Genomic DNA, 144,179 nt, shown 5'->3' with positions numbered 1-144,179 from the left:
TTCACCTTCATATTTAAGAGACAGTTTTGCTGGATATACGATTCTTGGCAGGCAATTTTATTCCTTCAATTTTTTTTTTAATATGTCATCCCATTGCCTTCTTGCCTGCATGGTTTCTGCAGAGTAGTCTGAGCTTATTCTTATTGGCTCTCCTTTGTAGGTGACTTTTCATTTATCCCTTGCTGCTCTTATAATTCTCTCTTTATCTTTGGTTTTGGTAAGTTTGATTATAATATGTCTTGGTGACCTTTTTTTAAGATCTACCTTATGTGGAGTTTGATGAGCATCTTGGATAGATATCTTCTCATCTTTCACAATATCAGGGGAGTTTTGTGCCAACAAATCTTCAACAATTCTCTCTGTTCTTTCTGTTATCCCTCCCTGTTCTGGTACTCTAATCACTCATCATTTGTTTCTCTTGATAGAGTCCCACATGATTCTTAATGTTTCTTCATTTTTAAAAAATTCTTTTATCTGATTTTTCATCAAATATATTAGTGCCAAGTGATTTACCTTCAAGTTCAGAAATTCTAGCTTCTACTTGCTCAATTCTGCTCCTCTGACTTTCTATTGAATTGTCTACTTCTGCAATTTTATTGTTAATCTTCTGAATTTCTGATTGTTGTCTGTCTATGGAATTTTCCAGCTTATTAAACTTTTCATTATGTTCCTGAATAATCTTTCTAATTTCTTCAATTGCTTTATCTGCGTGTTCCTTGGCTTGTTCTGCCTCATTTCCTTCCTGATGTCTTGAAGGGTTCTGTATATTAAACTTTTGTATGCTGGCTCTGGTAATTCCAGGAATGCACTTTCATCTACAAGATCCCTGGATTCTTTGTTTTGAGAGCTTATTGAGGTGATCATGGTCTGTTTCTTTATGTGACTTGATACTGACTGTTGTCTCTGAGCCATCTATAAGTTATTGTATTAGTTTATGCTTGCTGACTGTGTCGTAGCTGCATGCTTTTTTTTGTTGTTTTGGTATACCCCTATGGGTTGTTTGAGTGAGCTAGCTTGATTATTTTTGCCTTTGGAGCTCTGATGCCCTGTCCCCAGCTGGCTAGAGCTGTTATCAGGTATGTCAGTCTAGGAGACCATTCTGTTTTTTTGTATGAATTCGGCTCACATTTCCAGGTAGCTGATGATCAAGTGCGCGGTACAGGCTCTGTCCTACAGTCTTAGAGGGGCAGGGGTGATTGGCATATATCCCGATATCTGATTGCAGCAAGGGGTCATGCTCTGAACAAGGTAGGGGGCTGAGAATCGACCCCTGAGTGTCTCTGAGGAAAGCGAGTCCCTGTTCCCTAGAGCATGCAGGTGGGTGGGTTCTGCAGAGGGACCTTGGGCACCCAAAGTTTTTGTTGTAAGGACTGGGAGGTACCAGTTATCTTTGGACATCTGTTGCAGGTGGCTGGGTGTCCTGAGTGGAGCTACCAGTCCTTAGGTCCCTGAGGTGGGTAGGTGAGGACCTTTTTTAATAGGAAAGCAATGTCAAACGTCAAACCCCTGCCTCTCCACCGCACAGCTAAAATGGTTGGAGTTTGCCAACAAGGGCCTATTTTCCCAAACAGGCCCACACAGGTCCATGCAGAAGGGGAAGGTGCTCAAATTCCACAGACCTTTTATGCCTGGACAGTAGCCCTTCTGTCCTGAGCTCCCCCGGAGCTGGCAAATTATCTTTTCCCCCAATTACAAATTTTTCCTTCCCCAAGGCTGGGAGGATGGCTCTAGGTGCTCAACAGGGCCTATCTCAGGCCCAGGGAATTCAGCCGCCGAAGCTGGCTCGGGGGTGGTGAGGTGTGGTAAAATATACACAAGTACTTAGATTTTGCCAAGAGTGCCGTTCTTCTCGGGTTCCAGAGGTGTGAGTAGGCTGTGTGGCTGGCTGCTTCTCCCTGAGGAAACTGCAGCTGAACGCTAGTACCAGCCCGCCACTGCTGCTCCGGGAATGGTGCCTGAGGGCTCCGCGCGATTCAGGTCCGATAACTCCTCTCCATTTCTGAACAGACTCTTCCTCCCCCCGCCCCTCAGTTCATTTTCTAAGTTTGCCTTTGAAGCTCAGTCTTCCCAGCTTGTCACAAATATACTCGTTTCAGTTGTTTTTTCTGGTCTTTGTTGTAAACAGGGTTCGCAGGAAGCGTCTGTCTATTCTGCCGTTTTGGCTCCACCTCCAGCGGTAAATCATTATGGAAGCTCACTGCCACATCTTTCTCCCATGGAGCAGCTGGTGGATTTGAACCACAGACTCAGCAGCTGAGGGCTTTAACCATTGTGCCACGATAGCTTTTTTTTTGAACTATAATACAGATTATACTAACTCTGCAACTATCTAGACTTAATCACAATCCCTGATTGGTACATGTATGTGTCATAAAAATGGAGACCCCATTCACTACTTAATAAAGGAAAAATTCCTGGTAGAAAAAAAAAAAAACTTTCCAAAAATTAGGGATTAAGAAGGAATTATACAAAATGTCCCTTGGCCATGATAAGATTATATTTCTCCACCTGTTCTAGGACAAAGCAGCGGGAATATGTGCCCTGGCAACACTCGGAGGTAAGCTTTGCCCTTTCAATATCAGGGGACACTACTCTGAAAAAAATCTAGACATGTCATTATTGCAGCTGGCCATGCTGGCCCTTGGAAAACCTCAATAATCAGCAAAATTCATATCCTTGATCACCTTCTAGAGCCTTCTTCATTCACATGAGCCATTTCTCCTTCCACCCCAATCTTTCCTCAGGAGCCAAAGGACCTCATCTGGTTTTGGCTGCCCACAGCCTACAACTGTTGTACGTTCTCAAGGTTGCTGTCTCCATTCTCAGACCATGCTTAGAGAAGCCAAGCTTGCTATGCACCATAAACTAAAAATAAATCAGTTGCCATTGAGTTGATCCCAACTCATAGTGAACCCCATATGTGTCAGACTAGAACTGTGCTCCATAGGGTTTTCAATGGTTGATTTTGCAGAAGTAGATTGCCAGGACTTTCTTCCAAAATGCCTCTGAGGGGACATGAACTGCCAACCATTCAGTTAGCAGCCGAAAATATTAACTGTTTTGTCCACCCAAGGATCCCATTTAAGCACCATAAAACCAGTTGCCATCAAGTCGATTCTGTCTCATAGTGACCTTATAGGACAGAGTGGAACTGCCCCATAGGGTTTCAAAGGAGTGGCTGGTGGATTAGATCTGCTTACCTTTTGGTTAGTCCCTGAGCTCTTAACCTCTGCACCATCAGGGCTCCCTTTAAGCACCAGGTTGTTGTTAGGTGTCAGCGAGTTGGTTCCAACTCATAGCAAAGCTATGTAAAAAAAAAAAAAAAAAAAAAACTTTTTTTTTTTTTTTTTGATGTACAACAGAATAAAACACTGCCCGGTCCTGTGCCATCCTCACAATAGTTGCTATGTTTGAGTCCATTGTTGCAGCCATTGTGTCAATTCTTCTTGTTAAGGGTCTTCCTCTTTTTCACTGACCCTCTGCTCTACCAAGCATGATGTCCTTCTCCTGGGATCCTGATAACATGTCCAAAGTATGTGAGACTAAGTCTTGCCATCCTTGCTTCTAAGGAGCATTCTGGCTGTACTTCTTCCAAGATAGATTTGTTTGTTCTTCTGGCAGCCCATGGTATATTCAATATTCTTCACCAACACCATAATTCAAAGGCATCAATTCTCCTTAGGTCTTCCTTAGTCATTGTCCAGCTTTCACATACATATGTGGCGACTGAAAATACCATGGCTTGGGTCAGGTGCACTTTAATATTTAAAGTGACATCTCTGTTTTTTAACACTTTAAAGAGATCTTTTCCACAGGTTTCCCAACGCAGTGCATCCTTTAATTTCTTTACTGCCACTTCCATGGGCTTTGGTTGTGGGTCCAAGTAAAATTATATCCTTGACAACTTCAATCTTTCCTCTGATTGTCATGATGTTGCTTTTTGGTCCAGTTGTGAGGATTTTTGTTTTCTTTATGTTGAAGTGTAATCTATACAGAAGTCCGTGGTTTTGATCTTCATCAGTAAGTGCCTCAAGTCCTCTTCACTTTCAGCAAGCAAGGTTGTGTCATCTGCATATTACAGATTGTTAATGAGTCTTCCTTCAATCCTGATGTCCCATTCTTCTTCATTTAGACCAGCTTCTTGGATTATTTTCTCAGCATGAAGATTGAATAAGTATGGTGTAAGAATACAGCTCTGATTCACACCTTTCCTGACTTTAAACCATGCAGTATCCCCTTGTTTGAATGACTGCCTCTTGGTCTAAGTACAGGTTCCTCATGAGAACAATTAATTGTTCTGGAATCCCCATTCTTCCCAATGTTATCCATAGTTTGTTGTAATCAACACAGTCGAATGCCTTTGCGTAGTCAATAAGACACAAGAAACATCTTTCTGGTATTCTCTGCTTTGAGCCAGGTTACCTCTGACATCAGAAATGATATCCCTTATTAAGCACCATACCAAAAACCAAACCCGTTGCTGTCAAGTCGATTCCAACTCAAAGCAACCCTGTAGGACAGAGTAGAACTGCTCCATAGAGTTGCCAAGGAGTGCCTAGTGGATTCGAGCTGCTGACCTTTTGGTGAGCAGCTGTAGCTCTTAACCACTAAGCCACCAGTGTTTCGGTGAAGCACCATAGTAAGTGCTTTATACGTATTATAGTATTTATCTCTCAAAACATGGTTGATATAATTGGTTTCATTGAATTGTGCAAGTGAAAGACATGGAATTGGCAAATATGATGTTATGTCTATTTTTTACAAGTGTGGGGCAGGTAAAATTTTTTAAAAATCTAATGAAGTAAGGACTATTATTTTCATTGTGCAGATGAAGAAACTGAGGTTTATGGCAATCAAGTATCTTGTCTGTGGTCACACAGATAGCCTCTTTCTTTTTCCAGTTTAACAGATTAAGTGACCAGCTAGTTTACTACTAAGCGAATGGGTAAATTTTAAAAATTTACATGGTATTTCAATATATTTAAGACAGTAACAATCAATATATATAAATTTTGCCCAGAACTTCATAGTTTATAAATTCCTTACCCATTCAATATCACAGTAATAAGTCAACAAGAGAAAGAAAATGTGGGTATTCACAATCCAAAAAAGAAAATTAGATGCCTTGTGTAGCCATATATTCCTTACAGTTTATTTAACTTCAGTTGGTATCAAAAATAAAGGATGTGTCAACCTGTGCATTTGAGATTACATTGCTAAGAATATTGTTATAATTTCCCTTTCCTTAAAAATAGAAGTACAGGCTCTGGCAGGCACATTTATGATTAAATAATGAAAAAATAAAGCTCATGTTTAAAATATGCAACAGGTTAGAGATAATTAGATGTGGGTCAGACACTGTGTGGCTAGAGAAATATTTTGATTTCTGAGATTGACAAATTTTGTCTCCCTAACTAGAATAATATTTGTTAATAATAGTTGAGCTAATGAAATTTTAGATCACACTTAATCCTCACAATAACTACAAGATAAAAATTATAATCCTTATTTTACCAGTGAGAGGACCTGGATCAGAGAAATAAATTCCCAAGAGACAGAGTCAGCCTTTGAACCCAGATGGATCTCTCTCCAAGGCTTGTGCTTGTAAACACTCCGAGGCTTTTTATGCACCTCACTGTTATTAGCAGAGCCCAAGTTTTGCCCAGGATCTGGCTTTTTACATCTCTAAGCAGTGCCAGCAAATATTCAAGACTAGACACAGACCAGCTTCTTTTAAAGATGAAAAATAACGTTGGACATTCAGCAAAAGGCACTCTCAAAAAAAGATAAATACGTCACTTTGACAAAGCAAAAATATTTTAAGGGTTAAGTGTGTTTTGTCAATCATAAAACGGAAGATAAATCAGATTCTTCACTTAATGTTAAAGATTCTTTTTTGCACGATTCGTTCTACAGTGAATATGCTGATGATTTCAGCCCCTTGCAATATCACTTTGGGCCTATCATGTTTCATCATTCTTTGGGTTAAAACACTTTTATCCAGAGGAATGTGATTATGGTTTGCATGAATAATGCTCAGTTACTTCTGAGGGATTACTTCCTCTATATGTTCAAATCTACTGTATGTTTGTTATCTGAAATAGGTGATATTACCTACCAGAATTCCTGACTTTAAGGGATTAACTTAACCCCCTCCTCGACCTTTTTTTAAATGATCTGAATCTGTTTGCCTTCTTTAATAAGTTTTGCCTGACTGTCGTTTGGCCATGCAAAAAAATTATAAACCAGGATTTTAAAAAATACCGTACTGTACAGATTGTGCATGGGAAAGCTGGCAGTCCGTCACACAGTGTTCGTTCTCTGCAGCACAAATTGCACCACAATTGAGAGCCTAAAACAAGCCAAATGTTGCATAAGGAGTAGTTTTCCTCCTGAAAATATTCCAACATTGGGGAACATACTTCCCCCTGGATGCACATGCATAATTTCCATTATTGTTAATGGGAGCTATACATGCATAACACCCATTACTGCTAATGGTAGCTAAGTGCACACACGAGGGTAGAATACAGTGAAATCTGTCTTAGAACATCACCCAAGAGACTAGCAAAAAATTAGTTGCCTGGTAGAGAATGGTTTTAAATTAAAAGCAGAACAGAACTGAACTTGAAACCACAGGGGAACTATTTAAACTTCAGGGAACAGTGGGAATTGGCTTCTCTCTCTCTTGCACTATTCTAGTATGCTGTTTTCCTCACCCATGCTCTTGATTAGAGCCAACGACCTTGTGATCTCCTAAAGTGATGATCTGGAAATGAATTTCATACCTCCATTGATTCAAATGGTAGGCTTGGGGATCCTTTGGTGGGGAAGGAATATAATTGCTGGATAGTTACATCACAGAACATGTAAAATACTAGTCACATGGTAATTTTAATGACAGTTAATGACCCGGGATGAAAACAGTAGAGCAATATTTCTGTGGCAATTTATATCTACCATTCATTAAACATCAAAAACATCTGTTCTATTAAAATGTTATTGTAAAAGTCAATGAAAGATAAACAGGAAAGTGATTTCCATCTACCCAAGAGGCCTACTGCATTCCCTTTGGCATTTCAGGGATTTGGAAACACAGACTATTCCTAAGATATCTTAAAATCATAAGATGTTTGTCAGATTCAGTTGCTTCGTTTTGTAGATAAGGAAATTCCAGAGAAATCAAATGGTTTTCCTCAAGGTCACAGAGCACTGAACACAGATCTTAGACTCTGAATCCAGAATTTTCCCAACTCTGGATCCAGTGGTTTTAATTTTCAGAAGCCCAAAGGCTCCCAAATATTTTCATTGTTTTTGGCTTTGCATTGGTCTTTGGAAACCAAGTGCACAAATGGATGAGTGAGTTGCAAACCCCAAAGGGTATGATTCTGGAACTCTGGAAATACGGGGACTAAATGCTCTGCACATTACCCAAGTAATGCATGCTCCAGTTATTTCTGAAAATAGTTTCAAATACATATCTTAACATGTGCTTTATTTTAAAAAGGCAGAAACAAAATAGGCAGGGGAATTAGAGGGTACATTACCTAATGTTTAGAAAAGAGGAATGAAAATATTGTTCTTAGTATGGCTTTTTTGTTCAATCTCCCACTTCATAGTTATCCTTCTTACACTGTAATTACATGGCACAAGCAATAAAGTCATTCTGTATCACCTGTGTCACATGTATGGCTGGTTATTCTTGTTATGCTTCATATTCAGATGTTACTAGTTGGCATTGTTTTGGTCAGACTCTTTCAGAAATGGGCAGAAGCAGCAGAAAACATCAGTGGTAACTGAATGTTGTTTGCAAGAGCCATCAGTACATGACAGATCATATTACTTCTCTCTTGCTGTATTTCCACGGAAAGCGTAGCTGACTGCCTTGGCTGGCAGTCCTCTTCCCCTCATAGGCTTAACTATTAGGCCTAGGACAGAGAAACAGCTCAGTGGAAGAACTAGATGTGATTGAAGTTCCATCCCAACCCAGGGAGTCTACATGGCTTTGATTTTACAGTAAATATAATCCCTTCAATCCACTTTCTTGAAATTGATAGTCCTGCTGATCCAACCCACTAAAATGGGGCAGTTTGATAAAGGAAGTCTTCCTTTAAATTGATCACCTCTTTTCTCAGCTCAACAATGTCAGTATTGTTATAAATCTCAAGCAGAACAATTAAAAGGAGGGCAGAGGAAGAAGAAAAAGGAACAAAAGGAAAGAGAATGGAAGTCAATGAAAAATGGAGAATGGATGGGATGTTAAAAGCTTGTGAGTGTCGAGAGACTGACTCAATTTGTAAACTTTCACTTAATGCACAATAAAAATTAAAAAAAAAAAAAAAAAGCTTGTGAGTGGCCATCTAAGATACTATCCTGGTCCTACCCTGTTTGGAGCAAGGGAGAATGAAGAAAACCAAAGAGACAAGGGAAAGATTAGTCCAAAGGACTAATGGATGACAACTCCCACTGCCTCTAGCAGACTAAGTCCAGCACAACTAGATGGTGCCCAGATACAAACACTGACTACTCTGACAGAGATCACAATAGAGAGCCTGGACAGAGGTGGAGAAAAATGTAGAACAAAATTCAAACTCACAAAAAAAGACCAGATTTACTAATCTGACAGATATTGGAAAAACCCCGAGAGTATGATCCCTGGACACCCTTTTAACTCAGTATTGACGTTATTCCTGAGGTTCTCCCTTCACCAAAGATTTGTTACCCTTGTTGTTGTTAGGTGCTGTCGAGTCAGTTCAGGCTAATAGTGACACTGTGTACAACAGAATGAAACACTGTCCCGTCCTGCACCATCCTCACAATCGTTGTTATGCTTCAGCCCATTGTTGCAGCCACTGTGTCAATCCATCTTATTGAAGGTTTTCCTTTTTTTTGCCGACTCTCTACCAAGCATGATGTCCTTTTCCAGGGACTTATCCCTCCTGACAACACGTCCAAAGTATGTGAGACATAGTCTTGCCATCCTCTCTTCTAAGGACTATTCTGGCTGTACTTTCAAGACAAATTTGTTCGTCCTTCTGGCAGTCCATGGTATATTCAATATTCTTCACCAACACCATAATTGAAAGGCATCAATTCTTCTTCAGTCTTTCTTACTCCTTGCCCAGCTTTCACATGCATATGAGACAATTGGAAATACCATGACTTGGGTCAGATGCACCTTAGTCCTTAAAGTGACATCTTTGCTTTTTAACGCTTTAAAGAGGTCTTTTGCAAAGATTAGACAACCCCATAAAATAAACAATAATACACATAGTTCACCATGTATACAAGACTAAACAGGCACACCAGCCCAGGGGGAAGGATAAGAAGGCAGGAGGGGACAGGAAAGCTGGGCAAACAGAAATGCGGAACTCAAGATTGAGAAAAGGAGAGTATTGATGCATTGTGGGGCTGGCAACCAATATCACAAAACAATATGTGTATTAATTGTTTAATGAGAAACTAATTTGTTCTGTAAACCTTCACCTAAAGTACACACACAAACACAAAAAGAACGTAGGCTTTAGAGTGAGTTGAACTTGACTCGAAGTATGGGCCTACCACTTACTAACTGAATAACCTTGAACAACAAAAAAAAAAAAAAAAATTGAAGAATAGAGAGGGGAACCAAGAGGATAGATTAAAAAAAAAAAAAAAAAAGGAGAGAAACAAGGTGCCACAGTACTTTGAATGGGACAACATGAAGCTGGTGTACTGTGGAGGAAAGAGCAAAGACTTTGGAACCTGAATGACTGGTTTTTACTCTCAGCTCGGTCTTTATTCTATAAATGATGTTGAGCAAAATAAATAAACTTGCTATCTCTCAGCTTTCCCATCTGTCAGAAAAGGATAAGTAGCTGCCCACTCTATTTCATCTGGTTGTTGTATTAGATGAGATAATGCATGAAATGCTTTGTAAACCATAAAAAGCTGTAATATAGGAGTTCTATGATTCTGACTGCTTACCAAATCAGATGATCAGAGAAAAAAATATACTGAAATGGGCCCATTTGTCCAGGTGTCAGAACACATCTTGATGGCCTCCAAACATCAGCCTGATTTATTTTAAGCACCATTGCTCCTACTCCATCTTTATTATACAAAAAAAAAAAAGCAACGCATTGGAGACCAAAATCCTGGTGCGAAAAAAATCAGTCCATGCTACTATGGCCATGGCATGTGATTTGAGAAAACTCTTTCAAAAGCCATATGAGAGGAAAAGTCCGTGGACTAAGGCAGCCTTGTATTGGAGTAGAAGTCATTTCTGCTGACTCTACAGAAAACCAACTCAGGGAACACAGTCGTAACTAGGTAGAGACGTGCCCAAATGGCCATGGCTCAGCCCAGTGGTGGATCCCGAGAGCTAGAGAGCTATTCTGAAGGTTAATTCTTGCTGACTCACTTCGGCTCTTTACAGAAAAAGGAGTAAGTACCTGATTCATTCTCTTACATTTCCAAATGATGTGTTTTTCTTATTTTTGTGGTCTATAGCACAAACTAGCTTTTGTTGAACTTCTTTTATGTTCACTACATTGTCATGAGTCAGAATCAACTCTACAGCAACTAACACCAGTAACAACTCATTTCTTTCATCCTCCAACAAATTGTAAACTCTTATAGGGCAATACTTGTATCTAAGTAGTAGTCTTCAGGGCCTAGCATAATATAAGGTATCTAGTGTTATTGTTGTTAGTTGACGTCAAGTCAGTTCCAACTCATGGTGACCACATGTACAACAGACAAAATGGTTGCTTGGTCCTGCACCACCTTCCAATCATTGGCATGCTTGAGGCCATTGTTGCAGCCAATGTGTGTTTTGAGTTCCTTCCAACCTAGGGGCTCATCTTCCAGCACAGTATCAGACAATGTTCTATTGTTATCCACAGGGTTTTCATTAGCTAATTTCCAGAAATAGATAGCCAGAGCTTTTTTACTAGTCTGTCTTAGTCTGGAAGGGCCTCTGAAAACTGCCCTCCAATGAGGACCCTGCTGGCATTTAAAATACCAGTGGCATAGCTTCCAGCATCATAGCAACATGCAAGCCACCACAGTATGACAAACTGACAGATGGGTAGTGGAGGCATATAGCAGCAGCTCAATAAAATTTCTTTTAATTTATTAATATATGTATTTACCTATCTCTCAATAGATTCAAAGATCATGTAGGCATGAGATATTTTATATATGCACAGTCTGGCACAAGGTTTATACATTAAAATATTTATATAGTTTATCATTTGCATGATGAGTTAATTCATGCATTGGCCTGAGTATAAACAAATGCCCACAAAGCAACTGTAAAGAAGAATTTATTCCATGACAGCATGAAGTCCTGCCAAGCAATGCTAGAACATTTAATGATCATGTTTCTAAAACCCATCCTGTAGCTCTTAAAAAAGATGAGAAAAGAACCATGGTTTAGTCTTCAGACGCATATTTTGGGATGATGCATTCTATGAGGAAATGTTGAAATAATTGTCTTGTTTCTTGAATTCTGTCTATTAGTTTATTTGCTTTGGGGCTGACATTTTTTATTAATTAATATTAACATCACACATACACAGTATGGTCCTTATTTATTCATCTGCTTTAGAGATATTAAGTATAAATGTTTTCTTCTTACAGGAAGATGGTACTATTGCTTGACTCTTAGTTTAACATTGTGTGTTGAAGAGAATACTATTTAAAAATCAGAAGACTTGGGTTTGAATTTTGATATTTATTCAACATTCGACTTGAGTAATTTGGTAATTTTGTCAGTCTTGGTTAACCTTCGTTTTTTATCTGTAAAATGCTTTCTTCTGCAAAAATCAAATGAGATTATGTCTGTTGTGAAAGTTGTCTGTATACTGTAAACCAAAAAACAAAAACCAAACCCATTGCCATTGAGTCGATTCCGACTCATAGCGACCGTATAGGACAGAGTAGAACTGCCCCATAGAGTTTCCAAGGAACACCTGGTGGATTCGAACTGCCGACCCTTTGGTTAGCAGCCATAGCACTTAACCACTACGCCACCAGGATTTCCATATACTGTAAAAAGCACCATAAAATGGTTCATTAGTAGTTGCTGTAGATGCCATTTGCTTAATACCTACTGGAAATAAGGAATTGAACATCCAATACTACTACCTTCACAATTATGCAAAATAGCTATTATTATCCCTGTTTAATAGATGAGATGGAAATATTATGAGAATATTATTACAACAGATTCAATAACTTGTCCAGGGTCAAACAATGATAACAGGCAGGAGCTAAAATGTTAAACCCAAACTGGCTGATTCATATGTTCACAGGAAAATATTCCACTGGAATTGAGTAAGTTATTCACATAAAGTTTCCTATAAATTTGCTTTCATTTGAGTTCCCTTGTCTTTCCTTTGGAAATCCTGGTGGCATAGTGGTTAAGAACTATGGCTTCTAACTAAAAAGTTAGCAGTTCCAATTCACCAGGTACTCCTTGGAAACTGTATGGAGCACCTTTGGGTTTTTTTTTTTTTTTTTTTTTGGTGTTTTCTTTATGAAGCCTTGGCAGCACAGTGGTTAAATGCTCAGCTGCTAACCTGAAGGTTGGTGGTTCAAAACCACCAGCCACTCCATGGGATAAAGATGTGGCAGTCCACTTCTGTAAAGATTTATAGCCTTGGAAGCCCAATGGGGCTGTTCTACTCTGTGCTATAGGGCCTTTATGAGCTGGAATTGACTGAAGCCAGCGCACTTGGTTTTGGGTTGGGTCTTTTCTTTTCCCTCATTAATATGATCTCCAGCATCCTTCGTTTTCCTAACTTTGCAGAGGGCCATCTGGTGGTGATCTGTATTACATTGTGTCTTATCTTTTAAAATTTACTTTCATTCTTCCCTATTTGATATATACAATTTGTATTATATGTAGATTTGTATAATGTTGATGTTCATCTGACCTACTTTTGTTTTACTGGACATTGGGGAGGACATATACAGGTACAAGTAATATCTTAGTTGACAAAAGATTAGGAGTGCTCAGATCTATGAACAAAATTTTCCAAGTATTTTTGGGTACTCACTGCATGTCAAAAAATGACAAAAGGCCCCAATAAGAAGATAAGATTACTAGTTGGTAATTCTAAGGACAAACATTTCCAAGTTGAGAATGATTATCACATTTACAAGTTTACTTTCCCCAGATTTTTGATAATGCTGCCATCATTTGTCATGAGATGTGGGTTAGTATGGTTTTGGGAAATAAATTGAAGTGCAAGAGATAAAGAAATTGTCTAGATGGGAAAGAAAGAGTTTAAACTGTAAAATTCTAAATAACAACTTGCTGCTTGTAAAAGAGCTTTGACAATGGAGAAATCTGGTGGACACTAATATTATCAATGAGTAAAATTGGCATAATGTGGCTCCTGACATAATTCACTGAGGACATAAAATTATCTATGTTATATGAACTAATTATGAAGAAAAAAATTAATTTCATTTAACCCAAATTAAAAGTCAGTCTACAGAACAGCTGACCTGGACCCTTCAAAAATGACAATGTCATAAAAGACCAAAAGAAACAATCAACCAAAAAAGGCAAAGGACGTGATTAAAAGAGACTAAAGAAACATGACAACTAAATTCGGTGAATGGTTTATGATTGGACCCTGAATTAGAAGTAAAAAGGATAGTCTGAGACAATTTGGAAATTTGAAGATGTAGTATACAAAAAATACTATGATACTATTAAATTTTTGGAGAATGATAAATATATTGTACTTTGTAGCTATTAACTGAAAACTCTTGTTTTTAGAAAATACATGCTGAAGTCTAAGGATGAACTGTCTTAAGGGCTGCAACTACCTTTCAATTAATCCAGTTAATTATATTTATAAATAAATATATACACATATATACATGCACAGAGAGAAACAATGCATCTCACTATTTATAATTATGAATCTAGCTAAAGAACGTTCTCACAACTTTTCTGAAGAGTTGAAATTTTTCAAATTAAAAATTTTTGAAACAAAAAGAAGGCTGACACAGTCTACATACTGACATGGAACAAAGACAATGATATATGCAAAAAATAAGTAAATGGTAATGTGTGTGTACTCCAATTTTCATAAAAATTATACATACATTTATGCACTAAAAAACAAACAGTAGAAATACTTGGAAACTGTAGTGGTCCAAATGAATCAGGCTGTTAAATTAGTTTTTTGTATACATAAAGATCCACCACCGGTCTGTCAGTTTTTCACGCTGTCATGGCTTGCACGTTGTGCTGCTGGAGGCTATGCCACAGGTATTTCAAATACCAGCAGGGTCATCAGTGGTAGACAGATTTCAGAGGAGTTTCCAGACTAAAACAGACTGGAAAGAAAAACCTGGTGATCTACTTCTGAAAAAATTGGCAAGTGAAAACCTTATGGTGGCATTGGAACATTGTCTGATAAGCCCCACAGGTTGGAAGACATTCAAACCAACTGGGGAATACCTGCCTCCTCAAAGTAGAGCCTGCCTTAATGATGTGGATGGAGTATAGTTTTTGTGACCTTCATTTGCTGATTGGCACAACTCAAAATTAGGATAAACTGCTGCAAACTTCCGTTAATAATTTTAACATGAAATGTATGAAGTATGAATCAAGGAAAATTAAAGTTGTCAAAAACGAAATGGAAGGCTTGAAGATCGATATCCTAGGCATTAGTGAACTGAAATGGACTGGTATTGGCCATTTTGAATTGCACAATCATATGGTCTACTATTCCAGAAATGACAAACTGAAGATCAATGGTGTATTTATTGTCAAAAAGAATATTTCAATACTATCCCGAAATACAATGCTGTCAGTGATAAGTTAATATCAATACACCTACAAGAAAGACCAGTTAATACAATTATTCAATTATTAATGCCAAAGGTGAAAAAATTGAAGCTTTTTCCCAACTTCTGCAGTCTGAAACTAATCAAGCACAATGTCATGATAAATGGACCAATAAGCAACATCATGATAAATGGAGAGAATATTGAAGTTGGAAAGGATTTCATTTTGCTGGGATCCACAATCAACACCCATGGAAGCAACATTGAAGAAATGAAACAACTTATTGCATTGGACAAATCTGCTGCAAAAGACTTCTTTAAAGTGTTAAAAGGCAAAGATTTCATTTTGAAGACTAAGGTGCACGTGACTTAAGCCATGATATTTTCTATTGCTTCATATGCATGGGAAAACTGGACAATGAATAAGGAAGACTAAAGAAGAATTGATTCCTTTAAATTATGATTTTAGTGAAGAATATTGAATATATCACGGATTGCCAGAAGAACAAACAAATCTGTCTTGGAAGAGGTACAGGCAGAATGCTCCTTAGAAGCGAGAATGCAAGACTTTGTCTCAAGTACTTTGGATATGTTATAAGGAGGGCCCGGTCCCTGGGAAAACACATCATGCTTGGTAAAGTAGAGGATCATCGAAAAAGAGGAAGACCCTTGAGAAAGTCGATTGACACAGTGTCTGCGACAATGGGCTCCAATAAGGCATGATTGTGAGGATGGCACAGGGCTGGGCAAGTGTTTCATTCTGTTGTATATAGGGTTACTATGAGCTGGAAATTCATGACACTTAACAACAACAACAACATACATAAAAATAATCTCACCCTTTTGTTTTCGATCATCCTTCATAATAAGTTTAAGCAGATGAATCGTATGACACTGGATGATAACCAGCTGTAGGCTGGGTTCTTCAGGAAACTCACTCTGAGATTAGGTATAGTATGTATGAAGGTTTTTAGGGTGTTCCATGGGAGTAACACCTACGGAACACAGGGCTCAGTGGAGCAGAAGCCATCCTGTGATGTGGGTCTGATGACGGCCTCGCCCAAACCCACACAGAATTCTGGAGATAAAAGGACCCATAAAGCAGTCACGTGCTAGGTCAAAATCGAAATTTCTTAATATCTCTCCTTCAATTAGTCATTAGATATTTGCTGCCCTGGGGAAGGTGCAACCTTGGGCCAGGGGGTCAAAAGCAATACCTAAAGGGGCTGACCACTGAAGTGTGTCTGCAAACACTAAAAGTTGGAGCAAAAAATCTTTCCACGAAGGGGGATCTTGATGGTGCATCTCCATGTTTACCACGTAATGATTTTCTTTTGTTTCAGCACATACACATATATATTTTTAATTTGATTAGTTGAGCTTGAGATTCTAATTTCAACTGCTCATTAAGAAAAGCAGTCGGTTTACATAAGCTCTACCCTCTTCATTCATAGCCGTTACTACACAGGGCTGTGAGTTTGTTCTTAAATTCCAACAATCTCTCTTAGTCTTTCATATGGCTAAAATTGAAGATCAGATGCAAAACCCACCAAATTGTTGTTGTTGTTAGGTGCCATCAAGTCAGTTCTAATTCATATCAACTCTATGTACAACAGAACTAAACACTGCCTGATCCTGTGCCATCCTCACAATCACTGCCGTGCTAGAGCCCATTGTTGCAGCCACTGTGTCAATCCATCTCCTAAGGGTCTTTCTCTTTTTCACTGACCCTCTACTGTACAAAGCATGATGTGCTTCTGCAGGGACTAGGCCCTCCTGATAACATGACCAAAGTACATAAGACAAAACGAAGTCTGCCATCCTCAATTCTAAGGAATATTCTCGTTGTAATTCTTCCAAGACAGAATTGTTCTTTCTTCTGGCAGTCCATGGTATAGTCAATGTTCTTCACCAACACCGTAATTCAAAGGCATCAATTCTTCTGTCTTCCTTATTCATTGTCCAGCTTTCCCATGAACATGAGGCAACTGAAAATACCATAGCTTGGGTCAGGCGTGCATACCTTTGATCTCAAAAGCATTACATCCCTAGGCAGAAACCTGAATAAGTTTTTTTTTCAGATGTAACATTTTAATTGGCCTACCTGATGAAAGCTTAAATAAAACATACACTAAACCTCATTACTACTCGATTGTCAAATAGTCTCCCTGCAACATGACTAAAACTAGCAGAGGAGTGGGTGCAACCTAGAATTATGAGAGACCTGAAAGTTGTCTTCAGCAATTTTATTTTCAACACAGACTTTTAAGTGGTACCAATAGGCCAACTACACTATTGTTATTTTATCTAAGAGTTTTAAGAACAGAGCTTTGAATTTGAAAATTCCTTTTCCATGTAATAATCAACTTCACATGCCCCCTTGGAAATTATCTGTGATAGTGTATTTCTAATAAAATGTCACTCTCGAATAAAGCCTAACCATCTGGCAAGAAAGCAAAGTATTATATCTTAGAATGATGTTTCCAGTTGTTTCTGGCATGAAATGGCTGCAAAACCAAGAGATTGGCTTCCCTTTCCCACCCCCTCCTCATAAACCTCTTAAAGAGTCATCTCATTCATAACATATGTATAAGTAGAAGAATATCATGGGATATTAGAAGCCTTTGAAACTCCCCCCAAAAATATGATATTCAAATCAAGATGAATTAAAAATGTGTCATGATTATATTTCTTGATTCTTTTATCCCATGGTGAATGAGCTGCCCACATTTCTTCATTATTTGTGCAGGTCATTGACATGACTACTAGTTGCTTCAAGCATATATACCCTTCTAGAGCCAGTAAAGAGAAACACGAGTGCATCTGTCACATTTTTTTACTGGGATTCTTTCAATCAACGAATATTTTTTGGACCTCTGTTGTTGTTGCTTCTGTTGTTAGGTGCTTTCAAGTCCTTCCAATTCATAGTGAACCTAGGTACAAAAGAATGAAACACTGCCTAGTCCTCCACCATCCTCACAATAGTTGCTATGTTTGAGCCCTCTGTTGCACCCGCTTTGTCAATCCATCTCATCAAGGATGGATTGCAGACCCTGTATATTATGAGGCATGATTTCCTTCTCCAGGAACTGGTCCTTCCTGATAACATGTCCAAAGTACATGAGATGAAGTGTTGCCACCCTTGCTTCAAAGGTGCATTCTGGCTGTACTCCTTCCACGATGGATTTGTTCATTCTTCTGGCAGTCCAGGATATATTCAGTATTCTTCACCAACACCGTAATTCAAAGGCATCAATTCCTCCTCAGTCTTCCTTATTCATTGTTCAGCTTTCACAGGCATATGAGGCAGTTGAAAACACCATGGTTTGGGCCAGGCACACCTTCGTCCTCAAAGTGACATCTTTGCTTTTTAACACTTCTGCAGCAGATTTGCTCAATACAATAAGTTCTTTGATTTCTTGACCGCTGCTTCCATAGTTGTGGTTGTGGATCCAAGTAAATTAAATTCTTAACAACTTGAATATTTTCTCTGTTTATCATGATGTTGTTTATTGGTCCATTTGTGAGGATTTCTGTTTTCTTTATGTTGAAGTGTAATCATACTGAAGGTTGTAGTCACTGACCTTCATCAGTAAGTACTTCAAGTCCTCTTCACTTTCAGCAAGTAAGGTTGTATTATCTGCATATCACGGGTTGTTAATGAGCTTTTCACCAATCCTGATGCCTTCTTTGAATAGCCCAGCTTCCTGGATGTTTTGCACAGTATACAGTTTGGAGGAGTATGGTGAAAGGATACAACCCTGAAGCACACCTTTGCTGATTTTCAACCACACAGTATCCCCTTGTTCTGTTCACATGATGACCTCTTAGTTAATGCACAAGTTTCTCATGAGTACTATTAAGTGTTCTGAATTCTCATTCTTTGCAATGTTATCCATAATTTGTTATGATCCACATAGTCAATGGTTTTTGCATAGTCAATAAAATACAGGGAAACATCTTTCTGGTATTCTCTGCTTTCAGCCAAGATCCATCTGACATCAGTAATGATATCCCTCATTCCATGTACTCTTCTGAATCTGGCTTGAATTTCCAGCAGTTCCTCGTTAATGTACTGCTGCAACCAGTTTTAGTTATCTTCAGCAAAATGTTACTTGCGTGTGATATTAATGATATTGTTCAATCATTTCCATATTCTGTTGGATCACCTTTCTTTGGAATGGGTACAAATATAGATCTCTTCCAGTCAGTTAGCCTGGTAGCTGTCTTCTAAATTCCTTGGCATAGACAAATGAGCACCTCCAGCTCAGCATCCATTTGCTGAAACATCTCAATTGGTATTCTGTCAATTCCTGCAGCCTTGTTTTTCACCAGCACCTTCAGTGCAGCTTGGACTTCTTCTTCCAAACTTGATCATATGCTACCTCTCGAAGTGGTTGAACACAGACAAATTCGTTTTGGTACAGTGACTCTGTGTATTCCTTCCATCTTCTTTTGATGCTTCTTGCATTGCTCAATATTTTGCCCATAGAATTCTTCAAAATTGCAATTTGAAGCTTGATTTTTTCTTCAGTTTCAGCTTGAGAAATGCTGAGTGCGCTCTTCACTTTTGGTTTTCTAAGTCCGTATCTCTGCACATTTCATTACAATACTTTACTTTGTCTTCTCGAGCCACCCTTTGAAATCTGTCCAGCTCTTTTACTTCATCATTTCTTCCATTCACTTTAGTTACTCAATGTTCGAAAGCAAGTTTCAGAGTCTCTTCTGACATCCATTTTGTTCTTCTCTTTCTTTCTTGTATTTTTAATGAACTTTTGCTTTCTTCATGTATGCTGTCTGTGATGTCATGCCACTACTCATCTGGTCTTCTGTCGTTGGTGTTCAGCATGTCAAATCTGTTCTTTCAGATGGTCTCCAATTTCAGATGGGATATACTCAAGGTCATATATTTTTGTTTGTGTAAATAATATTTTGTGTTTTTGGTGGAAGCTTACACAGAAAATTAGGTTTCCTTTAACAATTACTATACAAATTGTTCAATGACATTAGTTATATATATTTTTTTGCAATGTGTCAACATTCTCATTAATTCCATTCTGGGTATTTCATTTCTGGTCATCTAGTTTCCCTATCCACTTACCCTTTCATCTTTGCTTTACAGTAATTATTGACCATTTGGCCTCATATAGATGATATGTGTGTGTGTGTGTGCTTTAGATAAAGTTTTACAGAGAAAATTAATTTCGCATTAAACAATTAATACATGTATTGTTCTGTGATACTGGTTGCCAACCCCACAACATGTAAACATTCTCTCCTTCTAGACCTTGAGTTCCCCATTATCAGCTTTTCCTGTCCTCCTGCCTTCTCGTTCCTGCCCCTGGGTTGATGTGCCCATTTAGTCTCATTTTGTTTTATGGGCATGTCTAATCTTTGACTGAAGGATGAACCTCAGGAGTGACTTCAGTACTGAGTTAAAAGGGTGTCTGGGGGCCATACTCTTGGGGTTTCATCAGTTTCTGTCAGACCTGATAAGTCTGATCTTTTTTTGTGAGTTAGAATTTTGTTCGACACTTTTCTCCAGCTCTGTCCAGGATCCTCTATTGTGACCCCTATCAGAGCAGTCAGTAGTGGTAGCCAGGCACCATCTAGTTGTGCTGGACTCAGTCTGGTGGAGGCTGTGGTACATGTGACCCATTAGTCCTTTGGACTAATCTTTCCCTTGTGTCTTTGGTTTTATTCATTCTCCCTTGTTCCACACACCGTAGGGCCAGTGGAGTATCTTAGATTCCTGCTCATAAGCTTTTAAGACCCCAGGCGCTACTCACCAAAGTGGGATGTAGAACATTTTTCTTAAAAACTATGTTATGCCAATTGAGCTAGATGTTCCCCAAGACCATGGTCCTCAGCCCTGAACCCAGTAAATTGGTCCCTCAGGGAGTCTGGGTGTCTCTATAAAGCTTCCATGACTTTGACTTGGTCAAGTTGTGCTGACTTCCCCAGTATTGTGTACTGGCTTACCCTTCACTAAACTTGCTACTTGTCTATTGTCTATTTAGTGTTTTTCCCTCCTCACCTCTCCCCTCCCTTGTAACCATCAAAGATTATATCTTTTTGTGTGTAAACCTTTTTATGAGTTTTTATAATAGTGGTCTCGTACAATATTTGCCCTTTTGCAATTGACTTATTTCACTCAGCATAATGCCCTCCAGATTCTTCCATGTTGCAAGATGTGTTGAGATTCATCTTGATTGCATGTTCAATCAATTCCAGACTGCAGAAGCTCATAAAAATCTTCTATTTCTTCATCTTTGGCCCTAGTGGTTGGTGCGTAAATTTGAATAATAGTCGTATTAACTGGTCTTCCTTGTAGGCATATGGATATTATTCTATCACTGACAGCGGTGTGCTTCAGGATAGATCTTGAAACTTTTTTTTTGACAGTGAATACAAAAACATTTCTCTTCAAGTTGTCATTCCCAGCATAGTAGACTATATGATTGTCCAATTCAAAATGGCCAATACCAGTCCATTTCAGCTCACTAATGCCTAGGATATCGATGTTTTTATGTGTTCCTTTTAATTTTAGTCGACTTCCAATTTTCTTAGATTCGTACTTTGTACATTACACCTTCCAATTAGTAATGGATGTTTGTAGCTGTTTCTTCTCATTTTGAGTCATGCCACATCAGCAAATGAAGGTCCTGAAAGATTTACTCCATTCATGTCATTAAGGTTGAGTCTACTTTGAGGAGGCAGCTCTTCCCAGTTATATTTTGAGTGCCTTCCAACCTGAGGGGCTCATTTTCTGGCACTGTAAGACACAGTGTTCTGTTGCTGTTCATAAGGTTTTCACTGGCCAATTTTTTCAGAAGTAGATCGCCAGGTCCTTCTTCCTAGTCTGTCTTAATCTGGAAGCTCCACTGAAACCCATCCACCATGGGTGACCCTGGTATTTGAAATACTGGTGACACAGATTCCAGCAACATAGCAACATGCCAGCCACCACAGTACAACAAACTGCCAGGCACATGGTGGTATTGGTCCTCTAAACCAGAACCAAACCAGTTGCCATTAAGTCAATTCCAACTCATAGTGACCCTATAATATAGAGTAAAACTGCCCCATAGATTTTCCAAAGTGTAGCTGTTGGATTCAATCTGCCGACCTATTGGTTAGCAGCTGAGCTCTTAACCACTGTGCTGCCAGGGCTCCATTGGTCCTCTATTTGGTGGGAAATACAGTAGGGATAGCCCAGTGAAGACGATAACCCCACCCTTTCAAGAACTGATTGCCTAATGGGTAGATGACAGGTAAACAAACAATTGCAATACAGTGTTATAAAAGCCAAACTGGATGAAATGCAAGATGCAATGGAAGCACATGAAAGGGATATGTCATTATTGAAGGGGAATCAAGGTAAAATTTCATAGGGTAAGTAATGTCTACATTGAAATATGAAGTAAAGAACAGGATTAAAGAAAGATAAAGGCAATACCAAGCAGTGACCTAGAGGTAAGACCAGGTGTGATAAATTTGTGGAAATTCAAGTAATTCAGTAGATTCACAGTTTAACTTGTAAGGTGAGGTGGAAGGCACTGGTGATAAATAAAGCAGGAGACATAAGTTTACAAGATGACAGAAGGCTTGCAAGCTGCCTTACAGACTTTGAACTTTATTTTTAGGGCAATGGGCAGCACTGAAAAATTTTAACCAAGGAAGTCACAGGATCATATTGGCACTTTGGAAACAATCACTCTGGCTGAGATATGAAGAACAGATTGGATCGAGGTAAAACTGAAGGCCAAATAGCTGGATACAAAAAAACTTATTGCAATAATCCAGTGGCAGTAGGACAGAGAAAAATAGATGAATTTGAGAAATATAGGAAGTAGCTTAGACAGGACTTAGCAATTGCCTGAATTTGGGAAATGAGGAAGAGTAAAGAGTCAAAAATGAAAATCAAGTTTCTGATGTAAAAATTGAATATATCAGGTAAGCAAAAAAATGATGGAAGAGAAAGTTTGGAGACATGTTCAGATTTGAACAGAAATGAGTATGAGATGCATGCGAAACATCCAGCTTGGGCTGCTCAGTTGGTAGTTTCATAAACAGATGTAGAGCTAGGGGAGGGCCTAGAATGAGAATTCAAATATTAGAGTCTAGCATGCAGATGGAGTGCCTGGGTGGTGCAAATGGTTAATGTGCTTGGCTGCTAACTGAAAGGTTGGAAAAGACCTGGCTATCTACCTGCAAAAAATCAACCACTGAAAACCATGTATAAAACCCGTTGACATTGAGTGAATTCTGACTCACAGCGACACTAGATAGCACAATTCTATTCTGACACACACGGGGTCACCATGAGTCAGAATTATCTCAACAGCAACTCTTTTGGGATATTTTTTAGATAATTTTTTTAAAGCCATTAGTTGATGAGAACACCCAGGAAAGACTATAGAGTGAGAACAAAAAATGGTTGAGGCTAGAACAACCAAAAAGGCATACCATTATTTAAGAAATGAGTAGAAGAAAAGAAACCCATAATGGAGACAAAGAATGGGTGGGACACAAGCAGGAAGAAAACCCAGAGAGCATGGTATTGTGGAGGCCAAAGGAAAAAGTTTTCCAGAAAGTTATAGTGTGAAAGTACTTGATGAGTCTAAGAGAAACTAATAAATATTCGCTGAATTTGTCAATGAAGATTGGTGACCAACTAGATGGCAGTAATTTTAGTGGTACCATACTGACTTAAGCAGTAAATGTAAGATGAAGAAAAAGCTAAAGCGACTAAAATTCTTTTAAAAATTGACTGGGAAAGAGAAGAAAAAGTATGGTAGATGGAGAAGAAGGTTGTTTGGGGATAAGTTTGAAGGTGGGTGTGTATGAGTGTGTGTGTGTGTGTGTGTGTGTGTGTGTGTGTTTAAAGTAAGAAAAACTTAAGCAAGTGTAAGTGAATATAGCCTAAAGTCAATACCAGGGGTGTGACTGGAAATGCAGGAAAGAAAAGGGATAATCAAGAGGCCATGGGCATTTGCTCTTGAAGGGAGGAAAAGGGCATGGTATCATGGAGGATTGGCCTTAAAACTTAAACCAAGATTTGTTGTTCTTTTTTCACCGAGAGGAAAGAGAATAAGGAAAAACCAGTTAACATTCAATAAGTTTGTAGGTGGAGAAGCAGGATTTTGAAGTAGTTACAATCCGGGTCTCCTGCATGGGAAAGTGAGAATCCTACCACTGAATCACCAACGCCTCAAATCAAGGTTGTTATTGTTAGTTGCCTTCAAGTTAATTCCAACTCACGGCAACCCCATGTGTGCAAAACTGTCACCTCTAAGAGAAATAACCGGTAGGGTCACACTAAAAAAGGATATTACCCCTAAGTATGGTGTTCTGTAATAAAACCATCTGCGTGAGACCTAAAAATCAATTACTCTAAATCAAAAATGAAAAGATAAAGGGGCAGAGAAACTATAGAGTACTGGAAATGGCACAACCAGAAAGCGACTAAAGGCAATGTTGACACATTGCGAAAAATGTAACTAACGTCAGAGAATAATTAGTGTAGAAATTTTCAGATGGGAACCTAATTTGCTGTGTAAACTTTCACAGAAAGTACAATAAAATATTATTTTTTAAAAAATCATCTACTGAGAGGTGGAAAGGCAGGAAGTATGGAGAGTTGAAGAGAGTGGAGAAATTTTGAAATGGCTGATACTCAGAATGGGAGCAAGAGGGATGCATGCATAGAAGGAATTTTAGGCAGTGTGGATCCATCTGAGGTTGGAGACTGTGAAACTAACTGGTAGTAATGGTAATTAAGTAGCATTAATTTTCAGAGTTGTATGATTATTTTCAGTAATGTTCAGCATCCTGGTTATAAAAAGGAGGCTCAGATTGATCTAAAGTTGGGAATTTTCCAAATGGCTGAGACATAGGAAACAGCAGAAGATATTTGAAAACAATGGAAAAAATATATATATGTTTGAAGTGATAAATGGGTTTTAGGCTGGATGAAGTAGGAAATGATAACAGGAGGGGGCCAGAAGGGGAAAAGTAAAAGAATCAAGGGACTAGAGGTTCTAAGAACTTGAGGGATGAGTCTAGTGACAACAGAAGGAAACGCAAAGATAGAAATAGAAAAGATAGGAAGATGTGGTCAGAGGTTAGAGTATTTTAAATTAATATTTCAGAATTGAAACTATTCCAGGTGATGGCAGGAAGATGATGACATCGTCTAGGAAGTGGGTTGATAAAGAAAGAGTAAAGGCAAAGACCCCTGAAATTTAGGAGATCAAAGCACCAAGAAACTGGAATGAACATAGAACCCTTGTGTACTTTGAAGTTACTTAGAAAGATGGAGAGAAGTCAGGTGGAGGAAAAGACTATAAACCCCTTGCAAATCCTTCAAAGAGTAGGAAGAAGTAATCAGATGGTCCGGTGATGACACTGACAATTTAGGTGGAGGATGGATGAGCCTTAATAAATAGAGATTTTGTATGAAAGTGAAAGAATAATCATCTGGAATAAAACTGGGAAACGAAAACTACTCACATGTTGGGAACAGGATGTAGAGCACAGTAGCCCTTTCTTCTGTGAATATATTTTACTCCCCTTCTCAGCAATTTTGAAGGAAGCTCCCCTCCATGGGTTTATTTGGATTTAATCACCATTTTGAGTTGGCTTATTGCAATTATATTCATGGATAATAATTCTTTTCTCACTCTCTCTTTTCAAAGCCAGCTGAGTGTTCATGGCACGAATGCTGGGACCCTACAGTACAGCTGTTGCACATGAATCTTGCATGAACACTAACAAAAAAAGTTCATGTGCCAGGAAAAGGTGAAGACCACACTCGATTTTCCCATCCAGGGATAGTCACCCTGATGTGTAATCAATCAACAGGAAAGGTGTGCTTTTTTCAATGAACCTCCAAGAGGTCACTTTCCTAGGTGTGATCAGTCTCCCCCATGCTGATCATATTACAGCGATTACCACTCTACTCTAACAGCTTCTTCTCCAGGGAGAAACAAAACTGTGTCTGTGAATGTTTAGTACAGTGTGTCTTGTCAGGTTAAATTACCTTGCAACATAAGTCACTGTAAATTTACCTCGTAAGTAAAAAGCAACTGGAGATTTTAAAATGGCATCAAAAGGCATCCTATCTGGGGTGGAATTATGTTGCACAATTACAAATGAACCATGCCAGTGACCCTCGTGATCAGCAAGACTCAGCATTTCTTTAGCTCAGCACATAAGGAAAAAAGAAAAAAACCTCCCAAGATTTATGCCTGAAAAGTTCTTGCTGGGCCAAGAAAGTAGTGTCTGTTCTTATGATCGCTAAAGGAATTGGAGAGAAAACTAACATTTAATGAGCAGCTAATATATGTTAAGCTAATTTTTTTTTTTTTTTTTTTTAGCACATGATTCTCTTATATAAGATGCAGCAAAAAGTACAACCTCCTCTGGGTTGTTTTCCCTGACTGTCTCCCAAATCAAGGTTATTGTTGTCAGTTGCTGTCAGGTTGGCCCCTAACTCATGACGACCCATGCACAATGGAACAGCACTTGGCCCAGTCCTGTGCCATCCCCATGGTCAGTTGCAGAATGGACTGTTGTAATGCATAGGGTTTTCATAGGCTCATTTTCAGGAGTAGGCGGCCAGGCCTTTCTTCCTAGTCTGACTTAGTCTGTAAGCTCTGCTAAAACTTGTTCAGCATCATAACAACATGCAAGCCTTCACCATTGGGTGGTGGCTGTGCATGAGGTGCATTGGCTGGTATTCGAGCCCAGGTCTGCTGCATGGGAAAGTGAGAGTCCTACCACCGAATCACCAACGCCTCAAATCAAGGTTGTTACTGTTAGTTGGAAACCCTGGTGGTGTAGTGGTTAAGTGCTCCAGCTGCTAACCAAAGGGTCGGCAGTTTGAATCTGCCAGGCGCTCCTTGGAAACTCTATGGGGCAGTTCTACTCTGTCCTATCAGTCGGAATCGACTCAACGGCACTGGGTTTTTGGTGTGTTGTTAGTTGCCATCAAGTTAATTCCAACTCATGGTGACCCCATGTGTGCAGAGTAGAACTGCTCCATAGGGTTTCCAGGCTTGTCTTCCAAGGCTTCTGGTTGGGTTTGAACCGCCAATCTTTCAGCTAGTAGTTGAGTGCTTAACTATTTGCACCACCCAATGAAAAAAAAACCTCATTGCCGTCTAGTCGATTCCAATTCATAGCGACACTATAGGACAGAATAGAACTGTCCCATAGGGCTTCCAAGGAGCAGGGTAGATTTGAGCTGCCAACCTTTTGGTTAGTAGACATAGCTCTTAACCACTGTGCCATAATTCAAGATTAGAACCTCATCTGTGCTCCTAATCTGCCCTGTACCACACAGTTACCATCGGCTTTATCTTGCTGTGTAGTGTCCATTTTGGCTTCTAGACTGTGAGCTATTTGAGTGAATCTTACTCATTTATGTATTGTGAGTACCTAGAAAAGTATTTATCACGTAAGAGTTGTTCAGTGAATGGGATTAATTGAGTAATTAATGCTCATGAAAGAATCAATGCCATTCTCATTTTTCAGAGGAAACTGAAGTTCAGGGTCATCAGGAAATTCACACAAAACCACTAAGCTAAAGAAGTGGTAGAATTAAGGTTTGGACCTGGGAATGCCTGGCTTCAAAATGCCTGCACTTTTGCAATATACTACACTGTGTTTCTACTTCCTTTTTCAAAACAGAATTTCTGAATAATTAAATTTAGTTTGAGAATTAGTTACATTAGAATATTAGAGAGGCAGCATATGGTATTAAAGAACTTTGGCTCTGGAGACAGACCACCTGAGTTGAAATCCTAGCACCTCTGCTTACTGAGTAACTCTAAACAAATTACCTGGCCTCTCTCTGCCTTGATTTCCTTGTCCATAAAATAGGAATAAAAAATATCAGTTAGCCCCACCCATCAGTTTGTTGTATTATGCTGGCTTGTGTGTTGCTATGATGGTGGCAGCTATGCCACCAGTATTTCAAATATCAACAAAATCACTCATGATGGACAGGTTTCAGCAGAGCTTCCAGACTAAGGCAGGCTAAGAAAAAAGGACTGGTGACTTACCTCCAAAAATTAGCCAATGAAAACTTTACAAATCACAACAGAATATTGTCCAACTTGTTTGCTTTGGACAGTTCATCAGGAGAGATTTTAACTGATGAAGGAGGACATCATATTTGGTGAAGAGAGGGGCCAAGGAGGGCTAGAGAGATCCTTGGTGAGGTGAATTGGCACAGTAGACACAGTGATGGACTCCCAGATGCCAGAGATCATGAGGATGATGCAGGACTGGGCAACTTTTTTTTTTTTACTTACGAGGTTTCCTTCTATTGTACATAGGGTCGCCAAGAGTAGAAGCTGACTCAACAGCAGCTATCTCTCTCTCTCTGTCAATTAGCTATTGCCACAATAGTGCTGACTAACAAACCATTGTAAAACTTAAGGGCTCAAGGAATAATCGTTCTCACAGATCTGCAGATGGGCTAGATCTACCCAGAGCTCAGCTTGGAAGGGAGGTGGTTCTCTGTTCAGGCAGCAGCAGCTGGAGCAGCTCTGCGTCTTACTGCTGATCTCAGGTCAACCAGGCCAGCGCTACATGGAGCACTCTTCCTTCATGCAAGGTAGGTTCATCTCCTGACGACGGCAGAGGTACAAGAGGAAATACGAAAAGACACAGACCTCTCAAAACCTCTGCTTGAAACTAGGAAGCTGGTCTTTCCAGTCATACATAATTGGGCAAACTAGGTCACAGGGCCAAATCAAGGAATGGAAAATATGCTCCTCCCACAATGAGGTCATGAAGACACGGACAGGGAAAAGTTAAGAAGTGCGGCCAAAATATCAGCCTATCACCCTGCCTCTGAGGGTTGTGAGGATGTAGTAAGTTAATATATGTATCACACAGAGAACAGAGCCTAGCATTCTGTAGGAGCCTGGAGAAATGTTCCGTCTATATATTAAAAATGACTTGGCCTCACGGGATGGCCCTGGCTCTGTTACTAACTAGGTGTAAGATTGTGAGTAAGTCACAAGGCCTTCCTGTGTCTGGTTTTCTTTTCCTTTTTATCTCCTACTAGAAATAATAATAGCTGTCCTACTTTCTTTATTGTATTGCAAAAAGGATCAAATAACATAAGACAGGTGTTTTGAAAAGAATAAAACACCCCCGAAATGCCAAGTATAATACATGGCTAATTCTAGATACCCTATGGAGCAGTTCTCCTCTGTCCTATAGGGTTGCTGTCAGTCAGAACTGACTTGACAGCAACAGGTTAATTCTAGATAACCATTTGGTTAAGGTCAGTGAACCGCTCCAATTCCCAGTAATAGAAAGCTATAGTTCTTACTTCATTGAAGAGGTAAATGCTTCAAGGAACTAAAGCACTTCTTTCCTGACTATAAATCCAAATATTGGCTGTGAAGGGATCAAATTAGTGTTTCCTGTCTTCTAGATGTTGGCTGGGTCAGAAACAGAACACTGATACTAAGTGTTAAGATTTATTATCCTTCAGCATGAGGTGGTTCACATTCTAGAGTATAAGGTAGTAAGAAAATCTTCATGAAACTAAGCAACCTCATTCACTCATTCAGCTAACAAGTCCACTAGGTGCTAGAAATACAAAGATGAAAATCCCAGTGCCTCTTCTCAGGGTCTTACCGGTAAGGGGTTAGAGTCCATGACAGCCACCATGCATCTTTGAGAGAAAGCCTAAATACCATAAGCCATGGAAGTAATTATCTCCGCTTCACAAGATTGCAGATGCCTATACGCCATAGTCTATCTGCTCCCCATTTCCACTGATAAGACATAAGAAGAGGAAAAAAGATAATTATCATGAAAATCCTGTCCAGATAGAATGAGGTGTATTGGGGGTGTGAGGAGCAGAGGTTTCTAAGTGGAGAATGAAGGCATGTTCTGAAACAGCACGTACACTAGACTCTCGAATTTAGAGCCAAGTCCTCGAATTCTGGTAGCACTCTGTCCTTCTAGTATACTATCGTAAGACGCCCATAACTGATTGCTCGAGCACTTTCTAGGCAGTTCTTTTCAGGTAAACCTTGGAGTCATGGCAGAATCTACAGGAATGGTGGGGTGCGGGAATGGGCTGGGCTGAAAAGGCTCCCATCACCAGCCTAGAGGTGAACTGTCATGCAGCAAGATGTTATCATAACATACGGTAAGTGCTACACAGCTGGAACATTGGGAGAGCCCCTTAGTCAGAGGCTTCACAAGGACCCAGCTTGTATGTGGGAACTCAAGATGAGCAGGAGCTTGCCAAGCAGACAAGCAGATCGAAGACATCTCAAGCAGAGGGAACAGGTGCAAAAGCACAGGATGAGATGAGAAAACAGAATCGGTTTGGGAGAATATTGCCGTAGCCTATATGGAGAGTGTTTATGTGCAACCTAGAAAGTAACTGAAGGCCCCCTGTTACCTCTCTCCCTTGAGCCTAGGAACTGAAACAGCTCAGAGTCTAAAAATAGAGAACTATGTATATAAAAAATGACAATGAAATGTGATACATGCTAAAATGATAATATTTACAAAAGATATTGAGAAAAGAAAACCTTGAAGTATGCTTGGGAAATCAAGGAAGACTTCAGTGACTGTCTTGTACTACGTACAGAACTGCTGCTCCTTGCCCCCCTCTGCACTGTTGCTGAATTTGGTCCCCCAAACCACACTCCCTGCTCACTCATGGAAACTTCCCTCTCCAGCATCCTGCGTCTAACTTCCATTAGACCTTCCCTCTCACTGTTAACCAACCCTGTTAAGTATCTCTGAATTCCATTTCTTACACAGAAGTTTCAAGTTCTTTCCCTTGGAGCTCCCAGAACTTGGAAATAAGGGAATTTGGCTGGATTCCAGGATGGAAATGACTCCAACACAAACACCTTTCATTCTTGCAACAACAACAACAACAACAAGTAGTTGCCATGGAGTTGATTCTGACTCAGGACAGCATCATGTGTTGCAGAGTAGAGCTGTGCTCCATAGGGTTTTCAATCGCTGTGACCTTTTGAAAGCAGATCACCAGGACTTTCTTCCAATGTACCTGTGGGTGGGTTCAAACCACCAACCTTTTGGTTAGTAGTCAAGCACTTAACCATTTGCACCACTCAGAAACAGTCCCTTATTAATCATGTACTGTGTGCCAGGCATTGCTCTAGGCACTGGTGATTCAGCAGTGAGCACAACAGAGAAGCTCTCAGCCTCCATGAGGCATGCATTCCATCATCGCAGAGCCTCAGTTCTATTCCTTTAATCTAGCAGGAAGCTCAGATTAAAAAACAGTGTAATAGAAATTCAGTATTAAGACCAGTGAAAGTGATTAGGAGGCTAGGGGAGAAAAAGTCTACCTCCTGGAGAATCATCATTAGAACTTATTTCTAAATAATCATGCCAATGAGGCATGAGCATGTGGATCAAAGTGTTTGCATTGTTTTTCTCTCCTCATTTTCTCGGTTCCTACATTTCAACTCTTGATCTGCTTTTCCCTAATCCCTGTTCAAGGAAGTAAGATTTGGATTAAGATCTACAATTTGTTTTGTATCTTACTGTAAGACAGCATTGTTTGTATTCCTAATCCCACTGTTTTATCTTGAAGAGCAGAGTCTGTGGTTTACCTTTTGCTAGCTAATTCTTTATATTGTTTAATTCTTGCCCTCATGGTGTCAGTCTTTAAAAGGGCTTTAACTGAATGTTAGGAAAGGCGGTTGGAATTCATTCCCTTTCCCAAGCATACCACCCTTCTCAATTCCACTCAAAAGGTGGACCCATTGGTGATTCCATTAAGTTTGGTCTCTATATATAAATAGAGTCACATCATATGCATATTTAAGTTGCACTTAATTAACTTTGGAGCCCTGGTCAGCAGTTCAAATCCACCAACCACTCCTTGGAAACTCTATGGGGCAGGTCTACTCTGCCCTATCGGGTCGCTATGAGTTGGAATCGACTCAACAGCAACAGGTAAATACCTTTAGTTGTAAAGGGGAAAGTGTAGTGTCTGTGTGTGTGTGTGTGTGTGTGTGTATAAAAGAGAGAGGGAAAGAAAAATAATTCAAACAGTGCAGGTTATTCCACTCAATGAGCACATGCCCTAAACTAAGTATGAAAACACGGGTTATGCTATTGCCTCAGTCTCAGGTTTCATGTGCCTCTCAAAGAATGAGTGTGAAAACACTTAATAGACAATATATTAGTGGAAACTTTGGTGAAGGGTAAGACAGTACACAATACTGGGGAAGCTAGCACAACCTGTACAAGGCAAGTTCATGGTAGCTCCATAGACACATCCAGACTCCCTAAGGGACCCAATTGCTGGGCTGAGGGCTGTGGGACCCATGATCTCGGGGAATTTCTAGATCAATTGGCATAATATAGTTTATAAAGAATATGCTCTACGTTCGACTTTGGTGAGTGCCGTCTAGGGTCTTAAAAGGCTGTGAGCAGCCATCTAGGATACTCTACTGGTCTCACCCCTTCAGGAGCAAGGAAAAATGAAGAAAACTAAAGATATAAGGGAAAGATTAGTCCAAAGAACTAATGAACTGCAACTACCATGGCCTCCACCAGACTGAGTCCAGTGCAACTAGATGACACCCAGCTACCACCATCTACTGCTCTGACAGGGATCACAATAGAGGGTCCTGGACAGAGCTGGAGAAAAATGTAGAACAAAATTCTAACTCAAAAGGAAAGACCAGACTTGCTGGCCTGACAGAGTCTGGAGAAACCCTGAGAGTATTGCCCCCGACACCCTTTCAGCTCAGTAATGAAGTCACTCCTAACATTCACCCTTCAGGCAAAGACTGAACAGGCCCATGGAACAAAACAAGACTGAAGGGGCGCACCTGGTGCCCTGGGACAGGGACTGGAAGGCAGGAGGGAACAGGAAAGCTGATAATAGGGAACCCAGAGTTGAGACGGGAGAGTGTTGACATGTCATGTGGTTGTTAACCAATGTCATAGAACAATGTGTGTACTAACTGATGAGAAACTAGTTTGTTCTGTAAACCTTCATCTAAAGTAAAATAAAGAAATAATGAGTTGATTCCAAAGTTTAAAGATAGTATTTTCTTTTTTTTTTTTTCATGTAACAGAGCCCTCAAATGCAGGCCAACCACTACAGCTGATGCCCAACTGCAGAGCCAGTGCACTGTTCCAATGCTGAATATAAACCTGGAATTTGGATCTATTGAGAAACTGTATGTCAGTTTATAGATCCAATAAAGTAAAGGTAATTTTACTTTATGTAACATTTGCCTCAGAATCTGGCTTTATGACTTAACCTCAGTGTAAAATGTTACTTCATTCCACTGCCAAAGTGAGATTGATCCAGGATCTGTGAACCTTATATCTCTGACCCAGTGCAGCAGATGCTGTCGCTGTCCTCACTGCATGCCCTCCGCATTCACCAATTCTTTATACACCTTCCAAATGCCAACTGATAGCAGCTGCAACTCTTCCTGAAGGCTTTCTCTGGCCACCAAGTCCTGCTCTGCCTATGCAATGGGCAGGCCAGATATGCTGGAGAATTAATGAACCCAGAAACAGCCCATAGCCAATGACTGACAGGAAATGGTGGGACAGGGGTGCACATCTTGTAATGTCCTTAGAGTTTCCCACTGGACTCAGGTACAGCTGCCTTTTATCAGCTTTCTTTTCTTCCCTATCCCTTTTCACACTCTTCTACAAGTGTTTCCTGGGATCTATTCCCGAAAAATGAATTGCACTTGAATTGTTGGCTTAGGGTCATCGCTAGAGGAACCCAAACCAAGATACTCAGAATTCCTGCCGTCAGCCTCAGACTCCCAAAAATCTAAATAAACGCTAGGTGAGGAGTGTACAATTCCTGACAATACACTTCATGTCATCTCACCCAGACAGTTTGCTCTGGCCTCTGTTCCACTGAATGCAGCCTGAAATTTGTCTCCTGTGTGTAGATCATACCCCATACAACCTTTGTAATATTTCCCACCCTATGGAGCCAGAATCAACTCAACAGGAATGAGTTTGGTTTGGTTTTTAGTTTTAACGTCTAGAAAAATACCAAACACATAGTACTGTTGTTAGGTGCTATCGAGTCCATTTTGACTTATAGTGACCCCATATGACAGAGTAGCACTGCTCCATGGGGTCTTCTAGGCTATAATCTTTGCAGAAGCAGACCTACCACATCTTTCTCCCACATAGCTGCAGGGTGGGTTCGAACCACCAAACTTTCAGTTTGCAGTTGAGCACGCACCACCTGGGCTCCTTAAACACATAGTAGCGGTACAAAAATTTGACCCTAACCAAACAAAATCAATTCTAATTAGATGCCCTGTGTCATTTACCCATAAGAAGAGAAAAGACTGGAGCCTAATTTGTTACATTTTCTCTGCCAAGGGAAACATGGACTTTTTAGCAGAAGTATTACTATCTATTTTGTCCCCTGTATCCAAATGTTTAAAAATTCACATTTCAAATGTGTTGGTAAATAGGTTTTGAGTTTGAATAACTGTTGATAGTTTTCAATTCCATGAATTAATTCGTTTTATTTTAATTTGTATACTTAGGACTGTCCTTGGAGTTAGGATTCTTTAAATTTGATGCATATACTCACATAAACCAGAATAAATAAATCTGTAAAACTCTATATTAACTGGGGAAAAAAACATTTCTGTTATCCCTAGATAAGAGAAATCCAGGATTCCGTAAAATTTCACTCTCAAGAAGATAGGTATATTCAGAGCTTCCTTCCTGGAATAAAGCTTGAGGCTAAAAGGTTGAGAAGGAAATGCACCAGAGACCATTACATGTTTAGAGCAAGCAGAAATATAATACTATCCTACAATATTGTTAAATGGTGTCTGAGAGATTGTGGATTTTTATTGTAAAGGAAAAAAAGAAAGCACGACTGTATTTTCAATCATGTATCCTCTTAAATTGTAATTTGATGGACATTTTCCCTGGAAGTTTAAGATATTATGCAGAGCTTCACTTCAAAGAGGTATAGCGATTTGAGGTAAAGTAGTATTCTTTGTCCTTCATTATGGCTGTTAGCAAATACACTCATTAAGTGGATACCCCAGCTGTAGTCTCGAAAATCTTTATATTATTTTAATAAAAGCCATCTCCTTTTGTCCCTGGTGAAGTATGTTTGCCCTTCCCTTGCAGTTCCCCTGCACTGAAACATTGTGTGTACTAACTGACATGGAGTGGTCTTGGCAGCCTCAGGACCCCAAATGACTGACTTCAGAATATATTGTATTTTTCCAGCAGTGACGTTTGGGCTTCTAGCTTGTTTCCTGGCTGGGGTCTGAGAGCAATTCCCACACAGGGCTCCTTTAGGCTTGAGACAGAATCAGCCTGTTGATTTGCACTCTAAACATAATTTACCACTTGATTCATCTCAGATAACCAGGGATGTTAATTTTCAATAAAATCAAATCATCTGTTCAGTGTACTTCAGGAAAAAAATAAAAGCATAGTTTGACCACACTGATGTTTATTTAGGCTCTGTCTTTTTTTTTTTTAGAAGAATAAATTATTTCATGCGTGGATTAATATGATGCAAAAAATAATCTTCAGCAATATTCATACTCAGTGGAGACATGGCACATCTCATTGAAATTACAGAAAAAAAACATTCTAAGTCATGGCAAATCACAAGAGTATATGCATAGAAGGCACTAAAAAGGCCTTTTTTCTTTTCTCTAATGTTTCACCCATGCAGGATTGTATCTCATTTCTTTGAAAACAGCACTTTGGTGCTTATTACCGCCCTGTCTTTGAGAGCCAGATCTCCTGACTTCTGTTATAATGAGCCCTAAAGAGAGAGAGAAAGGGAAAGAGAGACAGAGGATTTTAATGTGAGGATATCTTGTTGTTAGAACGAATAAAGCTAAAGAAGCCCTAGAACATTAAACTATTTTAAGGTTCATCATTTTTGAAATGTTTGAAGAATATGCCCTCTTAAAACACTGTTCTTTCTGCATATAATCCCAAGCAGAAGTCCTCAGCTGCTGTGAAAGCACAGACACGTTTCATTACAACAGCACCCAGGCAACTGTGTAGAAATCCATCAGGCCCTGATGTTTCTGAAGCACTGACAAGCAGTCTGCAGGGAATATCAAACACAAAGGCTAACCTGGAATTAAAAGGTATGCAGATCACTCTCATTTTTATGATGAACAAAAGTCAAATAAAACCACCTCCTGCACACACACGCACACACACACACACTCCTCAGTTACTACTAGCAAAAGTACAACAAAATCCTCGGAGTCTAGTTTAGTATATTGGCTAAATAAATAGACTAGCCCTAGAGATTACACAACAGCAGCAGGGCACCAGGATATTGGTTTTTCTGAATGGCAGCCAACTGAACCCTGAATCTGCATCCTCCTCATGGAATTGTGGTCCTTTAGAGCCAAGCATTTTAATCAACTTCATAATCAGTATCCATCAGTGACGTAGTATTGAGGGTCAATATATTGGTGCAGTGATCAAAGTCTAGCCATTGAAACCACAATACATGACCTCAGGTAAAAAGAATTGATGTCTAGCATGTTCGTAGGGGAAGAAACAAAGACTCTTTCTCCAATGTCCCTACACCATTTCTTGGGTCTCCAACCCTATCCCTTCCCCAAAATGCCTTACCTACATAGCAGAAGGGAGTGTAGACAAATGGCAACTGATTGAGAAAAACCAAGGTAAAGTGTCAAGAATAATGAAAGAAGACTGATGAACATACTAAAATAATTCATATTGGAAAGAGAGAATTGAAGATCTTAATGAAGACAATCGATGCTTTAAATGTTTAAAATCTGTGAATTAAATCTGAAAAAAAAAACTAAATCCACTTAAGATGAGAGCAGTAAAGTCAATAAAACCTTTATTTTATTTCTAAAAACTGCTATACCCAATCTCTGAGAAGCTTCACCCCACAACAATCTCTCCATCTGAACTTCACCCCCACTTACGTCCTCGCATACGGAAATATGGAGTGTTGAATATATACCAAATATGTCATTTAAAATGTTTGTTACTTAATCCAAATGAAAAGTTAACCAATAAAACAAAAACCTACTGCCGTTGAGTCAATTCCGACCCATAGTGACTCTATAGGACAAAGCAGAACTTCTCCATAGTTTCCAAGGAGCGGGTGGTGGATTCAAGCTGCTGACCTTTTGGTTAGCAGCTGTAGCACTTAACCACTACGCCACCAGGGTTTCCAGTGAAAAGCTATTCAGGTTTTAACACACATTTTCTTCTTCCCACTGTTGTGAGTAAATCTAACTCACAGAAATCCAGTGGGATACATGACAATTTTTGTCACCGATCATGACACCAAGTGTTCTATGAACTGAGAAAATGGGTAATTGTATTCCCTGGAATCTGTCCATATTCTTAGCACTACACTTGTTATCTGGAGAGGAATTCTCTCTCTGATGATTTGGGTGAAGTGCAGGATGGGGTTTTGTGTTCTGATACACAGAACTGAAATGTGATCTTCAATTTTACACACATATGGCAGATTAATGTCAAAGACGCTTTGAACAAGCTAGGTTCATCATCAGAATTTTCCTCCAGTACTGAGTTATGACCTAATGTGTTTCCCTGCACTGTCCCAAAGAGATGAAGAGATGAGAAAAGATGGTTAGAAATACTATATAGGGTCCATAAAAGAGGTGTTCTTTCCCATCATTCAGGAAAAAGCAAGGAAAAGATTTGCTAAACCATCATTTCCAGATAGCAGTCTACTGGGTGGCCATTGAAACTCGCCTAAATTATTTTGAAGTAAATCTTTCTTTGAATGTCATTTTAATGTATTGAAAAAATGAAATAGACGTATTACCAGTGCCGCAAACCACTCATTCACTTGGGATATAGTCACCACACATGGTGACTTGAGTTTTTGGGTGAGAATACAGTGTAAACAAAGTCACAGTTATAGTTTTGATTTCCATATGAATCAGCTAACTCATACAAAACCAAAGACTACATTCCTTACAGCAACAAACTTTTTGCTATCGGTCTCAAAATGAATTAATGTGGCCGGCTCAGTATAGGCTATAGCAGTGATTCCCACATTTGGTCATGCCTATAAATTGCTGTTATTTTTATTTTTTCTTTAGGCCCTACCCAGTCTTCTGAGACATAATTTCTGAGATAATTGTGATATAGCCAGTCAATTTATCGACAGTTGGGAAATATTGAAATAGATTGCTTCTCAAGTTAGGAGAAAAAAGCCTCACCAATATATAGTGAATCAGTCAAGTCATCATCAGACCCCATTTGCTGCTCCAGCAACTAATGATACTCACTGTTCACTAGTATGGTAGCATAGCTCTTGGAAGATTTTTCCAGAAAGAAGTACTCATTTTCTAGAAATCATGAAAACCCTCCCTAACTAAGCTAAGTGTCCCCTTACCTATATCCTGAGAATATCTCTATCAATAAAGTTGTTAAATTGTTTTGATGTCTCCTCAGTTATCTTCCAAGGTCTTGAGAGCAAGAGCCATTTTTAATTCCTCTTAAGATCTACTATAGTGTTTTGAGCATGGATGATTCTCAATATGTTTTTTTGTTCTGAACTGAAATACTGTACTGAAAGGGGACTGATGCCCTCCAACACTAGCTCTGACACCTCAGGAAAGTCACTTTGCCTCTGATTTTCAATTTCCTCCTGAAGGTGTTATACTAGATGATTTCTCTGGATTTTTCCAGTTTTCATCCCTCTGTTACTATTTATATAAGATGCATTGACAAAAGCTGAGTAATATAAGACTCTACTACTGACAGACCAGGATACCTTGCCTTTCCCTTAACCAACTTCTACTTAACACAAGGTCTACTTGGCCGCTAATTAAAGATGGTAGATTCGAACCCACCAGCCACTCCTTGTAAGAAAAATGCAGCAGTCTGCTTCCATAAAGATTTACAGCCTTGGAAATCCTATGGGACAGTTCTACTCTGTCCTATACAGCTGCTGTGAATCAAAATTGACTCACCAGCAGTGGCTTAAGAAATCCTTGTGGTGCAGTGGCTAAGGGCTCAGCTGCTACCCAAAAGGTCACAGGTTCAAACCCACCAGCTGCTCCATGGGAGAAAGATGTGGCAGTCTGCTGCCATAAAGATTACAGCCTTGGAAACCCTATGAGGCAGCTCTGCTCTGCCCTGCAGGGTCTCTATGAGTTGGACTTGACTTGATGGCAATGAGTTAATCTACTTAGCTTAGACAGAGAATTGAAAAATTTACTAGGAAACTTGGATTATACATTCTGAGAATCTGAAATACTTGTGTCAACTTCAGAATCCAGTGGAGGCATGAATTATACATATTATCTTCTACCTAATTAAATGTCGATCGACCATCCATTTGGCTTCATTTGGGTGCACATTACCAGAAGTGACTCTAATGTACTCTAAACAGTTAGAATCTTAACACTGAGTGAAAAGAGAGTAGCTCAAAAACCATTTTACCAAAAAGTTTATGGTTGAAATTATATACTAATGAGATTTTAAAATTCCTTCAATGTCCTTTTCTGAATTTAAGCAGATGCAACCTAAAATTACTCAAATATTTACATTTCTGTCAACGGCTTTAATCCATTTTGCCACTTTATTGTATAAAGCTATTGTCTACAAAATAGTACGCTGGTATTTTGAAATAATTTTTTTTTTTGATGGACATGGATAAAAAAGCTACAGATGGGATTTTTATATACAGTTGTTTGCTTGGTAGATGGAATATTGAATCTTTCACCCATTAAATGTATCCTTACCACAGATTTGCTGCACCTGCTAGTTTACATCTCAGTATGTTTCATACTGAATATTTATGGTCCTTTCAAAACAATATGGAGACAGATTAAATGGTCAGAAACAGCCCAATGCTGACATCTACTGGTTAAGTAAATGGATGCACTCAACTATAAAAAAACAAAACCCATTGTTGTCAATTAGAATTACCATTTTCTACTTTAAAGTGTGTAAAGGCACAAGAAACATAAAAACAGAACTTACTTTACTTCATTTATTAAATTAAACATTTTTACTAGTTCTCTATAATGCACAGTTTATATCCAAACCAGTGATACTGCTGTATTTCAAAGTGGCTATTTTAATGATGAGGAGGTTAAACACTACTGGACTCAGATACTTAGGAGGAAGGGGAAAGAAACTATCATGTTCTGAATGGAAGTGAGCTCAGGAATAATAAATTTCAGTCGCTGGTAATGTCCTTCAGTTAGTGATCCACCTCTTCAGTAAATGGGCTTCCCTCGTGTGTGAATAGGAAAGGTAGCTTCCACCTCCTCCACTTTGAGCCTTGGGAAATTTTGTAAGCCTGCTCTACCTTTTCTTTTCCACACCAACATGGTTTCTTTAGCAGACTTTTCTTGGCTTTTACGGGCTTATTAAGGAGCCCTGCTGGAGCAACGGTTAAGCACTTGGTTGCCAACTGAAAGGTTGTCACTTGGAACCTACCCAGGATCTCTATGGAAGAAAGACCTGGCAATCTGCTCCCCTAAAGATCACAGCCTAGAAAACATGGAGCAATTCTACTCTGTTATTTGAGGTCACTACGAGTCAAAATTGACTCAATGGCACCTAACAACATGGGCCCATTATGAATTATAACTTTCTCTTTCCAGGACTTATTCAATTACTTGGTAAGTTGTTACAATGGAAAGAGTCTGACAGCACTGGGTTTAAATTCTGGCTTAGCATCTTATATATGTATCAGAGTGAATTAGGCAAGTTATTTAATTAAAATACAAATAAACTGCATTTTATTACAGTATTATTAAAAGGATTATTGTCAATATATGTCAAAATCATAGTATTTCTAAAAAGTAAGTGCTAACTGGAAACCCTGGTGGTATAGTGGTTAAGAGCTATAGCTGTTAACCAAAAGGTAGGCAGTTCAAATCCACCAGGGGCTCCTTGGAAACCCTATGGGCAGTTCTATTCTGTCCTGTAAGGCCCTATGAGGGTACTAACTAAATGGGAGTAATTTTTACTATCATTATTATCACCATCATCTTCATCATCCTAAGCTAACCCTATAGAATAGCCAAAAGTCGGATTCCATCCCCCTAGTGGTTAAGTGCTACGGCTGCTAACTAAAAGTCGACAGTTCAAATCCACCAGGAGTTCCTTGGAAACTCTATGGGGCAGTTCTACTCTGTCCTATAGTGTTGCTGTGAGTCAGAATCTACTCCATGACAACAGGTTAAGGGGCAGTTCTAGTCTGTCCTACAGGGTCACTATGAGTCAAAATGGGCCCAATGGTAACAGGTTTGGTTTTTTCGGTATGTGCTCCTCAAAGGTAGGGGTCATGGTTTATTTATGTTTGTATTCCTTGCATTTAACGTAATACAAGACACAAGTAGATGGTCAATAAATGTTTGTTATACTGAGCTCTATTTCTGAAAGGCACAGTGTCAGGAATTTATCATGCATTCTACAGAAATTGCATAATGCTAAAACATATAGCTATACTCGAGATTTCAAAAATCACAAAGAGGAAACTGTAATAAATACGAAAAAGGATGACTACTGACTACTGTCAATTTTCCGGGCCAATCTCATGATAACTTACGATCCTTATCATACTATGGAGAGCTTGAACCCAAGGTTTCCTGAAGTGTCATTAGCCCCACCAATTACATAACAGACGGTTGATACAGGGAAAAAGGTTTCTACTCTACTGGGACAGAGAAACTAACACAACTGCAGAACCAGCCCTAGTTCACATAGAACACTTACAGTTGTGTTATTTGTCCCTATCCAAGATTGCTTCTGCCACTAATCATAGACTCCCTCCTATTACAGCCCTGATAAATTTTCTAGCCAGGAAAATTTGTAAATTTCTTACTTAAGAAAAACGGTCAAAGTTACCCTTACAGTTAAAGTTGGCAACCACAGAATTAGGCCTATCTTCATTTTCAAATCCAATCTAAAATCTTAGCTACATTTGCCATATGGCCCCTGCCCAAAGCAGGCCTTCTGTGTCTCTCTACTCCTAGCCATCTCTGTATCATCTCCTATGACCACACAGGGACATTCTGCACCCCTTCTACAACAGAGTCAGGGGAGATGCTTGAAATCTAGCCTTCTTTCCATGTAAACATGTCACACTGATGCTATCTTCACCTCAGCACTAACACATGCACCAGTGCTGATGTGGGTCATTCTGTTAGGTGATATCCTCCCAGGAACCCAAATAAGAAATGGGACACGCACGCTTGTTATTTCAACTTTGTCCACAAACTCTATATTTTTCGTGTTCATACACACTTCATTCTCACCTCTCAAGGATGATCTAGAGAGAGTGCATGGATAAAAATGACTAAAATCTAACGTCTTCCCTCTCATCTTCCATCTACCCATTTCCTCTGAAAGGTCTTTTTTTCTTTTCCTCATTCCATTCTGGCAGCAATTTTCCCTACATAATAGTGTCCTTATTTTCTATTTCATTTCCAAAGGGTCTTAAAAGTGAAAAGCTAAAGTCAAAGAAGCCACATTACTGAAGAAGAACATCTAGAGAAGAGTTTTTTTTAGATCATATGCCTGTTGCTTAAGGAATATCCTTTTCTTTTAAAGATATGGAAATAGTTACTTTGATTTTGTCATCAAATGCAACTTTTCTCCACACAGTCCGGGAAAGAATTGTGTAACTTGAACATAAACAGAACAGAAGGACAAATTCATTTTCTCAAAAGTTCTACCCAGCCCATACCTCTGTTCAGAAAGAAAGGACTGAGGAGTAAATCTAGTAACTCTTCAGGAAAGACATTCCTTAATAAGAACCCTTCTTTGTCAAGTGTGTATATTGATCATATCCATATTCAGACTTTTCTTTCCCAGTACTCTAACTTGAAAATGTTAGGGGCCCGAGTATTCAAACCCCTGTACCTTTTCAAATGGCCAACGGACCAAGAAAATGATTAATTCTAGATTTCACTTCTTAGTAATTCCGAGACTGTTAAGATTTGACTACCTCAGTCAGAATTGGATTGAAAAGTAAGTGAGGCTGATCTACAAAGAAGGGACAGACACATGAATGACTTTATGTAGAACAGGCAAGTGCTCACATTCCTGTGAAACAGTAACCACTCTGACAGCCATGATGGATGACCTAAAGGAAAAGGAGAGGCCTCATTCAGGACTTTCAGCCTTTCCTCATTTGCTCCTCATTCTCATGATCAGGACCTGTTTACTACTTGGAAGCAACACAGTCAACACTGAACCAAGGGACTCCCATATGTCATTGTCAGAGAGGGCCATGCTAGGGCCAGGTTAATGTTCAGCCATTATTCAGCACCAGTGACTTCTGTGAAGCCATAAAAGTACTGCCTATTGTGAATGGACATCATACACTAAATGTTAGCATTCACCCTAAACACATTCAAGAGATTAGAAAAATCTTTTTCAGCTGACAAAATGATAATGTCTTTACTCCACCAGCTTTTAAACAGGCACCTATGGGGTGAGATATTAAGTAGCATAAGGTAGAAAACTTGAGAGAATCAAACACACCCAAGTATTATTCTGCCATTATAGTTTTATTCTTTCAAGATTGTGAAAACTTTGTTTGGAAGTTTCAGTGGCAGTATTAAAAGAGCATGAGGTAGAATAAATAAATAAATTGTGATATACTTATTCAGTGTAACACTATAGAAAATTGAAAATAATTTATCTAAAACTACATGAAATAATATGGAAGAAACAAAATATTGAGTAAAAGATAGACACAAAATAACATATGTTCTATGATTCCATTTAAAGAAACAATGAAAGTAGGCAAGGCTCAACCATGTGTTAGAAGGAGGTTATCACTGGTGAGGAGAGAGATAGGGGTTGGAAAGGAGCCAAGGGGGGCTTCTGAGGTGAGGTTTTGTTTTCTGAACTTGGTACTGATTTCAGGGATGTGTTCAGTTTGTGAAAATTAATTGAGTTGTGCACTTTTTTGTATATATTATACTTCAATAAAAAATTTAAAATAGTTATGCCACTACTAGAAGAGTGACTTATGTAAGTTACATAAGCTCTGTTTTTGAATTATCTAAATGTAAAAATAGGCATAATACAGTTTACACTCGAAATTTCCTGTGAGATTATCCAAATTGCCCAATACTTCAAAAGTGTTCAACAAAGCTCTTCCATCCACCATGTCTGCTTTTAAAAGGTAAATATTTCAGGGCAGAGTAATACTTGAAGTTATTATCAGTGACCTTGGACAATGATTAACATCTTAATCCAAGTGCATTGATAGCCATTCATTCATTCAACACGTTTATTGAGTCCTGGTTTAAAAGAAAAAAAAAGTTATATGACTAAAATATAGTCTCTACCCTTGAGAAACTTTTAGAATACTGGTCAGCTCAAGTCTAGTGCAGGGGAGAGGAAGATTCAAGTAAGAAAACATGATGGCAGACAAAAAGAAATTATTACTATCAGTTAGAAAGCTTTTACGTGCAAATAACAAAAGAAAACAACTCAAAGCAATAACAAATTATATAATAAATCCAAAAGTACAAAAAAAAAAGAACCCAAACCCATTGCTGTCAAGTCAATTTCAACTCATAGTCAAACCTACAGGACTCATAGCAACCCTATAGGACAGAGTAGAACTGCCCCATAGAGTTTCCAAGGAGAGCTAGTGGATTCTGTCAGCCATTTGGTTAGCAGCCGAAGTTTTTACCGCTGTGCCGCCAGGGACCCAATCCCAAAGCACTCCTTATTAATTCAGGAGCTTAATGGCTTATCTGAAGACCCACCTTGATTCCTTACACTTTTTAGTGTACAATTCTCAGTGTGTCTGTCCTCAAAATCTCATGGTTTCTCTCACGGTTATAAGAGAGCTGCCACGGTTCCAGGCCTTGTATCCAGGCATGATGATATCCAAGGGCACTGCCAGAAAGGAAGCAGAGGAAAATATATCTGTTTGGCAGCAACCAAGTCTTTGCTACACTGTCGTATATGCTGAAGGTAAAAGGGAGAGCTGCAATTCAAGTTCAGCATTTTTAACGTTTGAATTAGAAGTATTATTGTTCCTAAAATTTGCCTCTAGTTGTTGACCATAGCAAATAGGGTATAAATTTTCCTGAATAAAAATTTCTTAATTTCATCCTGTTAACACTACCATTAACTATTACAATAATAGAGGTAGGAGAAGTCTAACTCAAGCTTTACCTACTTTTCAGTATTGCCTTTATATCCCTGGTCTATGAAAGCAGATGTGATGGAGATTACTAGTCAGTTCTCTTCTACTATGTGTCTACATGCATAGTAAGAAAGAGCAAAGAAACATCTTCAACTGTAGTCAATCAGAATGATGTACTTTCAGCTAAATACAAGTCTATCAAATGTGTCCAAACTGACACAGAGTTGGGCTAAGAAAATGGGCTTTCCTTATTGATATTGGGCGTACAAAGTGACTTATAAAAAATTCTCAGTCAGGTTAGGAACATGGAGACAGAAATAACATACTTAAGTGGATGCCAAGTACATCTTAAACATTCATGCCAGTCAGTAATTTCAACTTCCTCCCTCTCTTATCTCACCTCAGCTGCCAACAAGTATCTCTAACAGCCATGTATTACCCAGTCAAGTCGGATACCACTAAAAGATTACATTTTATTAATGGTGTTTTTTTTTTTTTTTCTTGCTTCAACTTAAGAAAAAGACATGGGACCACCTATTCTGAATTCCTAGATTCTCCCACCTCCACAATCACATTAACCACATGGATGTGAATTTCACTTACTTTCTTTTACAAAATCAATCTTCAGAGGAAAAGAGAATGGGTGAGAAGCCAAAATTCAGTCAGGGAAAGAAAAATAAAATATTAATGCAGAAATTTTGCACTTCATTGAGTTACTCAAAATCAAGAGAATATTTTTAACGAATAATATGGGTGAATGCATAGGTTTCCTTCCCTCCTTTTGGGAGAGTAGGAAGGGAGCAGAGAAAATGGAGGATGAGGAAAAGAAAAACCTCTATCTAAAACACATGAAAATTGAGAGGCTAGGACCTCAGTTCCATGTTGGTCACACTGAGCTTTGAATCAGTGTTTTCCTCTGTTTTAACCAGCTCCTCTGCTAATTTATTCATATTTTCTACCAAACTCTAAGGTGGCTGAAATAAATGTGGGCAGAACAGTTTATTCATTATAAATGTTATGCTGCTGTACAGGAGGAATATACTAGATAGACCAGTCATCACCTGCCAAGTCCACATCCCCTTTTAAGAAAAATCATTCCACAACCATATCATACTGCTTAGACAGCCATGTCTGAACTACTGAACCTCCTCCCAGGTATGGACGATTGTCTGGAGGTAGATTCATGACCAAAGGGTAGCCTGTATGTAATCTTACCAATGACATGTATGGCCTAACTGGAAGAAATAGACAAACCAGCCAAGCTTTTTTTTCCCAGTAGTCTAAACAGAGCAATTTAGAGAGAATCTGCTAGTTGAAACAGAAATGAACAAACATGTGAGGCGTAGCTAGTCACTTTAATGTAAAAGCAGTTGTTATGGATTGAACTGTGTCCCCAAAAAATATGTGTTGTAAATACTAACCTCTATGCCTGTGGTTATAATTCCATTTGGGAATGGGTTGTTTTTGTTACATTAATGAGTCAGTATTAGTTTAGGACGTGTCCTGAGTCAATCTCTTACAAAATATAAAAGGAGCAGATTAAGGAAGCAGAGATGGGGAAAAGACAGGTGCCAAGCCACATGAAGATCACCCAGGAGCAGAAGCTCAAAAGAGACGACGATCTTCCTTCAGAGCCTACAGAAGGAGAAAGACTTCTCCTAGAGCCAGTACCCTGAATTCGGACTTTCTAGTTTCCTAACTGTTTGAGAGGAAAAAAAAAATTCTGTTTATTAAACCATCCACTTGTGGTATTTCTATTATAGCAGCACTAGATAACTAAGACAGAAGCCAAATAGAACTAATTTGGAAATTTGTTGTAAGCCAACTTGGGATATTCTATAAGGTCAAAATGAGGAACTCAGTTGGGACTCAAAGAAAATTGGAATAAGTTTCACTGTGTAGAGCCTCTCTGCATATCAGTGTCATTCTTCTCTCCCACATCTTCCTTTGATCTTCAGTCTGTAAAGAAGAGCATGGCAGAGCATAAACATCAACATCTCCTGACTTTCTGAAGTTATGATTTGTACAGTCATGAAGATACTGGTTCAACTCTCTTGGTCCCAAGTCCAAATTCTACAGCAAGAAACTCACCGATTATTGTATAGATGCTCACCCCTAGTCAATCAAATTTTAAATGGGTAGAGTCATACTTTAATACCATAGTAGTTCCTGCTACGACCATGTGATTAGGGATTGAGAAAATTCCTAGAAAAGGGGATGCAGGTAGTAAATTCCATAGATACCCACTAGAAAGAAAAAGAAATGAGAGCCAAATCATATAGCCATGAGTTAACATGAATCCTTTGGGAATGGGAATCCAATGCCTCAGCCAAAGAAACACTCTTAAAATGTTTGCTGGACAAATACCTTATTCATCATGAACTCCTTACCAATCCAATCAGATTACCTTTTTTTTAATCTCAGGTGTTCTTGATCAAAATTTTAAAAGTGCTAAATTTCTACCTAATTCAAGTCAACATCTCAGTTAAATAATAAGAGGCTCTTTACTCTGATATGTGTGAGTGCCTACTATGTGCCTGGTATTGACATATGTTCATTCAACAAACAGTTATTGAGTGCTTAGTATGCTCCGTTTACTGTTTTAGGAAGTGAGGGTATGAATTAGCAAATAAACTGAAATCCTGAGCATCAGATAGATTATATTCTAGTAAACAGAAGAAGACAATAAGCAAAAAGTAAAACATATAAGTTAATAACAAACTAGGGAAGAGAATAAAAAAAAAAACAAAAACCAAACCCAGTGCCATCGAGTCGACTCTGACTCATAGCAACCGTATAGGACAGAGTAGAACCACCCCATAGAGTTTCCAAGGAGCGCCTGGTGAATTCAAACTGCCGACCCTTAGGTTCGCAGAATAGATTATTGAAATAAGATGGTCAAAGAAGTCCTTACAGATAAGGTAACGTTTGAGCAGAGATCTGAAGGAGGTGCAAAAATGAAGTATAGATATTTTGTGCAAAATTATTCTGGGTAGAGGAAATAACATGAGCAAAGATGCAGAAAAAAAATCTATTTTTTTGTTGCGTTTGAGAAATTGCAAGGACTTTAGTGTGTCTGAAACAGAGTAAGTAAAAGAAAGAAATGAGGAACTGACATTGGAGAGGAATCAAACTATCAGCATTTTACTTTAAAAAGGGAAACCATCTCATTTAGAGCACAACAATAACATGATTTGATTTATGTTCCCCCTCTTTGTGTGTGTGTGTGTGTATGCCTTTTAGGTGAAAGTTTACATAGCAGGTTAGGCTCCCATTTAACAATTTTTATACAACTTGTTCCATGACATTGTTTACATTTTTCACAATGTTTCAACATTCTCGTAATTTCTATTCTTTTTGTTCCTTTTCCATTAATCTAGCTTCTCTTCCTCTCCTTAGCTTCTCATCTTTGTTTTACGGTAAATGTTGACCATTTGGTCTCATATAGTTGATTAATTTAAGGAAACACAGTATTCACGGGTGATATTGTTTATTTTATAACCCAATCTCTTATTTTAATGAAAGGTGACTACCAGGAGTGGCTTCAGTTCCAAGTTCTAAGGATATCTTAGGGCGATAGTCTCAGGAGTTCATCTAGTCTCTGTAGGTAAGTTTGTCCTTTTTTAGGAATTTGTTTACACTAGTGTTTGGTTTACATCCCACTCCATTCCTGGTAACCATCACAAAACGGTGCTTTTTGTGTGTATGCCTGTTCTTGATTTTTTTTTTTTTTTATAAAAGTGATGCCACACAATACTCGTCCTTTTGTTCTTGACTTATTTCACTCAGCATAATGTCCTCCAGATTCATCCATGTTATTATATCCATGTTCTCGGACTCCTCGTTGTTCTTTATAACCCATTGCCATCGAGTAGATTCTGACACATAGTGACCCTATGGGACAGAGTAGAACTGCCCCCAAAGGGTTTCCAAGGAGTGGCTGGTGGATTCAAACTGCTGACCTTTTAATTAGCAGCCTGAGCTCCTAACCACTACAGTTGCATACTATTCCATTTTACGTACCACAATTTGTTTATCCATTCATCTGCTGATAGGCACTTAGGTTGTTTCCATCTTTTTGCTACTGTGAATAATGCTGCAATGAACAGAGGTGTACATATGGCTATTCATGTCACTGCTCTTAATTCTTATGCCTAGGAGTGGGGTTGCTGAATTATAAGGTATTTTTATCTCTAGCTTTTTGAGGAAGCGCCATATTGTTTTCCGTAGTGATTGTACCATTTTACATTCCTAATGGCAGTGCAGAAAAGTTCCAGTCAGCCCACAACCTTACCAACATTTGTTGTTTTCTGTTTTTTTGTCCATCGCCATTTTTTCAAGGGTGAGATAATATCTCATTTTAGTTTTGATTTGCATCTCTCTAATGGCTAATGATCGAGAGCATCTTTTCATGTATTTGTTGGCCGCCTGAATCTTCTCTTTGGTGAATTGTTCATTCATGTCCTTTGCCCATTTTTTAATTGGATAGTTTGTCTTTTTATCGTTGGGTTTTTGAAGTTTTCTACAGATTTTGGAGATGAGATTCTTATCAGATATGTCTTTGCCAAAGATATTTTCCAGTCTGTAGTTTCTTTTTTTACTCTCTTGGTAAAGTCTTTTGATCAGCATAAACCAAAAACCAAATCTACTGCCATTGAGTCGATTCTGTATATGACGGAATAGAACTGCCCCATGCAGTTTTCAAGGCTGTAAATCTTTATGGAGGCAGACTGCCATATCTTTCTCCCATGGAGTGGCTGGTGGGTTCAAACTGCTGACCTTTTGAATGGACTTTGACCCTTTGTCAAAGAGCAGCTGCCTGTACATGGGTGGATTTACTTCTAGGTTCTCAATTCTATTCCACTGGTCTATGTGCCTGTCATTGTACCAGTACTAGGTTGTTTTGGTTAGCATGGCTGTATAGTAAGTTTTGAGATCCAGAAGTGAGAGGCCTCCTGTTTGTTCTTCTTCAAAATTGCTTTAGCTACTCAAGGCCTCCTTCCCTTCCATATAAAGTTGGAGATTAGTTTTATATTTCATTAAAGAATGCTGTAGGGATTTGGATCGGAACTGCATTGTATCTATAGACCACTTTTGGCAATATTGACATTTTCACAATGTTACTAACTTGTGTTTTTTAAGGATCATTCTGGTTACTCTGTTTAGAATTGAAAATGGGGTGGGGGGCTGGAAATGAGTAAAATAATTGAAAAGCTATTGAAATAATCTAGACAAGAAATGACCAGTATGGTAATGGTGGAGTTGGTGAGAAGCAATCACATACTGGATATATTGAATATATTGAGCTCTGTTGGTGTAATGATTAAAGCTCTTGGCTGCTAATCAAATGGCCATCAGTTTGAATCCACCACCTTCTCTTCAGAAACACTATGAGGCAGTTATACTCTGTCTTATAGGGTCACTATTTTTATAGTTAGAATTAACTCAACAACCTCTTTTTTTTTTTGTATATATATGTATATATACACATATGTGTATATATACATATATATGTGTATGTATATATGTATATATACCAAGATCACAGTTTGTAAGCTGCAGAGTCAAGTATCAAAACAAGGTCTGCCTAAGACCATTATATCACACTACCTCTGGTGACAGAGCAGATCTGAAATCTGTCAATGAAGGTAGTAACCCCAGCAACACATTCCCAATTGATTTTGTAGGTCACTGCATCCCAAATGTCTTTTCACACACCAAGCGTTTCCTGGGAAGTTTGCAAAAATGCAGATTTCCAGACCCTACTTCTTAAGCTTCTGATATGGTAGCTCTGAGGAGCAGTCCATCAAAGTTTTGTTTGTTTGTTTGTTTTTAATGTTCCCTTAGATGATTGTGATGCATAGCCATGTTTGGTACAACTCATCTAAAAGACACTTGTCTTAGTTATCTAGTGCTGCTATAACACAAATACCACAGGTCAATGGCTTTAACAAAAAGGAATTTATTTTCTCACAGTCTAGTTGGCTGGAAGTCCAAATTCAGGGCGTCAGCTACAGAGGATGGCTTTCTTTCTCTGTCAGCTCTAGAGGAAGGTCCTTCTTATCAATCTTCTCCTGGGCTAGGAAATTCTCCGTGCAGGAACCGCAGGTCCAAAGGCTGCTCTCTATTCTCAGCTCTGCTTTCTTGGTGATATGAGGCCCCCCTGTCTCTCAGCTTGCTCTTCTTTTTTATATCTCAAAAGAGATTGGCTGAAGACACAATCTAATTTTGTAGCTCTCATCAACATAACTGCTGCTAATCCATCTCATCAACATCATAGAGATAGGATTTACAACACATAGAAAAATCACATCAGAAGACAAAATGGTGGACAATCACACAATACTGGGACTCATGGCCCAGTTTAGTTGACAGATATTTTGGGGGGATGCAATTCAATCCATGGCAACACCAAACAAAAAAGTCCGAACCAAAGGGGAAAATGAAACCTGTACACCTTCCTGAAGCCTAATGTAGAGATGCCATCAATCATAGGCTGAGCAAGTGAGACAAAACTGAAGGCAAGTCGGGGCCTGCTCTAGACACCACACCACTATGAGAAGAGAAGGCACATAGGTTCTCAAGAAACACTGGCTATGGCCCATTCTCCTGGAGGAAGATCTTTTTGCCAGTGCTATCTAAAATCAAATTTCTTTTGGATTGCCACAGCTGTCTCCTACTGAGAGTATTGACCAGCACTCTCTGATGTTGAATACATCTAGGATTAATTAGTGTTCTTTTATAAAATATAGATTCCTAAACTCCATCCTAGGCCCAGTGGTTCAGAATCTCAGAGACTGAGAATCTGTCTTTTATAAGCTCCCCATGGGATGCTTATTCGCCCACTCCATTGTTGTAGAGAATAAAAACCCTTAGGACATTTTCATGTGTTCCCATATTAAGCTATGAATTCCTCACTGAATAGTGCATGTTCTTTTTAAGTCTTTTAGACATTGCACTGTCCAAGACAGTGGCCACCAGCCACATGTGTCTATTGAGCACTTGAAATGTGGCTAGTCTTAACTAAGACGTGCTGTGAGTGTAAAACACACACTATATCTCCAAGGCTTAGTCTGAAAAAATATGTAAAATATCTCATTAATACTTTTATATCTATTACATGCAGAAATAAAAATATTTTTAATTTAGTGGGTTAAACAAAATGTATTATTTTTAAGTTCATAGACAAGTACAAATGGTTTGCATCACCCAGGTACCTCTAAAGTTAATTTTACCTGTTTTTTTTTTTTTTTTCATTTTTTCTATGTAGTTCCTAGAGTTGGTAAAATTACATATGTGGTTTACATTGTTTGCTGTTGGGCAGGTCTGACAGCATGTATGTCTATTGATTTTCTCATTGTTTAATAGTTGCACTATATTATGGACTCCCACAGTCCTTTGCTTGTAACTCCATAAGAGACCTGTCATAAGATATTTTGTTTATCCTTTTAACATGTCAGTCTCTAACACTACATTGTAAGCAGCTCCAGGGCATTGCCCTGTCTTATTCACCTGTCTCCTCTGTACCAAGCACGGTGCATGGCACCTGGCAGATGTTCCTGAACAGCTCATTCCTTTCGTTTTCTTGCCCAAGGCTGCACAGATTGCTGACTGCAGAGCGCAGACTCTAACCCAGGGCACTTGATTTCTGCTTTAATGTGCTATCTATGATATCCCACTGCCTTACATTCTTTCTCTAAAGATCAGCACAAGAAGCAAATAGAAGTAAAACTCAAATCAGCCCAATTTACTACTCATTAGCAGTTTTTATGAAGACTGATTGTGGAAGAGATTGAAACTCAAAGCTAATGTGACATTTTGAATTATCTCAAGTTGTCACTTTTGCATGCTGTGCTTCACTCTCATTAGGAAAAGTAATCAAGAGCTGGGTCTATTATTATACTGCGTCCCTCTCTGCTAATAGGGCTCAGCTCTTGGAGGTATCTAATGCTCCTGCCGAAGTTTCACTACATTCACTGGTACAAAAGTTGTCTGTTCTTCTTTCTCTGATTAACGTTTTGAGGAGACTTCCCTTTTTCAGACTACTTCCTGAGCTTATCAATTAGATAAACATATTGATCTCTGAGACCATTTGCCTTTTCATAACTTGATGGTCCCTTCATGATTGAGACATCCAATGATGCTTTCAGTTTCCTCTGGGACTGACTGCTAGCACTAAAGCTGCCCAAAGGTTGTTCAGGAATGGCCCCTGGGCAAATATTTTTTATGTGCAATATAAATAATTTGACTTTAAAATGTATTTAAAAGTTCACAAGCCCATGTTAGGTATAGTGAGTTATCTGAAATAAGATTCAGAAAACTGGGTAGAAAAGTAGCACTTACACATTTGTTTTTTGTCCAGTCAGTGAACATGAAGATTCTTTATAGTTCCCAGGCACCATCTCTTCCTGTTCAGGTTCAGGAACCATCTCTCCATGTTCTTTATTGTCAAATGCTCTATTTGTGGCTAATTTCATACCTCCTACTAAGAGAAAATGTAGCAACACTATTATTACTCACATGCCATCACTCTTTGGAACGTTTTGCAGTGAAATATGCTAGATCTTGCCTCTGCAGTTCCCTAATAGGATTTATTTAACACTGGTTACATCATTACTCATGATATAATTATTCATTTGCTGCCTTGTTGAATACTGGCTTCTAGTGACTCTCTCAAAGGTTGTTGCTGTGTTTCATTGAAGATGACTACAAATGCAGGTCTTAGCCAGAGGAAAATGTGAACAATAATTAATTTTCTGATTGTTAAAATTACTGTTCAGAATTTTATAGTATACACATTTAAAAAAAAAAAATCTTCCCACAACGACTTCTCTTGATCTCTTTAGGACACTTTCACTGCATTCCTGAAATGTGATATCTTACAGGGTTTACCATGCTTACTTTCCACAAACCACCACCAGTGAGGAGAATACACGGACATGGTGAGAAGAGTGGTACCATTTGTTGGAGGAATGACCATCTTTCAGCAGGCACAACTTAAGATCAAACAGAGAAGGCATGACATTACCATATCAGAGGCAATCGAAGGTATTGACTAAAAAAGGGCCCATTAATGCTGCAAAACAATGGCCTCAAAAGCCCTCAGAGGAGATAAGTGGGTGAGGCCATCCCAGGAGGACTGCCGCTACATGCCGTGTAGCCTGAAGAGGGGTTGGGATGATACTCTGGGTGTCAGCAGTAGGGTACGCACAGGGTAAAAGCACTTGCCATCATAGCCACACCCTCCAGTACTATGGACCAACTTCAAGCTTTTCTCCATTTATTGTGATGTTGATTATTGGTCCAGTTTTGAGAGTTTTTGTTTTCTTTATGTTGAAGTGTAATCCATACTGAAGGCTGTAGTCTTTGATCTTCATCAGTAAGTGCTTCAAGACCTCTTCATTTTACTTGGATCCACAATCAACACCCACGGAAGTGGCAGTCAAGAAATCAAATGACTTAGTGGATTGGGCAAATCTGTTGCAAAAGACCTCTTTAAAGTGTTGAAAAGCAAAGATGTCACTTCGAGGAGTAACGTGCACCTGACTCAAGCCATGATATTTTCAATCGCCTCACATATGCATGCAAGGGCTGGGCAATGAATAAGGAAAACTGAAGAAGAATTGATTCTTTGATTATGACATTAGTGAAGAATATTGTTTATATCGTGGACTGCTAGAAGAATGAACAAACCTGTCTTAGAAGAAGTACAGCCAGAATGCTCCTTAGAAGTGAGGATGGTGAGACATTGTCTCACATAATTTAGATATGATATCAGGAGGGACCAATCCCTGTAGAAAGACATCATGCTTGGTAAAGTAGAGGATCATCAAAATAGAGTAAGACCCTCATTGAGATGAATTGACATCATGGCTGCTACAGTGGACTCACACATAGCAGTTTTTTGTTCTGTTTTACATTGGTGGTTGTTGTCAGAAACAACTCAAGGGCACCTAATGACAACAAGAAATATTGAGAAAGACCATGTTTTTTTCTCCTTGATATCAGACTGAAATGTTAGGGCATTCTACAAAACATTTTTTAGTCTCTTAAGAAATTCCATTTATAGATGTATCTGTTAATTTAGCTGAATCACTTTTGAAGTTAGTTACATATCTAGTCTGTTCCACTCTTAAAGCAATGAGTTTTTTTTTTTAATTTACTACTATGGCAGTCAATAGTGTTGTTCCCAAACATTTGTATCTCTCCTTCCTGACAGATGATTGCATTTCCTTACCCTAAGGAACTCCGGTATAACCACATGACTTCCTTTGGTCAAAAAAATGCAAGTGAAATAGTGTCTTCACTTCCTGGAAGTTCATGGTTCTTCCAGATAAACCTTTCCTTTGCTAGCAAGATTCTAGTGATATTGTCATCAACTTGGGTCCCAGAAGGAATAAGATTACTACATAGGACACAGCCCCTAGTCAGCCTATGATGGACAATAATTTTATATATTTTTTTTATGTCACCAAGCCTTGGAGATTATGAATCCAGTGTAACCTAGTCTATCCCGATTGATACAAGTACCTTCTAGGTAAAGTAGTACTGCCTTATATATTTTTTCTCAATTTTATTAAAGTTGTAGCTCTGTTACTCATTTTACTCCTTTAATACAACAAAAGTCAGTCTTCACTTTGTCCACAGTGTTCATGATTTTCTTCAATATGGATGATATCCTTTACCTTCCCATTGAAATTTCAAGCCGTATCTCATCTTGCCACTGAATTTCCTAAATTTTTGATCATTCGTAATGCAATTCCAAATTCCTTAATTTTAAGTGCCCACCTCTGAAGCTTCCCTAATTCTAATATAACTTCTCTGAGGTGTTGACTAAGATTTGACGAAGGAATTTTAGCGCAAAAGATTACAGAAAGGTGTTTCTTATTTTGTTTTCCTTCTATCCGTGGGAAAGTAGTTGCCCACATACCTGAAGTTTCACTCTGAACCCTTTAAAAGGAGTTCTTGCAAAACCCAGTCAATGAGAAGTGGATTTTACTATTTAAATCTCTTTCCCAAATTTCTAATGCTAACTCTTACTCACATCTCTAACCCACATTTTTGTTTCATTTGACTCTTAGAAACTTGACACCTAGTAAATTATCTAGCTTCACACTTGACTCTGCTTTTTCCTCTCTTCTTAGCTTTGGCATTTATTTGATACTTTTCCTCTGATAAAAGTAGGAGATATATTGCTCATCTGGGTTCCACTACATCTCACCCTCATGGTCACTGAAATACAACACATTCTCTCGTTGATAGCCAACATTTCATTGGCTTCATTGGCCTTCTTGGGCACATTAACAAATAAAGGTGAATACTGTCTTCTCTTCTTAATCATATAAGCCACATTGGCCCAGCCGCACAGCTTTAGATTTTACCCTTACATCTGTATGATTAACAAACTATTTTTTCAATAGCTTTTATGTTCCTTATTTGAATGAAAATTTTGAAAATTAAAATCCTCAAAATTATAACTTATTTTTCTGAAGATGAGAAGAGGTCAGGTCAATAAAACATCACTTGAGTGTTTATATATATTTAATTAAATTGAATCTAAACTGCTTTGATTTTCAAGTATAAGGCAATGGTGTATGTATTGCTGATCTTTCCATAAGTCATTTCAGGGTATCGTTTGGTGAGTTACATGAAGATACAGCATATGAATGAGTTACAGAAGTGGGGATTTCAGTGATGGAATATGTAAAATTAGCTCTACTGGCACGGTCAGAAAATAAAAAAAATGGAAACAAAAAAATGGTTTTTGTAATGGACCAGGTTTGTTCTAATAAAATGTAAGGTGCCTGTAAAAAGGAGTAATAGTAACATTCTTAGTAGATGAAGACAGCTCCACTGGTGAGCTCTACAAAATTACTATGAAGACTAAATGATGTAAAACTGTTTATATATTGCTGATCATACCCTTTCACTTGTTTTACCATGATTTCTTAGCAAAACCCCAATCTTACTTGCTTGAGTTCTAGGTATAGTGAAGACCCAAATCAGAAGCAGGAGTTTTAGGTGGATAACAGAAGCCACAAAGCCCACAGTGATCCCTGTTTAGTGGGTGATTATAAACCAGTTTCACCTATTCCCACCCTGACCATTGTTAACGCTTTCCCATAATGCCACCACTATGCTGCAAACTGTCTATTATGGGTTGATTTGTGTCCCCCCAAAATATAAGTTCATGTCCTAACCCCTGGTACTTGTGATTGTGATCTATTTGGAGATAGTGTCTTTTCAGATGTAATTTGTTAAGTTAATATGAAGTCATACTGGAGTAAGGTGGGCCTTAACCTAATACGGCTGGTACCGTATATGAGGAGCGGGAGACAAACAGCCACAGAGATATCAAGAGGGAAGACAGTGATGTGAAGACAGAGGCAGGGATTAGAGTCATGCTTCCTCAACGAAGAAACACCTGGGACCACCAGAAACTAGAAAAGGCAAGGAGGAATTCCTCCTCTAGAGCTTTCAGACAGATCATGGCCCTGCTGACATTTTGATTTTGGACTTCTAGGCTCCAAAACTGCAAGAGGGTAAATACCCAGTTTGTGGCATTTTGTTACAGCAGCCTTAGGAAACTAATACAGTGTCCGAGGCCCCACCCTTTAACAAGGGTTGATGGGTAACAAATGTTACAGACCAAAAAGATTATTTCCATGGGAATAGGGTGAGGTCATAGCTTGGTAGTCTCAGGAGAAAAAAGTATCATTTCAAACTGGATAACTAATAAGAATTATGACCACCTTCTTTAGCAGCAAGAAGTCAACTCGACACTTGCTTAGCTTCCACTCAGAACTCCTATTAATGGCAAAGATACCTTTAAAATTGGTAGTTTTTTAAAAATCCCCATTCTGGCTAGGTAAATATTCTGCTCTTCTCCCAACAAGTCCCTTCTCCCTCCTTCAGTTCATGGCACATTTTCCTTAGTTTCTTAAGGTAGGAAAAGTAATTCTGCAAGTATGCACTTTAATATTTTTGTCTTGTACTTTGGTCAAACCCTAAGAGTCCAACATTTGCAGCTCTTAATTCTGATTTCTACAGCAGTTGATCCAAGTTTATCTAGGCAAGCTATAGGTATACAAGAGTAGAAACTCCATGGGCACAGTGAGTGCCGAAGAGAAATATACCAGCTATTACTTAAAGTGTTGTGTTGCCTACTGCTCATTTGCAGTTGTCAGAACATTAGAAACAGCAAAATGCTGTGACATGTCACTAGATTATAAATGCCTAAAGGGCAGGGATTTTTGTCTGTTTGGTTCACTTGCATATGTCCAGAATCTATGTCAGTTCCTAGAACACAGTAGCTACTCCATAAATATTATATTAATAAACATATAAAAGAATGATTGAGCCAATGCGCTCGGCCACTCTACTAAATGAGCTGAATGGGTTTGAATAAGTAGCTTATACAGTTTTTACTTTCTATGACTTGGTTTCTTAACTTCATAACAAACTGCTATTAGAAGTTTTAAGCAACAAATTCTTCAAGGACTGATTTTTCACTCCATAGCCCTAGCATCTAGAACAAAAACCCGTTGCCATCAAGTCTATTCTGACTCATAACGACGCTATAGGACAGAGTAGAACTGCTCCACAGAGTTTCCAAGGAGCGCCTGGTGGATTCAAACTGCTGGCCCTTTGGTTAGCAGCTGCAGCACTTAAGTAATATGCCACCAAGGTTTCTGGCATCCAGAACTGTGCCTAATAAATGTTCATGGAGAAAAAGAAAAAAAAGAAAGGAAGATAGAAAGAGAAGAAGAAGGAGGGAGAGGAAAGAAAAAGAAAGTGAGGAGACAGGGAAAGAGAGAAAGGAAAAAAGAAAGGGAAAACAGCAGGAAAACAGAAAAACGCTATTTAGAAAAAAGTACTTGTTTAACATTTTGACACAGAAGGTAAAAGAAAACAAACTTTCATGTAAATACCTAAGGTATTTCTTGATGTGTGGAGTGGGGGAAGGGAGGGAGAATTTACTGGTAGGGCGGGAGGAGTTGTTTATTAATTTGATTAACATGGATAGTAAATTCTACCCTTAAAAAATTCCTGGAGACAATGGTAATTTTTATATTGGCAGTTTAGTACTCCACAATTGGCTAGTGCAGAAAAAAGAAACATGTATCAGTTGAAATGATGATATTGTTTTTCCTGGAAAGATTCCAAATAGATTAAATGTATATGCCTGGTGGTTAAAGTATAATCCTGTCTGGAGGTAAAGAAGTTGGATTTAATAACCTCACAGCTTCCCTTTCAACCTGGTCATTTATTTGAAATCTTGTTGAAAGTGCTTTGAACTAGTCACAAAATAGATGTTATCGAAATTAATGTAAATGCGCTGGTTAAAATGAATGGAAAACTATACCAACTTGAGATTCTACCAGAATGTTAGCTCGGCTCTTTCTGAAAGTTTACAGGGTAAAAATTTCATTTGTCACATGAAAACTCTTTGCTATACTTTTAAAAATGTAGACATTTATTCAACTATATTGGCTAAATTTTGTTATAGATTGACAGTGGGTATATTGTCAAACATTTTGACCAAATTAATGCATTGGGCATATAGCTAACTTAATTGCAGTTATAGAAGTTTGTAGACAAATGAATATTTTGTATTGGAAAGCAAGTAGAAAAGTAAGAAATGGAGTGTTTGTATGTAGAAATAGCTTCAAATAGAAAGTGTTAAGTGTCTACAATATAATTGCTTCTTCCTAACTAGGTGTGGAAACCCTGGTGGCTTAGTGGTTAAGAGCTACAGCTTCTAACCAAAAAGTTGAGTTTGAATTTACCAAGCACTCCTTGGAAACTCTATGAGGCAGCTCTATGCTGTCCTATAGGGTCGCCATGAATCAGAATTGACTTGATGGCAACGAGTTTGGTTTTGTTTTTTCTTAACTAGGTGAATTTTAACATATTAATTTGCTGCTGTTGTTGTTAAGTGCGGGGGAGTCAGTTCTGACTCATAGCAACCCTACGTACAACAGAACGAAAAACTGCCCAGTCCTGCGCCATCTTCAAGATCATTGTTATGCTTGAGCCCATTGTTGCAGCCACTGTGTCAATCCATCTTATTGAGGGTCTTCCTCTTTATCACTGACCCTCATATATGAGATGAAATCTTGCCATCCTCACTTTCAAGGAGCACTCTGGCTGAACTTCTTCCAAGATAGATTTGTTCATTCTTCTGGCAGTCCATGGTATATTCAATATTCTTCACCAACACCATAATTCAAAGGCATCAGTTCTTCAGTCTTCCTCATTCATTGTCTAGCCCTAGCATGCATATGAGGCAACTGAAAATACCGTGGCTTGGGTAAAGCACACCGTAGTCTTCAAAGAGATATCTTTGCTTTTTAACACTTAAAGAGGTCTTTTGCATCAGATTTACCCATTGCAATATGTCATTTGATTTCTTGGCTGCTGCTTCCATGGGCATTGATTGTGGATCCAAGTAAAATGAAATCCTTGACAACCTCAGTGTTTTCCCCATTTGTCATGATATTGCTTGTTGGTTCAGTTGTGAGGATTCTTTACATTGAGGTGTAATCCATACCGAAGGCTGTAGTCTTTTATCTTCATCACTAAGTACTTCAAGTTTTCTTCACTTCCAACAAGCAAGGTTGCATCACCTGCATATCGCAGGTTACTAATGAGTATTCCTTCACTCCTCATTCTGAGTTCTTCTTTATATAGTCCAGGTTCTCAGAGTATATGTTCAGGATATAGGTTGAATAAGTGTGGTGAATGGATACAACCCTGAAAAACACTTTACTTGATTTTAAACCATGAAGTATCCCCTTGTTCTGTTTGAACAACTTCCTCTGGGTCTATGTACAGATGCCACATGAGCACAATTAAGTGTTCTGGAATTTCCATTCTTCACAATGTTATGATCCACACAGTCGAATGCCTTTACATAGTCAATAAGACATAGGTAAACATCTTTCTTTTTAATTTGCTAGTCAGTGATATTGATAAAAAAGCATATTTATAAACACACATACACACAAACACACACACGACCTTTAATTAAAAGCATAATTTAGTCTATATAACAATTCAAAGACAAAATTAAACATTGTGAAGGGTGATGAAACTTAAGAAATTCTAGGTGACTTTCCAAGGACATCAGTGCTCTATAACACCTAGCATTTTCCATTTCATAACTCTTATTCTTTCATTAATTAGTATTTACTGTACACCTACTATGTATCAGACACTTCAGCAACTCTCATGATGTCTACATTTTATGGAGAGGGAAAGATAAAAAAAAAAAAGATGTATAGTAAAATGTCAAGTGGTAATAAGTGCTACGGAAAAAAATAAGGCAGGGTAAGTGAATAAAGAATGGTGGTGGGAGGCATATTTCAGATAGGATAATAAGGAAGGTTTTCTTGAGAGGTGACATTTGAGCAGACTTGAAAGACTTGGCGGAGTTAATCAAGTGGATTTTTGGAAGAAGGTGTTCTTTTCAAAGGCCATTAAAGGTCATGAAGTGGGAGAATATGCTGTAGATTTGCGGAACATTTAAGAACTCATGACTGAAGCAGAATCTGGAAGGGAGAGAGTAGTAGGATAGTAGGTCAAAGAGATAGCCAGGGCCTACTTCTTTTGAACAATGGTTCTCAACAAGGGGTGCAGGGTGGGAGGAAGATTTTGCCACTCCAGGGGACTTTTGACAGTGTGTAGAGGCTTTTTGGGTTTTAACCACAGGCAGGGAGTGCTATAGGGTGTCTACTGGGTAGAATTCAGGGAAGCTGGTAAACATTCCACAATGCACAGGACAGCACCCCACAACCAAGTGTAATTTGACCCAAAATGTCAATACTGCTGGAGTTGAGAAATTCTGCTATAGGGTAACGATTCTCAGTCCTGCATGCACTATAGAATCATCTGGAGGATTTTTAGAAATACTATGCCTATGGCCCCAGACAGGTAGTCTGGTCAGTTTTAGGGCCCAGGCATCAGTAATTTCTAAAAATCTTCCTATGTAAATTGAGTATAGAAAAGCTTAGGAGAACTGATGTTGCCCCTAGTAAGCATTCATCATACTCACAATCAATTAGTGCCAAAGTGCTCTCGTGCCCTCTGGACTGCAAGTTCCATGAGGCCTGGGACCCTGGCTATCTTATTCTCATAAGTATCTCAGTTTTTCAAGATTCTCCACATTCAGAGGTGCAGAGTAACTAGCACAGAGAAGAACTAAGAAAAGGAAATTGAAGCATCACCTATGATGATTTCAAGAATCTCATCAGCTGCCTTGTGGGTGACTTTAATCAGAATGGTCAATGATGGACTCATTGAGAATTTCACACTTCAGGTTTTGGCATCTAAGTTGCTCCAGTTGAAATTTCTTACCCATTTTCTTTCAGGACTAAGCAATGCCATAATCCTCTATAAGCTGTCCCATATCATAACATATAATATCATAGCTGTCCCACATTATCTCTGAGAAATGGAATCCAGGGAGTTTGGGGTGAACCAACCAACCTATCACCCTGAGATGATCTTTGGACCTTGAGACAGCTGGTTTTCTAGAAGTCAACTTTATGACAAACAATGATCTAGATAAATGAGTAAAGATCATTGTGCCTTAAGCATTGTGCTTTTTTGAAGCATTTTCTATGTGCAGTCAATTTCAAGAAAAAGAAACTCCAAGGTTAAACTAGAAGCTGTGTTTTAGAATAAATTGTTATTATGTAAACATTGTTCTGGACCAGTTTCCATGGCAATGTTGATAAGATGGGGTATAAGAATCTTTGGAAATTCTTTCCTCTTAGGAACATTTTTGACTTCCTAGTTGAAATGTTACCCAGATTTGTAAGTCATATGTTAAATAAACTTCAGTCAATTTCCATTAGTGGCTTAGTAGGATTTTTATTTTAACATCTCTTACCACTCTTCCTCTTGCCAAGGACTCTTCAGCCATACTGGCTGTCTTGGGTCCTTTAGTCTAACATTTCATATACATTCCAGCCTTAGAGCCTTTGGACTGCCATTAATCTTGTCCTCCTGAAATCATTTATGGCTTGCTTACTGTGTGTTATTCCACTATCTGCTAAATATTACCTCCTTGGAGGAGCTTTCCCTGATCATCTAAAACAGCCCCAATCACTTTTTGTCACACTACCCCATTTTAACACTCTGCATAACACTGAGCCTAATATTTCCCTTCTTAACATGTAATTTCTTTTTCTGTCTCCCTTCCCCCATCAGAACATAAACATCATGAGAATTTGGACTTTGCCTTGTTCATCACTATCTACCCAGTACCTATAACAATCCCTAGCACATTGTAGGCACTCATTTTAATGTATTAGATAAACAAATCAAATTTGATCTCTTAATCTGATACTAACAAGGCAACAATTTTTTTTTTTTTTTTCAATAAGAGTTTAAACTACAGTCCTCCCTCAGTATCTACAGGGGATTGGTTCCAGGACCCCCACGGATACCAAAATCTGAGAATGCTCAAGTACCTTATATAAAATGGTATATAATTTGCATATAAACTACACATGTTCCCCCTATACTTTAAATCCTCTCTGGATTACTTATAATACCTAATACAATGTAAATGATATGCATATTATTGTTATACTGTATTGTTTAGGGAACAATGGCAAGAAAAAAAGTCTATACCTGTTCCCTACAGAAGCCTAACTACATAGTACATGTCAGCAACAAAGTAACTTTTTTTCCAAATGTTTTCGATCTGCGGTTGGTTGAACCCACAGATGTGGAACCCATGGATATGGAGGGCCGCTGTACATTATTTCCAAGGAGAGTTAATGTTTTTTAGCATTCCTTCTGCCCCCAATAACTTGAATTTCTCACGAGTGAGAAGGCTGAACTAGAGCTGGAGGACCCCAGGTTATACTTGCTCTCAGCCTCTCCTGCACTCAAGCAGGAGGAAGTCCTCAGCCCTTTTAGAAGAAGTCACATGGCTTTTGATGATGCAGAGGACACCCATACTACCGGAGGCACAGAATAAGACATATGCAAGAGAGGCAAGGTAAAAGGCCATCCTGAGGACAGTGGAGGGGACACATACTACGAAACTTTGGCCAAGGTTGAATTTAATTAATCTTAAAATTTTATTTGGAGGCAGGCTTCAACGTACCAATTTTTGTTTACCTTATAATGTACCTCCTATTATAGGTACCTCTTCATCTCCAATATGTCTCTAGGAAGAAAAAAAAAGTCTCCAAATTACTATTCAGGGTTTTAAATGGAAAGGTTAAAATACCATAAATGTGCAAGGTAGAGAGAGTACTATGCCAATTTTTGCATAGAATTTATTTGCAAAAAGCAAATGTCAACTTTAAGATCTCTAAATGGAATATAAGATGGTAGTACTGTATTTAATCCATAATGGCATTCGAAAATGCTACAATGAAACATATTACCAAATTGCAAATGATTTCAGGTTCTGTACATACAAATGGATCTTGCTTAAGGTGTTTAAGTGCTAAGAGTCAATAGGTTAAAACAAATATACTCTATATGACATTAATTCAAGTTAAAAGTTTTAAAATGGAAAGTGTTCTTCCACTAAATGGTAATGTTGTTCCCTAACAAACTGCCAAATTGTGCCCTTGTCAAGAGATATAAGCAGAATAACAACAGATGTGCCCCCAAGAGCCTGAGAGGCAGAGTGTAGCATATTAACTAAATCACGTCTTTCAAGCTGCACCAATCCCCCCTCCTGCTAGAGGCATGTCTGAGCAATACCACTCCAAGCATCTCCTGCACTCACACTACTTAGCCCAGACGTGATGCTACAACAGGAGGACCCAGAGGCCTGCACACATGCATGTGGACAAGGGGTCATGCCACCTCTGCTCCTCTGAAAATATCAGAGATACCTTTTAGATTCTGCAAGACACCACCTTATTTAAGGTCTCGAGCTACTGAGAAAAAGAATTGAGATTAAGAAAGAGCACTGTGCTGAGACTTCCTTGCCCACTACGAAATTAATTATTTAAGAACATTGTGCTACATTGAATGTTTCTAGAGTACATTTCTTCCATTACCATCATGGGAAATTTCCGTTATTAACTGACCTTTCTGTTTCAAGCTACAAACACATACCTTCCCTGATGATCTAATACTTCCCCTCCATCATGGCTGGACCTCTCCCCACCATAGATGGCTTAAAGTTAAAAAAAAAAAAAAAAAAGGCATCAAAACTAATACTTGATCTTATTACAGATAGGGAGCTGTAGGAATCTTCAAGGTGTGGACAATTTCTCTAAGGCAGGGAAGAAGTGTGTTAATTAATGTTCATATTCTAAGAGGAATCCAGTCAAGGAGACTCTTGTTTTCATTTACAATAATGACAAAGACTGTGGAATGACTGTCTCTACTCTAACTGGCCTCTAGGAAGATATTTGTGAGTTGCTTTTCTGATGGCTGAGATCAACATAAGCTGAGCATTCTCTTGAGCACCAAACCTAATGGCACAGCTATAGGATCTGGAGGGTGATGTGGGGAAAGGTAATGACAGGGTAATGTGGGAAAAAATTCACACTGAGTTGGAAGACTTGCTTTCAAGTTCTGATATTAGTCAATTTTCTCCATTTGCTTCAATTATTTTATATCTCTGAGCCTCATTTACATTATCTGTAAAAGTAGGATAAAAATGCCAAGCTTAGAAAAATGTGGTGTTGTTATTTCTTTTACTCAACAGTTAGTTTTCCTGTTCTAAGTACTGGGAGTAAAAAGAAGACAGGAATGTTGACACACTGTAAAGCCTTAACCATAATGATGAGAACAAACATGGAAACAGATAATTGGGTGGCAGGATAATGTCACTCAGGACAGATTTTGACAATTCAGAACATATAGACAAAATCCCCATGACACTATAAAAACATCAGCACCATGACAGCTACCCTACTAGAACTTGAAGGGAAGAGGGAGGAGAGTTGACGGAGAAAATCCTGAATTGATAGAAATATAATCTGATGTAACTGAGTTTGCTCAAAATTCATTTAGATTATTTTTTTCTGTAATCAGATAGAACGGGACTTGAAAGAGAGAATAAGTAGAGCCTTAAGTCAAGATGCCCAAAAACATACCCTGAGTCAAGGATTCCTATGCAAATGAATAATTAAGGACATGTTTCCAAGAGAAACCAATAAAGGAGAAAGGGAAGGAAAACTGGGAGGAGGAAGAAGCCGAGCAAGGCAAAGTTAAACAGAAAATGGCTTCAGTCTATGCCCCAGAGTGGTCATATCCCTTGTGAGAGACCCTCTCGCCATTCAGTCATCGGCTAAAAGCTGCCCTGGAAGGAAGTAATTCCTAAGCACCTCCAGCTGTCTCAGCTTCTGGGCAAACCAGTTCTAGTAGCCTGCAGACAGTCCTCTGAAGGAGGATCTCAGGAGCAGTCTGAGGGAAGCAAGGCATAGCGAAGTCAGAGGGAAAGTGCACAGAAGTGGTAAAAAATGGATATGAGAGGCTCTAGGAGGGGCACTGGCAGTGTCAAATAGAAGTGGAGTTACAGAAATACCACGTTGCACCCATCACACCTGAGAATATAATCTGAAATATCACAGTGGCTAGAATTACAATACAGAAGTGTTATAATAGAGATAAACAGGGGACACGGAAGCCCCAGAGACAGTCACAAATTCCAAGGAAAATGGGAAGATTTTTAAGAGACTGTCTGATTCCCTCCTTGGAGGGGCCTTTGGATTTACAGGACGGTCAGGAAAGTTGGCTGAGTCTGGGGCCAAGCCTTCATCCTGGGGGCTGGTTACCTCCTATGGCTGGAGACAGATGAAGTCACAAGCAAAACTCTACCAAAAAAATAGTAATGAGGATTGTTGTAGATTGAATTGTGCCCCAAAAACTGTGTGTCAAGTTGGCTAGGCAGTGATTCCCAGTATTGTGTGACTATTCACCGTTTTGTCATCTGATGTGATTTTTCTATGTGTTGTAAATCCTACCTCTATGATGTTAATGAGGCAAGATTAGAGGCATTTATGTTAATGAGGCAGGACTCAATCTAAAAGATTGCATTGTATCTTGAGTCAGTCTCTTTTGAGACATAAAAGAGAGAAGAAAGCAGAGAGATTGGGGGACCTCATGCCACCAAGAATGAAGAACCATGAAGGGAGCTCATCCTTTGGATCTGGGGCCCCTGCACCGAGAAGCTCCTAAACCAGGGGAAGGTTGATGACAAGGACTTTTCCTCAGAGCTGACAGAGAGAAAAAGCCTTCCCCTGGAGCTGGCTCCCTCAATTCAGACTTTAGCCTCCTAGACTGTGAGAGAATAAATTTCTGTTTGTTAAAGCCATCCATTTGTGGTATTTTTGTTATAGCAGTCCTGGGTAATTAAAACAATGATCATGTCATAAAATTCGACTCCATTTCTAGAAATAGGAAGTTGGGAGTTAGACAACTCTAAGTAAAGTGTTGTAGACAAGGAGTCAAATGAAAATTAGGCACTATAGGCCTGGCATTTAATCACAAGACAGGCAGGGTTTTCGTGAGTAACATCATGAGTGGATGGTTGGAGACAGTGAGTAGGAGTATCCAGAAATTATGTCAGGGTCAGGTCTTATTGAAAAGTGCAAGATTTCAGATATGGATACAGGAGGAAAAAATAGCATTTAGAGAAAAGAATTTGCTAAGGTATAGAGACTAGAAGTCGTGACTTGAATTTAGAAGACATGGCAAGGAGTGATGGAAGAAGAGGTTGGAAATGTATTTGTTAGCTAACTTGTCAAAGACTCTGAAAGCCATTCTGAAAGAGTTTTCATAAAATACGATAGCTGATAGAATTATTTTCTATTTTTAGGGAGACTATATAGAGGACCAATTAGAGAGATAGACAAGTTTTGTCATTGTTGCAAAAATCTAGGTGAGAGATAACATACATTGCAATTAATATCCTCCTCAAAGAGATTTTGCAGATCAGGGAACTAGCCCAAATAAAAATATACGAAGTCTTTCTTAAAATAATTTTATTTCTGTGCATTATATTTGTGCACTGGCAACTGCTAAGAGAGGAAATAAAAGGAAAAAATATACATACTTTTTAAAGCTCTGAAAATGATTTGATCCTCAAAGTATTTTGTCCCTGCAGAAGAACATTACCGAGACAAAATAGGAACTGGATTCTTTCCTAGTAAATAAAAAGAGAGAAACCTAGCTCAAGAAATAAAATTCTGACTCAGAATTGGAATATTGGAGGAAATAACAGTAATGAAATTATTGAAACACCTCAAACTGCAAAGATTGCTAGCATGAGCCAAATGCACGAAGTGCAAACAATAACTTTTAGCAAGAAGAAGATTACTAACGGATAATCACTTTCGAACAACAGAAAATCTAAAAATGTCCACTTACAGATGCTAAACTGAAGCAAATACAGTGAAAGAAGGGATCATGGGTAAGATTAGGGAGCCATTTTGGCTAGAGTCAATAGAACTTGCTGCCAGATTGCACATGTGAAATGAGTGAAACTAAAGAATCCACTACTCTGCTAAAGACCTGGTACTAAAGAAGAAGGGGCAATTTGGGACAAGTGAGGCAAAGGAAAATTCAATTTTGCACGTGCTCAGCAACCAAGTTAAAGGTGCTGGGTAGGTGTCATGAGTTGAACTGTGTCTCCCAAAAAATATGCGTCAAATTGGTTAGGCTATGATTCCCAGTATTGTATGGTTGTCCTCAATTTTGTGATTGTTATTTTATGCTAAAGAGATTAGGGTGAGATTGTAACACCACCCTTACTCAGGTCACCTCCCTGAGCCAATGTAAAAGGAGTTTCCCTGGGGTGGGGCCTGCACCACCTTTTGTCTCTCAAGAGATGAAAGGAAAGCAAGCAGAGAGTTGGGGACCTCACAGCAGCAAGAAAGCAGCACCAGGAGCAGAGCGTGTGCTTTGGACACGGGGTCCCTGTGCCTGAGAAGCTCCTTGACCAGGGGAAGATTGAGGACAAAGACCTTCCTCCAGAGCCTTCAAAGAGAGAAAGACTTCCCCTGGAGCTGATGCCCTGAATTTGGACTTGTAATCTACTAGACTGTGAGAAAATAAATTTCTCTTTGTTAAAGTCATCCACTTGTGGTATTTCTGTTATGGCAGCACTAGATGACTAAGATAGTATGTCATTGGAAATATGAATTCAACTCAAGGCTCTGGAGATACAGATGTGAGAGTCATCACTACTTAGATTATAGCTTAGCCCTGTAAGAGAAGGCAATCATTTAAAAGGGAAAACAAGCATTTCAAGAATAGACCCTGAGAAGTTCCAATATTCTAGAACCATCTAAAGAGGCAGATTGGAGTAAAGGATATTAAGAAGGAGTGGCCAGAAAGGTGGGAAATGAGTAGTATGTCATAAGCCAAAAGAAGAGGGAATGTGAGAAGAAAAATACAACCTTGATTGCCTAGGCTTTATTCATGAATCTACCACTTACCCCTGTGTGAACAGGCAAGTAACTTAATTTCTTTGTACCTCAGTTCCTTCGTCTGTAAAATATGAAAAAAAGCATCTACTTCATACAGCTGTTGTAAAGATTAAATGATTTAATGGTTGAAAAGTCTTTAGAGCAGGAACAGGCATAAAGCAAATGGTATATGTGTATCATTAAAAAGGAAAAAGTGCTACAGAGACATCAAGTTTGATGAGTTGATTGAGGCCTGCAAAAAAGTGAATTCTAACTGTTAGAAGGTCATTGTTATTAATGAAAGGTACTGTCTATGAAAGCACAACACATGTAATAGTTATTACCAATTTTTTTTAATTTTCCTGTTTTCGTATTATTTATTAGTTTGCAAAGATGAGAAAGGAAATGGCGGCATTGAAGAACAAATTAAAAGGACTAACCCAAACATCAGAAACACACCAAAGACTAGATTAAGGGTGAATGTAGCACAGCAAACCAAAGTGTGAAATTATCACCCACACAAATGTAAAAGGCACATGAGGTTTTTATTATTAACAATATTAGGTGTCTGAAATCTCACTGGAGCTATTTTAGAAACACAGATGGTCAAACAGATGTGTGCTGTATGTGAGTATGTGAATAGTAAGTGACAAAAATTATAGTGGTCACCTTAAACTCATATATCTTTCTTTCCCATTATATCTTTTATTATATAATTTTATTTATTTTGTTGTTGAGAATATACACAGTAAAACACATCAATTCAACAGTTTCTACATGTACCATTTAGTGATATTGATTGCATTCTTCGAGTTGTGCAACCATTTTCACTCTCCTTTTCTGAGTTGTTTCTCCTCCATTAACATAAATTCACCACTCCCTAAGGTTCCTATCTCATCTTTCAATTTGCTGTTGTCAATTTGATCCCATATAGATAGTTCTTAAAAGAGCATACTGCTCAAGGCAGACCCTTTTTACCAGTTAAACTAAACTATTCTTCGGTTTTAAGACTTCAGGGGATATTTTTGGTTCCAGGTTTAAAGATTATTTCAGGGCAATAGTTTCAGGAGTTCATCCACTATTCATGGCTCTAAGAACATCTAGAGTCCATGAGAATTTGAAATTCTGTTCTGCATTTTCCGTCTTTTGATTAGTATTCTTCTGTGGACTCTTCGATCAAAACGTTAAGTAATGGTAAATGGGCTTCATCCAGTTCTTCTGTCCTCATGGCAAAGTAGGAGGTTGTTCTTGGAGGCAATTAGCCACAGATTCCATATCCTCCTCCTCCTCCTGAGTCTCCTTCCTTTTTTGTTCCAGGCGAATGGAGACCAACTACGGTGACTTGGATGATCACTTGGAAACTTTTAAGACCCCAAGTACTACACAAGGAGCTAGGAGGTAGAACAGAGGCACTAAACACTTCATTAGGCCAATTAACTGGGACGTCCCATGAAACCATGACCTTAAACCTCCAAACCAAGGAACCAAATCCCATGACATTTTTGGGTGTACGTGAGTCGCCTCAGCAGCTTATTTATTTATTTGTCATTGTTGTAAATATATCTTTCACACAACTTTTGCAGTTCAACTTTTCACAGGTGTACAATTATTGACAGCAATTGCGGCAATCGGCTTTAAAACCCAACCCTTAATCAACATGATATTTCTATCACTGTTAACCCCCTGTTTTGCTCTCCCTCCTGCCCCTGGTAACCACTAATAAACTTTATTTCTATACATTTGCCTTTTCTTGTCTGTTTATATAGGTGAGGTCATACAATATTTGTCCTTTTGTGATTGACTTATTTCACTCAGCATAATGTCTTCAAGCTCCACCCATACTGTAGCATGTATCAAGACTTCGTTTCTCCTACTGGTATTCCGCTGTATGGATATACCACATTTTGTTTATCTATTCTTCTGTTGATGGGCATCGAGGTTATTTCCATCTTTTGGCTACTGTGAATAGTGCTGCAGTGAACATTGGTTATTGGCGTACAAGTCTCTGTTTGAGTCTCTGCTTTCTAGTCTTCTGGGCACATACCCAGGAGTGGAATTGCTGGGTCATATGTTAGTTCTGGAGCCCTGGTGGTACTGGTTAAGCATTCGGCTGCTAATCAAAAGGTCGGCGGTTTGAATTCAGCAGCCACTCCTCGGAAACCTTATGGGGCAGTTTGTACTCTGTCCTATGGGAGTGCTATGAGTCTAATTGACTTCATGGCAACTTTTTGTTGTTGTTGTTAGTTCTACTTTTAGTTTTTTGAGGAACTGCCACACTGTTTTCCACAACAGCTATACCATTTTGCATTCCCACCAGCAATGGGTGAGCATTCCAATTTCACCACATCCTCATCAACATTAGTTGTTTTCTGTTGTCTGTTTTTTGTTTTTGTTTTTTTAAATCTTAGTCATGCTAGTGGGAGTGAAATGGTATCTCATTGCGGTTTTGACCTACATCTCTCTGATGGTTAGTGATGCTAAGCATCTTTTCATGTGTTCGGTGGCCATTTGAATGTTCTCTTTGGTGAAATTTTTATTCAAGTACTTTGGCTATTTTATGATTGGATTATTTGTCTTATTGTTGTTAAGCTGTTAAAGTTTTAAATATATTTTGGCTATTAGATTCTTGTTGGATACATGGTTCCTGAAGATATTCTCCTTGTCAGTAGCTTTTCTTTTCACTTTTTTGGTAAAGTCTTTTGATGTACAAAAGTTTTTAATTTTTGTGAGGTCCCATTTATTTATTTATTTTGTCTTTTGCTGTTTGCGCCTTTGTTGTTATATTAGATAATCCATTGTTGAAAGCCAGGCCTGACAGCATTGCCCCTGCTTGTTCTTCTAAGAATGTTATCAATTTTGTTTGCATATTTAGGCCCTTAATCCATTTTGAATTTGTTTTTGTGTATGGCGTGAGGCATGGATCCTGTTTCATTTTTCTCCATGTAGAAATTCAATTTTCCCAGCACCATTTAATGAAGAGACTCTTCCCATTGAATGGACTTAGTACCCTTGTCAAAAATCAGTTGACCATAGATATTTCAAGAGATCATTAAAAAGACAAAAGAGAAAGAAAAGACCTAAATGGATGTCAGAAGAGAATCTGAAATTTGTTCTTGAACATTGAGTGGCAAAAGCAAATGAAAAAATATGAAATGAAAGAGCTAAACAGAGATTTCAAGGGCAGCTGGAAAAAACAAAGTAAAGTATTATGATGACATGTCCAAAGACCTGGAAATAGAAAATCAAAACAGGAGAACACACTCAGCATTTGTAAATCTGAAAGAACTGAAGAAAAAAATTCAAGCCTCAAGTTGCCATACTGAAGGATTCTAACGGGAAAATATTAAATGATGCAGGAAGCATCAAAAGAAGATGGAAGGAATACACAGAGTCATTATACCAAAAAGAATTGGTTGATGTTCAACCACTTCAGGAGGGAACATATGATCAGGAACCTATGGAACTGAAGGAAGAACTCCAATCTGCACTGAAGGCATTGATGAAAAACAAGGTTCGGGGAAATGACAGAATACCAACTGAGATGCTTCAACAATCAGATGCAGCACTGAAGTGCTCGATTGTCTATGCCAAGAAATTTGAAAGACAGTTTTACCTGGCCAATCAACTGGAAGAGATCCATATTTATGCCTATTCTAGAGAAAGGTGATCCAACTGAATGCGGAACACTATCATGGATATCACACGCAAGCAAAATTTTGCTGAAAATCATTCAAGAGCAGCTGCCACAGTAAAGTAACAGGGAACTGCCAGAAATTCAAGCCAGTTTTAGAAAAGGACATGGAACCAGAGAAGTCATTGCTGATGTCAGATGGACCCTGGCTGAAAGCAGAAAATACCAGAAAGATGTTTAGCTGTGTTTTATTGACTATGCTAAGGCATTTGACTGTGTGGACCATAACAAATTATAGATTACATTGCAGAGAATGGGAATTCTAGAATACTTAATTGTGCTCATGAGGAACCTGTAGATCAAGTTGTTTGGACAGAGCAAGGGGATGCTGCATTGTTTAAAGTCAAAAGGTGTGTGTCAGGGTTGTATCCTTTCACCATACCTATTCAATCTGTATGCTGAGCAAATAATCCAAGAAGCTGGACTATATGAAGAAGAACGAGGCATCAGGATTGGTGGAAGACTAACAACCTGCATCATGTAGATGACACAACTCGAAGCACTTACTGATGAAGATCAAAGACGACGGCCTTCAGTGTAAATTACACATCAACATAAAGAAAACAAAAATCCTCACAATTGGACCAGTGTGCAACATCGTGATGAATGGAGAAAAGATTGAGGTTGTCAAGGATTTCATTTTACTTAGATCCACAGTCAACACCCATGGAAGCAGCAATCAAAAAATCAAAAGACATTTTGCATTGGGCAAATGTGCTGCAAAAGACCTCTTTAAAGTGTTGAAAAGCAAAGATGTCACCTTGAGGACTAAGGTGACCTAACCAAGGATGCAAAAGGTGGACAAAAAATAAAGAAGACCAAAGAAGAACTGATGCCTTTGAATTGTGGTATTGGTGAAGAATATTGAATATACCATGGACTGCCAAAAGAACAAACAAATCTGTCTTGGAAGAATTACAACCAGAATGCTCCTTAGAAGCAAGAATGGCGAGACTACATCTCACATACTTTCGACGTATTACCAGGAGGTATCAGTCCCTGGAGAAGGACATCATGTTTGGTAAAGTAGAGGGTCAGCGAAAAGGAGGAAGACCCTCAATGAGATGGATTGACACAGTGGCTGTGACAATGGGCACAGGCATAGAAACAGTTGCGAGGATGGCGAAGGACCCGGCAGTGTTTTGTTCTGTTGTGCACAAGGGTCACTGTGAGTCAGAATTGACCGGACAGCACCTAACAACAACGTAGATATTTGGGCTTATTTCTGGACTCTCAGTTCTATTCCGTTAATCTATATGTCTATTGTTTTACCAGTACCAGGCTATTTTGATTACTATAGCTGTATACCAGTGCCGTGGAGTCGATTCCGACTCATAGCAACCCTATAGGACAGAGTAAAACTGCCCCACAGAGTTTCCGAGAAGCGTAGCATGTTTTAAAGTCAGGAAGTGTGAGTTCTCTTACTTTGTTGTTCTCTTTCAACACTGCTTTATCTGTTTGGAGCCTCTTGCCATTCCATATATAGCTGAGAATTGGTTTTTCTATTTCTGTAAAGAAGGCTGTATGAATTTTGATCAGGATTGCAATGAATCTATAGATCGCTTTGGGTAGCATTGACGTCTTAACAATATTAAGTCTTCCAATCTATGAACATGGCACATCTTTCCATTTATTTAAGACTTCTTTAATCTCTTTTAGCAGTGTTTTGTAGTTTTCATTATATAAGTCCTTCACGTCCCTGGTTAGAGTAGTTCCTAGGTATTTTATTCCCTGAGATGCTATTGTAAATGGAATTGTTTCCCTAATTTCCCTTTCAGAATCCTCATTGCTGGTGTATACAAACCCAACTGATTTTTGTTTATTGACCTTTTACCCTGCAACTTTGCTAAATTCCTCTATTAGCTCTAGTTTTCTTGTGGACTCTTTGGCATTTTCTATCTATAGGATCATATCATCCACAAATAGAGGTAATTTTATTCCTTCTTTTCCAATCTGGGTACCTTTTATTTCTTTTTCTTGTCTTATTGATCTGGCTAGGACTTCTAATATAATATTGAATAGAAGTGGTGAGACTGAATCCAAGTGGGATGGCTCCAGAGTCCAGATTCTTAGCCATTATATTATACTACTTCTCAAGTGAAAAAGGAAAAATAAATAAGATGGAAAATATTGGAAACAGATAGCAATGATGGTTGAATAAGATGAACAGGATTAATGTCACTGAATTGTACATGTATAATATTAAAACAGCAAAAAAAATTCACTAAGACTTTTTTTATAGGTATTATCAACCTAAATAAATCCTCTTCTTCTACTTAAAAAAAAATAATGAAGTAAATAAATAAGATGGAAGGAAAAAGTTTAGGCTCCCTTTCTGAGATCTTTAACCTTTTAAGTACCATATTAGTGTTATTTATTCAAAAATATGCAGAGATATTATCTCTTCTAGGAAGTCCTCCATACCTTGGCTGAATCCTGTTTTCACAGTTAACTGTCCTCGTGGTTGCCCATTTATTGATTCTTTTCCTACCAAGCTACAGCCAGCCGGGAACTATTTATTCATCACCCTTATATCCCTACAAGGCATGTAGGTATTTCTTCCTTGTCTCACTAGCTCAGGCCAGACACTGAGAGGTCTTTGTTTATTTTTCTTTACTTGATGCCTGATATTTCTATCCTTTCTGTGGATTTATTTTTAAGGCCAGTTCTTTGCTAACCTCTCTTCTTAAGATTGTCTTCCAAATTCCTTTATCTAGAGTTTATCTCTGATTCACAAATATACAGTCTAAGAACTTCACCTATCTCCTGTAAATACGCAGTTGAAACTTTTCAAAACAAAAGTTTTTTGTAAAGTGATGAGCAAAAAGATTGGGGAAAAATTGGTATTCCCCTTTAAAATATTGTGTCAAAATTTTGAGATTTCAGAAATTCTATGCTTGAAAAAGGTCACTGTGTGGTTGTTTTAGCTGGGAAACAGTTACCCAGGATTCTTAGAAGCTTCTTTTTTGTGACTAATATCATTTATCGATACCTAAGATCTCTTTCTAAAAGCCCCTTATAAAACTTCAGAAACTTCTTAAAAATAAGACATTTATTGCCTGTTTGTGTTCTTGGAGGTAAGTGGGAATCATCAAGCCCTCAGTAGACCTTAATAACATTCTACTTGATCTACTTGACCATAACCTGGTCTACAAAAATGCAATTTATAAAGGCAGTTTCATAGTAAATATGATTCTAATGCATGCAGAAAGAAAAAATGAAATGAAAGTAGAATCTATTGAAAGACAAACCATTTCAATTCAGTACATTTCTGGAGATGCATTGTCAGGATGGAGCCGGATAGAAAGTTGAAATTCAAGAATGGCCTGACTAAATCAAGTGCTGTGAAACAACTTTAGTTTACCCATTTTCCTTTTGAGTTGTACAGTGTACGGTTGGCTATAAAACCAAAAAAAAAAAACAAACCCACTGCTGTCGAGTTGATTCCAACTCATAGCTACCCTACAGGACAGAGTAGAACTGCCCCATAGAGTTTCCAAGGAGTGCCTGGCGGATTCAAACTGCCGACCTCTTGGGTAGCAGCCGTAGCACTTAACCACTATGCCACCAGGTTTTCCAGGTTGGCTATAGCTGTTAGCAATTAAAAAAAAAAAAAAAAAAGAGCTCAATTTTGAAACCCATTTGAATTTTTCCTATTGCTGTGATGTTATTCATTATATGACTTAGTATACTTTAACAACTCTCCTATCTCCGTATCTTATGTCATTTTTTTAAAAGACTATTTTATAGCATGTTTTGGCATACTCTAAAAATACCACAACACTGCAAAGTTGACCAGGCAGAAAAGTAATTCAGGGTAGAACTCTGCCAACTAAGAAGGAAACCAGGTCAATAGCTTATTGATAGCAAAGCAGAAGCATGCAGCTGAGAGTTAAGAGACCTGGGCTGTATCCCAGCCAGGCTGTGATTCACTCAGTGACGTTTAGCAAGTCAATTAGCCTCTGTTCCAAGTTTCCCACCTGTAGCATTAGATAAGAGTATTCCTAATTTATAGGAATATTAATTCATAGAATTAATGGTTTGGTAGAATAAGAGCATGAGCTAGATATAAGTACACAGTGAAACCCAAAGAAAAAATTTTCCTGTATTATCTATCCCATTTGTTTTGGAGAATTCAGTGTTTGAAGGATTGCAATGTGGCCTAATCAACATACTTGCTTGCCTGAGAAATTTTAATACTACAAGGTGTCCAAGTTCAACAAATAACCCATTGATGAAGCAAAGCTAATTCAACCTACTGAAAAAAAATAACCTTATTAGAGCCTTAGTAGTTCTCAAAAGGGAAAAGTCAGATAGAATATACAAACAGAGTTTTGAGGTTTGGGTGCAAATAGACAAGACTTTCAGGGTGGAGAACTGATTGAGATTGGGCAAAGTTAATGTATTGGAGTGAGTATTCAGAAGTGAACTCTTGTTGAATAAGCAAGCTCCTTGGCCAAGTGAGTGCCCCATACTGAAAGAAGTAATTCAGAAAGAAGGAAAATGATACAAGTCAAAACTTCAATCTATGTAAAGAAAGGAAGAGGATCAGAGAAGAAATAAATAAAAATAAAATAAGACATTTTATTTTTCTTATCCTTAATTGATCTAATAGATAACTGTTTGTTCAAAGTAATGATAGTAACAATGTATTTGATGATTATAGCATATGGATAAGTAAAATGATTGACAGCAATGTTGTAAGGTATGGTAGGGAGGAATTGGGAATACTCTGTTTTAAGGTATCTACACTACTCATGATGTAGTATTGTGTTATCTGACAGTAGACTTAGATTAGTTGCAAATGTATATTGCAAACCCTAAAGCAACAACTAAAAATAACTTTAAAGGAAATATAATTGATATTTTAAGAGAGAAAAAAAGAATATTTTAAAATGCTTAATTAAAACCAGAAAAAGAGGAAAAGAAAAAAAGAAACCAAGAACAAGTGCAATGTATAGAAAACAGTTAAAAACATGGTGATTATTAATCTAACTATATCAATCATCACATTAAATGTTAACAGTCTATATACACTAATTAAAAGACAGAGATTATCAGAGTAGATAAAAACAAACAAACAAAACAAACCCTTTACTTTTGAGTCCATTCCAACTCATTGCAACCTTATAGGACAGAGTAGAACTGCTCCCACAGGGTTTCCAAGGAGCAGCTGGTAGATTTGAACTGCTAATCTTTTGGTTAACAGATGAGCTATTTAACCACTATGCTACCAGGTACAGGGGTTAGGATTTCAACATATATTTGGGGGTGGGAGCACAATTCAATACATAACACTGAATCAAAAGAAAGCTGGAAGGAGTAGCTTTATTAATTTCAAAAAAAGAAGATTTCAAAGCAAGGAAAATTATCAGGGTAAAGCATTACATAATGATTAAAAAAAAAAAAAGTTAATTCTCCAAAAACACATAAAAGTACTTAATGTGTATGCACCTAACAGCACAGCATGAAAATACATGAGACAAAAACTGATAGAACTGCAAAGAGAGATAGACAAATACACTATTAGAGCTGTAGACATTAATGCCAGTCTTTCATCAATTAATAGATCAAGCAGGCAGAAAATCAGTAAAGATATACTTGACCTGAACAGCACCATCAATCAACTTGATCTAATTAACATTTATAGACTACTTCATCCAACAATAGCAGAATACACATTCTTCTCAAGCTCACATGGAACGTTCACCGAGACAGACCACATTGTGGATATAAAACACACCTTAACAAATTTAAAAGAATATGCTCTCAAACCACAGTGGTATTAACCTAGAAATCATTAACAGAAAAATAGCTAGAAATTTCCAAAATATTTGGAGATAAAGCAACACGTTTTTAATAACACATGATTTAAAGAAGTCTCAAGAAGAATTTAAAAATATGTTTAAGTGAAAACGAAAACACAATTTATCAAAATGTATGAGATACACCAAAAACAGTGCTTAGAGGTAAATGTATAGCATTAAATATATATATTAGATAAGAAGAAAGATCTAAATTGATAATCTAAGCTTTCACTTTAGGAAAAACAAAAAGTAATTTACACCTGAAGCAGGCAGAAGAAAAAAAATATGTAAAATTAGAGCAGAAATCAATGAAATTGGGAACACAAAAACAATAGAGAAAATCAATGAAACCAAAAGCTGAATCTTTGAAACGACCAATAAAATAGATTAACCTCTCAAAAAAAACCAAACGAATTGCCATGAAGTCAATTCCAACTCATAGCGAATGTAAAGGACAAAGTAGAACGGCTCTGTAGGGTTTCCAAGGCTGTAAATCCTTACAGAAGCAGACTGCCACATCTTTCTCTCGCAGAGTGACTGGTGGGTTTGAACTGCTGTCCATTCAGTTAACAGCTAAGTGCTTTAACCACTGTGCCACCAGGTATCCTAATAAACCTCTAAACCCCCGTTGCTGTCAGGTCGATCTCAGGAAAAAAGAGAGAGGCACAATTTACTAATATCTGTAATGAAAGAGAGCTTATCACTACTGATTTCATGGACAATAAAAGAATAAAAAAAGGAGGTTATGAACAACTCTATGCTCACAAATTTGATAACTTGAATGAAACAGACTAATTCCTTCAAAGACACAAGCTATCAAAACCCACACAAGAAGAAATAAACAATCTGAATAGACTTATATCTATTCAAGAAATTGAAGCAACAATTAATAACCTTCCAAAGTAGAAAGCACCAGGCCCAGATGGTTGCAATGGTGAATTCTACCAAACACTTAAAAAAGAAATGACGTCAATTCTCTATCATTTCTTCTAAAAAATAAAAGCAGAGGGAGCAATTCCTAATTCATTGGGATCAGCATTATCCTAATACCAAAATCACATAAAGACATTACAAGAAAGAAATAGAATATAACAATGCATAAAAACTATTATATACCGTAACCTAGTGGAATTTACCCCACATGTCTGTCAGTTTGTCGTACTGTGGGGGCTTGCAAGCTGCTGCGATGCTGGAAGCTATGTCACCAGTATTCAGATGCCCGCAGGGTCACCCATGGAGGATAGGTTATAGCTGAGCTTCCAGATTAAGACAGACTAGGAAGAAGGGCCCGGCAGTCTACTTCTGAGGAGAATTAGCAAGTGAAAACCTTATAAATAGCAGAGGAACATTGTCTGATACAGTGCCAGAAGTTAAGCCCCCCGAGTTGGAAGGCACCTTAATAACATGGATGGAGTCAAGCTTTTGGGACCTTCATTTGCTGATGTGGCACAACTCAAAATGAGAAGAAACAGCTGCAAACATCTGTTAATAGAATCTGGAATGTACTAAGTATGAATCTAGAAAAATTGCAAATGGTCAAAAATGAAATGAAGCACATAAACATCAATATCCCAGGCATTAGTGAGCTGAAATGGACTGGTATTGGCCATTTTGAATCAGACAATCATATAGTCTACTATGCTGGGAATGACAACTTGAAGAAGAATGGTGTTGCATTCATTGTCAAAAAGAACATCTCAAGATCTATTCTGAAGTACAATTCTGTCGGTGATAAGAAAATATCCTTATGCCTACAAGGAAGACCAGTTAATATGACTATTATTCAAATTTACGCATCATCCACAAAGGCCAAAGATGAAGAAACTGAAGATTTTTACCACCTTCTGTAGTCTGAAATTGATTGGACATGCAATCAGGATGCATCGATAATTACTGGTGATTGGAATGCTAAAGGTGGAAACAAAGAAGGCGGCCCTGGAGATAGAAACGATGCCAGAGATCGCATGGTTGACTTTTGCAAGACCAATGACTTCATCACTGCATATACCTTTTTTCACCAACATAAATGATGACTATACACATGGACCTTGCCAGATAGAATACACAGGAATCAAATTGACTACATCTGTGGAAAGAGACGATGGAAAAACTCAATATCGCCAATCAGAACAAGGCCAGGGACAGACTGTGGAACATACCATCAATTGCTCATATGCAAGTTCAAGCTGAAACTGAAGAAAATCAGAGCAAGTCCACAAGAGCCAACATACGACCTTGAGTATATCCCATCTGAATTTAGAGACTATCTCAAGAACAGATTTGATGTGTTGAGCACTAATGACCAAAGACCAGACAAGTTGTGGAAAGACATCAATGACATCATACATAGAAAGCAAGAGGTCATTGAAAAGACAGGAAAGAAAGAAAAGACCAAGAAGGATGTCAGAGGAGACTCTGAAACTTGCTCTCGAACATAGAGCAGCTAAAGCAAAAGGAAGAATGGTGAAGTAAAAGAACTGAACAGAAGATTTCAAAGGCAGCTCGAGAAGACAAAGTAAAGTATGATAACAACACGCACAGAGAGCAGGAGATAGAAAACCAAAAGGGAAGAACACGCTAGGCATTTCTCAAGCTGAAAGAACTGAAGAAAAAATTCAAGCCTCAAGTTGCAAAAGTGAAGAATTCTATGGGGAAAATATTAAATGAAGCAGGAAGCATCAAAAGAAGATGAAAGGGATACAGTCATTATACCAAAAACAATTAGTTAGGGTTCAACCATTTCAAGAGATAGCATGTGATCAAGAATCGATGGTATTGAAGGGAGAAGTCCAAGCTGCACTGAAGGTACTGGCGAAAAACAAGGCTCCAGGAATTGACAAAATGTCAACTGAGATGTTTGAACAATCAGATGCAGCTCTTGAAGTGCTCACTCATCTATGCCAAGAAATTTGGAAGACAGTTACCTGGCCAACTAACTGGAAGAGATTCATATTTATGCCTATTCCCAAGAAAGGTGATACAACTGAGTGTGAAATTATCGAACAGTATCATTTATATCATGTGCAAGCAAAATTTTGCTAAGATCATTCAAAATTCAGCAGCAGCAGTGTATCGATACGAAACTGCCAGAAATTCAGGACAGATTCAGAAGAGGACACAGAACCAGTGCTATCATTGCTGACATCTGATGGATCCTGGCTGAAAGCAGAAAATACCAGAAGGATGTTACCTGTGTTCTATTGACTATGCAAGGCATTCGAATGTGGGTCATAAGAAATTATGGGTAACATTGCCAAGAATGGGAATTCTAGAACACTTAATTGTGCTCATGAGGAACCTATACACAGATCAAGAGGCAGTTGTTCACACAGAAAAAGGGGATACTGATTGGTTTAAAATCAGGAAAGGTGTGTGTCAAGGTTGTATCCTTTCACCATACCTATTCAATCTGTATGCTGAGCAAATAAATCGAGAAGCTGGGAAATATGAAGAAAAGGACATCAGAATTGGAGTAAGACTAATTACACTCTGCAATATGCAGATGACACGAACTTCCTTGCTGGAAGTGAAGAGGACTTGGAGCACTTACTGAAGGTCAAAGACCACAGCCTTCATTATGGATTACACCTCAACATAAATAAAACAAAAATCCTCACAACTGGACCAATGAGCCACATCACAATAAATGGAGAAAAGATTGAAGTTGTCAAGGATTTCATTTTACTTGAATCCACAATCAACAGCCATGGAAGCAGCAGTCAAGAAATTAAAAGATGCGTTGCACTGGCAAATCTGCTGCAAGGGACCTCTTTAAAGTGTTGAAAAATAAAGATGTTACCTTGAAGACTAAGGTGTGCCTGCCCCAAGCCATGGTATTTTCAATCCCATCATATGCATGTGAAAGCTGGACAATGAATAAGGAAGACTGAAGAACTGACAACTTTGAATTGTGGTGTTGGTGAAGAATACTGAATATGCCATGGACTGCCAAAAGAACAAACAAATCTGTCTTGAAAGAAGTACAACCAGAATGCTCCTTAGAAGCAAGGATGGTGAGACTGCATCTCACATACTTTGGACATGCTGTCAGGAGTGATCAGTCCTTGGAGAAGGACATCACGCTTGGTAAAGTACAGGGTCACTGAAAAAGAGGAAGACCCTCAACAAGATGGCTGCAACAATGGGCTCAAGCATAGCAAGGATTGTAAGGATGGCACAGGACAGGCAGTGTTTCATTCTGTGGTACGTAGGGTGGCTATGAGTTGGAACTGACTCGATGGCACCTAACAACAAGTGGGATTTTTTTCCAGGTATGCAAGTCTGATCAACATTGGAAAACCAATTAATGTAATTTAACGCACCAGCCTGTTACAGAAGTAAGATCATATGATCATACCAATCGATGCAGAAAAAGTGGTTGACAAATCCTAATACCCTCTCAATGAGTTGTGGAATGACATCAAGGACAACATACATGAGAAAAGCAAGAGGTCATTGAAAAGACAGGAAAGAAAGAAAAGACCAAGATGAATGTCAGAGGAGACTCTGAAACTTGCTTTCGAACGTCGAGCAGCTAAAGCAAAAGGAAGAACTGTTGAAGTAAAAGAACTCAACGGAAGATTTCAAAGAGTGGCTTGAGAAGACAAAGTAAAGTATTATAATGACATGTGCAAAGAGCTGGAGATGGAAAACCAAAAGGGAAGAACACACTCAGAGTTTCTCAAGCTGAAAGAATTGAAGAAAAAATTCAAGCCCCGAGTTGCAATAGGGAAGGATTCCATGGGGAAAATATCAAATGGCGCAGGAAGCATCAAAAGAAGATGGAAGGAATACACAGAGTCATTATACCAAAAAGATTTAGTTGATGTTCAACCATTTCAAGAGGTGGCATGTGATCAGGACCGAGCAGTGTTTTGTTCTGTTGTGCATAGGGTCGCTATGAGTTGGAACCGACTAGACAGCACCTAACAACAGCAACAACAATACCCATTCATGATAAAAACTCCAAAAAAAGAGTATGGTGTTGTTAAGCGCTGTCGATTTGAGTTGGTTCTGACTCATAGCGACCCCATTTACAACAGATTGAAAAACTGCCCTATCCTTCGCCATCTTCACAATCGTTGCTATGTTTCAGCCCATGCTGCAGCCATGTGTCAATCCGTATCATCATGGGTCTTCCTCTTTTTCGCTGACCCTCCACTTTACCAAGCATGATGTCTTTCTCCAGGTACTAGTCCCACCTGATAACAGGTTCAAAATACGTGAGACAAAGTTTCGCCATCCTTGCTTCTAATGAGCATTCTGGCTGTACTTCTTCTAAGACGGATTTGTCCCTTCTTCTGGCAGTCCATGATATATTCAATATCCTCCACCAACACCGTAACAAAGGCATCAATTCTTCTTCAGTCTTATTCATTGTGCATCCTTCGCATGCGTATGAGGCAATTGAAAAATACCACGACTTGGGTCAGGAGCACTTTGTCCTCAAAGTGACATATTTGTTTTTAACACTTTAAAGAGGTCTTTTGCAGTAGATTTGCCCAATGTAATATATTGTTTGATTTCTTGGCTGCTGTGTCCACGGGTGTTGATTGTGGGTGCAAGTAAAATGAAATCCTTGACAACTTCATTCTTTTCTCTGTTTATCATGATGTTGCTTATTGGTCCAGTTGGGAGGATTTTTGTTTTCTTTATGTTGAGGTGCAATCCATACTGAAGTGCTTCAAATCCTGTTCACTTTCAGCAAGCAAGGTTGTATCATCTGCATAACACAGGTTGTTAATGAGTCTTCCTCCAATCCTAATGCCCCGTTCTTCTTCATATAGTACAGCTTCTCAGATTATTTGCTCAGTTTACAGATTGAATAGGTATGGTGAAAGGATACAATACTGACACACACCTTTCTTGACTTTAAACCATGCAGTATCTCTTTGTTCTATCCAAACAACTGCCTCTTGTTCTTTGTACAGGTTCCACATTAGCACAATTAAATGTTTTGGAATTCACATTCTCCTCAATGTTGTCCGTAATTTGTTATGATCCACACAGTCAAATAGTTTTGCATAGTCAATAAAACACAGGTGAACGTCTTTCTGATATTCTCTGCTTTCAGCCAAGATCCATCTGCCATCAGAAATGACAGCCCTCATTCCACATCCTCTTCTGAGTCTGGCTTGAATTTCTGGTAGTTTTCTACCAATGTACTGCTGCATCTGTTTTTGGATTATTTTCAGAAAATTTTTACTTGTATGTGATATTGATATTGTTCATTCATTTCTACATTCTATTGCATCATCTTGTTTTGAAATGGGCATGAATATAGATCTTTTCCAGTCGGTTGAGCAGCTGTCTTCCAAATGTCTTGGCATAGACCAGTGCACACCTCCACCACTACATCTGTTTGTTGAAATATCTCAGTTGGTGTTCTGTCAGTTTCTGCAGCCCTTTCTTTCACCAATGCCTTCAGTGCATGTTGGACTTCTCCCTTCAGTACCATCAGTTCTTGGTCATGCCTCCTGAGATGGTTGAATGTCATCTGATTCTTTTTTAGTACAGTGACTCTATTCCTTCCATCTTCATTTGATGCTTCCTGCGTCATTTAATACTTTTCCCATAGAATCCTTCAATATTGCGACTGGAAGCTTGAATTTTTTCTTCAGTTCTTTCTTCTTGAGAAATGCCAAGCATCTTCTTCCGTTTTGGTTTTCTAACTCCAGGTCTTTGCACATTTCATTATAATACTTTGTCTTCTCAGGCTGCCCTTTGAAATCTTCCTCTTTTACTTCATCATTTCTTACTTTCTCTTTAGCTACCATACGTCCCAGAGCAAGTTGCAGAGTCTCTTCTGACACCCATTTTTGTCTTTTCTTTCTTTCCTGCCTTTTTAATGACCTTTTGCTTTCTTTATGTATGATACCTGTGATGTCATCCCACAACTCCTCTGATCTTCGGTCTTTAGTGTTCAACGCTTCAAATCTATTCTTGAGATGGTCTCTGAATTCAGGTGGGATGTACTCAAGGTCATACTTTGACTCTCATGGATTTGTTTTAATATTCTTCAGCTTGAACTTGAGTATGAGCAATTGATGGTCTATTCCTCAGTCAGTCCCTGGCTTTGTTTTGACTGACAATATTGACCTTTTCCATCATCTCTTTCCACATATGTAATCAATTTTATTCCTGTGTATTTCATCCGGCTGAGTCCACATGTGTATTCGCTATTTATGTTGTTGAAAAAAAGGTATTTGCAATGAAGTCATCGCTCTTGTAAAACTCTATCGTTCGATCTCCAGCATCCTTTCTATCACCAAGGCCATATTTTCTAATTACTGATCCTTCTTTGTTTCCAACTTTTGCATTGCAATCACCAGTAATTATCAGTGCATCTTGATTGCATGTTTGATCAATTTCAGGATGCAGAAGTTGGTAAAAATCTTCAATTTCTTCATCCTTGGCATTAGTTGTTGGTGTGTAAATTTGAATGATAGTCGTATTAACTGGTCTTCCTTGTAGGTATATGGATATTATGCTATCACTGACAGCATTGTACTTCAGGATAGATTTTGAAATCGTTTTGAGGATTGTGTTAGTCATCTAGTGCCGCTATAACAGAAATACCACAAATAGATGGCTTTAACAAAGAGAAGTTTATTCTCTCACAGTCCAGTAGGCTAGAAGTCCGAATTCAGGGCCCCGGGTCCAGGGGAAGGCTTTCTTTCTCTGTTGGCTCTAGAGGAAGGTCATTGTGATACCTCAGTCTTCCCTTGGTCTGGGAGCATCTCAGCACAGGAACCTCAGGTCCATAGGACATGCTCTGCTCCTGGCACTGCTTTCTTGGTGGTATGAGGTCCCCATGTCTCTCTGTTCAATTCTCTCTTTTATATCTCAAAGGAGATTGGCTTAAGACACTACTTAATCTTGTAGGTCTCGTCAATATAACTGCCACTAATCCATCATTACATCATAGTGATAGGATTTACAACATATAGGAAAATCACATAGAATGGTAAACAATCACATAAAATGGTGGACAATCACACAATACAGAGAATCATGACCCAGCTAAGTTGACAGATTTTTGGAGGAGGGGGCACAATTCAATCCATGACAAAAATGAATAAGACACCATTCCTCTTCAATTTTTCTCTCCCTGCATAGTAAACCATGTGATTGTTCCTTTCAAAATGGCCAATACCAATCCATTTCAGCTCACTAATGCCTAGGATATTGATCGTTATATGTTGCATTTCATTTTTTATAACTTCCAGTTTTCTTAGATTCATACTTCACACATTCCATGTTCTGATTATTAGTGAATGTTTAGAGCTGTTTCTTCTCATTTTGTGTCATGCCACATCAGCAAATGAAGGCCCCAAAAGCTTTAGTCTGTGTACATTGTTAAGATCAACTCTACTTTGAGGAGGCATCTTTTCCCTAGTCGTATTTTGAGTGACTTCCAGCCTGAGGGGCTCATCTTCTGGCAGTACATCAGAAAATGTCTGCTGCTATTCATAAGGCTTTCACTGGCAATTTTTTTTTTTCAAGTTGCCAGGTCCTTCTTCCTGGTCTGTCTTAGTTGCAAGCTCCACTGAAACCTGTCCACCATGGGTGATTCTGCTAGTATTTGAAATACCAGTGGCATAGCTTTCAGCATCACAGCAACATGCAAACTACCACAGTACAACAAACTGGCAGACAAGTGATCAATACTTGTTTATAAATCTAGCAAAATGTGTACAGACTCTATATGTAGAAATTTATAAAATACCAATTAAAGAAATTACTATATATGAACTTTTTTCCTACACTAAAAAAGATGAATATATGGAAAGGGGAACTAATTAGTTGAGCTTCTCTTGTGCACCAGATACTACTGAAAACACTTTATTTAGATTATCTCTTTTTATAATTGCAAAAACCCTGTGATATGTTGTGACTAAGTTCAGTTCTAAAATTAAGGTCTGTTGTTACTGATTAGAGGGGTTACTGTATAGAAAAATGTATGTGCCATACTTCTGGGATTCTAGTAATGTTCTGTTTTATGATTTGGGTCATAGTTATTTGAGTGTGTTCACTTTGTAAAAATTGATTGAGTTACACCACTATGATTTTGTACTTTTCTTTATGTATTCTAGTCTTCAATCGAAAGGTTATTAAACATATTATAGTAGTTATATTTACATGATGATAAACGAATTTTTCTTATTTTTTCATATTTGTTTATATTTCTAAATTCTTCACAGTAAATCAGTATTCCCATTTTTAACAGCTTTATTGAAGCATAATTTACAGAGATTAAAATTAACCTAATTTAAGGATACAGTTCAATGAAGTTTGACAAATACATAAACCTTTGTAACCACTACCATGCTTAAAACAGGGAACGTTTTCATTTTCCCCAATAGTTCCCTATTGCCCTCTAGCAGTTAACTCCTCCCCCACCCCAACCTGATCTCTGACCTGTTTCTGTCACTACAGTTTCGTTTTTTCTAAAAACTTCATAAAAATGAAATTACACAGTATGAAGTTTTTGTATCCGCCTTCTTTTACCTAACAATGTTTTTGAGAGGTATTCATATTGTTGTGTATGCCAGTGGCAGTAAAACCTTTTACTGCCAAGTAGGATTCCACAGCATGGCTATATCACAATTTGTTAATACATTCAGCATTTACTGGACATGTGTTTTTCATTTGTTTTTCTATTATGAATAAAACTGCTAGAAGCATTTGAGTGCATTTCTTTCTCTTGGGCATATATCTATGACTGAAATTTCTAGGCGACCCAATAGTTTAGCAGTTGCTTGCTAACCAAAACATTAGCTGTTTGAAACCACCCAGCATCAACAAAGAGGAAAGACCTGGCGATCTACTCCTGTAAAGATTGCTGCTGTTGTTGTTGTCGTTGGGTACCACTGAGTCAATTCTGACTCATAGCGACCCCATGTGACAGAGTAGAACTTTCTTCTACGGTTTTATTCTTTTTTTTTTAATAATTTTTATTGTGCTTTAAGTGAAAGTTTACAAATCAAGTCAGTCTCTCACACAAAAACCCCTATACACACCTTGCTACACACTCCCAATTACTCTCCCGCTAATGAGACAGCCTGCTCTGTCCCTCTGCTCTCTCTTTTCATGTCCATTTGCCAGCTTCTAACTCCCTCCACCCTCTCATCTCCCCTCCAGGCAGGAGATGCCAACATAGTCTCAAGTGTCCACCTGATCCAAGGAGTTCACTCCTCACCAGCATCCCTCTCAAACTCATTGTCCAGTCGAATCCCTGTCTGAAGAGTTGGCTTCGGGAATGGTTCCTGTCCTGGGGCAACAGATGGTCTGGGGACCATGACCACCAGGGTCCTTCCAGTCTCAGTCAGACCATTAAGTCTGGTCTCATGAGAATTTGGGGTCTGTAACCCACTGCTCTCCTGCTCTCTCAGGGGTTCTCTGTTGTGTTCCCTGTCAGGGCAGCCATCGGTTGTAGCCAGGCACCATCTAGTTCTTCTGGTCTCAGGATGATGTAGTCGCTGGTTCATGTGGCCCTTTCTGTCTCTTGGGCTCATAATCACCTTGTGTCCTTGGTGTTCTTCATTCTCCTTTGATCCAGGTGGGTTGAGACCAATGAATGCATCTTAGATGGCTGCTTGTTAGCATTTAAGACCCCAGAGGCCAGTCTTCAAAGTGGGATGCAGAATGTTTTCTAAATAGATTTTATTATGCCAATTTACTTAGATGTCCCCTGAAACCATGGTCCCAAAACCCCTGCCCCTGCTTCACTGGCCTTCGAAGTATTCCGTTTATTAAGGAAACTTCTTTGCTTTTGGTTTAGTCCAATTGTGCTGACCTCCCCTGTATTGCGTGCTGTCTTTCCCTTCACCTAAAATAGTTCTTATCTACTATCTAATTAGTGAATATCCCTCTCCCACCCTTCCTCCCTCCCCCCATCATAACCACAAAAGAATGTTTTCTTCAGTTTCAACTATTTCTCAAATTCTTATAATAGTGGTCTTATACAATATTTGTCCTTTTGCAACTCACTAATTTCACTCAGCTTAATGCCTTTCTGGTTCCTCCATGTTATGAAATGTTTCACAGATTCCTCACTGTTCTGTATGGATGCGTAGTATTCCATTGTGTGAATATACCATAATTTATTTGTCTATTCATCCATTGATGGGCGCCTCGGTTGCTCCCATCTTTTTGTTATTCTAAACAGTGCTGCAATAAACATGGGTGTGCATATATCTGTTCGTGTAAAGGCTCTTATTTCTCTAGGATATATTCCAAGGAGTGGGATTGCTGGATCGTATGGTAGTTCTTTCTAGCTTTTTAAGGAGCGCCAAATCGATTTCCAAAGCAGTAGTACCATTTCACATTCCCGCCAGCAGTGTAGAAGTGTTCCAATCTCTCCACAGCCTCTCCAACATTTATTATTTTGTGTTTTTTGGATTAATGCCAGCCTTGTTGGACTGAGATGAAATCTCATTGTAGTTTTGATCTGCACTTCTCTAATGGCTAATGATCGTGAACATTTCCTCATATATCTGTTAGCTTCCTGAATGTCTTCTTTAGTGAAGTGTTTATTCTTATCTTTTGCCCTTTTTTTAATGGGTTATTTGTCTTTTTGCAATTGAGTTTTTGCAGTATCATGTAGATTTTAGAGATCGGGCGCTGATCAGAAATGTCATAGCTAAAAACTTTTTCCCTGTCTGTAGGTAGTCTTTTTACTCTTTTGGTGAAGTCTTTGGATGAACATAGGTGTTTGATTTTTAGGAGCTCCCAGTTATCTAGTTTTTCTTCTACATTCTTTATAATGTTTTGTATACTGTTTACACCATGTATTAGGGCTCCTAACGTTGTCCCTATTTTTTCGTCCATGATCTTTATCGTTTTAGATTTTATATTTAGGTTTTTGATACATTTCGAATTAGTTTTTGTGCATGGGGTGAGTTATGGGTCTTGTTTCATTTTTTTGCAGATGGATATCCAGTTATGCCAGCACCATTTGTTAAAAAGACTGTCTTTTCCCTAGTTAACTGTTTTGGGGCCTTTGTCAAATATCAACTGCTCATATGTGGATGGATTTATGTATGGATTCTCAATTCTGTTCCATTGGTCCATGTATCTGTTGTTGTACCAGCACCAGGCTGTTTTGACTACTGTGGCGGTATAATAGGCTTTAAAATCAGGTAAAGTAAGGCCTCCCACTTTGTTCTTCTTTTTCAGTAATGCCTTATTTATCTGGGGTCTCTTTCCCTTCCATATGAAATTGGTGATATGTTCCTCCATCTCATTAAAGAATGTTCTTGGGATTTGGATCAGAATTGCTTTAAATGCATAGATCGCTTTTGGTAGAATAGACATTTTTATAATGTTAAGTCTTCCTCTCCAAAAGCAAGGTATGTTCTTCCACTTATGTAAGCCTCTTTTGGTTTCTTCCAGAAGTGTACTGTAGTTTTCTTTGTATAAGTCTTTTACATCTCTGGTAAGATTTATTCCTAAGTATTTTATCTGCTTGGGGACTACCGTAAATGGCATTGATTTGGTGATTTTCTCTTTGATGTTCTTTTTGTTGGCGTAGAGGAATCCAACTGATTTTTGTATGCTTATCTTATATCCGGATACTCTGCTGAACTCTTCTATTAGTTTCAGTAGTTTTCTGGAGGATTCCGTAGGGTTTTCTGTGTATAAGATCATGTCATCTGCAAATAGAGATCATTTGACTTCTTCCTTGCCAATCTGGATGCCCTTTATTTCTTTATCTAGCCTAATTGCTCTGGCTAGGACTTCCAGCACAATGTTGAATAAGAGTGGTGATAAAGGGCATCCTTGTCTGGTTCCCGATCTCAATGGGAATGTTCTCAGGATCTCTCCATTTAGGGTGATATTGGCTGTTGGCTTTGTATAAATGCCCTTTATTATGTTGAGAAATTTTCCTTCTATTCCTATTTTGCTGAGAGTTTTTATCATGAATGAGTGTTGAACTTTGTCAAATGCCTTTCTGCATCAGTTGATAAAATCATGTGATTCTCGTCTTTTGTTTTATCTATGTGGTGGGTTCCATTACTTGTTTTTCTAATGTTGAACCATCCCTGCATACCTGGTATGAATCCCATTTGGTCATGGTGAATTATTTTTTTGATATGTTGTTGAATTCTATTGGCTAGAATTTTGTTGAGGATTTTTGCATCTACATTCATGAGGGATATAGGTCTATAATTTTCTTTTCTTGTGGCGTCTTTACCTGGTTTTGGTATCAGGGATATGGTGGCTTCATAGAATGAGTTTGGTAGTATTCCGTCCTTTTCTGTGCTCTGAAATACCTTTAGTAGTAGTGGTGTTAACTCTTCTCCTAAAGTTTGGTACAACTCTGCAGTGAAGCCATCCAGACCAGGGCTTTTTGTTTGTTTGTTTGTTGGGAGTTTTTTGATTACCTTTTCAATCTCTTCTTTTGTTGTGGGTCTCTTTCGTTGTTCTACCTCTGTTTGTGTTAGTTTAAGTAGGTAGTGTGTTTCTAGGAATTCACACATTTCTTCTAGGTTTTCACATTTGTTTGAGTATAGTTTTTCATAGTAATCTGATATGGTTTTTTTTAATTTCAGTTGGGTCTGTTGTAATATCGCCCCTCTCCTTTCTTATTTGGGTTATTTGCTTCCTCTCCTGTTTTTCTTTTGTCAGTTTGGTCAATTATTTATTAATTTTGTTGAGTTTTTCAAAAAACCAGCTTTTGGTCTTGTTAATTCTTTTAATTGTTTTTCTGTTTTCTGTTTCATTTAGCTCTGCTCTAATTTTTATTATTTGTTTTCTTTTGGTGCCTAAGGGTTTCTTTTGTTGCTCTCTTTCTATTTGTTCAAGTTGTAGGGATAATTCTTTGATTTTGGCCCTTTCTTCTTTTTGGATGTGTGCATTTATTGATATAAATTGGCCTCTGAGCACCCCTTTGCTGTGTCCCAAAGGTTCTGATAGGAAGTGTTTTCATTCTCATTGGATTCTCTGAATTTCTTTATTCCATCCTTAATGTCTCCTATAATCCAGTCTTTTTTGAGCAGGGTATTGTTTAGTTTCCAAGTGTTTGATTTCTTTTCCCTGCTTTTCCTGTTATTGATTTCCACTTTTATGGCCTTATGGTCAGAGAAGATGCTTTGTAATATTTCAATGTTTTGGATTCTGCTAAGGTTTGCTTTATAACCTAATATGTGGTCTCTTCTAGAGAATGTTCCATGTGCACTGGGAAAGAAAGTATAGTTGGTTGCTGTAGGTTGCAGTGTTTCAAGTGTGTGGTATAGGCTCTGCCCTACAGTCTTAGAGGGGCAGGGGGGATTGGCGTATATACCGGTTTCTGATTGTAGCAGGGGATCACGCTCTGAACAAGGCAGGGGGCTGAGAACCGACCCCCAAGTATCTCTGAGGAAAATGCATCTCTGTTCCCTAGAGCATGCTGGTGGGTGGGTTCTGCAGAGGGACCATGGGTACCCAAAGTTTTTGCTGTAAAGACTGGGAGGTACCAGTTACCTTTGGACCCCTGTCGTGGGTGGCCGGGTGACCTGAGTGGAGCTACCAGTCCTTAGGTCCCTGATGTGGGTAGGTGAGGACCTTGTTTAATAGGCAAAGCAATGTCAAACATCAAACGCCCACCTCTCCACCACACAGCTGAAATGGTTGGAGTTTGCCAACAAGGGCCTATTCTTCCGAAATAGGCCCACACAGGTCCATGCAGGAGGGAAAGGTGCTCAAGGTCCATGGACGGTTTATGCCTGGACAGGAGCTGCTTCTGTCCTGAGCTGCCCCCATTAATAGAGCTAGCAAATTATCTTTTCCCCCCATTTGCAAATTTTTTCCTTCCCCAAGGCTGGGAGGATGGCTCTAGGTGCTCGCCAGGGTCTATCTCAGGCCTACGGATTCAGCCTTTAAAGCTGGCTTGGGGTGAGGGGGCACAGTAAAATATACGCAAGTACTTACCTTTTGCCGAGACCGCCCTTCTCCTCAGGTTCTGGAGGTGTGAGTGGGCTGTGTGGCTGGCTGCTTCTCCCTGAGGAAACTGCAGCTGAACGCTAGGACCAGCCCACCACTGCCGCAGCTGCCACTGCCGCCAACGCAGCTGCTCCAAGAATGGTGCCTGAGAGCTCCCCGCGATTCAGAGCCGGTAACTCCTCTCCACTTCTGAACGGCCTTTTCCTCCCCCTGCCCCTCAGTTCATTGTCTAAGCTTGCCTTTGATGCTCAGGGCTCCCAGCTTGTCACTAATATATACTCGTTTCACTTGTTTTTTTGGGTCTCTTTTGTAAAGAGGAGTTGACGGAAGAGTCTGTCTCTTCCGCCATCTTGGCTCCACCTGTATGGTTTTATTCTTTATAGGAGCAGATCACCAGTTGTTTCTCCTGTGGAGCTGCTGGGTGTGTTTGAACCACTAATCTTTTGGTTAGCAGCCAAGCCACTTAACCACTATACCACCAGGGAGGTTCTACTCTCTCACATGGGGTAACTATGGGTTGGAATTGACTGAATGGCACCCAACAACAAGAACAACATGGTAAATATGTATTTAACTCTATCAGAAATTGCCAAACTGTTTTCTAAACTAGTTGTGCCACTTTGTGTTTCCACCAGCAAGATATGAGAGCTCCAGTTTCTTCACCTCCTCACCAAAACTTAGCATTATCAGTCATTTTCATTTTAGCCATTCTAGTGGATATGTACTTCCAACCACTTTAGCTACCATGTGCTTAAAAGCAAGCTTCAGAGTCTATTCTGACATTCATTTTAGTCTTTTCCTTCTTTACTGTCTTTTCAGTGACCTTTCACTTTTTTCATATATGATGTCTTTGATGTCATCCACAAGTCTTCTGGACTTTGGTGATTAGTGTTCAGTGTGTTAAATCTATTCCTGAGATAGATAGTCTCTAAATTCAGGCAGGGTGTATTCAAGATCATACACTGGCTCTTGTGGACATGCTTTGATTTTGTTCAGCTTCAACGTGAACTTGCACACAACCAATTGATGATCTGTCCCACAGTCAGCCCCTGGCTTTCTCTTGCTTGATGATATTGAGCTTCTCCATCATCACTGTCCACAGATGCGGTTGATTTGATTGCTATGTAATACATCTGGCGAGGCTCACATATATAGTCATCAATGTGTTATTGAAATATTTCAGATGCATAAGTTGGCAATCTTGAAGAATTCTATCATGTAATCTCTGGCATCATTTCTATCACCAAGACTGTATTTTCCAACTACTTAACTGTCTTTGTTGTTTGTTTCTAACTTTCCATGCCAATCACTGGTAATTACCAATGCATCTTGATTGCTTGTTTGATCAATTTCAAACTACACCTGAACAGAAGATTTCAAAAGGAGACTCAAAAAGACAAGGTAAATTATTATGAGGAAATGTGCAAAAACCTGGAGTTAGAAAACCAAAAGGGAAGACCACAATCCACATTTCTCAAGCTGAGAGAACTGAAAAGAAAATTCCAGCCTCAAGCTGCATTATTGAAGAATTTTATATGCAAAAAATTGAACAACTTAGAAAACATCAAAAGAAGATGGAAGGAAAACACAGAATCACTGCACCAAAAAGAACTGGTCAGCATTCAGCTGCTTCAGGAGACAGCATATCTTGAAGAACCACTGGTACCAAAGGGGTAGGTTCAAGGTGCTCTGAAGGCATTGGCAAAAAAAAAAACAAGGCTCTGGGAACTGATCAACTTCCAACTGAGATGCTTCAACAAATAGATGCAATGCGGGAAGCACTTACTCATTTATGTCAAGAAATTTGGACCTGGCCAACAAATTGGAAGAGAACTATATTTTCCCACATTCCAAAGAAAAGTGTTCCAACAGAGTGTGGAAATTATCAAACAATATCATTAATATCCCATGCAAAGAAAACTTTGCTGAAAATATTTCAAAAATGGATGCAGCTGTACATCAATAGTGAACTGCCAGAAGTTCAAGCTGGATTAAAAAGAGGACGTGGAACAAGGGATATCATTGCTGTTTTCAGATAGTTCTTGGCTGAAGGCAGTGAATAGCAGGAAGATGTTTACCAGTGTTTTATCAACTATGCAAAAGCATTCAACTGTGTAGATCTTAACAAATTATATGTAACATTTCAAAGAATTCAAGAACACTTAATTGTGCTCACGTGGAACCTGTACATGTTGGAACAGAACAAGGGGTTACTGTATGCTTCAAAATTGGAAAAGTATGTGATAGGGTTGTATTCATTCACTTTACTTATTCAATCTGTATGTTAAACAAATAAATCAAGAAGCTGGACTATATGAAGTAGAATGTGGCATTAGGATTGGAGGAAGGCTCATTAACAACCTGTGATACCTATATATAGAAAATGCCCAAGAGTCCACAAGAAAATTTCTAGAGCTAATAGAGGAATTTAGCAAAGATGCAGAATAAATGAAAATCAGTTGGGTTTCTATACACCAGCAATGAAAAATCTGAAAGGGAAATTAGGGAAATAATTCCATTTACAATAGCATCTCTGAGAATAAAATACCTGGGAATAAATCTAACCAGGGACATGAAGGACTTATACAATGAAAACTACGAAGCACTGATGAAAGAGAATAAAGAAGACTTAAATAAATGGAAAAATGTGCCATGTTCATGAATTGGAAGACTTAATATTGTTAATATGTCAATACTACCCAAAAAGATCTACAGATTCAATGCGATCCCGATCCAAATTCCTATAGCCTTCTTTACAGAAATAGAAAAATCAGTCCTCAACTTTATAGGGATGGCAAGAGGCTCCAAATAGCTAAAGTAATGTTGAAAGAGAAAAATAAAGTAGGAGGACTCACACTTCCTGATTTTAAAACATACTATACAGCTACAGTAATCAAAATAGCCTGGTATACAACAATAAACATATAAACCACTTAGGAAAAAAAAAAAAAAAAGCAGTTGTCGAGTTGATTATCAAAATAGCCTGGTATACAACAATAGACATATAGACCAATGGAATTGAATTGAGAGTCTAGAAATAAACCCACACATCTATGGTCAACTGATTTTTGACAAGGGCGCTAAGTCCATTTGATGGGGAAAGAAGAGTCTTGTCAATAGATGGTGCTGGGAAAACTGGATTTCCACATGCAGAAAAATGAAACAGGATCCATGCCTCACACCATACACAAAAACAAATTCAAAATGGATTAAGGACCTAAATGTCCAAACAAAAACCATAAAATCATAGAAGAACAAGCAGGGGCAACACTGTCAGGCCTAGCTTTCAATAAAAAATGGACTATCTAAAATAATAGCAAAATTACAAGCAGCAAAAGACAAAATAAATAAATGGGACCTCATAAAAATTTAAAACTTTTGTTCATCAAAAATTTTACCAAAAAAAGTAAAAAGACAAGCTACTGACTGAGAGAGTATCTTCAGGAACCACGTATCCAACCAGAACCTAACAACTAAAATATATGTAAAATTTCAACAACTTAACAACAAAAAAACAAATAACCCAATCATGAAACAGGTAAAGGACTTGAATAAAACTTTCACCAAAGAGGACATTCAAATGGCCACCAAACACATGAAAAGATGCTCAGCGTCATTAGCCATCAAAGAGATGTAAATTAAAGTCGCAATGAGATACCATGTTATTCCCACTGGGATAAAAAAAAAAAAAAAAGGATGGCTAGGTTTAAAAACAAAAATGTTGATGAGGATGTGGGGAAACTGGAGCCCTTACCCAATGCTAGTGGGAATGAAAAATGGTATAGCTGTTGTGGAAAACAGTGTGGCAGTTCCTCAAAAAACTAAAAATAGAACTACCATATGACCCAGCAATTTCACTCCTGGGCATATACTCAGAAGAGTTGAAAGAAGAGACTCAAAAGAAACTTGTACACCAATGTTCAATGCAGCACTATTTACAATAGCCAAAAGGTGGAAACAACCTAAATGCCCATCAACAGATGAATGGATAAACAAAATGTGGTACGTACATACAATGAAATACTACTCAGCCAGTTGGAGAAATGAAGTCTTGACACATGCTACAGTATGGATGGAGGTTGAAGACATTATGTTGACTGAAATAAGCCAATCACAAAAGGACAACTATTATATAACTTCGCTTACACAAAAAGATAAGAAAAGGCAAATATATAGAGAACAAAGCTTATCAGTGGTTACCAGGGGGAGGAAGGCAGAAAAGGGGTTAATGATGATGGACAAATCACATTGATTAAGTGTATGATTGCACAGCCCTCTATTGTAATTGCTGTCAATAAGTTAAAAAAAAAAGTTAGACACCTATAAAAATTTGAATTGGCAAAAGTTCTGCGATAAAACAGATATATATAAAACTACAACAGAAAAAAAAAAAAGAGTAGGCTGCTGAGGCTGCTTATGTACAACCAAACACCTCATGGGATTTTGCTCCTTGATTTAGAGGCTTAGAGTCATGGTTTCATGGGACATACAGTTAATTGGCCTAATAATGTGTTCAGTGCTTCTGTTCTACCTCCTAGTTTATTACGTAGTGCCTGGGGTCTTAAAAGCTTGCAAATAGCCATCCATGGCACAACAATTGGTCTCTATTCATCTGAAACAACAGAGGAAGAAGGAGAGCCAGGAAGAGGAGGAAAATATGGACTGTGTAGGCAATTGCTTCCATGAACAACTACCTGCTTTGCCATGAGACCAGAACTGGATGGTGCCCAGCCACCATTACTGAACATTTTCATCAAAGATTCCATAGAAGAATGTTGATCAAAAGAGGGAAAATATAGAACAAAATTTCAAATTCTCATGTTCTAGAGCCACAAAGGGTAGATGAACTCCTGAAACTATTGTCCTGAAATAATCTTTAAACCTTAAACTAAAAAAATCCCCTGAAGTCGTCTTAAAACCAAACAATAGTTTAGCTTAACTAGTAAAAAAAAAAAAGGCGTGCCTTGAGCATTTTGCTCCTTTAAAAACTATCCACATGGGATCGTATTGACAACAGCAACATGAAAGATCAGATAGCAATTTCAGGGGGCATTGAGCTTATATTAATGAGGGAGGAACAACTTAGAAAAGGAGGGTGAGAATGGTGGCACAACTTAAAAATGTAATCAATATCACTAAATTGTACATGTAAAAACCGTTGAGTTGGTGTACGTTTTACTGTGCCTATTCTCAACAACAACAAAATAAACAAAACTTAGAAGGAAAAAAAAAGGAACCCATGCGACAACCAGAACAGAATTAATAAGAATGTTGACACATTGTGAAAAATGTAATCAATGTCACTGAATAATTTGTGTAGAAATCATTAAATGGGAAGCTAATTTGCTGTGTAAACTCTCACAAAAACACAATGAAATATCATTTAAAAATTAAATTACAAGAAAAACATAAAAAGGGAGGAGAAACACTATAGATTAAAAAGAAAAGAAAAAAAAACCTGTGATATGCAGATGACACAACCTTCCTTGTTGAAAATGTAGATGGCTTAAAGCACTTACTGATGAAGTTCAAAAATCTTTAGTATGGGTTATACATGAATGTGAAGAAAACAAAAATCCTCACAACTAGACCAATAAACATCATCAAGATAAATGAAGAAGAAACTGAAGTCAATGATTTTATTTTGCTTGGATCAACAATCAACATCCATGCAAGCTGCAGTCAAGAAATCAAACAATGTATTGCATTAGTCAAATCTGCTGCAAAAGAGCTTTTTAAAGTTTTGAAAAGCAAAGGTGTCACTCTGATGACTAAGGTGCACAGTATTCAATCTATGATCTTTTCAATTGCCTCAGATGGATGTGAAAGCTAGACAATGAAAAAGGAAGACAGGAGAATTTAATACATTCAAATTTTGGTGTTGGCAAAGAATATTGAATGCACCAGGATTTGCTAGAAGAACCGACAAATCAGTCTTAGAAGAAATACAACTTGAATGCTACTTACAAAAGAGGATGGCGAGAGTTTGGCTTACTTACTTTGGACATGTCTTCAGTAAAGACCAATCCCTAGAAAATTACATCATGTTTGGTAGAGCAGAGGGTCAGTGAAAACAATTCCTCATGAGATGGAGCGACATGGTGGCTGCAACAATGGACTCAAACAATCATGAAGATAGCAGACAACATTTTGTTCCATTATACATAAGGTTGCCATGAGTCAGAGTCGAACGGAAAACAAAGAACAACAGCAACAAAGTGGGTATGTAGTGATATCTCATTGACATTTTAATTTGTATTGTCCTGATGACTAGTGAGGCTACTTGTATATCATTCTAGTTAAGTATCTGATCAAATACTATGCCCATTTTTTACTGAGTTGTTTGTCTTGTTGTTGAGTTGTAAGAGCTTTTTATATATTCTAGATACATGTCTTTCATCAGATATGTGTGACTTGCCTTTGCATCTTATTAATGATATCTTTCAATGAATTTTTCATTTTGATGAAGTTTAATTTATCAATTATTTTCTTTTACGGCCTGTGCTTCTTGTGCAAGTGTTGCCTGTATAGGAAAAAAATAAAGTTAAATAAAAATGAAGCTGATCCTCAGGCTAAAATGTCAAAAGACATTATTAGTCTACTCTTCTCAGCAATGTAATTGATGAGAACTTCATCCTTACTTAAGAGCCTGGTGAAGAACCAGATGGTATCCAGTGGAAAACCAGCACCATGACTTAAAGAGCCTGCCATGGCGACCATCCAGGAATTCAACTATGTCCAGGTATTGATCATCAATGTGTTATCTCCAATCTCCAGTCAAAAACAAGGAATGATTTAGGAGATAATATTGGAGCCATTCTTCCCTGTTCTTGAGTATAAAGAATGTGGCTCAGTTGCAGCTGGACTCACAAGGACCCACAAGGACACATCAACTGGGCCCTGAGGCATAAAGACGATAGCTAAGACAATCTATTGACCAAAGACCAGACGAGTTGTGGAATGACACCAAGGGCTTCATACATGAAGAAAGCAAAAGGTCATTAAAAAGACAGGAATGAAAGAAAAGACATAAAACGATGTCAGAAGAGACTCTGAAACTTGCTCTTGAATGTCTAGTAGCTAAAGCAAAAGGAAAAAATGATGAAGTAAAAGAGCTGAACAGAAGATATCAAAGCCCAGCTCAAGAAGACAAAGTATTATGATGGCATGTGCAAAGAGCTGGAGATAGGAATCCAAAAGGGAAGAACAGGCTCAGCATTTCTCAAGCTGAAAGAGCTGAAGACAAAAAGTCAAGCCTTGAGTTGCAATACTGAAGGATTCTATGGGGAAATTATGAAATGACTCAGGAAGCTTCAAAAGAAGATGGAAGGAATACACAGAGTCACTATACCAAAAAGAACTGGTTGACGTTCAACCATTTTAGGAAGTAACATATGATCAGGAACCTGTGGTACTGAAGGAAGAAGTCAAAACTGCACTGAAGGCATTGGGGACAAACAAGGCCCTGTGATTTGACAGAATACCAATTGAGATGTTTCAACAAACAGATGCAGCACTGGAAATGCTCACTCGTCTAGGCTGAGTAATTTGGAAGACAGCTACCTGGCCAACTGACTGGAAGAGATCCATATTTATGCCTATTCCCAAGAAAGGTGACCCAACTGAATGTGGAAATTATCAAACAATGTCATTAATATCACATGCAAGCAAAATTTTGCTGAAGATCATTCAAAAGTGGCTGGAGCAGTATATTGACAGGAAACTGCCAGAAATTCAGGCCAGTTTCAGAAGAGGATATGGAACCAGGGGTATCCTTGCTGATGTCTGATGGATCCTGGCTGAAAGCAGAAAATACCAGAAAGATGTTTACCTGTGTTTTACTGGTTATGCTAAGGCACTCAACTGTGTGGATCATAACAAATTATGGATAACGTTGCACAAAATGGGAATTCCAGAACATGTAATTGTGCTCATGAGGAATCCGTACATGGATCAAGAGGCAGTTGTTTGAACAGAACAAGGGGCTACTGCATGGTTTAAAGTCAGGAAAGGTGTGTGTCAAGGTTGTATCCTTCCACCATACCTATTCAATCTGTATGCTGAGCAAATAATCTGAGAAGCTGGACTATATGAAGAAGAACGGGGCATCAGGATTGGGGGAAGACTTATTAACAACCTTCATTATGCAGATAACACAACCTTGCTTGCTGAAAGTGAAGAGGATTTGAAGCACTTACTGATGAAGATCAAAGACCATAGCCTTCAGTATGAATTACACTGCAACATAAAGTTGCACAGCCTTGCTCATGCTGCATGACTAAAACATTGTATGGTTTACGGTGGAGGGGAAAAGAAAAAGATCAATTCTATAGCAGCAGATCCTATCATAAGGCTGAACTGATAAGTGTAGCCAGACATGTTTATCTTTGTTCAAGCCCATCATGAAAATAAAGGCCAAAGCAAGAGGGAAATAGCTGTTAATAAGTTAAGAATAGTAAAGGAAAGAAAAAAAAAATTGTAAAGAAAAAGGTAAGAAAAATAATAGGGGAATTTGGAGAATGCCTTAGCTGAAGTATTTAGCCGTAATCTGGGTAGGCTAGACAGAAAGGATATGTTTTTTAAATGAAAACAAAAATTCAATTCCAGTACACAATCAAGTTTGGACTGTATGTGAAATAAGCAAAACATCTAACTATTGTTAGAGGAAGAAGCCTTTTGATAATAGACATTTCTAATTATAAGTAGTATTTTTTTAGTACCATGTCAGTAAATAAGCCAACATTCCACTTCCTTGCAAATATGTCTAGACAAGGTAGCTGTCCCCTTCATCAATTTTAATTCATGTAAAACCCAAGGAAATATAATTTTTAAAACCATAGAACATTAGTAGGCTTTACAGCTGAATTAAAAATAAAACAAAAGACTGCTTTGTTTTCCTAGTGTTCCTAGCCTTTGGGGGAACACCCTATTTGATAACGAGCACAAAACCAATCACCAAAGTTTAAAGATAGACAAACTTTAAAATGAGCTCTCCCTCGAAATTATAACTTCAATAAAAAAACATTGGAGAGGTTTTTTTTTTTTTTTTTTTCCCCTCTCCAGCTAGGCAACTACATAAGGATAATTTATTCATCTCTAGGAGAAATATAAATTAAACGGTTTGATGTATATTGTAATATTATTGCTATAGAAAGGGTAGATGGTAAAAAGAAAATGCATACAAACTCAGTATTTGATTTTTTCAGTGTAATTTTGATTCAGATAGGGAATGCTTTTTTAATGCTGCCTTTTCCAACATATGAGTTTTTTTAAACAGAAAAAGATTTCCTAAATTAGATTTTCTTTTAATTCGCTAGGATAGTAAAGAAATAAGGGAACAGCTTGCCTTCAATAAGAATCTTTCTTTTAAATGTGACATAAAGAGATCCAATTTTCCTGGCTAACTGGATTAGAGTAATCTTAAATAATTTAGCCTCCATTTACAGTTTGGGCAAGTTCATTATTTGTGAACTCCCAACATCTCCTCTCCTTTAACTCTTTTTGATCAATTAATACGTACTTTTAAGTATGAATTGTACAAAATCTCCATTTACTATTGCTTCAATTATTTTTCCCCATAACTTTATTCATGTCTTTTTGTGAATTCAAAACAAAAACAAACCCTTTGCTATCAAGTCGATTCTGACTCATAGAGACTCTAAAGGACAGAGTAGAACTGCCCCACAGGGTTTCCAAGGAGCGCCTGGTAGATTCAAATGGCAGAACTTTTGGTTAGCAGCCACAGCTCTTAACCACTATGTCACCAGGGTTTCCTTGTGAATAAAGGGAGCTAAAATCTGTTGAACCCAGGCATATAAGCTCCTCACTGGAATATAAGTGCTTCATGGTATATCATGTCAGTTTCTCACTCCATATAAGCTCTTCACTAGAATGTAACCTTCCTGAGGGCAGGAATCTTGTCAGTCTTGTTTTGTTCCCCACTACATCCTCGCTTCCTAGAACATAACCTGGAGCACAGTAGGCATGCTCAATAGAAACTGTATCACCGTCTGCCTGCTAGATACCAGCAGAGTTATTATGCACTTTAATGCATGACTTAATACATTAATATCCACAATAAAACAAAGAAATTGGTATTACTCGTTTTCTCAAATGAGCTGATTCTCAAAGAAATAGGTAAATTTCCCCAAATCTCTCAACTGGTAAGTAATGGTAATGTATCCAAACCCAGGCCTCATGAACTCCCAAGCATGGCGCTAATGTCAGGATTAAATATTTAATTAATGTTTTCTTGACCCTTCTCTCCATGTCCACTATGTAAGAATTGTTTTCCTTTGTAATTTTGGCTCCATATTCTTTGATTGTCTCCTCATACGACAATAATCTTCTAAAATCATTGTATATAGAGAGGAAAAAAAAAAAAACCAGTGCTGTCGAGTCGATTTCGACTCATAGCGACCCTATGGGCCAGAGTAGAACTGTCCCATAGGGTTTCCAAGGAGTGCGTGGCGGATTTGAACTGCCGACCCTTGGTTAGCAGCCGTAGCACTTAACCACTATGCCACCAGGGTTTCCCTATAGAGAGAATAGGGTGGTAATTCAGCCTTACCTCTAGCACAGTTCATTTATATTTTTTATTACTGATATGTTTAGTGGTTTCCTTCAGATTCACAACTTATTATTGGTTGTTGTTGTTCTTAGTTACCTTCAAGTTGATTTTGACTCATGGTGACCCCATATGTGTGGAATATAACTACTCCATAGAGTTCTCCAGGCTGTGACCTTTTGGAAACAGATTGTCATCCCTCTCTTCTGAGGCACCCCTGAGTGTTTTTGAATAGCCAACCTTTTGGCTAGTAGACAAGTGCTTAATCATTTGCACCACACAGAGACTCCCTTATTACTGGTATTTATATATAAATGTTTAAGATTTTTTTCAGATTGGGAAATCCTATGTGGTAGAATGCAAAAAGTGACCATAAATTCTTTACAGCAATTTCCCAGCTCCTTGACTCTGGGCTGGTCTTGTGACTTTCTTTGACAAACAAAATGCAGCAGAATGATATTGTATGAATTCTGAGCCTAGGCTCAAGAGGCCTTGAACAAATCTTGGCTGCCTCCTGGGAGAAAGACCATGTGGAGAGAAGCAAAAGCACTAGCCACCACAGTTAAGACTCTAGGCATATGTGTAGGCCCAACAAAAATAAAATGTGGAGCAAGATGAGCCATCTTAGAAAAGACCAGCCCAAATTACCAAACACAGAATAAATGATTTTTGTTTTAAGCCAAGAAGATTTAGAGACAGTTTTCTATGCAACAAGAAATGATACCTGCTCTCTAAAGTGTCTTTCATATAGGGCTATTATAGACATAATGATTATTTGTAGAAATGCTACAGATTTTGCCCTAGAAGCACAGGAGATCTGACAAATTCTATTTCACACACAAAAAAAGGCAAAAACATATAATAAATTTATATACTGCATTTACTAAGTTTATTCATGACAGGCAAGAATATTGATATCCTCCTCTTAAATTTTTACACATCTGATGATTACAAGAATTTTCCACAGACTAGCATCTGGTTCCACACATTACAAACTTTGCTTTTGTTCCACTACCCACATACTTGAGATGCTGGGCAACTAAAGACATGTTCATATCACCATATGGCCTTTGGACACATACTTGTGAGTCACAACATAAATCAAGTTGGTGGAGTGAGCAATTGGAGTATTCCTGGGAGCTACTCCTATGCCAGAATGAAGAAGTGGTAACTGATATAGTAGTAATTGATATATGGGAAGTGACAGTGTGAATCACATAAATACATTCCAATAAACTAAAACTAAATATATTCTGTACTCAAATTTTCTTAACTAATCTTCGACAATGCCTGGGACAACTATAACACCACCCAACAGAAGGAGAAACGTTAATAGAAAATAAGTCAAAATAGAAAAAGACTGCAGACTTAATTAATTTCAATTTGAATATCCTGTGCAAATTTAACAAAAATGTATGGCTATGTGGCCATATTGCTAGGGCCCCTCACAGCCTCGGAATGACCTCCACACATTTAAGGAAGGGGCCCTAAAACTTAAGTTTTATGAGCTTCACGGTGGATCCACCACTGATCTTCTCATCTTTCTGGTTTCCTTCTTTCTAGCATTTTTGGAAGCAGCAGCAAATCCTTTCCCCTATATTCAAGCCATTTTGGAATCTTATTGTCTAACACAAGCACTTTTCCAACTTATGATCACTTTCATATTGTTTTTTTTTCCCTCTCTTTGCTTCTGTATCTTGGAACTTGAATTTCATGGCAGTGCAAGCCAGCAGGAAAAATAATTGCTTGAGTGTGATAATGGTGACTGACAATTTCATCTCCAAACTATTTATCAGTTCACACTCCGTACATGGGGTATCACGAGAACATGACACCTCTTGTCAGTAAAACAAAAGAATCCTCTGACAGCATTTCAATTGAATTTTTCACCTGGCACTTGCCACATTAGCACTCAGTTAAAATAATTCCATTCGTTATTCAAAAAAAAAAAAAAATCTGATGCACTAGACAAGGTAAATGAAATTATATACATATATAAAAAAGGTAATGTTGCACCTGATCCCAAGTCTTCCCTGCCTTCAAAATAACCTGTCTCAGTTTATTATAACTTTTTTATTTGTTTCTGACAATAAGTCAATCACAGGTCATTCTTTTATACAAGTGAGTCATTCTTATCTGCAGAGAATGGCTAACATGCAAAACAGTAAGCAAAATACGTCAATCTCAAAGTTCAGCCTAAAATATTTCTCAGCTCCTTCTAAACATCAATAAAGGTGTCAGTCCCAAACACTAAGTAAGCCCTCAGTTGGTCTGATTGCCAGTTTCATAAAATGTGAGACACAAATTTCTGATTGTTCAGATAACTTCCTAAAACTTGTCTGAAAAGCAAACCATCCCTGTTCTCCAAGGCACCTTCCTTTTTTTGCTCCCAAGGACACTTAGCTTTCAAGAGGCAGTATGGTGGTCAAGACAAGTCAAATACAAGTGCATTCACATCATGGCTCTGCTGATACTTGTTGTGGGATTCAGGCAAATTTCTCAAATCCTTTGAGCCTCAGTTTTCACTTAAAAAAATCAAGTATGCTGGTGAAGCCCTAGTGAACTGAAATAATACCCTCCACATACTATGTAATTCCTCATCATCAAACATTTACTGCGTGCCTACTCAATGTGAAACACTATGTAAAATACAAAGAGGTAAATGACAAGATGTCTTCCCTAAAGGAGCATCCTGTCCAGTTGAGGACATAGGGCCAAATGCAAAAAAAAAAAAAAATTATACATTCTGCTAAGTACAATTCAAAGCAGCCCTGGTGGTGCAACGGTTAAGCGCTTGACTGATACCTGAAAGGTTAGCAATGGGAACCCACCCAGTAACTCCTCAGGAGAAAGACCTGGCGACCTGCTTCTCTAAAGATCATCCATGAACTGGGGCAGCTCTACTCTGTCACATGGGGTCATTATGAGTTGGAATCAATTTGATGGCACCCAACAAGAAGTACAAATCAACAGGACACACAAAAAATTCCTGAGCAGATGCTAAGATAAAGCAACTTCAGGGCCATCAAAGATTTTTTACACCAAAGTTATGATTAATGCTTGCTCTTTACAAAAAAAAAAAAAAATTTTCTTTTTTTTTTTTTCTTTACTAAAACATTAGGTCCTGAGATATTGGATTTTTAATATACCTATAATGACCCTTTCAAAAGCTGACATCACGAGATTCACAAGAACACGACACCTCTTGTCACTAAAACCAAAGAATTTTGTGACAGCATTTCAATTGAATTTTTTCCGATGATTCTTGTTGGCCTCTCAGAGAAGTTAAAGGTTTCATTTCACTCTTGCTCTTTGGGGTGTACAGCCTAAGCTGACCTCAGTTGATCTGGATGACTAGGCTCTGGTCCCTGAACTGGATCACAGTAGAGTATTCAAAGAGGTAGAGTTCACACATTTTTATGCTGTCTTCCTTTTCTTATTCTTTTCCTTCGAAGATGTTTTGACGGTAATAAGGGAGGAAAAAAAAAAAAAAAAAGACTGGCCAACTTTCCCTTCTACCTTTGCCCTTCTGGACTGACTTACTTTCAGGAATGTGGCAGGGTAAGGCAGAGCCTGGGACCTGCTTTCTCTGGAAGAAAGCCTGGTCTTCTCGCATTCTCTTCTCCCTCTCTCTGTCTTTTACCCTTCAGCTGCTCTCTCTTTCACAACACAGCTAAATCAGCAGGCTCAGGGACACATCTCAAGAGGACCCAGCAAGGGTATACTGAGGCATGGGACAGACTCTCTGCCTCCAGCAGATCTTATGTCTCACACCTTGGCACTGATGAGCTTAGTTTTTACCACATGAGAATAGTGAGATCCAAAAAGTGGAATGGGTACTGGGGTACAAATTGTCAGAAGAGACCTTTTAGCTTTCTTTGGTTCTAGACCTTTAAAACTATTCCAGTATAAATCAGGGAGTTTTCCATGGAGTCCTGGTTAGTTCCTTTGCTCTGCTTTAGAGTTTGGGAGGGAAGTCTCAATAATTATTACAGTGTGACAGTGCTGTGCTTTGTTGGTCAGGGTATACTGCAGTACACTTCCTTTGGGGATTTCTCAGGAAAGGATGGTCAAGCAGGGCAGAATTTGGATGTTCCTGAGTCTTTTAGCCAAATGCCATCAGAGTATCATATTGACATCAACTCTTAACAGCATCCATTCCTTTACTTTAAATATTTCTCCCCAGAAGGTATCAAACAAACAAAAACCCAGTGCCGTCGAGTTGACTCCGACTCATAGCGACCCTATAGGACAGAGTAGAACTGCCCCATAGAGTTTCCAAGGAGCGCCTGGCAGACTGGAACTGCCGACTATTTGGTTAGCAGCCATAGCACTTAGCCACTACGCCACCAGGGTTTCCCCAGAAGGTATAAGAACAAGTAAATATGAACATTATATTATGTCATGAATGTGTCCTCCCTTTGACTTCTCAAAATACGAGCAACTAGCTGGGGAGCAGAGCTGAACTTCTAAGCTCTCCAACACTGAGGGGCACAGGAGCCCAATGGACAAACATCTTTTTATTTTCTATGGTTACATATTGACCAATCAAACAGGAGTTTCTTCGTCTTCAATTTTAGCAAGAAAAATAACCAGATTCACCTAAAAGGACATATTTACCTTAACTGCTATTGTTGCTGTCAAGTCAGCTCTGACTCATGGTGACTTCATATATAACGATGAAATGTTGCCCAGTCCTGTGCCACCTTTATGATCATTGGTATGCTTGAGTACAATTTACTTTAATACCTGTTACCGCTAAGTTGATTCCAACTTATAGCTAAAAAGGAGAGGAAAAAATGGCCCAGTCCTTCATTTATCTAGTCAGGTGCCTTGGAGGTGGGGGAAGGGAAGGTTATTATCTGTGGGCTCAGTCCTGCTGCTTCTTAGCTGGACTTCCAGATAAATTTCTGAACCTAATTTTGGCTGCACCTTCACAGAAATCTTTAAAATGTGAAAATTTAGCACCTCTTGTGCTCAGTTTGGACTTGGCTAAAAATCTGAGACAATGGGAAAATTCCACTTAACAACCTATTAAACTTGCATCAGTGCCCATGAAAGCAGCAGTCAAAAAATCAGATGATGTATTCCATTGGGTAAGTTTGCTGCAAAAGACCTCTTATAAAGCAAAGATGTCACTTTAAGGACCAAGGTGAGTCTGACCCAAGCCGTGGTGTTTTCAACCACCTCATATGAATGTGAAAGCTGGACAATGAATAAGGAAGATTGAAAAAGAATTGATGCCTTTAAATTATGGTGTTGGTGAAGAATATTGAATATACCATGGACTCCCAGAAGAATGAACAAATCTGTCTTGGAAGAAGTACAGCCAGAATGCTCCTTAGAAACGAGGATGGTGAGACTTTGTCTTATGTATTTTGGACATGTTATCAGGAGGGATCATTCCCTGGAGAAGGACATCATGCTTCGTAAAGTAGAGGGTGAGCAAAAACGAGGAAGACCCTCAATGAGGTGGATTGACACAGTGGCTGCAACAATGGGCTCAAACATAGCAATTTTTGTGAGGATGGTACAGGACGGGGCAGTGTTTTGTTCTGTTGAGCACAGGGTTGCTATGAGTCGGAACCAACTCGATGGCACCTAACAACAACAACAAGTTTATATACTTCTCCAAATTCTGTAAAATATCAACAAAAACAGCAATATATAAGATAAACTCTGGACATGACAAAATAATCAATGAAATATCACAATCATTAAAGTTTTCTTCACAGTTGGAAAATTATCAAAACTCCTTGCCATAAGCAGTTCTGATTTTACTCTTAAAGTCCCTCGACTATTAAAAATATGTATATACAATATATTTATAGCCATGTATCATACTCAGAGGAAGTGCCAGATAAATATGCCTACCCAGGAAAACTATAATATTCACAAGTCAGTAACTGACTTTTCCTTTAAACCCTCTGGGCTGGCTATGTGTCATATGGCTCTCGGCAACATCCGTAGCCTTCTGGAATCTCCTCTATTTCCCAAGATGGCTGGGAGCCTGCAAACTACATCTCACAGACTTCCTCACCAGCTGCTTCCCAGTGAGGTCCTGCCAATGGGAAGCACTTGTGGGGGATTGAAAAGCAGAAAGGAGGGAGAAATCTTCAGGTTATTTTTTTGTTGTTATTGTTTTTCCCAGCTTCTGGTAGTGCAGTGAAGCAACAGCTAGAGGGAGAGGGGCAGCGCAAGTGCAGGCTCTGGAGTCCTGCTCAGGCAGCACGTTTCCACAGCAACGACAGACACGGTGCTCAGTCAGCCTCAGCAGAGTGGTGTTTTAGGCTCTGGCAGTAGTGGCAGCAGCCTCTGTGGCAGGTGACTGTGGGTTCCTGGGCTCCTGCAGCATCAGTGGGGTGTGGGCTTCAAGCTGCCTGCAAAAGGTGGTGAGAGTGCCTGCAGCAGCTGTGAAACCTCAGGAGCCTCCATCACACAGCAAACCTGAACTCTGGGTAACCCCATTTCCTCTGCTGCTCCTCTAGCCACATAGGTGGTAACCTCTTGTACTAGATTCCTAGGGCTGCCATAACAAATTGTCACAACCTGGGCAGCTTAAAACAACAGAAATATATTCTCTCATAGTTCTGGATGCTGGAAGTCCAATTCAGGGTGTCGATAGAAGCATGCTCTTTCTAGGGGAAGATCTTTGCTTATTTCTCCCAGTTGCTGGTAGCCCCAGGCATTCGTTGGATTATGACAGCATAATTCCAGCCTTTTCCTCTGTTTTCACAAGGCCATCTGTCCTCTGTGTCTCTTCTCTTCTTATAAAGACACCAGCCATATAGGATTAGGCCCCACCCTACTCCAGTATAATCTCATGTTAACTTGACTAATTAAATTTGCAAAGACTCTATTTCCAAATTAGATCACATTCGCAGGTATCAGAAGTTAGGACTTGAACATATCTCCTTAAGGGACACAAATCAACCCCTAACACTTCACCTTTCCCTCTTTGCTCCTTGAGTCTTTCCAACAATTTTGTAAATGATTCCTTATATGTTTTTCTGAATGAATGCTATATAATACATCCTCTTTATACTGAAGAATCAAAAGAAAACAAAAATATACTTTCGTTAATATAGGTATGTACATACTTAGTGAATGCCGCAAAATTTTACTATTTGAAAATAATTTGCAGAGGGCTAAGTTTAAAAAAAAACTTTTTTTTTAAGTTAGTAAATATTTGAAGTGAAAAACCATTAAAAAGTTATAGAAAGCAGGTTCAACATGATGAATTAGGCACATACATTTAATCCTGAAATATTGCTAAAATAAGAGTAAAGAAATAAAAAATGCATAAAACCACAAGAAAAAAAGAAAATGCAAAAGGGAATAAGAGACAGCAGGGAGAGTAGACAAGAGAGATCAACAAAATTTTATAGGATACAGAGGACATAGATTAGTGAAAAATGATTAGCAGAGCTCAGAAAACTGAAGCAAAAGATTAAAGTAGGAAATTCTAGAAAGCCTCAGGAATTTATAGGGACCAGGTAGCTCTGAAGGCAGCAATATGGGGTAGAGTAGGACTGAACTGAGGGCAATGATAGTTCAGTGGTAGAATTCTCACATCTTGCAGGCAGGAAACCCAGGTTTAGTTCCCAGCCAGTGCACCTCAATCACAGTCACCACCCATTTGCCAATGAAGCCTTGTATGTTGTTATGATTTTGAACAGGTTTCAGTGGCATTTCCATTGTAAGATAGACTAGAAAGACCAGACTATCTCTTTCTGAAAATTTAGCCAGTGGAAACCCTAAGGATCACAGTGGTTCAATTCCATTGTGCATGGAGTTGCCATGGCCAACTCTGTGGCAGCTAACTGTGACAACAAGGACTGAAACATGAAAGTAGGTTGAAAATCTACTTAAGGCCTTATGTCCCTCAGATCCCCTATTCCAGTCTTTCCACATATGCTACTATACCACCTCCAGCTAGCAGAAAACAGGACACTTTGTTCTCCGAAAAGGATGAACCAGAGTCTCTGGACTCAAGGATACTGGCATAATTGACCACAGGAATGAGGCCCTGATTTGGATATAGTGATAAAATGAAAGTTTTCATACTGAATATTAAAAGTATCCTCTCCTCTTCTACCAACAACTTCTGGGAAACTTACCAGGCCAAGAGGAAAGATTTACAGAGACTGATACTCTTGGGTTACCCAAATAAAATCGCCTTATAGTGAGGTTCACTTGAGTACAAACTCTGTCTATGCACTCAAAACTTTCAATTCAGGCTTTTTCTGCCTCAACTTAAATAGATGCAAACGGCCAAGGATGACTCCATATTGGAAGGAAGCCTATAACGTTACAGTCAAAACCAAAATAAACTAACAGGTAAGAAAAATATCAGAGAAAACAAAGTCAATACAGAAAGATAAAAAATTAAAGATAATATTAATATTCCCAGAGAGATAAAATAAAATATTGTAGCCATGCTATAAGTACAGGATGCTTCATTTTTTTTAAAGAAACAACGAGATCTTGAAAAGTGAAAATACGGTTGCAGAAATTCAATAGAAGAGTTTGAAGATAAAGTTGAGAATGCATCCCTAAAAATAAAAATGACAAAAAGATGGAAAATAGAAGATTAAAGATATTTTTTAATTAAAGACTTCTTCCTAAAGGGCCAACATCCAACTAGAAGTTCAGGAAAAAGAGGGAAAAAAACTAGAATTGAGGAACTTATAAACAAAAAATGCTAGAAATGTTACAGAATTAAAGATATAAGTTTTCATATTGAAAGGTTGCAATTGGAGTCCAGCACAATGAATGAAAAAAAGACTGATATTGAAGTTGACAGTGAAATTTCAAAACATCAAGAATAAGAAAAAAATCATCAAACTTTGTGATAAAAAGCTACTCATATACAAAAAAGGCAGAAATCTGAGTAGCATCAGACTTACCAGTGGCAACAACAAATCAATAGGAATCCACAAAGCAATGCTTTTTAACTTCTAATGGAAAGTGATTTCTAATCTAAAACTCTATCCTAAGCTATACTTTTAATTAAGTGTAAAGTTAGAATAAAAGCATTTTCATCATGTAAGATCTCCAAAAAATTTTATGTACATGCAGCCTTTATCAGAATACATTAGAGGATTTACTCCATAAAAGAAGACATAAAATCCAAGAAATGAAGAATCCAACACAGAAAAAAAGAAAATCCCAACAATGACAGCCTAGAACATTAGCTAGGATCTTGACTCAGAAAGCAACCAATCCAGATTGGCACAGAAGGACAGTGGGATACAGAACAGATTTAAAAAAAAAAAAAAAAAAACTTAGAAATTATATGCTCAATAACATGGACTTTATTGAAAGCTGTTTTATAATTTCATGAGAAGGTTTGAGCTGAAACAGTCATAGGGACCCAGAGAATAAAACAATAACATTATACACACACACACACACACACACACACACATATATACACTATAAAAAGGGGAGAGAGAAAATATAATCCTTGCTGTCAAGTAGGTTGTGACTCATAGTGACTCTATGTACAATGCTTCTAAGGAGCATTCTGGCTGTACTTCTTCAAGACAGATTTGTTTGTTCTTCTAACAGTCCAGGGTATATTCAATATTCTTCATCAACACTATAATTCAAAGGCATCAATACTTCTTTGGTCTTCGTTATTCATTGTCCAGCTTTCGCAGGCATATGAGGTGATCAAAAACATCGTGGCTTAGGTCAGGCATATCTTAGTCATCAAGATGACATCTTTGCTTTTTAATACTTTAATTAAAGAGGTCTTTTGCAGCAGATTTACCCAATGCAACATGTGATTTGATTTCTTGACTGCCGCTTCCATGGGCATCGATTGTGGATCTAAGTAAAGTGAAATCCTTGACAGGTTCAATCTTTTCTCCATTTATCATGATGTGGTTTATTGGTCCAATAGTGAGGATTTTTGTTTTCTTTACGTTGAGATGTAATCCATACTGAAGGCTATGGTCTTTGATAGTCATCAGTAAGAGCTTCAAGTACTCTTCACTTTCAGCAGACAAGGTTGTGTCATCTGTATATTGCACATTGTTACTAAGTCTTCCACCAATCCTGATGCCATGTTCTTCTTCACATAGTCCAGCTTCTCGCATTATTTGCTCAGCATACAGACTGACTAAGTATGGTGAAAGGACACAACCCTGACGCACACCTTTCCTGATTTTAAACCACACACTATCTCCTTATTCTGTTCAAATGACTGCCACTTTGTCTATGTACAGGTTCCACATGAGTACTATTGTGCTCAATGTAGTCATAGAACAATATAAATTTTAGCTGTGAGTATTGATATATCATAAAAGCAGGATATAACTATAGTGAGAGTGTAGGAAGAGGAAAAATATGTTTATGTATTGAAATTTCGGTTGAGGGACGGTGTAAAGGAGGTAAACCTAACCTCTGTAGAAGAAGGCTAATAGGTTATGTCAAAAATTGAAGAGAAAAAAATAGCAATAAAATATGGTATTAGAAATTGGGAGGTAAGTACCAGAATAAACAGCTAAAAGATATTGAAACATATGTCTGCTTTCAGAGAATGAGGAGCTAAGCGATTTCATGTCTGTATTATTTATTATTGTTGTTATTATTATTACTATTATTACCCTGAGAGTACTGTTTGGCTTTTAAAATTAAGCCCAAGTATGCTTTGAGAATAAAAATTAAATTTTTAAAAAAGAAATAAAAGATAAGGAGTTTGGGTGATTTCACATACCTGCAGTACTCCAATAAATAATAAATTGCAACTTAGTGAAGTCTAGCTCCATTTTCTTTGATTAACTTAAACATTAACTGTTTAACATATTTCCTGCAATTTTTTTTTGCACTACTAACATATTTTTCACTTTTTGTAATATTCAAAGGCAAATTTCAGCCCAACCTAGGTAAAATTTATGTAAATTTTCAATTGTGTGGATACCAAGTTATTTAGGTTACTAAGGTATTCTGTTAGATTCTGTTATGGTTATTATTACTGCATAATCAATCACCCCAAAACTATGTGACTTAAAGCAATGATAATCTTGTTATCATTGTGTCTCTTAGTCCTGGGATTCTTTCTCAGGGTCTTTCATGCAGTCATAGTCAGACGACTACGGTGCCTGGAGCTAGAGTAATCTTAATGGCTTCCTTACACACATGTCTAGTGGTTGATGCTGGCTTGTTGTCTGAGACCTCTTGTGACACTGTCACCTGAAAAATCCTATGCATGGCTTTTACATGTGGTCTGGCTTCCTCACAGCATGGCAGCTGGGTTCTAAGAGCAAGCATCTCAAATGAACCAAGGAGAAGGATTTTTTATGACCTAGACTCAGAAATCACATAACATTATTTCCTCCATAGTCACAGGCCCACTCAAATCCAAAAGTAGGGAGCACAGACTCCTCACTTCTCAAAGGGAGGAGTGCCAATGCCACATTGGAAGAAGAACATGTAAGAAGGGAGACTTTGTTACAGGCATTTTGAAAAATGCAATCTGTCATATGTCTCTTTTTTCCCCTATAAAAAAGTCTACATTCACAAAATGTTGAATAACCATTACCTATTTTCAAAAGGAGAAATGCTTAGGCCAGCAGATTTCAAACTGGGACATGTGTACTTTGGAGGCATATTCATGCTTTCTAGGGACTACTCCCACCCATTGCTATAAAGTCGATTCGGACTCATAGTGACCCTATAAAAAGACCCTATAGCAGAGTAGAATTGCCGCATAAGGCTTCCAAGGAGTGGCTGGTGGATTCGAACTGCCAACCTTTTGGTTAGCAGCCAAATGCTTAAACCACTGCACCAACAAGCCTCCAAGGTCTACTAGGCATGAATAATTTTGAATAATTGTCAGATCCTAAGCTTCTTTCCTAAAATTTCACTGCCTGAGAATTTCACAATGCTACTCTTCTTACCTTTTTCTCACATTAAAAAAGAGGGGTATCTCTGTCATCCATTTTATCATCTTTTATGGTACATTGACCCTGGTTGTAAAAATCTCCAGAATTCCAAACAATAGGACAATTCAAAATATTGGTGCTGGTGTTGAGAAAGTAAATGACTCTAATAACTAAGTAACAAAATCTAGAATTGGTTCCAATTCTTTGCCTTTAACAAAACTGAAAAAAAAAAAAGATCTAAATTGAGATGACAGCTGGTAGATCATTAAAAATAATTTTTGATGATAGATAACTATGTGATTTTTGGCATATGACTTGGAAGGAGTTCAAATATTTGAGTGACATTGCTAAAACAAAACTCCTTCCATTCCCATCTACTTATTTATGGGAATAAGTTTTCACAGATCTTGCATCCATAAAAACAAAAATAGAATAGATTGATGCTGAGCTATGTCTCATTCTATCAATAAATAATATTTAAAAAAAAATTTTTTTTATCCAAAGATACATAAATTTTTTGAACAAAAAAAATAGCCAACATTCACAAGAATGGATGTATTTCCAATAAATCTTACTTTTGTATTTATTATCAAAATTTGCAATATGATTATTTTGGTTAAATCAATTTTATACTCATAATTATAGAGAAAACAATTCGAGAAAAAACTTAACACTTGGTGCTTTATGGTCACAATTATTTTTCAAATTACTTTTCAATATACATACACAGTTTTTGGCAGAGTCATATAAAAAGTTGATCACTAGAAGATTTTCAGGCAGAAAAACATATTAAACAAGAATAAATTCTCTTGGAAAAGTGGTATGTAAATATAAGTTCAGGATGAAAAACTGAATGATGAAGAATTTCGGTTACTGCTGAGTTAGTTCATATATTTTAATACAAATTATGGTGGGAATCAAAAAGGTTACATTTCAGAGAGTGATTAAATTTTTATGTCAATATTTACAATTTGCTATAAACTATATACTTTGCAACTATTTAAGCTTATAAGAAGTTTTAGAGGTGAATTTAAAAATACATGGGAACAGATATAGTTTTTCAAAGTTTGCTTAAAGCCATTGATTTATAATATTAAAATTTCCTCCAAAATAACATCAAATCTGAGCTTAATTTAATAGTCAACATTTTACTTGAGTTATTTTTGTTGTTAGCGGAAAGAATGAGTTTCTAAACATTTTTTTATCTTGTTCAACTATACAGGTATGTTTAATGCACATTATTCATGTAACTGTAAGGCAATTCAGCAGCACAATAAAAGAAGAAAACCTGATTTCATTAAACCTGGTAGAAAATGCTATGGCTGGATTTTCTTGTTATGCCTAAGGCTAATTAATTAGAGCTGAGTTCTCTGGTCTTACCTAGAAATCTCTTGCATACATGAAGGAGCATGTCTATAATTTTAAAATCTCCACATTTTTATATTTTTAAGGAGCATATAGGTCATATACAAATAAATAAATAATTTCTTGTCTATTTCTTTTGAAGATTACTGATGATGTTTACTGACTATGAGAGCCGGCAATTCAGAGGCATGCGCCTTGGCTTCTTTTTGGTGCCTTAGTACCCTCCAAGAGCAAGCTTGTACCTCCAGCCTCACAATAATCTTCATCATATCACTTATTCCAGCTTTCATCCTGGTGCCTAGCACAGTGTTGCTGCTCAGTGTCTATTTGCTGAATCATTTAATGAGTGAGAGAACTGGGATTCATTCATTTAGTGTGTCCATCAGTAAGACTTTTCCAATTTCAGAAATGCCTGTTAAAGTACAAATTTATATGTGAATAAGCTCATCTGAACAGTGGTTTCCAAAGGTTAACCAGTTGTCTGATGCATTAGCATCACCCAGAGTGCATGTTATAAATTTCACTTCCTCTACTCTCACCTGAGACTGCTAAAATACATACTTGAGGGAGGATGAGGTTAAGAATCTTCATTTTTACCATCCTCTTCAATGGACTGTAATGTCCAGAATTGACAGGGAGCTAAAGAGCCGGTTTGGAAACAGGAAGAGCCAGGGCAGATTCATTCAGAGGATAAGGAGGCAGGAAATACAGGTAGAGACTCAAGGCAAGTATATCTTGGTCAGAACACCACTACTGCAAAGGAAAGAATGCCAAAATTTGTCACTGTGCTCAAGATTCAACTTCCAGAGAGGAAGTGATTGGGGGTCTAGTTTGTGTCATGTCAGTACCACTTGGTGAGGATGGAGTCAGTGTCATGATTAGTAAGTAGCACCTCTAGAGTGCACTCAATAGAAAAGAGATTTTTCCATAGACATAAATCTAAATGCTTGCCCAGAAATCATATTTGCTGGGCAGCCAGAAAGAAAACAAATATAAGACTGTACACAATGGATTTGAGGCCTCAGAAAGTAGAGAGCCAAGCACTAAACTGTCACTTGATCCAAACAGTCTAGAAATGACTCCAGCAACAAGAGCAGGTTGAATAATCTTGAGACTTTCCCCCATTCTGAGTCTGTGGCTTTTATTATTAACTGAATTCCAAAATCATCTAATTCAGCTTTTAAAAGTTGGTCAAACCTATTGTTTAAAATCATTTGAAATATTACACAATTGACTACATTTATAACTTTTTTTGCTATTATATATTAAACTACGTCTAATGACAGAATATTAGGTAACATTCAAGTAAGGAAGAATAATCAATAATCATTTGGTCAGTTATCAGCCGTTTTTGCCTGCCTGGCCCCTCCCACCCTCATGTGCCCACTATTCTATAAAGAAAAACCTCAGTCATCCCTACGTTTGAAGGAAATCATTAAGGAACCACTTGAACCCCTCCTCATTTTGTTCACTCCCAAATGGCTTTTGCTCTTTTCCTACCATATATTGGCTCCTGATTTTTGTCTCTGGAAATTTAATGTTGTTCTTGGCCTCTAGCCCCTACAGACTTGATGTTTATATTTGTCAATACCTTTGGCTCACAGCATCCCTGTTTTCTTGGGTGAGAACTACCTACTCCTCAACACACTGGAATTTAATTAATGGCCTCCTTTTCTCCAAGTTGGTTTGTGTTGGTTGGCTCATTCCCCAACCCCTATTAAAGCAGGAAAGTTTAATTATGTTCACAAATCTGTGACATGGTTGAATATGGAGATGCACAGTGTTTATCCAAGAGGTAAACATTGACAAAACATCCTAATAATTAAATCATTTCATAACCACATCATTTTTCAGGAATTTAAATGTATATGTGTTCAGCTTTTCTGACTCATGTCATTATTCTTTCAGTGATAGAATGGACACGGTACACTGCTCTGTGAAGAATACCTCATTACCTTTCACAGGTCTCTGAATTTCATAGTGTAGCCTAAAAATATCTTTTCACTAGAAGAGCCTAGAAGAACTGCACTCAGGAGAGTCCTGTTTTCCATTACATTGATCTTAGTCAGTAGACTCCAATGGGTGATTGAGTTGCATGCTGCTAATAAATCTACAAACATTACACCTGATATCACCTGTATTCTAATCTCTCATCTGTGTACTGAGTGATATTTGATATTAAGCTAATGCAAGACTTGCTTTTTCTCTCTTTGGTTTGTTTTGGATTATTTTCTTTAGCATGTTTACCAATGACCAGCCTGTTCAAATTTCATACATAGTGATGATCTATGTAATGTAGGCAGGAAAAAAAATGTACTAATAGTAAGACAAATATCACATATGCATTGAGTTAGTTATTAGACTATGATGAAAACCAACTTTTTGACAACATAATCAGGTTGTAGATGAAAGTTTTTATCTGCATCACAAAGAAGCCAAATGTAATTTAAGCCTGTAACAGAAGCTCACTGGCTATTCACCGAAACCCTATTCACATAGGGAGCAATATTGGTTCAGGCACTATTAAAGTAAATGTAAAGAAGAAAAAAGGTAAATCTTAACCTGTAAGATTGACTCCTAAATATAGGATGATTCCAAGTAGTAAATTAATCTGAGATTTTGAATGTTGTTGTTGTCTAAAGTGTATGAACTCAATAATGCTTATCTGGCAAGGATATAGTTCCTGATTAACGGTTTAGGAATAGCAGGAAATCTATTTTAAAAAAGGAAAAGAAAATATCCATTGCTGTCAAGTCAATTCCAACTTGGAGTAGAACTGCTCCGTGGGGTTTCCATGGAGCAGCTGGTTGATTCAAACTGCTGACCTTTTGGTTAGCAGCCTCAGCTCTTAACCACTGCACCACCAGGGCTCCAGGAAATCTATAGCCAAGTGCAAAAGGTAGAGCAGAGCCAATGCTAGAGGGCACTGAACATGGCATTAGAAGACCTGGTTTGCAGTCCTGGCTGTGACACTATATATGACCTAGAGCCTACATTTCTAGATCTGTAAAATGAAAGTAATAATAACTCACTCATAGGGTGGTGGGAAAAGTAAAGGAGGACAATAGGTGTAAAAATGCTTTATAATTTTAAAGCAATCTAGAAATATAAGCTGTTATTAATTCTAATTCTTCTTAAGGCATATTGTAAACTATCAAGAGATAGATAACAACAAGCCTGGAAAGTACAAAATTAGGACAAAACATTTATCAGAGGGATCTTATTGGAGGAAGCAATATAAACAAACTTGATGAGTTGTGTTACGCTTTTAGATGTAGTGGTAGACAAAATATTGCCAAATGTATGAAATGACAGTCTTTACTAGAGAGGAAGTGCTAAAACAGACATAGAGCCCACGAGATCCATTCAAGAGGAACTCATACAGATTGGCTGTCCCAGCAATGCATGAATTGTTATCTCAACAAATGGTCTCAAAAATTAAAGTAATCAATCCAAGTTACTAGCTCAGTACCGGTACAGATGAAGATAGTTAAGTGCTGGTCCTAGAGCATTTACGTGTTTGCCAAATTTCAATGAATACTAGTCAAACAAAGAACTCATAGGAAAAATGGAAAAAGCCATTGCTATGTCAGTGATAGAAAAAATGTCTGGAGATAAAGAATTAATGATGGATGTGAGCACACAGAATAGCTACCACTTTAAAAGCTTTGTGGACTAAGGCTTCCCAGATGTGCCAGGCATGTCATTCTCCTAGTAGCTATCACTAGGTACAACAAAGCTGTTGGGTTTGAATGATAGAAAAGCTTTTGTTGCTTTCTCTAGATATTGAGTTCACTGAGAGGGAGGCAATTTAACAGCCCTACAATTTTTTTTTTTTTTTACCATAGTCCTGATTCTTTCTTCCCTGACAGATTCAGCTTCTACTGAGAGTGATCTTTCACAGCTATGACAAGAAATGAAAGTTAGAGAAAAAGATTGCTGCCAATTAGAACTAAGATGGGGATAAAACAGTTTAATAATGTAAATGATATAATTTTAGAAAAAAAAACAATTTCCCCAAAGCCAGAAATTTCTCTCAACCCTCCTTAAATTTGTTAAGGCTCTCCCACTCTCGTAGTCATTTAAGCTCAAGCATGTTCTCAGCTTAGAATTTCCATACTGCTTTCATCTCTATAATTCATTGATTGTCAAGTCTTATTATTTATGAGCACACACTAGGAAAATAATATCTCTTGTCTATCTCCTTTTTAGTCCCTCTGTTAATATTCTATTTTGTCTCCACATTAATTTTATGAAAGCATTACATTAGCCCCCTAACTGGCCTCCACTCCTTATATCCTTTACGTTAATTCACTCAGCTCAACTATCCTGAAGTACAATGCTGTCAGTGATAGGATAATATCCATACACCTACAAGGAAGATCAGTTAATATGACTATCATTCAAATTTACACACCAACCCCTAAGGTTAAAGGTGAAGAAATTGAAGATTTTACCAAAGTCTGCAGTCTGAAATTGATCCAAGATGCAATCGGGATGCATTGATAATTACTGTGGTTGGAATTTGAAAGTTGGAAACAAAAAAGAAGGATTAGGAATTGGAAAATATAGCCTTGGTGATAAAAATGATGCTGGAGATCACATGATAGAATTTTCCAAGACCAGTGACTTCTTTGTTGCAAATACCTTTTTCACCAACATAAACAGTAACTATACACGTGGACCTCACCAGACGGAATACACAGGAATCAAATCGACAACAGCTGTGGAAAAAGACAAAGGAGAAGCTCAATATCATCAGTCAGAAGGCCAGATGCCAACTGTGGAACAGACCATCAATAACATATGCACGTTCAAGTTGAAACTGAAGAAAATTAGAACAAGTCCACAAGAGCCAAAGTACAAACTCGAGTATATCTCACCTGAATTTAGAGACCGTCTCAAGAAAAGATTTGATGTGTTGAACGGGAATGACCAAAGAACAGACAAGTTGTGGAATGACATCATACACAAAGAAAGCAAGAAGTCGTTAAAAAGATAGGAAAGAAAGAAAAGACCAAAACAGATGTCAGAAGAGACTCTGAAACTTGCTCTTGAACGTCGAGTAGCTAAAGCAAAAGGAAGAAATGATGAAGTAAAAGAGCTAAAAAGAAGATTTCAAAGGGTAGCTTGAGAAGAGAAAGTAAAGTATTATGATGACATGTGCAAAGACCTGGAGATAGAAAACCAAAAGGAAAGAACAGGCTTGGCATTTCTCAAGCTGAAAGAACTGAAGAAAAAATTCAAGTCTCAAGTCACAATACTGAGGGATTCTATGGGGAAAATACCAAATGATGCAGAAAGCATCAAAAGAAGATGGAAGAAAGACACAGAGTCACTGTACCAAAAAGAACCAGTCAAAGTTCAATTATTTCAGGAGGTAGCATATGATCAGGAACCAATGGTATTGAAGGAAGAAGTCCAAGCTGCACTAAAGGCACTGGCAAAAGACAAGGCTCCAGGAATTGATGGAATATCAATTGAGATGTTTCAACAAACATGCAGCCCTGGAAGTGCTCACCTGTCTATGCCAAGAAATTTAGAAGACAGTTACCTGGCCAACCAATTGGAAGAGATCCATATTTATGTCTATTCCCAAGAAAGGTGATCCAACCTAATGTGAAGATTGTCTAACAATATCATTAATATCACACACAGTAAAATTTTGCTGAAGATCATTCGAAAGTGGGTGCATCAGTGTATCAATAGGGAACTGCCAGAAATTCAACCCAGATCTGGAAGAAGATGTGGAACCGGGGATATCATTGCTGATGTCAGATGGATCCTGGCCGAAAGCAGAGAACACAAGAAAGATGTTTACCTGTGTTTTATTGACCATGCAAAGGCATTCGACTGTATGGATCATAACAAATTATGGATAACATTGCAAAGAATGGGAATTCCAGAACATTTCATTGTGCTCCTAAGAAACCATTGCATAGATCAATAGGCAGTGGTTCAAATAGAACAAGGAGACAGCACATGGTTTAAAGTCTGGAAAGTTGTGTGTCAGGGTTGTATCTTTTCACTGTACCTATTCAATCTGTATGCTGAACAAGTGATCTGAGAACCTGGACACTATGAAGAAGAACAGGGCATCAAGATTGGAAGAAACCTCGTTAACAACCTGCGATATGCAGATGACACAAACTTACATGCTGAAAGTGAAGAGTACTTGAAGCACTTACTGATGAAGATCAAAGACCATAGCCTTCAGTATGGATTACACCTCAACACAAAGAAAGCAAAAACCCTCACAACTGGACCAATAAGCAACATCATGATAAACGGAGAAAAGGAAGAAGTGGTCAAGGATTTCATTTTACTTGGATCCACAATCAACAGCCAGGGAAGCAGCAGTCAAGAAGTCAAAAGACACATTGCACTGGGCAAATCTTCTGCAAAAGACCTCTTTAAAGTATTAAAAAGCAAAAATGCCACCTTGAAGACTAAGGTGCACCTGACCCAAGCCATGGTGTTTTTGATCACCTCATATGCATGCAAAAACTGGGCAATGAATAAGGAAGACCAAAGAAGAATTGATGCCTTTGAATTTTGGTGTTGACAAAGAATATTAAATATATCATGGATTGCCTGGAGAATTAATAAATCTGTCTTGGAAGAAGTATAACCAGAAGGTTCCTTAGAAGCAAAGATGGTGAGACTATATCCCATACTTTGGACCTGTTATCAGAAAGTATCAATCCCTGGAGAAGGACACCATGCTTGGTAAAGTTGGGAAAAAAAAACAAACCCAGTGCCGTTGAGTCAATTCCTACTCATAGCGACCCTATAGGACAGAATAGAACTACCCCACAGAGTTTCCAAGGAGCACCTGGCGGATTCAAACTGGGTAAAGTAGAGGGTTAGCAAAAAAGCAGAAGACGCTCAACGAGACAGATTGGCACAGCGTCTGCAACAATGGTCTGAAGCATAAAAAACAATTGTGTGGATGGTGCAGGACCGGGCAGTGTTTTGTTCTCTTGTACACAGGGTCGCTATGAATTGGAACCAACTGGACAGTACCTAACAACAACAACAACAATTCACTGAACACTAAAAAATGTATCTCCCCTGGTTACACTAGTCTCCAACTCAAAATTCTTCAGTGGCTCACCATTGCACACAAAATTAAATCAAAATTTGCTAGTGTAAAAATTAAAGCCTGAAAAAACCAAGTGCCACAAAGGTTATGGAACAACAAGGACTCTATACAATAAGTGTATAGGAAAGCTCATTCTGAAAGCTGATTCTCAGTATTTACTGAACATATGCACAGCCTACAACCCCCAAATTCCACAGAAACAACAGTCACTTGGATAAATAAATTATGGTGCATTCCTACACTGGAATACCATAAAACAGTGAAAATAAATGAACTACAGCTATATCCAATAAAAAAACATGTATAAATCTCATCAACAAAATTGAGTGAAAGAAACTAGACACAAAATAATATATACTGTACTGTCTAATGGCTTTTATATAGACTTCAGAAACAAGCAAAACTTACTATGCTGTTAGAAGTCAGTATCATTACCTTCAGGGAGAAAGAAAGATGTAGTGTTTGAGAAAGGCTATGAGTAGGGCTTCTGACATCCTGGTAGTGTTCTATCTCTTGACCTGAATAGTGGTTTCATGGGTATGTCCCCTTTGTGATAATCTATTGAGCTGTATACTTAAGTCTTATGAACTTTTCTGTATGATTACATAAGAGTCATTGTTTGTCACTAGTCCGGTCTCATCAATTCATTGAGTGCTTACCTATTCTTGAATTTTCACTATACCATAGCCTTACACTCTTGAGTCAGGGCCTAGTATAGACTTGGGATGACTTGTAGGAACAGTGCCAGTTTTAATAGAAAAAGTTGAGTCAAAGGCTCAGAGGTGATTTAAGTGTTGCACAGATCTGGGAACAGTGGTTTGTAGCAAAATTGTCAAATAGTTTGAATAAAGGAACAACACGGTAAGCAACAGTATAAGCATAACAGTATGATAACTATGCAGACAATGATAAATAAAGATTTCTTCTGGACTCCCCAACTTGAAAGCCATTATTGGAATAGCTAACCTAGACTGGGAGTAGGATCATACATTTGGTTAATTACCTTCTTCACTTGTGACATGTGTTAGGTAACATGTCTAGATTGATCAGCAATGTAAGTACTGCTCTCATTTTAATTATAGCACAAGTTCCTCCTTGGGAAACTAACAGGAAATCTAACGCTATTCAGTTTTGTAAAGTCATAACCAAACTTCAGATAATTCTCTAGTTATGGTCTTTACAGCTTTGCTAAGTTTATGAACAGAAACTTCTAATTAAAATATTCCATTTAAAGTCTCATTATTTCCTTTGATGCAAGAATCAGCTATTTCAGTAAATAATAGCACTTTGCTGGCTATAAAGTATACTATGGTAAGGGTTTCTCAGATCTCCTAATACTTCTTTTTTAATGTTTTTGAGGTTCTTTTCTGGTCTCAATTTTATATTTCTCTCATTTCTGAATTTTTTCTCTTGGTTAATTGATTGTATATAAACACATAGGAATAGCATAACAAGAACCAGTCCAAATCTGCAGGTAAAAAAAACCAAACCCATTAGTTAGATACTTTAGGAAAAGGAAAAAATGGTTTCTTATATCCAGAAAACAGAACATTGAAACATCAGCAACATTCCCCACATAAAACTCATAATAATCTTTTAGCACACTCAGTCCTATGTATTAATTTCTGTTCCACACAACTCCAGATCATTAGCAGCCTGTTAATCATCAGCTTCTACACTAGAGTTCTGGAAATTTTTGTTCAGTTTGATGGTATCTAAGTTTAAAATATCAGTCTTTTTCATAAATTCTGTAAGTTCATTTTTTTGTTGTTGTTAAAACACTCTGGTCAAGTACTTTCAGGGAGTCATCAAAGTAAAAAAAAAAAAAATCTGTAGATGACAAAACTTAAAAATGGCCATGGTCAACTTATTACTACTAATAAAACCTGATGATAATTCATTACAAAATAATTCAAAGCAAAATAAAGTCAATTTAAAAAAAGAAAGAGAAAACATCTCTTAAAATAATGACTAATCCAATTTTCAAAGAACTCCAGATATAACATATAATAATCTTGAGACATAATATCATACACTAAAGATGCAGCAGGAAAATGCCAATTTTATCACATCAAACCCTGGTGGCGTAGTGGTTAAGCGCTACAGCTGCTAACAAAAAGGTCAGCAGTTCGAATCCGCCAGGCGCTCCTTGGAGACTCTACTGGGCAGGTCTACTCTGTCCTATAGGGTCGCTATGAGTCAGAATTGACTCAATGGCAGTGGGTGGGTAAACATCTGAATATTAATAAAACTTCACAGGTAAATGATGTGAATTCCCTAGTTAAAGCCATTGGCTTTGATGATGCTAGATTCAAAAGAAATAAAGCCATAACCAAGTTAGCAATTAAAAAAAAAAAAGGATTATGACTGATAATACTATGTTCTTGTTGCCTAAATCAGGCAAAACTTAAGAGGAGACCCTGACACGTCAATTTTTAACCCAAGAAAATTTGGCACTTCTGATTTAACAACACGTTTCACATGTCAAATAAACCTTTTTTTTTTCCTGCACTTTTCCCATTATAAAAACACAAGAACAAGTCTTTTGTGGCTTTCCACAAAGTTTTGAAGTTGTCAGGAGTTTATCATAGATCACCAAGAAACAACATTTAGTTATTTGACAAAAATAACAGAGATTTTAAAGGTAAAAACCTTAGCTTTTGCAAAGCCATGTGGATTGGTTTTCAGCATGACCTCAGGAACTTATTCTAATGAGACACTGAAACTTTGCCTTTGAGGTAGATTACACAAAGGATAAAATTAACTCTTCAACCCAGTAATTAAAGAAAATGCTATTTTAACAGTGAGAAAAAAGTATATACATATATTTTTTGCTTTATATGCTATTTGACACTAACCCATCACTGTCGAGTCTATTCCCACCCATAGAACAGAATAGAGCTGCCCCATAGAGTTTCCAAGGAGCACATGGTGGATTCGAACTGCTGACCTTTGGGTTAGCAGTCGTAGCTTTTAACCAGTACATCACCAGGGTTAAAGTTCTTAAAAAATCTTATAAATTAACCTAACAAATTTTAGCCATGACAGCTAAAAACTTTGGCCATATCAAATAAATTCACTATTAAAAAATCTTTTAAACTTTCTGTCTTTGTTACATACCTCTTATAGCACAACCCTTTAAGCGGCAAAAATGAAACACTCATTTAGCTGACCCAAATATATATATATATATTCTTTCTCTTAAATTATAATGAATACCCATTTACTCAATTTAATATCAGTAAGTTACCTAAGGAGCCCTGGTGGCACAGTGGTTAAGTGATATGGCTATTAATCAAAAGGTTAGCAGTTTGAATCCATCAGCCTTTTCTTGGAAACCCTATGGGGCAGTTCTACTCTGTCCTATAGGGTCACTATGGGTTAGAATCAACTCAACAGCAATGGGTTAAGTTACCTAAAATTCATGGAAATGATTTTAAGCCTATATACCACAAAGCATAGTTTCTGTTAAAGTTCATTTAAATATTCTATTTTCATTCAAACTTTTACCATGTCTCATGTTTTTCCCCAATCTAAACTTAGATTTTATCAACTGGTTTTTCCCCAGGCAATTATAGGTATGTTTTATTATGATTTTTATCTTCTGGCTTTTTAAAATTCCTCTACAATAGAGAGTACTTGTTTATATTTCATGTTGGTGATCCATCCCATTTCTGACAGCTGTATTATGACAGCACTTTCCCTATTTTAAACTCAGTGTCCACCTTATTTATCCTACTTTTTAATATCTTTAAAAATCTCCACCCTGTTGAGAGGGTTTTTTTTTTTAATTCTTTCTTTACTATCCTCTTGGTAAGCAGCTTAGCCTTCCTTCTTTATCATAACCCTTTTTTACACTTTAGTAAGAGCAACCTAGTAATTACGGAAGCTCTTTAGCAATTTTATAAATTCCATCGATTCTTGGCTAGACATTTTGTTTTCCATCTAGATTTTGTCCTATGCTTCCCTTTTTCTTACTCTGGAGCAGTCTCTCTTAGGAGAAATTTACTCCTGTTTTCCTTAACAAACCTCACCTCATATACTCAATCTATCCTAAATTACTTTAAAAGATTTTGGAAACTGCTTTGAGGGTAATGTTGTATAAAACATAAAAGTCTTTGTCAGAATGAATTCACTTTCATTAACTTCTGGGAATATTAACCAAAAACCCAAGCCCATTGCTGTTGAGTGGATCCCAACTCATAGCTGCCCTATAGAACAGAGTAGAACTGCCTCATAGAGTTTCCAAGGAGTGCCTGGTAGATTAAAACTACTGACCTTTTAGTTAGCAGCCATAGCACCTAACCACTATACCACCAGGGTTTTCTCTGGGAATATTTGGAGTATTAATTTATGTAAGTGCTTATTTATCACTATACCAATCAGAATAAAGTTCTTTTAGGAATATTATAATCTAGGGGTAGGATGTTATTACATTTTCAAGAACCTATCTTCTGCACCTTGTAAAGAATCTTTTAGAGATATGATTTAGAATCATTTTTGTCCTTTTTTCTTTTTTTTTTAGATTTTGTTATACCAACCAAAATAAATAATCTGTCCTTTTTTAGTGCACTTTTCAAATAGACCAATTTATATCAATGTTTCTTAGAGTAGCTACTGAAAGCCCAAATCATAAGACAGACACAAGAAGCAGTTTTTCTTGGGAGAGAAAAGAAATGAGACTTAAGACAGCCTCATGAAAAAGCTGGCAACTGTCAGCCATAGAGTCCAACCTGATACAAGACAGAAGCTCAGACAAAACACTCTAGGTCAGAGGGAAGCCCTCAACAAAACGAGACAGTAAAATCACATATACTCACAAGTTTGTGAGGCCAGCTAAAAAAAAAAAAAAAAAAAAAAAAAAACAGGCTTAAACACCCAACAGAAAACAAAGCACATAGGGAACCCAGTTCCTCAACAGAAAAATAACTTCTAGATGAAGATTGTTAACTTGTCAGAGTCACAGTTGGAGTGATCTCAGACCCTTTGGCAAAAACGGAGTACCAAACAAAAGTTCCCCCAAAAGGAAAGAAAAGACAATACAAATGGAAACTCATTTCCCCAAAGTGATCACTGAAATTCCAAATTATTTTGAACATGAATCCCAAACTGGCATCCTAGTAGAGGGGAACTCCAAGTTTATTTCTCTTAGATGTTAAGGATCCTATTCCGTTACATTGAAACTTTGGTTTCCTGGAGCCGAATCAGACCTTAGCGGGGAGTCTGCCATGGGGTTTGGTTGGTGTTCCTCTTTACAGTGTACCTCCATTGCACGAGAGTTTTCTTGTGGCTGGTGGGCAGCCTAATGCTCTGGCCCATCTCATGACCCAACTTATCCTGACAGAAGTGTCTTTCTGTTGGTAGTGAGCAAACTAGGGCTCTTAAAGTGCTCAGCTTTGCCCACACATTTTTGCAGCTTAAAAAATTCTGGGATTCTTTTGTAACAACCATATGAAACCTAGTTTCATTCTTTCTGAACCCAGTGCATTCTTTCTGAACCTAATTCATCCTGTCAGCTAAAAACCCAGTCTCTTACAACTGGCAATCAATTTCAACTAAGTAGACTAGCTGCAATGAAACATGGAGCTCAAGACCTAAGAGTTCTTACTACACCCCCAAAGAGACTGGAGAAAAGCGGAAGCAAAAAGGAATACTCTATGGTACGGGCCCAGTTCCTGATTTCCTTCAAGGATTTAGGGACACGGGAAGATGTTTTCAGGGTCCCTTTTTTGTAAAGCAAAAGTTTCACTAAAGAGCTTAAGGTTACTTTCGGTCAGTTTTGAAATAGTGTCTTTCAAAGAGGCTATTTTAGGATGCTGAATATATATGGCAACCTAAGGATACCAATCAAAATAAGCAGCCCATTGCAGTTGTCTGGTTTGGGTGGCATGGTTTACTAATTTAAGCCTTAAACACTCCATAGAGGTCACTGATGTGACAAACTGTCATTAGTGAGTTTAAACCATAAATCCAACTACAAACAAGACCTAGACCCATAGTTATTGGCCATATAGAGAGTAGGATTTCTGCTAGGAAAATCTGCTGCTTCCTTGGATCTGGCACAATTTTTTTAGAGCCTGCACAATTTGAGTTCAAAAAACAACTCTGTCACTGTCATGGATTGAATTTCATCCCCTAAAAATATGTGTATCAATTTCACTGGACCACAATTCCCAGTATCACCTGATTGTCCACCATTTTGCCATCTGATGTGATTTCCCTTTGTGTTGGAAATCCTATCTCTATGCTGTTGACGAGATGAGATTAGCGGCAGTTATGTTGATAAGATCTACAAGATTACTTTGTGTTTTGGGTCAATCTTTTTTGAGATATAAAAGAGAGAAGAGAGACAGGGGAACCTCATACCACCAAGAAAGAAGCACCAGGAACACAGTGCATCCTCTGGACCTGGGGTCCCTGCTCTGAGAAGCATCTCAACCAGGGAAAGATTAATGACAAGGACCTTCCTCCAGAGCCAACAGAGAGAGAAAGCCTTCCCCTGGAGCTGATGCCCTGAATTCGGACTTCTAGCCTACTAGACTGTGAGAGAATAAACTTCTCTTTGTTAAAGCCATCCACTTGTGGTATTTCTGTTATAGCAGTATAGATGACTAAGACATAGTGCATTCCCTATTTTGATTTAAACCGGTTTGAATTGCATGTTATATCCCTTGCAACAGCAAAATTCATAACTGATGTAGAATTGTGTCGTAAATTGAATTGTGTCCCCCAAAAATATGTGTATCAATTTGGCTAGGCCATGATTCCAGTATTGTATGATTGTCTACCATTTTGCCATCTGATGTGATTTTCCTGTGTTGTAAATCCTATCCCTATGATGTTAATGAGATGCAATTAATGGAGTTCTGATAATGAGGCAGGACTCAATTTATAAGATTAGGTTTTGTCTTAAGTCAATCTCTTTTGAGACATGAAAGAGAGAAGCAAGCAGAGACGGGGACCTCATACCACCAAAGAAAAAGCAGAAGTACCAGAAGCATAGCACATACTTTGAATCCAGGGTCCCTGGGCAAAGAAGCTCCTAGTCCAGGGACAGATTGATTAAAGAACCTTCCTCCAAAGCCAACAGAGAGAGAAAACCTTCCCCTGGAGCTGACACCCTGAATTTGGACTTCTAGGCTATTAAACTGTGAGAAACTAAATGTCTCTTTGTTAAAGCCATTTACTTGTGATGTTTCTATTACAGCAGTGCTAGATGACTGAGATAGAATTTGGTACCGGGAGTGGGGCACTGCTCTAACAGATATCTAAAATGTGGAAGCAGTTGCTTTGAAGAGACTGTTGGTGGAATTATGGACATCAAACAATTATGATGAGAACTCAGAAGGAAGTGAAAAAAGAACCAGCAACAGCAGAGAAAGGGCAGCAGCAGAACCAGAAGACCAGCATGAGAGAGTGTTTGAGCTGACCCATGAAGAGAGAGACCTGAGTGTCCTTGGCAGGAGGCTCCCTGGCAGAGTGAGGTACCTCCAGGCACTTATCGGTGGAGCTAGGCTTGCTGATCCACAGAGCAAGAGCTGAGTGCCTTCTGGCTGAAGTTTACTGGTGGAGTAGAGTGCCTCCAGGCACTTATCAGTGGAGCTACAGTACTTTGGAACACTTGCCCAAGCAGGGTAGATGCAGGCAGTGAGGCCCAAGAGGCCCAGAGGCTATGGAACCTGGAACCAGAAGCTGAAGTGACAAGGAACACAGAAAACAGAGCTGCCTCGGTCTCAAAGGATATGACCATGATTTCTGGGGTCTCAAAGGGTGGAGTCACCCCTCTGATGGACTAGGAGAATGGGACATCCCAAAGCAGAGGGAGCACAGTTGCCGTTCCAGTGGGCCTGGAAGGCGGAGCTGAAGCTCAGGGCTGAGGTGCCTCATTCCAGAATCCGGAGATTGTGGCCAATGCCTAGAGCCTGGAGGACAGGGCTACTGTGTGAATGGTCTCAGAGAACAGAGGATTATTTTCAAGCCTTGAGGGCTAATGTAATGTAGTCTGCTGACTTGCTTGGTGCCTGTTCCACCACTGTACTTTGGAAAGAGATAACTGGTATTCTAGATTTCACAGATGAAGGCAAATTTTTGTATTTGAGGCTTGAAGCTGATTTAAGACTTTTGCTATGATGTGATGGGGTGAATGTGTTTTACATGTGGCAAGGACATGAATTTTGGGGGGCCAAAGGGTAGAATGTCATAGATTGAATTGTGTCCCCCAAAAACATGTGTATCAATTTGGCTATGCCATGATTCCAGTATTGTGTGATTGTCCACCATTTTTCCATCTGATGTGATTTTCCTATGCTGTAAATCCCATCTCTATGATGTTAATGAGATGGGATTAATGGCTGATGGAAACCCTGGTGGTGTAGTGGTTAAGTGCTACAGCTGCTAGCCAATAGGTCGGTGCTTCAAATCCACCAGGCACTCCTTGGAAACTGTGTGGCAGTTCTACTCTGTCTTACAGGGTCACTATGAGTAGGAATCAACTCGACGGCAACAGGTTTGGTTTTTTTGTTTTATGTTAATGAGGCAGGACTCAATCTATGAGATAGATTGTGTTTTAAACTAATCTCTTTTGAGATATAAAAAAAGAGAAGCAAGCAGAGAAACGGGACCTCATACACCAAGAAAGAAGCACCAGAAGCATACCGCATCCTTTGGACTCGGGGTCCCTAGGCACAGAAGCTCGCTGTCCAGGGGAAGATTGAGAATGAGGACCTTCCTCCAGAGGCAACCAAGAAAGAAAGACTTCTCCTAGAGCTGATACTCTGAATTTGGACTTGTAGCCTCCTAGGCTGTGAAAGAATAAATTTATCTTTGTTAGAGCCATTTACTTGTGATGTTTCTGTTATAGCAGTTGTTGTAGGGGAAAAAACATCACAAAGTTTAGTAAAGCAAAAAGAAAGTTTTATTTGGCATATACTCAAAATGACAAAAGTGGGAAACAGACGAGCATACTGCCAGAGCTAATGTCTGCCTGAATCCAAAGATGGTTACAGGATCATCAGTATATATTAGCATCACAAAAATGGGTAGAACTATCGAAAGCTTCACCTTTTCACAGATTGGCTAGAAACTGTGGTCTTACATTTTGAATTGCCTTTCTTAATAATCATTCGTATAGGTTTCAATAACCCAACAGTCAGGAGGGTCTTCGTTGGTATAGGTTTCAGTAACCTGACACTCAGTGGGTCTTCACTGGTCCAACAAATTTCTATTCACTGAATGTTAATAGAAAAAGACAGGAGGGGAAAGTCTTTTGTGTTCTGTTTGATTAGCTTTAGGTGAAAAGTTCCCTAAAAAGTATTTTTCTTCCCTAAAAGATAATTTATAAGACTGTCCCATCTATTGTCTTTATCTCAGGGCCCAGCTGATGTGTCCTTGTGAGTCCCTGTGGGTCCAGCTTCAGCTGGGTCACATGCTCTTTGCTTAAGAACAGGGAATAATAATTCCAATATTATATTCTAAATCACAGCACTAGAAAAAGATTAAGCACTAGACAATGACCAAGACCCTGGTGGCATAGTGGTTAAAAGCCACAGCTGCTAACCAAAAGGTTGGTAGTTCAAATCCACCGGACGCTCCTTGGAAACCCTCTGGGTCAGTTCTGCTCTGTCCTACAGGGTCGCTATGAGTTGGAATCGACTCAACAGCTGTGGGTTTGGTAATGACTAAGACAAATTGATACCGGAAGTGTTGTGCTTTAAGTGAAAGATACTAGAATGTGGAAGTTGGCTGAGTCCAGGTTAAGGGGTAAGGGAGAAGCATTAAATAGAAAATTGAGAGTCCCTGGAACATGGCAGTGTAACATCTGGCTAAATTGTTGCTGTTGTGTCTTGAAGCTTAGACCATGTCCTCACTAAGGAAGATTTGCAAGGCTCGGTAGGAAAAAAAAGACAATAATTTGAATGTACCATCTACATCTTATGTCTTTTATTAAGCTTCTGCAACAAAGACAGACTCAGGCTGGAACTAGTATATCTGAAAACAAAGACAGAAGAAAATATAGCTTTACAAAAACAAGGCCCTTTTGACTAAAGCCTGCTATCCAAGATGACCATGAGTTCCCTTAACCTGAGCCTAGTTATTGTTTGTTGTTAGGTACCGTCGAGTTGGCTCCAAATCATAGTGACCCTATAGAACAGAGTAGAACTGCTCCATACGGCTTCTAAGGAGCGGCTGGTGGATTCGAACTGCCGAACTTAGGGAGTCCCGCTGGCACAGTGGTTATAAGCTCAACTGCTAAACCAAAAGGTTGGCAGTTTGAATTCACCAGCCACTCCTTGGAAACGCTATGGGGCAGTTCTACTCTGTCCTTTGGGGTTGCTATGAGTCGGAATCCAGGCAATGGGGTTGAGTCTAGTAGGAATGTAAAATTGTATGCTATGCCCCCAAGCTAGGTTTAAAACAAGTGAAGGCAGGAAAAAGAGAACCATAGCAGGACATTACACTGAGCCTGGAAAACCTGTCATTACTCCTCAAACACCTCCCAAGCTCCTGCTGTTATGAATTCCTTATCTGACAAAGGTACAATCACTCCCATTGTGATGATGAAGCTGGAATGCAGCCTTGGGAAGGGGGCTCCACACCCCCCACCCCCACGCTATTATTTCAAAGTGTCTCTTTGCAGAAGTTGAAAAACTGTTTCAGCCAGACTGTTGAAAACTGTTACTAGTCCAAGATTCAAACACTATACCTTGACTAGTTCGCTTCTCATGACTCTCATCATGGAATTTAACAGGAAAAAAAAAAAGAGAGAGAGAGAGCACACTAAAATTCTCAAATAATTATATTTGGAAAAAAAAAAAAAAAACCTGCCTGAAATGGCTGTCAACTGTTAATCCACATGCAATTTCAGTCTTTCAAACTCTCACTAACAAGGAGTAGTTCCTAATGAGATACGGTGCTTCTAGAATGGACAAACTCTCTAATGTCCATCTCAGAAGTAGTCAGAAAGAAATGAGGGAAAAACTCCTGAAAGGACAAACAGATGAATTGATTAAAGAATTCTACTGTTAGAGCTGGTGTCCTACATACTCCTGTCCAGTAGAATATGGTACAGCCCAGTGAGTCCAACTCCAGAGCACGGGGGAGAAGGGAGGAATAAAGCGGGTTTTCCGTAGATGGAAGCTGTAAATCTGTTTTCTTGCTACTATTGTATATTTTGTATTCGAATATGATTAAACCTATTATTTAATCAGTTTTCTGAATGATGAGGGCTATATCTGGACTTGATAGATTGTTGTGGTCTTTGTGAGGTGGCATCGAGTTAGTTCCAACTCATAGCAACCCAATGTTCAACAGAATAAAACACTGCCCAGCCCCACACCACCCTCACAATCATTGTTATGGTTGAGCTCATTGTTGCAGCCACCGTGTCAATCCATCTCGTTGAAGATCTTCCTCTTTTTCAATGTCCCTCTACTTTACCAAGCATGATGTCCTTCTCCAGGCCTTGATCCCTCCTGATAACTTGTCCAAAGTATGTGAGACACAGTCTCACCATCCTTACTTCTAAGGAGCATTCTGGCCGTAATTCTTTCAAGACAGATTTGTTTGTTCTTTTGGCAGTCCATGGTATATTCAATATTCTTCTCCAACACCATAATTCAAAGGCATCAATTCTTCCTCAGTCTTCCTTATTCATTACCCAGCTTCACATGCATATGAGGCAACTGAAAACACTATGGCTTGGGTCAGGCACACCTTAGTCTTCAAGGTGACATTTTTGCTTTTTAACACTTTAAAGAGGTCTTTTGCAGCAGATTTGCCCAATGCGATGTGTCTTTTTGATTTCTTGATGGCTGCTTCCATGAGTGTTGATTGTGGATCCAAGTAAAATGAAATCCTTGACAACTCCAATCTTTTCTCCATTTATCATGATGCTTTTTGGTCCACTCGTGAAGATTTTTGCTTTCTTTATGTTGAGGCATAATCCATACCGAAGGCTGTGATCTTTGATCTTCATCAGTAAGTGCTTCAAGTCCTCACTTTCAGCAAACAATGTTGTGTCATCTGCATATCACAGGTTGTTACTGAGTCTTCCTCCAATCCCAATGCCACGTTCCCATAGTGTCCAGCTTCTCGGATTACTTGCTCAGCATACAGATTGAATAAATAAGGTGAAAAGGTTCATCTCCCTGACTTTAAACTATGCAGTATCCTCTTGTTCTGTTTGAACAACTGCCTTTTGATCTCTGTACAGGTTCCTCATGAGTACAATTAAATGCTCTGGAATTCCCATTCCTCAAAATATTATCCGTAATTTGTTATGATCCACACAGTTGAATGCCTTTGCATAGTCAATAAAACACAAGTAAACATTTTTCTGGTATTGTCTGCTTTCAGCCAGGATCCATCCAGAATATCAGCAATGATGTTCCTGGTTTTAACGTCCTTTTCTAAATCTGGCTTGAATTTCTAACAGTTCCCTGTCAATGTACTGGTGCAACCACTTTTGAATGATCTTCAGCAAAATTTTACTTGCGTGTGATATTAATGATATTGTTTGATAATTTCCTCACTCCATTGGATCCCCTTTCTTGGGAATAGGCATAAACACGGATCTCTTCCAGTCAGTTGGCCAAGTAGCTGTCTTCCAAATTTCTTGGCAAAGATGAGTGAGCACTTATAGCCCTGCATCCGTTTGTTGAAACATCTTAATTGGTATTCAGTCAATTCCTGGAGCCTTGTTTTTCACCAGTGCCTTCAGTGCAGCTTGGACCTCTTCCTTCAGTACTACACATACGCAGAAATCTTTGACTTGTATACGTATACCATAACTGGATGAAATATTGGGTTATCTTATTTGGGGGAGAATGTCAATGCATTTTATCTAAGCACTGGCATTTTTAAAAACTGTAGCATGAAAAGAGGGGTGTTTGTGAACTTGGGGTAGCAAAGGGGTGGATTGTAGCCTATGTTTGTCATTTATCTTTCTGGTACCCCTAGTGTTCCCCCTTCTTTTTTTTTTTTTCTGGCAATAGTAACCATAATTTCCAATTGGACATTCAGGTTTCCTCTGTGCTCAGGATTGGGTTTTAGGATGGTTCCCCCCTCCACCTTAACAAGTAGTGGTCCTGATTAGCTTAAGTTAATTGACCTATCCCACCTAGTTGACCTAACTGAAGCCATTGATATGTGAGGAGATGTAAGCTAGGGCTTCTGAGAAAAAGCAAAATGGATTTAATGGTATAAAAACATAATATTTGAGACCAAGGAAAGGGAGCCAGGGGAAACAGGCACGTAACTGATCCTAGTATTGTTTTTTAAGTCAAGGTGTATCAACATCTTTCAAAATATTTTAATTATTTGGGGAAGAACTTCCAAGAAAATTAAAAAGCCCCCAATTTTAACTTATATTAGATAATACTGCAACTTTTAAAACTTCAAAAATTTCAAGAGTTAGGATAATATGTCCTTTACATTAGCTTCAGTAATTTCTCTTAAATGTAACCTCAGTAGTCTTGTCTATAGAATTGTAAAATTTGTAGTATTTACTTGTTTATAAGTGCTCCTAGTCCTAGGGTTTTATAACCACGAAGTTTATTATTAAAAAGTTTTAATTTACCTCAAATACTTTCTATACTATTTGGAAAGGGTATCTAGGAGAAAAATTCACTTAACAAAAGCAAACTCAATTCAACAGAAAGCATGAAAAATTGTTGATGAAGCACTTTGTGTGTGTGTGTGTGCGTGTGTGTGCATGTGTGTGTTCGGTCCAAAGGAATTATCGGACTGGCTACACAAGTAGGACGAAGAGTGAAAAGATGTAATATCTCCTCCTCTATCTGCTTGTATTGGGTAAATGGATCATTTTATTGTCAGGTCGGTTGAGACTGAATGTCAACATTATACTAGAACATCCCAAAGGTATGCAGCAAAGGGAATGCTATTCCAGTTTCCTTCACTTGATGCTATTAAAGGAGCTCACGGTCTAAGATAAAAGTTAGATAAATTGAAGGGCAATAAGTACTTTGTTTTATAGCAGTAGTTTAACTTCAAACTCCTCATAAGTTTATATGTATTTCTATGGAAGGACTGCATCTAAAACAATACTCTAACAAATGAGACTTAGCAGAGAAAACAAGTCCTGCGAATTGTTGTACTGATTGGTGGCTTTTTTCTCCCTTTCAATAGCAATAGCACAGCAGTCAATTAGAATGTGTGAACCCTCTAAGCCCTAGCAGATGGTCTATTGAATTTGAAACATCAGAAATACATGCTATGTTTATTTAGAAAAAAATTTTGCTGCATTACACTAAGAAACATTCATCCATTCAATCCACAAAAATTTATTGATTACCTACTATGTGCCAGGAAACCATGTTTCCTACCTTTGTAATCTGTCTAGCATATAAGAAAGCTTTGTTGCTCTAAAAGTTTGTGATGATCATCTGTTAAATGGGAACCACACCTCAAGAGGAATGTGTTACGTATTGAGTTGTGTCCCCTCCCAAATATGTGCTGAAATCCTGTAACTATGACCCTGTTTGGAAATAGGGGTTCTCTTTTGTTATATTAATGAGGTCATACCAGAGTAGGGTGGATTCTAAACCTCATCACTTCTGAGTTACAAAAAAAAACAGATTAGACACTGGACACACATGAGGAAAAGAAGCCATATGAAGAGAGACACACAAGGCAGATGAATCTACAGGTCCAGAAACTCCAAGAATTGATGATTACTAGAAGTTGAAAGAGATAAAGAAGGAGCTCCCCATATAGTCGTGCCCTGAATTTGGACTTCTAGACACTCGCAGTATGTGAAAATAGGTTTCTGTTCTTTAAAACTGCACACTTGTGATTTTTTCTGTTACGGCAGCACTAGGTAACTAAGACAGGTTGTAATAAAAATAATAATCATTTTTAAATAGTGACACAATTTCCAAAGCAGTTTCACATATATATGTGTGTGTATGTGTATGTGTGTGTACATGTATATATGTAAATATACATGCATAACCTATTGCCACCAAGTTGATTCCAACTCATAGGAACCCTATACAGGGCAGAGTAGAACTGCCCAGAGAGTTTCCAAGGAGCAGTTGGTGGATTTGAACTGCTGACCTTTTGGTTAGCAGCAGAGCTTTTAACCACTGCACCACCAGGGCTCGTACATATATATATATGCACATAAGTATATATACATATACACATATGTATATGTACTAAATCTAGGGAAGTATTCAACATATTTATGAACTGGAACAGCACCAAAAAATTCCCAAACCAAACCAGTTGCCATCTGAGTCGATTTTGACTCTTGGTGATGCCATGTGTGTCAGAGTACAGTTGTCCTTCATAAGGCTTTCAGAGCTGATTTTTTAGAAGCAAATCACCAGGCCTTTCTTTCAAGGCACCTCTGGGTGGACTCAAACCTCCAAACTATCAGTTAACAGCTGAGAATGTTAACCATTTGCACCACTCAGGGACATCACCAAAAAAAATGCAGTTACTGTTGAGTTGATTCTGACTCATGGCAACCCCACATGTGTGCAGAGTAGAACTCCTCAATAGGGTTTTCAAGTCTGCGATGTTTCAGAAGCAGATCACCAAGTCTTTTTTCCAAGGTGCCTCTGAGTGGATTCAAACTGTCAGCTTTTTGGTTAGTAGTCAAGAGCTTAGCCTTTTGTGGCACCCAAGGATTCCGGAGAAAACACAGGCCCAAACAAATAAAAATGTAAATGGAATGATTTTGAAATAAATTTATGGAGTACAGAATCTCGGTCATTATGTCCATTTGTATGTGTGGTTTAGCAAGTTCCAACTAAGCCGGGGCAGGACCTTAAAAAAATCAAGTTTGTCCCAAAAAGAGATCCTGAGATGGACACATAGAAATTGGTCATTAATATATATTTATGGCATACATACTAAGCGTCAGAAACTGTGTTTGGCATTCAATCAAGTCTTAAGTTTCAGGCTACCAACGAGTAAAGATACAAATAAGGAAGTATAAGTGGGGTTACAGTGAGAGGATTTTGAAAGCGGAGGAAGTAAGGCTGAGGAAATTTTTAGGATAGAGGAGATTTTTGCATATTTTAACCTGAAGAGAAAGAGTTATGGAGAGAGCTTGACTGAAGAAGCAAGTGAGAAAGGGCATAATTACTAGAGCAAGAACTTGCAGGAGATAGAAATTTTGAGGTCAAGAGCACAGGTGAAGGAAAAGAGGAAGAATAACCCTTTGTGCCAGGAGAGAAGAAGATAAGGAAGGATGAGATATGTAAATCAATTCAGAGGCATACAAGAAGTAAAATAAGTCCAAAGAGGATGAGAGGAACTGAGAAAGAAAGGAAGGGCATGATCTAAAATGAGAAAGCAGGAATAAACTTCAGGAAAGCACGTGAAGGAGGGTTTTTCACAGCTATAACAGCTATTTTCTCTGTGAAGTAGGAAAGGTAATCTGCTAAGGGTAAAGCAGCATTAGGTAGAAAGCTTGAAAAGAGTGGTAAAATATTACCATCATAGGGAATGTGTAAGAATCCATAAAGACTTGTTGGGCAATATTGAGAGTTCAACAGAGGCTGGAAATTATAAATTTATAAGACCGACAACCAACATGGTTACATGCTTTACTCCAGTATTATTCAATGCCTGGCTCTAGGATCATAGAAAACAGATGGTTAGATTATTCTAGAATTGAGGATTAGGATAATGGTAAGAGAAGAAGGTCATGAGAGTGCTGAAAATTAAGAGTGTTGGTGAAAGAGAGGTTTAATTGAATGATCAGAGCAGAGTAGGATGGAAGAAGTGAAGCCAAATGAGACTTATTGACCAAGAACATACAAAACCGATGAAGTATTAGAAGAATCAATGTGCGTGAAGAGCAGTCACTCCCCTACATAAAACCTTTCCAAGGGCTTTCCAGACCCTGAAAGAGAAAGTGCAGTCTACTTCTTAGATAAAGGCTTTCCAAATCTTGCCATGGTTCATTTCTTGAATGACAAGGCTCATTTCTGGTTCCTTCCCCAAAATGCCTCCAGGCATTCTATGTTTTCTGGAATGTTGAACAACTATGCTGCTTTCTGCCTTCATGTTATTGCTGTTTTTTCTAAAGGGCTCCTCTTTCTCTCTTAAGTCCCCATTCTTCTGATGAACTTCTCAGCCTTCATGACTCATCTCAGGCATTTCTTGCTTTTTAAAGTCTCCTTTGGTGACCTGTCTACAAAATAAATACTAAAGAATAATAATGGTTGCCAGAATATCCTCCCATCCCTGTATCCTCACACTATTCCTTTTATCAAAAGCCCTTGGTTCTACAGCATAGTAGAATGCTGTAGACTTAACATAGTGCCATTCCTGAGCTTAACCCAGGTTCCATGGTATATGGAAGTTCAGGCTATCCTGCCTGGAGCATCAGATACCATGCAAAAAGAAAGTCCACAGAGAGAAGAACCTAGATGCACCAGTCAAGAGACAGCACCTATTCTCCAGGCTTGCGAGTAAACCTTTTTTGGACATTCCTGCCCATTCCAGCAACAACCTGCTTAATGCAGGTGGAGTCCAGTCAACCCACAGGATTTGGGGAAGTTGCTATTATAAGTCACTAAATTTGGGGAGTTTGTTATGCAGCAATATGTAACAGATATATCTCCCCCTTTTCAACTCAAGTACAACTGCACAAACTTTCCATTTATCATGCTACTGCACCTAGAATTACCTCTATTATTTTACTTATCACACTGGGATTACAATTTTTTTTTTTTTTTTTTTTTTTTAGATATCTTCCTATTCTGTGAGATTCTTGAGATCAGGGAAAATGTCTCAGTGTGTGTGTGCGTGTGTGTGTGTGTCTGTGTGTGTGCACATGCACACAGCAGATATTCAATAAATAATTTGAACGAAACTGAACATGAATTAGTTGAAGAGAGGAAGAGTAGGAGATGTTATGCTCGGTCATTGCAATTTCAGGGTTAAATATTTCACAAGTGGAGCAATTCTGGTGTCAACATGAAAATGTGTTGGAGGTGAAGTTGGCTGGAGAATAGTCTCAGAATTGAGATGAGAGTGGATGAGTCTTTAAAGATTTGGAGTTGGCACCCTAAATTTGGACTTCTAGCCGCCTAGACTATGAGAAAATAAATTTCTCTTTGTTAAATCCATCCACTTGTGGTATTTCTGTTATAACAGCACTAGATGACTAAGACAGACGATATACAAACCTGTCACACTACAGTACAGTTGTTAATTTACTTGTCTATCTTCCCAGCTAAAATCTGAGCTCCTCCTCAGAGATAGAGTTAATAAAATATTTATTCTTGCTATACCTGTCCCTTACATAATTCCTGGGACATGCTGGTACATGTGAAGTGCTAGGTAAATGTCCATTGAGAGAATAAATCAATGCATGAACAAATGATGAAACATGAAACCTGGATGGTGCTTGCTACATATTATTTAAACATTAATTAAATCCAAATATTTGGGGTATATTAAAAAATACTTTAAAGTAGGTATTTATTTGAAACAGACTATCTCCAAATATTTTTTCCCAGTTCTAAAATTCTATGATCACATTGGGGCTAACACTTTTATTCAGGCACATAGGATTAGAATCTTGTCTGGGATGGGCTTAAATCTGTAGAATAGGATCTGTTGGGTTGTTTGAGGGTGTATTTCCAATTAATTCTATCATATTAATGCTAATAAATGGTATTTGTGAATTTTTTATACTTTTCAATTAAACAAAATTGAATTATGTGTACTAGCTAATCTATCAAAATGGCAACACAGTGAAGAAAGTGTTTTTTTTTTCCTAAAACCTTGTCAGCTTGAGTGACATGTGAGTACCCATCACTAAGCATCTGTTAGGGAAATCTTATTACTCTGTGTCTGTCACTAGAAAATTGGAACAAATGTTGCAAGACCTACACACTTAAAATGTTATGATGTGTTTTTAAAACGGCTTTCCACAGAAGGCCCTTTATTTTATTAGAAAATTATAAGCAAACAAGCCTTGTTTAATGGCTTTCAAAGTATAAGCACATTTCATGTCAAAATTGTATCACTCTCAATTGCTTACTTCTGTGAGAAATCTGTCAGGCCCTGGTGCCCAAGAAAATAGGCTACCACGACTGAAGATTTCTTGCTGAAGGATATAACGCATGCTCAATTAAACCAAAACTGTGTGTGTAATGGTCTGATTCCGTCTTAGGAAGAACCGTCAGCTCTCTGCTTGGGCAACAGAGTTTTCCTAATGCCTGGACTTTTTGATAAATCCCATGTAGCAAGTCCCGCAGTCTTTGAGTTTAAGTCTCAGGGAAGGTTTAATTCTTGTTTCTTCTTCTTTTAACTTTGACAAGTTCTTGGAAATTATACCTTCTCTTTCTTATATCACCTGTGTATCTTTGCTCATTTTCCTTACCTCTTTCAGGGTGTTAAATATTTTAACAAGCAAATAAAGAAAATATCCATAAAATATTAAAATTACAGCCAGATTTTCAGAGGAGCCAAT

Source organism: Loxodonta africana, chromosome 3 (assembly GCF_030014295.1).
Source record: "Loxodonta africana isolate mLoxAfr1 chromosome 3, mLoxAfr1.hap2, whole genome shotgun sequence".
NCBI classification, from domain to species: Eukaryota; Metazoa; Chordata; class Mammalia; order Proboscidea; family Elephantidae; genus Loxodonta; species Loxodonta africana.
Note: the sequence above shows the minus strand (reverse complement) of the source record.